Source organism: Pongo abelii, chromosome 17, assembly GCF_028885655.2.
Source record: "Pongo abelii isolate AG06213 chromosome 17, NHGRI_mPonAbe1-v2.0_pri, whole genome shotgun sequence".
Taxonomy (NCBI): domain Eukaryota; kingdom Metazoa; phylum Chordata; class Mammalia; order Primates; family Hominidae; genus Pongo; species Pongo abelii.
This window is the reverse complement of record NC_072002.2, coordinates 86752130-86896308: the sequence shown is the minus strand read 5'-3', so window position 1 is coordinate 86896308 and position 144179 is coordinate 86752130. Positions and strand designations below refer to the sequence as shown.

The window sequence follows — 144179 nt, the reverse complement described above, 5'->3', positions numbered from 1 at the left end:
ATACAAAAAATTAGCTGGGTGTAGTGGCGGATGCCTGTAATCCCAGCTACTAAGGAGGCTGAGGCAGGAGAATCACTTGAACCTGGGAGGCTGAGGTTTCAGTGAGCTGAGATTGTGCCACTGCACTCTAGCCCAGGTAACAGTATGGGACTCCATCTCAAAAAAAAAAAAAAAAAAAATATATATATATATATATATATATACCCAATAAAATGTCTTACATAGTCAATAAATATGTGTATAAAAATAGATATTTTAAAAACTATCATAAAATTTCTAATTTATTTATATTTTAAAATCATAGGATAAAAAAGTCTCCACGAGACTTCCTTATTTAGTCAATATAGTAGATATTTGCCTTTATATGTTGTCTAGCGTATACAGTACTCATATTTCGCAAAGGTATCAAGTTTCATCTGAGGGAAGTTGTTTCTTTCTGGTTCTGTGTTGTATTTGATGACTATTTATCCCATTTGCTATCCTTCCTCTATGGAATCACAAAAGTGCCAGATCCTTCCCTTCCTCAATTTCCAGGAAAATAAATGATAGATGGGAGGCAGGGGGCAGGCGGGTCATAGTAATGCCCAGCACATGCTGTCTCCCATGTCTGAATTTTGATTAAGTGGCTAAGGATAAAGTAACTCATCCCTGAGTCTTAGCAGTGGCTTTGATGGCAACATTCAATGCAGCTGTCAGATAATTGCTATTTGCAACGTGAATCAAGAATTTGAAAGAGATCATACATTCTTAGCCCTTGGTTGTAATTTCTGACCTCTAGTTTATAGAAATAGTGCAGATAATTATACTGTTAATTCATCATAGTAATATAATATTACTTAAGACTTACCTTAAGCTATTTTCCCCGACAACTATTTTGCATGCACTATCTCACTACCTATATTGCCCAATGTTTGAAATAGTATTTAACTCTCTAAGGGCACACACACTTGGATTCATAGCTCTAAATCTAGAGTTCCAGCTCTCAACCACTCACTGTCCTATCTATTGTCAACGTGTTTAGTATCTTATCTATTATTTTCAACTCATGCAACATCTCTTGAGGACTTCAATTTTATGAGACAGGGCACTATACACTGGATTTACACAGTTGAATTTGATATTATCCCTGCCTTAGTTGCAGTTTATTAAGAAGAGACCAACATTTAAGCAATGAAGTGAAATTGAATATGGTACTCACCATGATAGATGTCAGGGATAGGGAGAGGATTAATTAAAGATAATGGTCAGTTCATGGATCAGGGTCAGAATAGGATTTACAGCAAAGAGGCCTGCTAACACTTTAAAGATAATGAGGTATTTTGTGGCAGCCAGAATACAGGAGAGATTTTAAGAAGAGGTAATACCTTGACTAGATTTTTATAGCAATGAAGCAAACTGCCATACCTTAGAAATGGAATTTAGATTGTCCTGAATAGAGAGAGGGGAAACATCTATGTGGGAAGCAGCATGTGAAAGTTTAAAACGTGGGCAAAGGCCAGATCATGGAAGATATCAAATGTCATGATAACAATTTACATTATTTTGCTACATTTAATAATAATATGCAGATGTTTTTGAAAATAGATAATAAAAGGCTCAATTAGAAATTCTGGAAGATGTATTTATATTTTAATTATATACTGAAAAGATTATAAAATTATGATTAATCTTTGCAATGGTAGCCAATACTATATATAGTGCATTATGACTTACAAATTCTAAGAGATTGAATGTAGATCCATTCCAAGGAACTAAGAGCTTTTAAATTATGTATAATATTGCTTTTTATTCAAACTGTTGTGTCTTTCTGAGATGTAGAATTAGTTCTGGGTAAAATCGCTTGTAGAGATTTTTCTTGACAATGTTTTCATCTTCTCGGTTCTCTGAAGTGCCCTCTCCCTCATCATACCTTATTTTCTCAAAATTCCTTTTGTAGTTCAATGATACTTATCAGCATTATACACATATAATTCTCTTGGGACATGGGTTACTCCCCAGTGACAGCAATCACAATTTAAAAAAAAAACTTAGGTTAACAGTAGAGGCTATGTTTATTGTGGTTTTCTTTGTTTTTGTTTGTTTGTTTGTTTGTTTTGAGACAGAGTCTCAGTCTGTCGCCCAGGCTGGAATGCAGTGGCGCAATCTCAGCTTACTGCAACCTCCACCTCCCAGACTCAAGCAATTCTCCTGCCTCAGCCTCTAGAGTAACTGGGATTACAGGTGCTTGACACCATGCCCGGCTAATTTTTTGTGTATTTAGTAGAGACGGGGGTTTCACCATCTTGGCCAGTCTGGTCTTGAACTCCTGACCTCAAACCATCTGCCCTCCTCAGTCTCCCAAATTGCTGAGATTATAGGCAGGAGCCACCATGCCTGACCAAAGCTATGTTAATATAGTATCTCCATCTGAGTTTTATTATTCCGATAGCCAAAAAAGTGGCCTTAATTGGTGAAATTTCAGTTGCAGCACGTGATTTGGTAAGTTGCGACCTTATTAATAAGAATTTTTCAGCAGCAATTAAGAGTGTAGACATATCCAGAATATTGTGTTGATTCGTTTACGGCTCCACAGTTTTCTGAGATTTATTTTGCATCATACTTCACTGTCCTCAAAAAATTTCTTCCAATTTCTCAGTATTAGTCATGGTATTTTCTTGATGTAAAAAGTGTCCGAAAAACAGGGATTGAAAGAATAAATTTAAAAAGTCAGAAAAACAGGGACTGAAAGAATAAATAAAATAAAACAGTACTTCGGAAACAGGCAAGCAGCATAACACTTCCCGTTACTGGTTCTCTTGTTCTTCAGGATCTATTTATTAGCTCCCTCTCTCCGCACTTAGAGTAGGATGAGAACTAATTATCTTAAAAAATAGAAAATAAAATGAAAAACATGAGGTCCAAGATAAAAAAGGTAACTGCAGTGTGAATTCATCTTTCCTCCTTGAAGTTTACTTAAATTGGCCCTAAAATGAGTGATTTACTGCAAATAACCTCCTCATTCTTTATCCCTTATAGATATGTTCTGTACCTTTTAGAAGCATTGTGAAAATAATATTTATGTTGGGAAAGTAATCTGCTTTGACATTACAGAACCAAAGCATTTTTGATGAACATCAAGGGTATGTCTTTCTATAGGAATTTTGTTACAATAAGTATCGTTAGAAAATCACTAGGACATTGTCTAATAAGTTCAAGGTAAAACCATTTATTATATTTACCAGTTTACATAGATCTAGTTAGATGTATGATTCATAACTTGATTACAATAGGAGTAAAACATATCATAAAGAACTAGATAACTTTTGTACAGCAGAACCATATTTTGATATTATTAGGTCTTTTAAAGATTTGTTCCCTCTTGTTTTTTATATTCATTTATGCTGCTCAGATCAAACCAAGTAGGACATTTGCTGCTCAGTTACTAAGGAAGAAGAAATTTTAACAACTTGCTAATTGTAGAGTTCCATTAAGTGACCCTAGGACTCCTTAGAATTGAAGAGGCTCCAAAAAAAGAGTACAGCATCTTGCTTTGATAAGCAACCTGGAATTTTTAAAATGAGACTTTTTCTTATCAATTGTTGCAAGTTTTATTTAATTTACAGTGTTGAAATATTTGTATTTTGAAGAGTTGTATATAGTCCTGTATCATGTACGTTTACTAAAAATCAGTCCTTCAAGATGTTACACAGTCTTAAGCCATAAACTAACTGCTCTGTTCCAAACTTGCCACCAAAAAATACATAAATAAAATAAAATAAGACCCAATTATCCTCCTTTACATTTGAGGTTTTAATTTCAGAAATATTTCATTCAGATTACTTACTGGGGAAAAAATCCAATTTGTAACTCTACTAGGACAGAATGTGATTTTACTTTTCCCACGTTTGCATGTTAGTGAGATCTCACCAGCAACGCTGATAATGCTAGACAGTGCATATCCCAAAAGCTAGGATAGCTCAGTGCATCAGAATCTCACATTTTCCTAATGCAGTTTTTCCCAGAAAGTGATCGTTATTGCCTTGTGTTCTGCTAAGGGACCATGAAGTCCTTCAAGAACATAGCTAGGTCTAATTGACAGTTATATCATTGACACTAATAATAAATGGTATGTAAAGGTGTGTTGAATAATACAGTATTTTTTTTTATTTTGTATTCTGGAAATACATGAAAGCCTCAAAAGTAATTTTTCTAATGAATGCTTAAACTAATCAGTATGATTACTTGTGTAAGTTACTAATTTACCTTTTAAAATATTTTATTTATCCATTGAAAAAATATTTTTAAACAATTGCTTATACAATTTACACATTATTAATTTGACAGAGAGAAACATACTCCTTAAGTCACCTTTTATTCATACTCATTTATTATCCAAAATATAATAAATATTTATAAGTAACATTTCTCTGATAGGAAATATTGATAAATATTTTTGAGACATTCTTTTATTCTGTATATCATTTAATTATATTTAACATGGAAAATACCTTTAGTTCCAAGACACATACCTGACAAATAAACAGTTTTAATCTGATGTTTTTTAGCTACACTTATTAGAATTCAGAATTGGAAGAGTCTAAGATTTCCTATCTCTATGAGTGGTATTCTCTGCCCTGACTTCTCTCAGAATTCACCTGGTCTTAGATTTAATTCAGCTTTTCATATCCCCATCATTTTGTTGTCAAATAGGCTGACAGATTCATTTTATCTAGATACATGCAGACTCGGTGCAAGGCGCAGACTGAAAGGATCTGGATGGATGCACACGGCTGTCAGGCACCTTCTGTGCACTCCTGAACAACCCATTCCAAGCAGGGTTCAATGTCATGATTCATTGAGAGTTTGGCCCACCCAGGAATGGGGCAAAGCAAAAAATGACAATATTTTTAACAATATTTCAAGAAGACAATTGTTGAAATGAAATACTAAAATCAGTTCCTTTGAATTCATGCCAGTGGATTGGTGACAGGTAGAATGCTGCTCTGATGAATTAAGGGAGAGTGATGGTTGCTTGAACTATATTGATGCAGTGGAGACACAGAGAAGAAGAGAAATTGGAGAGCTATTGAGGAGAAAAATCAATAGGACTCGACCAATTGATTATGCAGGTTAAGCGAGAAAAGAGTCAATGATGACATTCAGATTTTTTATAAATTTTCATCCATAATTATCCACAAAATTGTCTGACAAAACAAAATGATATACTCAGTAGAACCTGAAATATGGCTCTTGTGCTTAAATAAAATTCTGTTCACTATAATGCAACTTGCAATAATGTGAAATGTTGGAAACAGGAGTACTACTGGTTTATCGAGGAGTCAGTCTTCTGAAAGAGTTCAAATGGTTCCCTAAAGAATAAATAAGGAGTGAGTGATGTTGGGGCTATTCTGGTACAAGTGAGTCAGGTAATAAAGGCAGGGCCATTTGCTATCATGGACTATCCACCCACATTCATATCTAGTGCTCACGGGAGTGTCTTCAACTCTGAATGTACAGGATACTGTTTAAGTCTCAAAATTCTGATACAATGTTTTAGTCTCAAAATTCTGTCTCTGAACACTTTTGCAGTCTTAAAGAATATTGACAGCCTCCAAACCATTAGTTTTTAAAATATTATATCTCTTTATATTTCCCATATTTGAAATTAAAACTAAACACACACACACACACACATACACACACACACACACACACACTATTATGTATGTCAGTCAGAGTGGTGACATCTTCTCTCACCGTGTAGCCTCAAAGAAACTCCACTGTGCCTGTGTGAGAGAAAGAGAGTAGAAAAATCACATAGCAAACAGGTTAGTATGAAAGTAGTACAATCCTTTAAAAGATGGCATGGATCATCAGGCATCCCCACACAACACTTTGAGAACCACTGCTGTAGTATTAAATATATGAATGGTATTGGTTGACCATCTATTGTATACGACAGAATATGCTAGAACCTACTCATATATTGTTATCATTAGATTTTCAATAGCTTAGAGAATATTATTTTCATATAACATATTGGCAATTGATGCCTAATGAGACAAACGTTATTTGTCTAATGTAATGTTAGATAGGAAAATAATTTCAAAGCCAGATCAGTCTGCATCCAGAATCTATCTTTCCCCTATATATTATAATTTTACCAAGTAACAGTTAGTCAAATGGTGTTTACTTAGAAATAATTATGAAAACTGCATTGGGAAAAAATGTTGCCAGCACATGATCTCTAAGGTTTCCTCCATATGTTTTTTCTGCTTCTTATACAAGTGTCCAATACTTTTTGGGATCCAAAAATCAAGTAATTAACTAGGCATCTGGAACTGACATACTTAGTTTTGTCTAATTAATGGTGGTTTATATACGAGAGTTTCTTCATAAATTTATTTCAAATTTAAATTACTTTGGTGATAAAAACTCAGTTTTATAGAATCACGTTACAACCCCCAAGCTGAAAATCCAGGAATGTGTGTTTGTATATGTGTGTATATTTTTAAAACTTAACTGAGAAAAATATAGTTTAAAATTTATTCTGAAATACTGGTAATGCTAATATAAGACATGCCATAAGCAGAAAAAAAATGATTTATTGAAACAAAATTTCATAAAGTTGGGTCTTAAGTCGATTGGCCTAATTTTAGTGCTAAAATTTTAATTTCTGGATTTCAATTTATAAAGACAGCCAAAAATTATTCTTCTTCTATCATAAACTGTTAAAACAATGTAAGATTTACTGGCGATGCTAACACACATTCCTTCTGTAAACATACATTTACTAACTGTACAAGGGTTCTCTTAGAGGGACAGAACTTATAGGACATATATAGAGAGAGACAGAGAGAGAGAGTTTATTAAGTATTAACTTATAGGATCACAAGGTCCCACAGTAGGCTGTCTTCATGCAGAGGAGCAAGAAGAGCAAGTCCCAGTCCCAAAACTGAAGAACTGAGTCCAATGTTTGAGAGCTGGAAGCCTCCAGCGCAGGAGAAAGATATAGGCTGCGAGGCTAGGCCAATCTCGCCTTTTCACGTTTTTCTGCCTGCTTTACATTTGCTAGAAGCTGATTAGATTGTGCCCACCAGATTAAAGGTGGATCTGCCATCCCCAGCCCACTGACTCAAATGTTAATCTCTTTTGGCAACACCCATACAGACACACCCAGGTTCAATACTTGGTATCCTTCAATCCAATCAAGTTGACAGTATTAACCATCACGTTGTCTGTGAAATCATATATATATATTCTGAAGATTTAATGGTGAGCAAAATCAACATAAACCTTGACCTCACAAAGCACACCCTAGTTGAAGACACACACCTTAAACTAATAATCACAAAATAGCTACGTATTTATTATAGCAGCGGTGTGCTGCTACTAGAAAATACTCTAGGTTGAGAATCACACACTTTTACTTTAGAGATAATTTAATGTGATTATATACACCAGATTGTAAATAAAATTTGAGAAGATTATGCTATCAATTTTGAAACTGTATTTATGAGGAAGATGATAGTAAATTATAGCCAGGTATTTGGTTGTTTTCATCTGTATTCAACAATTTTTGTCTGCTTTTCTGCTGATTTTTGCTCTATTATTTATGGGTTTTTTGTTTTTTGTTTTTCTCCATTTCCATGTGTGACTTCCTTGAAACAGGGCTCATACTTTGAGGATTAGAACTAGTTACTTTGTGATCTTGGATTAAAGTGTTGACCTGATGTAAAGACTAGTGGTGGATTAAATTGAATGGATGAAAAAGCAAAGGTTTGCAGTAAGAGAAATCTAGCACATTGTATTTTTGCATCTTTTAATAGTAATAGTTCTGAATCCCAGTTTTCTATAAAATTATCAATGGATTTATTGGGTTTGTGTATATTCAGAAAGAACAAGTTGGGATTTGGAGACATAAATTACATTTATATCATGTAATAGTGATGTGATCGTACAGTTTCTGAATTAGTTGAAAAATTATTATAGTGCATGATAATGAATGGTCAACTACTAAACAGATCTTTTTTATTAATATCTATTTCTCTATGTAAGACTGTATCAAGTTCAGATTTCTTACATACAAAGAATTTACCATTTTTTCTAGGATATATTAATAATAATACTAATGATAATGTATTTAATCCTGAATGATCTTCATGTTACATACTGAGTGCTTTCTTCACATGTGTGCAGGGGCTTTATTTTAAGAAATGCTATCAGGGAAAAGGTATGTGAATCTAGGAAGAATGTTATGGAAAAGAGAAAGATATCTTTTTTGGAGTCATTTCTCCTGGGGTTTATCATAATAGGACAAAATAAACATCTCTGTGGATAAGTGGACTACAGTCCCTCTAGGAGCCCTCTGAGATGCTGTATAGAATATACTCCAGGCAGGGCGTGGTGGCTCACGCCTGTAATCCCAGCACTTTGGGAGGCTGAGGTGGGCGGATCACGAGGTCAGAAGATCGAAACCATCCTGGCTAACACGGTGAAACCCCATCTCTACTGAAAATACAAAAAATTTGCTGGGCGTGGTGGCGGGCGCCTGTAGTCCCAGCTACTCGGGAGGCTGAGGCAGGAGAATGGCGTGAACCCGGGAGGCGGAGCTTGCAGTGAGCGGAGATCTCACCACTGCACTCCAGCCTGGGCGACAGTGAGACTCCGTCTCAAAAAAAAAAAAAAAAAAAAAAAAAATCAGGTAGGTGTGTTGGTGCGAGCCTGTAACCACAGCTACTCGGGAGGCAGAGGCACGAGGATTGCTTGAACCCAGGAGGCAGAGGTTGTAGTGAGCGGAGATCGTGCCACTGCATTCCAGCCTGGGGGACAGAGTGAGACTCAATCTCTAAATAAATAAATAAATAAATAAATAAATAAATAAAACACTCCAGATGGGAAAGAATAGGTACTCATCCACGGATTCTCGTGACGCTCTTCAGTTCCCTCACCATTTCACACTGGCCCACGATAAAACGGATGAGCAAATTCCAGCAGGCCGAATACCAGCTGCAGGCAGAGGAGTCCAGGCAGAAAGTGAGCTGTGTGTGTGGGCTGCTGCAGCTAAGGTGAGGTGCTGTCCTTCATGCCTACCCACAGACGGTTACCGTGGCAACCACTGGAGTCACTTTGTTGGCCAAAAGAAAGTGAAGTGGCTGCAAGAGATTTGGCATTTAGTAGAGATAGGGTTATTTCGGCATCTAGGCTAAATTAAAATTGAATCCAGTTTCTCTGACCCTTTCTCTTGCATCTTGCTTCTATCTCAGGGAAAAGAGCTTCTATTTTGGAGAGCAGTAAACTAAACTTCCACTCTTTCCTGTTCAGCCTTCCAAATTCCCCCTTGCTTCACGCTTCTGGCAGGATTAGGCTTAGGAAGATTATTCACGTCTCCATCTCGGGTGGGAACTCTGGGTTCTTGATGAGGACCAGACCTGAGAATGGGAGATGAAACACTGGTAATCGCTTTTGGCATAAATGTTCAAGGAATTAGTGTTAACACCCTCATATTGACTGCCAAATACTTCATACTAAGGCTTATGGAGAAGACAGCAAAAATCTCATTTTTGCTGCTAGAAAAATGAGTTTCATCTTCACCAAACTGATCAGGGCAGTGAAACTATGTTTTAACAAGATGAGGAATTATGTGTGCCTACATTGTCCGATTAATAACTAAGATCTATCTCACCTCTTATGTTGACTATATATAAAAAATTTAACATTTCTGTTTACTTGCCATAATTGTTAGCTTTAGATTTTAGTGTCAAAAATTTAGCTTTGTGCTTATTGAATTTATTTTATATGTGAAGTAAAGATGTGTATACACACATATGTGTGTTTATACATATGTATATATATATGTTTATTTCCATTTCTTAATTGTTGCCTTGGTTCAGAGCCTTCATACATGATGCCTCTTCTGCTCAAAATTCTTTCTCCAACCAAACTCCCATCACACCCAGTAATTACTATTCTTCATTGATGTTTCAACTCAGGGAAGATTTCTAAGAAACCCTGTCTATTCCCCCAGTAGAAATGGATATTTCCCTGTATTTCTCTTTATTATATTTAAGTATGAGTTTTTATATTTTTTAGTAATATCTGTTTTCCCTAGTAGCATAAATTTCATGAGTGCACTGAGTATTCAGTTCTGAACATAGTGCCTTAAATTTCTTGGTAAATATTTGTTGAATCCAATAGTTAACATACAATATATTAAAATAGAATAATACTAATTCTAAGTACTTAATTTTAACTTATTTAATAAAATAAAAATGATACATATCTATAAGAAGACATATAGATAAGTCATGTTCTATATATTATTATTTTCCTTTATTATATGGTACATACATTAACTTAGGTGCTATAATTTCACATATTGTGATATCATGCCATGCACTACTATAGTCTATTTGGTTTTAAACCTGGATTGATGAAATAAGATAGTATCTGATAAGGTGAGAGAATTATTATGCTTTTATTATCTGTATTATAGGTTTTAAAAGTATAAGAGAGAAATGCCATCTAAAATGAATACTTAACTCTCTGAAACAGAGGATGGGTGACAGTAACCTAGATTGTGGAGACCCACAATTAAATCTGAACTTATCTCTGGTGATTATTAATTATAAACGTGACATTTTTGAGGTCAATACAGATGGTTGACAGTTGAACCATAATTGACAAACTGCTTAGGCTGAGATGACAATATTTAAATTAAAATCTATACTTGAAATACCATATGACAAAGCATCTTTTATAAGTGGGGTAGCAGGTCTTTTAAGATGACTCTAATAATTCACTGACAGTACTGGATTAAAGACCACCAGCTATTAGTTTTGGAGACACTATTAATAATCTACGGCCCCAAAGGAAAGTAAGAAACATTTCTGGGTTTTAATTTCATGCATATGAAAAGAAAACAAATTGATAGTTTTTAACATGTAGGCTGATTATGAGGCTTAAGTTAGTAAATTTCTATAAAGTCCTCACAACCTTAGTTCTGACTTCTTAGTAAGTACCTTATAATATACTACATAATATGTAAAATATGTATCTTTTTTCAGAAGCAAACTATTGTAGAGGTATTTATAAATGAGGCTGAACCCATCAGAAGAGAGAAATGATCTGTTTACCAGAGTTTACCAGACCTTCTGAACAACTTGCATTTAGCTTATCACAAGGGAAAATGGCCTGAGAAGTTAATTCTACTGGGCCAAGTTGTAAAACCTGACCTGGGAAAATGGCCAATTGTTCTAGCTTTATTTGCAAATGTGTCAGAAAACTATGACAAACAGAATAGTTAATGTTGAGTAATAAAACTCTTAAAAATATTGGCATATGCATTCTACAACTTACAGGCACATGTTATGTCCTGATAATGGTCAGAGTCTCGACTTTTATTTTGGAGTTAAGCCACATTGTTCTTTCAGCATCTACACAGATTTCAAACCATGAGTGCCGTGAGTCTTTGAAATGCTTAATTAACACAAACCAGAGCCAGTTATTCTAAACTAGGGTTTAAAGGAGAGTTTTAATTATGTATTCCACTGAAGGAAAATGTGACACAACTTGAGAATATGGTTCACACACTGCCCAAAGAGAGGTGGGATGCTGCCATAATCTAGTCTTCATCAAGGCACCAAGGAATAATCTGTGAGAAGCATGCAATGGAGTGTGGATTCAAACTGATGAATTGCATATACATAAAATTCATAGGTAAATCCTCGACAGTGAGTGAAATATTTTGGATGAAAAAAATGGGTGAAGTATTCCCACAAAAAAAAATATTTCATTGGAAAAGGGCCCTGAATGTCCTCAGAGAAAAGCAGCTTCTCAAAGATATGAAGGAAGGTCTCATTCTCTCTGGTCTCTGAGGCTTATGCCATGATAAGTGATGGAATGAGAAAGGGTTCACTACTTTCTGTTGTCCTTATTCCCCTTTCTGGATCACTTTCACTTTAGTCAATAAGTAAATTCTCAGAAGTAAATTAGCTGCAGTTCGAGAAAGTTTCAAATGGATATAGAAGAACAGAATACTAATGTGATTTGATGTAAATTAAAAGAATCCATAAAAGTGGAATGAAAGAGAAGAGGAATGAAATTACTTTTACTTTAAATAGCATTGTTATCACATAAACCATGTATCTTACAAATTCATGGGACAGCCCGTAAAGGGGACTACAGCAACAAGTGTAGGAGAGTCCATCCTTCTTCAAAAGCAACCCAGCAGGAATTTTCTGTTCAAAATATTTTTCCTATCATACTGAAGTAACTGAGATAAGCTCCAATGTTATGAGAAACTAAATTTCCTACATAATATCATTTGACATGATGAAAGTGGTTTTGCCACTTGCCTTTTTTAACTTAAATTTTTTGAAATAAGATTGATTTATTTATATTTTGTTTGAATAAATATCTATTTGAACCTGTCTCATATGGGAAGCAGTTTACAAGCTATGTCAAGTTTTAGAAAAAAAAATTGCTTCAGTGATTAAGGGACAGCATGTTTTAAAACTGTTTCAATTGTAAAACAGCAGTAGTGTAAAACAACAAAGAAACGGAATCACTGTTTTTTGTTACAAAACCACATAAGCCATTGTAGCCAAAAGTACAAATCAATAGTTCAGAAATTGGCATTAAGATTATATGGGAAAGAGATCAACTTCCCTTAAACTGAAAAGGAATTATAGCAATCATAGTGAAACTATGTCTGGGAAAGATAGACACAATTAGGAAAGAGAAAGACACCTGGAATGTATTTGTTTTTACCAGAAGGAGTTGTCAAAGGGTTGTCACTTCAGGAAAGGGTGACAATGGCAATAGCAATGGTATTTCTCACTTATCCACAATTAGAGGTGAGAAAGCAGAGGCATTGAACAATTATTATTTCTTAACATCAGGCAGACTTGGCAAAGTCAAGATTCAAAAGCAATGCTAACTCCACATTCTACATGCTCTTAAGAAATACCACATTCAAAAAACTGGTTCCCCACAGACACACCTCATCCATATGAACCGGAGGACAAAAGGAAAGAATAGACATCATGTTGGGAAGCTTTATGTTGGGTGATTTAAAAAAAAAGTTCCAGAATTGAGCTGCTGCGGCCTCTATTTCATCTGATGTGATTTTTGAATTAATCAGCTGAGAGTGAGGGTGAACTGGAAACTGGATTAACAGTTGATATATTTAGCACAGTTATAAAAGTTGTCTTCTGCAGCACGCTTTTGAAATCTTATAGACATGGAAAGAGCAGGCAGTTGGACTTCGTGTAGACATGATCAAAGCAGCATGATGTTAGGGGAACACAGGGAATTTGAGAGAATCTGATTAAATGTTGTATTAAAGAAATGAAATTGTATAGGTACATGGAATAAAAAGATGTGGCTAATATAGAAAGAAAGCATCCATTGGACAAGAAGGGCTGGTTTTAGTGAGTTTATAGAACAGTTATCATTAGACTAAATATAGTGAGACACTGTGAATATAAAAGCATAGATAGAGAATAGATATTTGAGAATGTTTCCAAATGTTACAAGAACTGCAAGTTGCAAATTTCTGGACAAGGTAATGTGTGAATTTGTTTCAGTTCAAATACAGGTCACAGGAAATGAGGATGCCAAAAAATTGAGAGGTCAAGCCTTTACAATAATCATGGGCATGAATGTTAAATCTCATGGAATGAAAAAATAACTGGGTAGAAAGAAAAATGTAGACATTGATGTTAACAGTGTTTCTCAGTGAGTGATGGGGAGAGACCTGAAGTTTGAAAAATGACCTTAAATTGGTTAAGTAGATACTAGATTTAAATAAAGCATCAAAGAGGTATAGACAGTTGAGTTTTGGAGTTCATTAACTTTTCCTGGATCCACAGATAAGTAAGGTTTACAAAATATTAGTGATACTTAGAGTAGAACCTACAAGACTTGGTAATAGTATGTGAGGTATTAGGAAAGAAAGGGTCAAAGATGACTCAGAGATTAGAAAAATGGGGATTGTGTCAGTATAATTGTGCTCTGTTGCATTTTTTTTAGTTAGGCATTGGGAAGATATTCACCTGTATAGTGATAGAAAATATGTTGCTAAAATGAGGTTGAACATTTCTTCTCTGTATCAGGAACTACCTGGCTGAGGTGCTGTCTTTGGCATTACAGAGCTGAATAAGAATTTCTAGATGAGTGGGATGTGCCTGCCCAGTGTTTTTTTCCATTTTCTTGATAACAGAATCCCACTTTTGCTTGTGTAACAATGTGTCCAGCCATACTCAAACCAATACACAAAAATCTCATGCCCTCTACCAATGACTTATCTACTGATGAACATGTGACCAAGCTCTGATCAATAAAATATAAGAGGTTATCTCCTGGAGGCTTCTGAGAAAGTCCCCCTTGAGGGGCGGGAGATGAGTGAAATAGTCATGTGAGGAAAAAGTTCTTCTTCCTCATTCCCACCGACACCTCACCCTCCTGCAGCGGACATTGGATCTGGTGTCTAGAGCTGAGCAGCCCTCCTGTGAATGTCAGAAACAAGTGTGGGCATAGAAGCCAAAAGCTGGGATGTGGAGGTTAGTAGAATGCAAAGATTTTAAAGTTCTGGGTCCTTGTTTACATGACTGAGACACTGAACCAACCCTGGGGCAGCCTACCTCATAACTTTTCATTAAATCAGTCAGGATTAAACCAAACAAACCAAAAGAATTACCAGTCTGGAGCACCACATTCAGCTGCTCTACAACGTATAATTACCTTATCTTCAAACTGAAAAAAATTAAAAATAAAGCTACTGACTGACATACTAGTAATCCATCTCTCAAACACCACAAAACTTTGATGTGAACTGTCTCTCATAGAGTCCTTTCTGAATTCTCCACACAAGTCCTTTCTGAATTCTCCACACAACTCGAGTCATAAAGGTTTCTCTTGCCAAAGCATTGTGCTGGATGGCTTTATTCAAGGCTGTTGCAATAGCAAAGAGGGGCCATGCCTATCAATTGTACAAAAGCAAAGAGCTAGAGGATTTTTAAGAGCTGGATGTGTGGAACTTAGCCCATCTGTGCTTACCAGTTGGATTACCACAAAGGAGCAGTCATCTTCAGGGTGGGAGGTAGTTTTAGACCTTGGAGCAAGGGCCCCAGGAAGTTAGGCTCCTCCAGTCCCATGGAGACAAGACCAGGGAGGCGCTATCTTCCTTGATGATTGCATTTCAAAGGGACGGCTCCCAGGTCCTTAAAAAATAAAGTCGAGTTTTAAAACCTGAAAGAGGCTTTTTAAAAACTACCATTTCAAAGGGGTACAGAAAATAAAAGTTTTCTAAAGTAAATATTCTAAGAAAATTGAGGGGAGGGACAATTGTGGTTAGGCCATCTGGATTCTAGAAGTGTTGGTGTTAGGGAGGCCAGGAACCTAGTGGCAGGAAGAAGATCCTGTAAGTTATAGTCAAGCAGTGGGGAATGCAAGGCAGTGCGGGTCATGCCTTATTACCTTTTAAGGAACAATTTTTCTTTTGTGAATATTTGCTTGTAGGTTAGTGCAAAAGTTAGTTCAATTGTTGGCATTTCTTTCAATGGCAAAAACCACAAAATACTTTTGCACCAACCTAATATTTAAACTAGTATGAAATGTATTCTTTATTCAACAATTTATTTTTAATTTAGTCAAGTAAAATAAATCACACATCTTTCACGTGTGTTCATTTAGGCACTGTTCTAAGTTCAAGAAATATTACAGTGAGACAAAATTCATCATTTTCTAAAAATCCTTATACTGAGGGTGAGAAAGATGTAAAAAATTAAAGAAATAAATAATATGTCAGGTGAACTATCTATGAAGAAAAACAATTTACAATAAAAAAATGAAGAGTGTCGGAACCTTGGAATGGTTCTCTGATGATGTGATATTTGTTCATTATGATTCAGGGCATCCCTAGTAAAACCTAGCAGCAGTGGAGAATGTTTGCCTTGAGTCTAACGTAACTTTAAGAATTCTTCATATAAAACTCATTTAACCCTGCTAGCAATACTATGAAAGCATTTTTTCCACTCTAAGATGAGAGAACTGAGTTACAGAGAAATTAAATAATTTACTCAAGTTCACTCAACTAGTAAGCAATAGGGCTGAGAATTGAACCCAAGCACTCTGACACCAGATCAAAGATTTTAATCACTATACCAGACAACTCTCAACTGAGGGAGTTCATATTTTATATTTGCCTCAGTTGATTCCAGTTCTAACAAAAGTTTGGGAAATAATATATTCCTTTATGTGAACCACTACATTAAGTGGTACTTGGAGTGGGGTGATGGTGTACAATAAGCAAGACGTGGACAATGCCCTTTCTCAAGAAATGGGAAAGCTTGTTAGAAGATACATAAATATTACAGTCTAATTCCCACTGTGTGCACCACAGCACTTGATAATTCGTGCAAATAAGCTTTAGTGAGTCTTCCCCAGTAGACTGCTAGCTCATCAATTGCCCAGGTTTGATGCTTTCCATTGTTTTTTTATCTCAAAATCTGGCCCCTTGCTTGACAAGGTGAAGAGGAAATCAGTATTTTAATGCATAAATGGGAATGTTCTTCTTGCTGTCCTCCTTCTCATCTTAGCAATGATGAAAAGAAGGGACAATGCATGTTCCAGAACAAGTGTGCTAATACAGGCTGTAATGTTAGTGTAAGGAAGTGTCATTCCACATGGTATAGATTATATCAAAAATTAATGCATTTTAAATGTTGGGTTGTGTTGCCAAAATATTGACATAAAATAAAATTTCAGTAACAGGGTTACCGGGAGGGAAGAAAAATCTTTTTGTTTGAGATTTTCAGGGAAAGACTATGCCTCTCTGTCTGCGATGTAGAAAAGAAAAGATCTTGAGGGGATAAACCCTTCTCCCATTGAAGTCTCAAATAGCTGAGAATTTGGTGCTTTTTCTATCCTCAGCCTTCTCAAAACTTATATCTACTAGAAACATGTATAAAAAAAGAAATAGACAGAACTCTAATTTGTATCAGTGTTAAGTACTTTGATATATTACCTCTGAAGCAAATTTCCTTTTTAAGGTAGAAAAGTCAGAGGAAAATCAAATAGGCACCTTAAATAAAAGGTTACTAAGAAAAAATAAAATAAAAGACAGTAAGTTAGAGTTGACCAAAACTGCTGCAGGGCTTCCCATTCGTATTCCAGTGGCTTCCTTAAAGGAGCCTTTGTTAACAGATGACTGACATGGATTTGCATTTAATTTCCTTGGAGGCACAGAAAAATCCTAAACCATCAGTTATTTTAGAGTGTAGTGATTGATCAATTAATAATTAAATTCACAATGGCATAACATAATCTCAGTTCATTGGAATACTTGATGAACAGTCAAAATATTTTTCCAGTGGATTTTTAGACGTTATTGCCAATTACCCACACTAGCACAGGGGCTGAAGAGTTTTCACAAGGATATTTTAGTGAGCAATTGACTATTTGGGTATGACAGCTGGAAGAACAAATGATCTTCTCTTAACCAAAATAAAATTTATTTTTTACAAAAGGAGATATTCCATATTAACAAGAGATTTGATGAGTTAACAAAGTAAAGACATTCATAAATAAAATGCTGGAGATTTTAGACCTGCTTCATGCATAAAACTGTGGGACCTTTAAACTCCTATGTAGTATATTTTTTGAGACGACCTATGTTGAGAGACCATAATGTAAATCATTCTTAAAAGATGTCTTGTTTAATCTACTACACAATGAACAGATCTCTGTTTTTGCCATTGAGTTTCTTTTTTTGCATTTAGTTCAGTTGTATTGACGTCTTTTTCTTACTTGCCTTTTCCCCTTTACCTTCTTTGTTTTCTTTACCTTTGCTCTTCTCATTTCTTTGCTTGCTTAAAGTTTAAATATCTCAGGGTTGAATGGTATCCTTAACTCTCCTTATGACGTTCAAGAATTTTTTAAATCGTCTATTTTCTCAATAACAATGTCAAAGTAAAATCTCTCCTTTGGCTAAGGAGTTGCCACAGCACAGGGATGCATCAACATCTGGTGGCTGTTCTTCAACCCTCCATCATCGTCACCGTGGTCACGTCATTTTCAAATTCCATTCTGCTTTCCAGTACTGGGATGAGTGTAAACTGATGCTTTCATCCGATGCACCATCTGAGATTCAATATATACTAACTCAATTTTGTTTTCATTGTTCAGATCTGTGCAGAGAAAAAAAAATTCATAGGCTTTTATTGAGCTTACTTCCTAATAGAGGAGAGTAGCAAAAATCAGAAACACAAAAATAAATGGAGATGTAATTTGCTGTTAATGAATTTTTTTTTTTTTTTTTTTTTTTTTTTGAGACGGAGTCTTGCTCTGTCGCCCAGGCTGGAGTGCAGTGGCGCGATCTCGGCTCACTGCAAGCTCCGCCTCCCGGGTTCACGCCATTCTCCTGCCTCAGCCTCCCGAGTAGCTGCAACTACAGGCGCCGCCACCACGCCCGGCTAATTTTTTGTATTTTCAGTAGAGACGGGGTTTCACCGTGTTAGTCAAGATGGTCTCGATCTCCTGACCTCGTGATCCGCCTGCCTTGGCCTTGTTAAAGATAATTTTTAAAAAGGCCTATGAAAGAAAATAATGGAATAGGATACCTGCTCTTGGAGTTAACAAAACTCTTTGGGAAGAAATGATATGTAACTCAAGCCTTATCTCCTAATATGTTGAATGTTTATGTCTGGAGTAGTGTCTGGCCAGGGCTCCTCTCTGCTTCCAAGATGGCCTTTTGTTTCGGCATCCTCTGTAGAGGAGCAGTGCTGTGTCTTCACATGGTCCAAGGATCTGAAGGGCAAGAGAGAGCTCCCTTCAACCTCAAGCCCTTTTATGAAGGTGCTAATTCTATTCATGAGGGTGGAGCCCTCATGACTCAATCACCTCCCAAGGCCATGCCTCTTACTACTGTTGTATTGGGAATTAATTTCAAAATAAATGTTGGAGAGTACATCATCATTCAAACCCTGGCATTTCACAAAAGAGTGTGCTCTATTTTGTTCAGGTGAAGCATCACACAACAACTGCATAATGCTAGACTTGCTCAAGGAAGCTAAAGTTACCAAAAACTACCCAGGAATTAATATCTTGTCATTGAAATCTTAGATATAAATAGATACCTATAGATTAGATATGGATATTGGTATAGATGTCTAGATATAGATATGCACTGACACCTGGAGATTGGAGTTAGTGTGCTCATGATTAAAATGATGTCACATTCATGGAGTCACGTTCTTTGAGAAAAAGAGGTGCTACATCTATATTGACAATCAATGCATATGCAGAATAAAACAAACGGTTTTTCTTTTATTACTGTGTAAAGACTTACATAATCTCAGGTTAGGTTAGTTTTAAATTTCTGGAGTTCCTTTTTCAAACCAATATTTAATCCAATAAAATAATATGCACTTACAAAAATAGAACTGACAGATTAAACTTAATTGCCTAGTGATTAAGTATGCTGGACATGTTGAAACCTGCAATTAGAGCTTGACATTGATCTCATATTTGTGGATGTTTTTGGAAATGCTAACTTTTCAGGAAAATTAACAATTCTCTCACTGAATGAACTCACATATAAAGAAGTAATAATTTCGTGTAAGTCCAATTCTAGGTTAAACTTATTCAGAGTATACTTAAGCAAATAAGATATAATTTGATCAAATTACAAGTCAAATTCCCATGACTCATACTTTTTGGTCAAAGAATAAAAAGTAATCGGATAACAAAATTTAAAACGATATATTTGAAAATTATATTTATATAAAAGTGATGAACTGCAAATGTTAAACTGAAGGGTAAGGTAAACTTAGTCTTAACATTTAAGACTAAGGTTTTAAAAAATTGTGAAATTTCCAATTTTTCTCTCACTAACAGCTGTTTCTTTTAATATCCAAATACTATATAGTACCAACTATGTCTGCCTGACTACAAGAAATCTTTGTTCCTATTGAATCATTTCTGATCCTGAGAATTTCTGAAAATGCCAGGGAATATTTTGAAAATTTATCTTAATTGTCACCTGTCACTTTTAATTTAGAAGAGTTTTTCATTGTTTTCTGCACACTATTTCTGTCTTACAAAAGATCCTCCAAGATATTTTAGTTTCACTCCTAGATACACTTATTTTCCAAGTGTGCTTGGAAGCTGTTTTCTTTGATTCTCAAAAGCACAGTCATAAGGCTGAACTAATAGAAAAAATTTGACTGATAATATGAAAATAATAGAAAATCAGTGAAGAGATTCATTTATAAAAAAAATGTTATTTTGCTTTGTTGAGGGAACAAACATATCACATTGGCTTAAACAAATGGAAACTTGACAAAAATATAAAATAACTCATTTTGGATATTGTACCACAGGCTATGCAAGACTGTGATTCCCAATAGAAGACAAACCAAGTAATATAAATAACATGATTTCCCTAGATTATCATTTGGAGGCAGTGACCAAAAATCAGACTGAAAGCAGACACCCAGAGTCTCACAATAACCTTGAATCAAGGAGACAAAAGTTGAAGTTGGAAGATGTCAAATTGGTTCGCATTTGTAGGATAGAATGCCAGGCAGAAGGGAGCTGCAGACAGAAAAAGAGAGAAGGATGTGCAGAGGGATGCCTTCATTGTTTGGATAAATGTTTATATTCGCATGAGTCCATTTGTAGGAAAATCAACAATAACAACAAACAAAATGAATGAATCGTCCAACAAATACAATCCCCTGGCTGAAATATGAACTTTAGCAAACATTTATAGAAGAAAAGGTATTAATTCTACACAAAATATTCCACAAAATAGAATAGAAGGAAATAATTCTCAATTCATATTATGAGGGCACCACCACTCTGACGCCAAAACCAGACCAAAACATTATTAAAACAAATACATACAAACATATAGATTGACTTCATTCATGAACATACGTGCAAAGACCTGTAACAACGTATCAACACACACAATTCAGGAATATATAAAAAGGATAATACATACTTGGAATGGAAGACAGGTTTGACATTAAAAGGCGAAACTGATAATTGTTGATAATAACAGACCAGTAAAAGAAAAGAAATATTCATGATCCTGTCAATTATGTGCAAGATGTATTAAATATTTGAAAATGAGCAAAATCAATCTAGGATAAAAATTCTTAGCAACTAGGAGGAAGAATTTTTGCTAATAATGCTTACCTATAAAGATTCTACTGTCAATGCCAACAGACAACAGTTCAACCTAAGACTATACTTTAATTATTCTTTTTTTCTCTGTAGAGTTGGAATATAGCTTTGAAATATATTTTCTTTGAAACATTACAATCTTCCTTTTCTCACCATACACTCCCTTACAACATACACATTTACCTAACTATATGCTTGTATCCAATTATGTGCGTCTTAAAAGTTCTGGGGGCTAATATTGAAACAAACCAGGCATCGAGACCTAGCTGCATTATCCTCCTGCTTAGGTGGAGTTATGAAGAATTAGTCCACCACTACAAGGACTAAATTGAGATGACACCAACCAGACCTCTGGATGGGCGATTACCTAAGATAGCCATCAGAACAAGACACACAGACCTGCACCCTCCTGCACCACCTGTTTCGCACCCCAAGTTTTCTTTCTTAAACCCCTTCATTAAGCCCCCAAAGCTGGAATGATCTTTTAAAGACATGAGCCTGGCCAATCCTCAACTACTCGCATTTGATTAATAAAACTGCTTTCCTTTCACCACACGTTGCTTCTCATATGGTCAGCTTCTGAGCAGTAAGTGGCCAGACTTGAGCTAGGTAGAAATTTGGTGCCCCACTTGAAGAACTGTGTGGTTCAAGCAGCTCAGCCTATACACATGGTTTCCAATGAATGGAACCACTGGCTGCCGCCGTGTACTAGGGCTTACCCATTCACGCTACCAGGTGAGATGGCAGCCACTCGCAAATGCCAGCCGCTGGTGGCCTGGTGACCCCCTTGCTGGGAACTCAGGGAATTCCCAGCAGCTGTTGACAGTGCTTTTGGCTCAGAGATCTTCCCTTCTCTCGCCTTCATGGCATCACCTACTCCAATATTCTGTCAGTGTAAAAAAAGAAACATCTGAGAAGTTGGCAGGCTTCCAGAACTAGGTAAATCAACTAAAGTGCACCCAGAAATCTTGTCTCTGCCATCTGGGCTCTCTGGCCATCTAGACCCAGTATATGTCATCTGTGGTGCCAAGTGGACTTAATGCAGGTCACTCTGTGGTGCTGTCTGAGTTTGAGGTTAAGATCTCAGGACTTTGCTTCAGTCTCCCCTCTTTCAGAATCAGTTTGGAGTGCTTCATCTGCATCAGATTCATCTGTATTTAAGTGTCTGTTTAGTGTTACCCCCACCCTCCAAGGGTGCTTTGGCACAGTCTCCATCCCACCGGCCAAGACCAGGTCCATCTGATTGTCAGAAGGCAGCAAGAGAGGCTGTCTCTCTCCTAGTTAGGGGAGAAACAGTTTCTAAACTCTTGGCCCTCATGTTGTCATCCTCTTTGGGACTCCAGAGTATTCCTTGTAACTGTGGCAAGTGTTCTAGGGGAGAAAGCATAAGAACTCTTTTCTAAACTATCTGAAATTCCAGCTAGTTATATAATATGGCTCATTTTTGTGCACAATTTAAACTGATGATCAAATAACAGAAAGACAAATCCAGAGCTCAAATGCTTCATCTGCAACAATAGAGTTAAGTATAGTCTTCTAAAGCTCTGTATTCCTGATTTTTATTTTCTGCCTGATTTGAATCTGCTGTTATTAAGCTACCAGTGTTGAGATAAAATTCATTGTTTCAAAGTAACTTGCAGATTTTGTTTTTTTATACAGCTCAGTCCGTTCATGCTAAAATAAAAACATTAAAATCTTATTTAAACTTTAAAAAGAAAACAGAAGTAAAAGAAGTTTTATAATCAAAACTGCCAGTTAAACTGCTTTACCCAAAATTTTGCTTTATGACCCTCATTGGATTACCTATTAAGCAATGTTTAGCCATTTAGACAGGTCACCATTTTGTCAGAAATAACTTGGATCCAGCTATCTTTTATTGTTCGGTGAGTTTGTGATGCTGTCTCATGGGTTGAATTTTGAGGAAAAAACTGTTGGATCTTTGTTTGTATGTGTGCATACATGTATAGATACATTTATGTGTCTATACATGTATTATGTTCTTTATTGTGTCTAGCATCCTACCAAGTTGACTTATAAATAGATGAGAACTCTTAAATAAGTCCAAATGAACTTAATAATCGTCAATAAATAAACTGGCTTTAAAATCCTTGATGAGATAAAAATAAAAATGTCTCCAGAATTGTCAGCATACATTTTGTCTGGGTAAATAAGTCTTATATTTGCCTGTGCTAAATGTTTTCAGGTTGACACTATAAACCCAGCCAAAACCAATAATCTTCAGAGGTTTTTTTTGACAAATAAGTCTAATTTCAAATTGCTAGTTCAATGAAAAGAGATAAAATGCTCATATGTTTAACTTTAAGGTTCTCAGGTGAACATTTAATGCTCGCAGACTTTAAAAATGGTTAACAGAAAAATAATTTAATAACTAAAAATTAATGAATAGATTTGTGTAATATCTCATTTTTCAAAAGTAATCTAAATAAGCTTAACTTTTTTTTAAGTTGAATACATGTAAATGAAATAAATGCTTGTAAATAGACTTCTTTGTAATTTAAAACTAAAATTCTTTTGGCTGCTCCTTGGGTGTCTGGGTTATTTACAACTTTTAAAAGTTATAATGTGGGAATATATTTCTAAAACTTCTCAGATTGTTTCATCTATAAAATACTGAAATCTAATAAACAGTTTAGGAATTCTTGCTTCCTAAGTTTTCACTAAAATTTAAAGTTACTAAAAATAAACATTCTAGTTAATGTGTAATTCTATAAATTGTGTTCTTATGTAACTTGAGGGTTATTTATAAGTTATTTATGAAAAAGATAAAAAGAAATCAGTAAGTAGGGGAGAGAGATGTGAATAAAGTTATGAATATGATTATGTATTTTTGGTAAGGAAGGTCATAAAGAAAAAAGTATAATTTTATATAGTAAACAGTATTATATGGTAAATTTTGTCCTCAAGAAAAATAATTGTTTATTTAGGAATAAGAGAAGTATAGGACAAGTTAGAAAGCCAATTATGTCATAAATAATCTGTATAAGTTGGAATAACTTTCATGAAGAGGAGTTTATAAAAGGAGATTTGAATGTGATTAAGTTAGTTATAATGAAAAGGGAATTATTTAAAAGTCTTCTAAAGTTTAGTCCCCTATGTTCAAATAATGTTTTCTTAAAGTATTGGTTTACTCTTAATAAAATTATAAGAGGTTTTGATTTTAATTCTATAAACTATTTCTTTTAAAAAGTTATCAGAATCATATATTAGAAATTCAACTTTTATTATGCCTTGCTGTTTTCAACTTTGTCTGCCTTTAAAAGGGCAGACTGTCGTCTTCAGCTTTTTAGCTAGCTTCTCTAAATTTTTGCCTCTGGTTCTGATCGTTATTGTGACCTGATGCTGAAATATTTTTATCTTATAGGTCAAAAATGTATAACTTAATTCTATGCTCTTGGCTTTTCTTAATAGGTCTAAATTTTCAAAGTAATCAGAAAATTTCTCATACTGTTACCAAGAGTCCTGTATTCCACTGCTCAAGGTACCAGTTTTCCTTTCTCTTGTTTCGTCTATAAGGTTCACTCATAACCTTAAATGTACTCTTCCTGTGTCCAATTAAATTCAACCACTTTTTAAATCACATTTGACTTCCTGGTTATCTAAATGGATTTTCCTTAAGGAGAGGCAGTCACACTGCAAAATGATTTTTTTTCTTTTTTTGTTTTCTTGGTAACTGGTTATGAAACAAAATTTATACTTTATCAGATAGAATAGTTCCTATATTGTCTTTATTAGAGTTTTAATTGCTTTAAAAAACTGAGATTTAAGAGGCTTAAGATTTTTACATATATATAACTTTCTGTGTTGCCTTTAAGGAATTTTAATTATCACTTTGGTTAAACGAGTAGCTACTATTTTACAATGACCCATGGTTCTGTTTTGATCAAATGTAAGACTTTTAACATCTTTGACAAACTTGCTCAAAATTGAATCCTAAATTAAGTCTCTGACCTATTGCTGGGGTTTATCAAAGTTATAAAAATTCGTCACCATGCTCTTATAGAATCTTTTTACAGTTTCTAGTCAGGCCATGTACTCCAATATCAGGCCCTCAAGCCCCTTGAAAAGGTCCTTATCATGTGCTATTAACTAATACTTGTGTTATTAAATTATATGACTTTGACTTCTGGGTACACGTATCTCATCTAAGAAAGGCGCTGACTCCTGCTGGTATCTGACCCAAACTCAAGCTAACCAAAGTCTTGTCGTTAGACCCAGGCAAAGGCAACAATCAAAGTAAACTGCTTTCATGCAACGCAGGGACAGGTCTGTATTCAAAAACATTAAGATTCATTTAATACTTTTGCCTCTATCTAAATTAACATAATTTATTCTATGCCTTAATACTAAATAATGTAAATATTTAGCCACATATAAGCTTCCTTTTCTGTTATTCTCAAAACTAGGCAGGGCTTATGACATCTTTATTTAAAACATTGCTAATTCTTTATATTTTATTTTACCTACAGAATTTGAAACTATTCAATTTCTTCAGGCCCAGGAACCACCACATGAGATTGTAAGGGGCAGTTTTGAAGGATATAATTAGTTCATGTCCTCCAAATCAAGGGCAGGCACACAGATGCCTGAACAGCTGAACAAAATGCTTCTATTTTGTATAACTAATTGCTACAAGCCAAGATTGCAGTAGCTCAATTCATAAAATTTATAAATAAGTCAATTTTGTATCCTTGCCTTTTGGCTTTTAATTTTTGGCTCTAATGTTGTTTAAAATGGGTTTTAAAGGTTAATGCATACTTGCTCTCCTCCATTCCCATCTGTCCTAGAACATGTAATTGAGTATGAGTCTTTTGGCTGTAAGTCCCTTGGCCATAGGGGTCCCACCTAGGGCCATGATAGAACCGGGTCAGGCCGCACACCACTCTGGCATCGGCATGAGACAAAGATAAAAACTTAGCCATCAGTACCACTACTAGCATACTTTGACAAAAAAGGAGACATATAAACTAAAAAATAAAATCCTAAAGACCCCAAAGGACTGAACTGACTACTGGACCCTGCTCTTGCCCAAAGGGAATCCCAAAGAAACCAGACAAACTAGTTGTGGCCATAATAGGACATGAGGAGTCAGAGATGTCTCACTATAACTTCCTCCTTTTAAAATTTAGGCACAACTAATCAGCACTAACATAAAAATAAAAATCCTAATACTGACAAGACAGACTCTTTACCACAGTAAAAGTCCTACTGATCTGTATGAAAATCATAATGATATTACAGACCATGGTTCATAGGCAAGAGAGACAATGACTTCTCACAAAAAGCTTTTTCCTAAAAGCACAATTTATGGGGAAATCATTTATTTACTTGATTGCCCATCTACCTAAACTACTTATTCTCTCTACCAATTTGCCTATTCTGGACATTTAATATAAATGGAATCATACATTATACAGCCTTTTATGTCTGGCTGTTTCCCCTAGCATAATGTTCTCAAGCATATATTGGACCATGTTGAAGCATATATTGGACCTTTTTTATTTTTATGGCTAAGTAACAGTCCATTGTATAAGTGAAATACTTCATTATATATCAGATATTATTTATCCATTTGTTAGCTGGTAGACATTTGAGTTATTTTTACTTTTTATGCTTATTATAAATAATGCTTCTATGAGCATTCATGCTCAAATTTTGTGTGGATGTTTGTTTTTAATTATCTTGAGTGTATTGATAGGAGTAAAATTGCTGAGTCATATAATAAAATGTAAAACTGTTTTGCACAGCACTTGCATCATTTTAAATTACCACTGGCAATTTATAACGGTTCCAGTTTTCCAAGGAATTGCCAACACTTGTTTTTGTCTGACTTTTTGATTATAGCCACAGCATTGAATATTAAGTGATATCTCTTCTGGTTTTTATTTGTATTTTCCAGTGCAATGATGTTGAATATCTTTTCATATGCTTCTTAGCCAATTTTATGGCTTCTTTGTTGAAATTTCTATTGAAATCAGTTGCCATATTTTAATTATTTATTTTTAATTTTTTATTCAAGTTTTATTTTAGGTTCAGGAAGTACATGTGCAGGTTTTTTACATGGGTAAATTGTGTAAACAATTTGGTATACAAATGAGGTTTGGTATACAAATGATCTTATTACACAGATAGTGAGCTTAGTACTTGATAGGGAGTGTTTCACTTCACCCCTCTCACTGTCCACCCTCTTGTATTGTGCCTGTTGTTTCCACCTTTATGTCCTTGTATACTCAAAGTTTTGCTCACACTTAAAAGTGAGAATGTGAGGTATTTGGTTTTCTGTTTCTGCACTAGTTCACATATGATAATGGCTTCCTGCTGTATCCATGTTGCTGCAAAGGACATGATTTCATTCTATGCTGTAACTACATGGTATTTTATGATGTATTTGTACCACATTTTTTTCAACCAGTCCACCACTGATGGTTCCCAGGACTTTGGTTGATTCTGTGTTTTTACTACTGTGAATTGTGCTGCAACAAACAGATGAGTGCCTTTGTCTTTTTGGTATAAAGATCTATACTCCTTTGGGCATATACCCAGTATTTGGGTTACTAAGTTGAATGGTAGTTCTGTTTTAAGTTATTTGAGAAATCTCCAAAATCCTTTCCACAGTGGCTAATTTATATTCCCACCAACAGTGTATAAGTGTTCCTTTTTCTTCATAACCTTGCCATTGTCTTGTTTTTTTTTTTTTGACTTTTTAATCATATCCAGTCTGATTGATGTCACATGCTCCCTCTGGGTGGTTTTTATTTGCATTGCTCTAATGATTAGTGATGATTAACATTTTTTCATATATTTGTTGGCTGCATGTAGGTCTTCTTCTGAGAAGTTTCTGTTCATGCCTTTTGCACATTGTTTAATTTGGTTATTTGTTTTTTGCTTGTTGAATTTTTTAAGTTACATATAGATTCTAGATATTAGACCTTTGTCTGATGCATTTGTGAATATTTTCCCCCATTCTGTAGGCTATCCACTTTGTTTGTAGCTTCATATGTTGTGCAGAAGCTCTTTAGTTTAATGAGGTCCCACTTGTCAATATTTGGTTTTGTTGTAATTGCTTTTGGGGACATAGTCATAAATTCTTTGACAAGACTTACATCTGAAATATTACTTCCTAGGTTTTCTTTTAGGATTTTTATAATTGGAGGTCTACATTTGTGTATCAGGTTGAGTGATGAGGTTATGCCTTTAAACCAGTCCCACAGACTGTCACAAAATAAGTGTTCCTTGTGGCTCTCAACCACATTGTGGACTGGAGATAGACTGCAGTGTACATGTGAAGTAGGAGTCATGAGCTTGAAACAGGGGTGGTTGGGGAAACAGGTTGTGTTCCTGCCTATGTAGGATAGGAAGCAAGTGCAGCTTCCCAATCCTGCTGCAGAGACCTCAGTGCACTTCACCAGGAGCCTCTCTCGGCCACCCTTATCAGGGCTAGTACCTGTGCTCAGCACTGAAATATCTGTGGGCAAGCCAGAGGCTCCAGCATGGCCCAGCTGTGTCCCCTGTGAAAGTGGCCTCAAGGAATAGGAAGCTCAGAGCACCAGCCACCCCATTGCCCAATCTTTCACCTGAAACAAGAGACTACCTCACAGTAAACAAAGATTGGGTCCATACACACCTGATTGTGTGGCAGCTGGCATTTACCTACAAATACAATTTAATGGACTTTAGGTTAGACCACCCAGCTCAATACAAAACTTGCTGACAGAAGTCCACAGGACTACAGATGGAAAGCCAAAAGACCCTATCCAACACAGCCCTCTCCAGATGAGAAGAAACCAGCAAAGAATTATGCCATCATAAGAATCTGAATGTTGTGACACTACCAAAGTTTCACTCTAGCAGTCTAGCCATGGTTCTTAGCTAAAATGGAGGCAGAGAGATAACAGATGGAGAATGCAAAGCATGGATTTCAGGGAAACTCAACAATATCCAAGACAAGGTTGAAAATCAACACAAAGAAAGTTCTAAAGCAATCAAAGAAATAAAGGAAGAGGTAAACATCTTAAAAAGAAATCAAACAGAGCTACTGGGACTAAAAAACACACTTAAGAATTTTTAAAATACAATCAAAAGCTTTCTCAATAGACTGGATGTAACAGAGGAAAGAACTTCAGAGCTTAAAGACTGCTCTTTCAAACTAAGCCTGTCAGACAAAAAAAGGAAAGAGAACATTTTTTTTTAAATGAACAAACTCTCTGAAAAATATGGGATTAAGTAAAGTAACCAAATCTTTGAATTATTGGCATTCTTGAGAAAAAAGGAGAAAAAGTAAACAAACTGGAAAAACATTTGAAGGAATAATTTAGGAAGATTTTCCTAATCTTGCTAGAGACGTAGACACATTTAAATTATTGCTGAGTTGTAAGTGTTCTTTCTACTTTATAGATAGTAGGCACTTACATACTATTTTTAAATATTTTACCCCATTGTTTTTGTTGTTGATGTTTATTTTTGATACACAAAAAATTCAGCTGTGATGACATTCATTTTGCATTTTCCCTGCCTCGGTTGCTTGAACTTTTGCATTCATGTCTAATAATGTGGCTAATCAAAGATCACAAAGATTTTTACAAAGATTTTCTTCTAAGAGTCCATATAGCTTATAGCACTTATGTTTAGTTCTTTAGTCCATTTTGAGTCAAATTTACTATATAGTCTATTATGGGGTTCTAAATGTATTCTATTGGATGTGGCTATCCAGTTGTCCCACCACAATATGTTAAAAATTATTTCTGTCTTACCGTTTGGTTTTGACACAGCTATAAAAATCTATTGACTATGGAAGTTGTGTGTCTGTTTCTGGACAGTCAACTTTATTTAATTAATCTATATGTCTATCCCCATGCCAGTTTCACTCTGTTATGATTACTGTAGCTTTGCAGTTACGTTTTATAAAATACTGCCATCAACAATATTAAGTCTTCCAATCCGTGACCACAGATGTCTTTTCATTCATTTAAGTCTGTAATTTATTTCAGCATTTTTATTCCTTTTTCCTTTTTTTGTTACTAATGTATAAGTCTTGAACTTCTCTAATTAAATATACTACTAGGTATTTGATTATTTTTATGATATTGTAGAAGGAAATGCTTTCTTGCTTCTATGACTGGATTGTTTATTGCTATTGCACAGAAATACAACTAATTTCTGATTACTGATACTGTATCTTTCAAACTTACTAAACTGGTTTATTAGCTCTAAAGATGTTTTATGGATTCTAAAGAATCTAGATCTTTAGAATGTTTACTTGGTATCCTTTAATAATTTCCATCACTTTTTAAAAATGCCTTTTAAGGGTAGTTTTAGATTCATAGCAAAACTTAGAGGAAGGTGCAGAAATTTCCTATATACTCTCTACCATTTTGTATATGCACAGCCCACCCCATCATCAGCATTCTCCACCAGTGTGTTAAAATTGAGGAACTTGGCCAGGCATGGAGGCTTACACCTGTAATCCCAGCACTTTGGGAGGCCAAGGTGGGCTGATCATCTGAGGTCAGGAGTTTGAGACCAGTCTGGCCAACATACCTAAACCCCATCTCTACTAAAAATACAAAAATTAGCCGGTTGTGGTGGTAGGTACCTGTAATCTCAGCTACTCAGGAGGCTGAGGCAGGGAGAATTACTTGAACCTGGGAGGCAGAGGTTGCAGTGAGCCAAGATTGCACCATAACACTCCAGCCTGGGCGACAGAGCAAGATTCTGTCTCAAAAAAAAAAAAAAAAAAGATAAACTTACATCAACACATTATTATCACCAAAATCCATGGTTTCTTATATTGGGGTTTACACTTGGTACTGTACATTTTATGGGTTTGGGCAAAGGTATTACCATTCTAGTATTATTCAGAGTATTTACACAGCCCTAAAAATTTTCTGAGCTTACTTTATTGATACTGGTATTTGGGGCCTTGTTCTATGCTTTCCATTAGTTCTTTATACATGGTTTTCTTGAGCTCTTTGAACATATTTAAACTGCTAGTTTAAAATTTTTGTCTTTTAAGTCTAATGTTAAGGTTTGCTCTTGGACAATTTCTATTGATTTTTCCCCTTGGCTATAGGCCATATAATTTTTGTTTCTTTGCATTTCTTAATTTTTGTTGAAAACTTCACATTAAAATAACATTATATGACAATGCTGCAAATTCCCATGCTCAGGCAAAGCAGGTTTACTAATTACCAATCTCAAGAGATGAATCTTACTGTTTGGAGAATGGCAAAGGTCATTATTATGCCAACAAGCAGGAACAAGAATCCATGCACTTATGCCCAGTGTATTCTGGATTACTGTTTAGGTCCACCTTGCACTGCTTACCTATTTGTCTGAGTCCTGTGAGACAGAACACACACATAAAATGAAGCATGTTATGCAAAGCCAGTTTGATACTTACAGATAGGCAGCCAGGGACAGAAGAGGTCTCAGATCCATCATTGGCAGGTCCCTCGAGGCTTAGGCAAGCTGCCCAGGGTAGATGGAGTCTTGACTGCGCATGGCCCATTTTGCTCCATATCTGAGAGACTCCGACAAGGCATCCCATCCTGGGTTACGTATGTCAGGGGCCATGTGTCCCATTGAGCAAAGCTGTGAAGGACATTTGGCTTCTAGAGGAGAGAAGAACAAAGCAGTTCTTAACTCAAGATGTCACATTCCTTAGCAAAGAGAGAAACAAGCCCTGGGCTGTTTCAGGCAATTCTTCCCTATCTCAAGATGTTATATTATCAGCACATTCTATGGTTATACTTTAACTACAAGCAAGAAAGGAGAACTTGGCCTGTCTAAGGTCACCAAGTTAACTGTCCTGTAGCCTCTGCTTCTTTATTGTTGTTTCTGCTTGTCACAGTAGGTGCTGCTTGTTTGTTTAGTGGCTATTTATGACTAATTCTATATAATCTATATTCATTGTCATGTGTGTCCACTGAAGTCTCTGCTCAGTTAACTTCCTGGTCAGATAATAATTGAACAAAGTTTTCCTTAAATCCTTGGAATCAATAAGTCTTTCAGTGTTTGCTGAGGGGCTCTCTGTGTGTCTAGGGACACACCTTTGACACTGAGACAGGCAGGTTACAGCTCTGCTTCAGGCTTCATTTCAAAACCAGCTGGATGAGAATGTTTAGCACCTTTTCAGATTTTTCTTGAGGGTGTCTCCCATGGAGAAAAGTATCTCTATTTAATATTTTAAGGGTCTTTATGTGTATTTCATTGGAAACCCTTCTTCTGAAACTCTTTGATTAAGCTATTGTTTGCTCCAACATTTATTCATTGCTTCAGGCTGCAACCACATTAAACATGTGTCTGTACATGTTTTTGGCAAATACTCCCTAGGAAGAGAATTTTAGCACTGGCAGATCTCTGAGTCAGGTCAAATAAAGGCAAGCATTCAAGTGGGTCATCTAGCAAACCACCAAACAGATTAAATATTAACAATTTTTAAATAAATGAATCTTTGAAAGAGCAGCAGCTCCATTTTGCACTCTAGGTACCAGAAATGTGGGATGTTATTTTTCAAAACTGCGGCTGAACTGGGGATGGAAAGATTGGGCTAAGACAAATTAAAATGTGACAAAGTTCACTGTCCTTAATAAGATCCAGCTCTTTTCTTGAATAAGTGCTTCTAGGTTAGTCAATACATAACTGCATAGCTTTAATTAATTTCCGGAGTTCTGAAAAGTTGACTCTGACAATCTTTGTCATTTTCTGTTTTATCTTTGAAGGGATAATTTTCAGAGTTTCTTACTCTTCCACATTCACTGACATCACCCAGTTTGCTTTTTTAAAGGTATTGAAGTAATATTTTAGTACCTCCTCTAATATTTTATTTTCACCATAAATTTTCAGTAAGACAGAATGTATTCCTATGTCTTTCTGCCGTTGGTATTCTACACAGTGGTGTACAGTTAGCAAGTTACCATCCAATTTTGCTTATTAGCAAACGATTTTGGAGAGGGGAAATGTCATTGTCCATTTATTAAAGAGGTCATAGGTACATTAGAAAGACATGCAAATGTTGATCGTGTATCAATAGGCCTAACCACAGTTTCCACGAAATAAACTCTGGAAGACGATAGTAATTTTTTTATGTAAAGGAAAATCTGGAATTCTGTGAAAAAGAGCCAAATTAATGTGGTGTGTTGGGTTAAAAATTAAGGCATAGTTACTCTATTACTTTCCTTGTTACATTTATGTGTAATAATTGATGTATTTCTCAGTATTTGGACCACAGGGTAAACAATGGTATCTGGAATTTTGAAGAAAACTGGAGTATTTCACCAGAGAATATGCCTCTGTGATATAAATATTTCTGAGGCAAGTGTAGTTAAAAAGCAGTAGATACCAAAGGATCCATCTGAGCTACCCTTTCTCACATAGGGCAGCCCACAAAAATTCCTGTGGCAAGGAAGCAAGAAAACTGTCTGCTTCCCATCTGTGTGCCTGATTCACAAAAACAGGAAGTCCTCCTGCCCGCCTTCCCCACTTTTGGCCTACAGACAGAGATGTCAATCCTGCTTCCTTTTCATCTCAAAGGTGGCCCAGTGGGGCCAGGGGAACCTGGGAGCAGATTTTACCTCCTTCCCACGGTATCCCATGTCTGGGAACCTGAGACTGCCAACTCCTTTGTCTCCTCACCGTGGTGAGATTTATTGTTCTTTGCTAAAATACTATTTAAGCACAGCTCTTAAGCCACTGAGTTGAGAGAGTTACTTTTTTCCCCCATTATGGGCATAGCACATATTACTAAACCTGCATATTTTTCTCTTGATAGTCTGTCCTTTATTTCAGGAGAGGGTCTCCACTACAAGCTTAAGAGGGTTGAGGAAAGATTATATGTTTTCTCCCCTGCAATCGATTAGACAAATTCTAACTATAAAATGTTTTGTACTAATACTAATGGAAGTGAAGAGATTCCATAATTTCAAAGCATGATATATTTATCGTGTTAAGAGAAAAGCAACTCTTCCCTTTAAATTTGTGCTTGTTTCCTTTTTTTATAATTATGGTTTTATTTAAAAATTTATATTTAAGTTATGCATCTTATAATAAACAATGTGTTTTGATTATTAAAAAAGTATATCTATATAACTTTGTAGCCTCAAATGATTGTTTTTAAAAAACACAGTAAGTAGCTCACATATATTATTTTCCTCTGGTCAGCATTCCCCTTTGGAAATACTTTAAAAGTTATACCAATAAATTATTAACGTATGTCAAGAAATAGATAAGTTCTATTTGCAAAGATGTGCTCTGCACAGAGTGGCATATCAGCTCACAATCAATAAACAAAGGAAACCTGAGTAAGTATCCTTAACATCTATAGATGGAGGATATTGATAGATACAGGGGATAAATTGCATAGGAAAATCTTGTGGAAATGGTGTCAGAAAAGAAAGTTCTCAGATTCCTTATTGAGTCATTTTGCAGATAGTTTACTTACTGGTGTGGCTTGATTCCAAACCATAATAAAATAGAATAGGATAAAAAACTTTTTAAAAATCTCTCCTAGAGATTTACAGAGAACATGTTGTTCTTCTATAGAAAAGCTAAGGTACTTATTGGAAGTTCAGATCAACATTTAAATCTTTAATTTGACTAATGAGATGAGTGGAACATCTTTCTTTGCAGATGTCCCTGATATTTAAAAAGTATAAAATTAAATTAGACTTCAACACAAGATTGAATTTTGTCCATTTTGTATTTCAGTACTAACTATTTGTTCACCAAAATAATGCAGCCTTTTAAAAATCTCCTTGAGTGTTTTCACCTTCAACCTGTCCTTATATCTTCCTCAAGAGCTCCCTATAATTCAGCCTGTTTTTTTTAAATTTTTTTTATTATACTTTAAGTTTTTGGGTACATGCAGGTTTGTTACATATGTATACATGTGCCATGTTGGTGTGCTGCACCCACTAACTCGTCATTTACATTAGGTATGTCTCCTAATGCTTTTCCTCCCCGCTCCCTCCACCCCACAACAGGCCCCGGTGTGTGATGTTCCCCTTCCTGTGTCCATGTGTTCTCATTGTTCAATTCCCACCTATGAATGAGAACATGCGGTGTTTGGTTTTTTGTCCTTGCGATAGTTTGCTGAGAATGATGGTTTCCAGCTTCGTCCATGTCCCTACAAAGGACATGAACTCATCACTAATTCAGCCTGTTTTATAAAGATGCAACATTCTGCCCTGGGCCATTCACTGCTTAAATTTTGTTGTTCCTGCGTCCTAAAATCAAATCCATTCTTCTATTAACATGTTCTTCTTATCCGCTTCATAAACTACTTTATTTCTCCTATCAGGCATTGTTCTTCTACTTATTTGAACTTCTACGCCTGCACATTATTTCCTAAGAGTCAGTAGAAATCTCCAGGTTCACACTGACGGACACAATACTGTATCCGTCGCCTCAAACATCAACTCCTCCCTTGCACTCCCACCTTTGCTGGGTTGTGAAATCTTTTACTTATCAAGACAATAGAGTCACTCATATAAGACATTTGATTATGTTAGTGACCTTGATTTCTTTTTTATTATTCAACTTTCATTTTAGATTCAGGGAGTTCATGTGCAGGTTTATTAACAAAGGTATATTGTGTGCTGTTGAGGTCTGAAGTACAGTCAAGTCTGTTATTCAGGTAATAAGCATAGCACCTGATAGGTACTTTTCCAACACCTTACCCACCTCTCCCGGGCTCCTCCACTAGTCTCTAGTGTCTATTGTTCTCATCTTTATGTCCACATGTACTCAGTTTAGCTCCCAGTTATACATGAGAACATGCAATATTTGGTTTTCTGTTTCTGCCTCCTTTGGAATCCATGTTGCAGCAAAGAACATGATTTCATTTTTTATGGCTGCATAGTATTCCATGGTATATATCTACCTGATTTTCTTTATCCAATCCACTGTTGATGGGCACATGGGTTGATTCCATGTCTTTGCTATTGTAATAGTGCTGTAATGAACATATGAGTACATGTCTTTTTGGTAGAACAATTTATTTCCTTTTAGGTATATACCCAGTAATGGCATTGCCAGGTTGAATGGTGTTTCCATTTTTAGTTCTTTGAGAAATTTCCAAATTGCTTTCCACGGTGGCTGAACTAATTTATATTCCCACCAACAGTGAATAAGCATCCCTTTTCTCTGCAGCCCAATCAACATCTCTTTTGAGGTTTTAAAAATAGCCATTCTGACTGGTGTGACATGGTATCTCATTGTGGTTTAAATGTACATTTCTCTGATAATTAGTAATGTTGAGCATTTTTTATATGTTTGTTGGCCATTTGTATGTCTTCTTTCAAGGAGTATCTCCATTTATTTTGTTTTTTTATTTTTTAGAGACAGAGTCTTGCTGTGTCACCCAGGCTGGAGTTCAGTGGCACGATCTTGGCTCACTGCAAGCTCCGCCTCCCGGGTTCACACCATTCTCCTGCCTCAGCCTCCCAAGTAGCTGGGACTACAGGCCCCTGCCACCATGCCCGGCTAATTTTTGTATTTCTAGTAGAGACGGGGTTTCACTGTGTTAGCCAGGATGGTCTGGATCTCCTGACCTTGTGATCCGCCTGCTTCGTCCTCCCAAAGTGCTGGGATTACAGGCGTGAGCCACCACGCCCGGCCAGCAGTAGCTCCATTTCTAACATAACTCTGTTATGTGAGGCCTTCTTTATTGGCCTCAGATGAGGTAATTCCATGCAGTACCAAATGAACCCACAATCTGGAATTTTAATACCTGGCCACTTACACAAAGTTTAGTTCAGCCTACTAACGCATTAAAGTTTTCAGGACTCCTAACAAACTCTCCTTAGACCCATCCTCCCATTATAAGAAATCTATTTCTCTTTTCTCTTTCATGCCCAAACCTCTTTAAAGTTTTATCTGTACTTACCAACTTCTGTTTGTATAAGTTTTTATCTGAGTCCAATATAATTCTCCCCCAGTCACACCCAAGACACTATTATGAGTCACAATCAACATTCTCATATCTATACCCAATTAATATAGCGAATCAAAATGTATTTACTTAGCAGTTAGTCAGTTATAGATTCAATGGTGAACAAATGAGAAATCCTCTCCTTATTACAACTTAAAGTTTAATAATGGAAGCAAATGTTAAGAATAACACGTGTATACGAGATTTGTTTTTTTTTTTTTTTTTAGAAACAAGGTCTCACTCTGTCAGCCAGGCTGCGGTGCAGTAGCACAATCATAGCCCGCTACAGCCTCGAACTCCTGAGCTCAATTGATCCTTCTACCTCTGATTCGCAAGTAGCTGGGACTACAGACACGTGCTACCACACCTAGCTAAAATATGTAGGGTACTTTAAAATGAATTAACTGAGGATAATTGTATGGGGATATCCTAGCTTACTTCTCCATCTTAGTCTCTGGGCTCACAAAGATTATACTCGCATTAGCTACATTTTATCTTTCTACAATATATACACATAGATAAAAATATAACATTGTCCTCCATAAATTACACAGTTTTTATTTGTCAATTAAAAATAAAAAATAAACAACAGTTTTTTTTTATTATTTTTATTTTTTTTGACGGAGTTTCACTCTTGTCACCCAGGCTGGAATGCAGTGGCATGATCTCAGCTCACTGCAACCTCCACTTCCTGGGTTCAAGCAATTCTCCTGTCTCGGCCTCCTGACAAGCTGGAATTACAGATGCCTGCCAGCTAATTTTTGTATTTTTAGTAGACACAGGGTTTCACAATGTTGGCCAGGCTGGTCTTGAACTCCTGACCTCAGGTGATCCACCCGCCTCGGCCTCCTGAAGTGCTGGAATTACAGGCGTGAGCCACCATTTTTTAAAAGAAGCTTATTTTAAAAGAAGCTTATTTTTCCTGTCTGACTGAAATTTTATAGCCTTTTATCAACATCTCCCTTTACCCCATCAAACCCCTTCCTCCAGCCTCTGGTAACTACCATTGTACTCTCCACTCCTCTCCAAACCTCATGTGGAAATGTAATCCCAGTGTGGAAGGTGGGGCCTGGTGTGGGGTGTCTGGATCATGGTGGTGGATCCCTCATGAATGGCTTAGCGCCATCCTCTTGTTGATGAGTGAGTTCTTCCTCTGAGTTCCCAGGAGATCTGGTTTTTTAAATGTGTGTGACACCTTCCCTTCTTTCTCACTGCTGCTCTAACCAGGTGATACATCAGCTTCCACTTTGCCTTCCACCACTTTGTAAGCTTCCTGAAGTCCTCACCAGAAAGAATGTTGCCGCCATGCTTCCTACACAGCCTGTAGGACCATGAACCAATTAAACCTCTTTTCTTTATAAATTACCCAGTTTGGGTTATTTCTTTGTTACAGTGCAAACAAACACATCAACTTTTTAAGATTCCACATAGAAATGATATTATGAAGCATTTGTCATCCTGATCTGACTTGTTTCACTTAGCATAATGTCCTTCAGTTTATGTTGTCACATTGCTCAGAATGGTGACTATACTAAATGGTAACGCAGTGTAATATATTTAAATTGCTAAAAGACTAGATTTTACATTTTTTTAAACAAAAAAATAATAAATTTGGAGGGAATGGATTTGTTAATTAGTCTGATTTAATAGTTTCACACTGTAAACACATATCACAATATCATACTGTATCCCATAGATATGTACAATTATTATTTGTCAGTCAAAAATAAAAAAAGAAGGCATACAAAAGGCCCAACAGATAAATGAGGAGATGTTCAACATGGCTGTTGAACATATATGCATATGTCTGTATATATGTATATATAAAAGATATATGCATATATGGATATATGCATATATGTATATATGATATATGTATGTGTATGTACAGATATATACATATATCTGTATATATGTATGTATATGTATGTATATATACATATAACATATATACATATATAAGATATATGCATATATGCATATATATGATATACATTATATACATTTTATCTTTTTGATAACAACCATTATAACAGGCATGAGGTGACATCCCACTCTGGTTCCAGTGGCATTATTCCAATGACTAGCCATATTCAACATCTCCTCATATATCTGTTTGTCCTTTTGTGTGACTTCTTTTTTTAATATAATACATATATATGTATATATATATATATATACGTATAAAGTATTGACAAGAATTTGAAAGGCAGTATGCCTTTGTACACTACTTGTGAGAATGTAGATTTGTATAACCGTTTTTAGTATAAAGGTTACAAAAAAAAAACGAAAAATAAAAACTAGAATTACTGTATGTTCCAGCAATACCACTTCTTGGTATATACCCAAAGTCATTGAAATAAGCATGTTGAAGAGCTGTCTGCATTCCTATGTTCATTGCAACATTGTTCACGATAGCTAAGATATGGAAATAATCTAAGTGTCCATCCATAGATGAATAGATTTCTTTAAAAGTGGTATATATACAAAATTAAATACTATTCAACCTTTAAAAAATACAAAATTCTGTACTCTCTGACAACAAGAATAAATCTAGAGGACATTATGCTAAGTGAAATAATCCAGGCCCAGAAGGATAAATATCATTTGTTGTTACTAATGTGAAATCTAAAAAAGTAGTCCCAGCTACTCCGGAGGCTGAGGCAGGAGAATGGCGTGAACCCAGGAGGCAGAGCTTGCAGTGAGCTGAGATCGCGCCACTGCACTCCAGCCTGGGCGATAGAGTGAGACTCCGTCTCAAAAAAAAAAAAAAAAAAAAGTGAACTTACATAAGCAGAGAGTAGCATGGTGGTTACCAGAGGTTGGGTAGGGGGAGGGTATGTGGAAAATGGAGAAATATTGGTCAAAGGGTACAAAGTTTCAGTTAGGCAGGGGGAAGAAGGGATAGTGCACAACAAGGTGGCTATACATAATAATCATGTATCGTATATTTCAAAACTGCTAAGAGTAGGTTTTAAATGTTCTCACAATGAAATAAGTTTTTAAGGTGATTAACTTGTTAATCTGATTTACTCATTCCATAATGTATACAGTACTAGTATAGAAGCATTATCTTGTACCACACAAATATATACAATTATTATTCATTAATTAGAAAATAATTTTTTAAAAAACAAAAAATACAGAAACAATTATTGTTTATTAATAATAGTTTAAAAGAACTTTTAACTTCACAATAGTGTGAATGTCTTCCTACTCATGTCAAATTTATCTCTACTTTCAGAACATAGCATTCAAATGGTGCATGATATAATCCAAATTTACTTAACATAGGAAGAATCAAGAAAATATGACTGATATGTTTTGGCTCTTTATCCCCACCAAAATCTCACATTGAGTTTTAATTCCTGATGTTGGAGGAGGGACCTGGTGGGAGGTGATTGGATCATGGCTGTGTATTTCCCCCTTGCTGTTCTTGAGATAGTGAGTGAGTTCTCATGGGAGCTGGTTGTTTAAAGATGTGTGACACTTCTCTCTTCACTTTCTCTCTCTCCTGGAACCATGTGAATACATGCCTGCTTCCCCTTCACCTTCTGCCATGATTTTAAGTTTCCTGAGGTCTCCCAGCCATGCCTCCTGCACAGCTGTTGAACTGTGAGTCAATTAAACCCCTTTTCTTTATAAATTACTCAGCCTCAGGTAGTTCTTTATGGCAGTGTGAAAATGGGCTAATACAATGTCCCTTTCTGAAGAGAAGAAGAACAAATAAACATGAAAACCAGAAAGAAGTACAGAAGACAAAAGTTCTCATTTGTTTTCTACATTCAACATATGGAGATTTCAGTCCGCAGATTGGTTTGAGAACATTGCCCCAAATCCTAATATTTAAATTTAGAAACATGTGTGATCTAATCAATTTTCTTTGTAGTATTATTTACATTCAGGAATATAATATACAATGATTTGGTGGAAATAGTGATTTTCCTATGTTTTTTAATTGTTTACTTATTTGTTAATTGCTTTGAATTTGCATGTTTGCAAACAGCATTATACATACAACAAAGTTTGCTAGAAAAATGTCCTTTTTTGCACTGTTTATTTATGTACTATGATAACTAGACTTATTTTGCTTTTGGTTTATTATTAATTCAGATACCAAGCAAAATTTTTAAAACCTTAGGGCTTTATACCCACCCCCCACCCAGAAAAAAACAATTTCATCTCTTTCCTGCCATATTTGCTGTTAAATGTTAACCAAAAGGAAAATACACATTCATTTCACACATTTTCTACAAATCCTTTCCGGTTTTACACGTCTAAAGATTTTTGCTTGGTTTTGAATTTCAAAGTTCTCCCAAATTTCTTGTTGACGACTCAGAGAAATTGTTTGATGTTACTGCTTCAAAATGATTTCCATGACTGTCTTTAGTTTCTTTGAAAATAGTTGCAACCTCCGAAATATTTGAACACATATGCTTACATTTATTTATAATAAAAATATTAAGCACAAAGGCTGTAAACACTAAATGCCTTCAATAGCATCATAAGTAACATATTAAATTCATCTAAAAATGAGTTGCTAGCATTTGAAAACTTTATTATGTATTTTTAACCTCCTTTTTCTCATCTACATTGTAATCATGAGAATTTTGATTTTAAGATATATTACTTTGGAAGAAGTACAAAATGAGAAATGCTAATTTATTTATTGAATAACCATTCATTCAGTGTCAGTAAAGTTATTCTAAAAGTACATTTTTCTATCAACAAATACGGTAATGCTTTAAATATAATATTCTTAGGAAGATAATCTATAAACATCAGTAATTCAGACTATCCCTGGAAGGCCCAGCATCATCTATCTTCAAGGAACAAGATAGAATACTTCATTTAAAAAATGTATAGTCAGGCCAGGCACAGGCATGGTAGCTCACGCCTTTAGTCCCAACACTTTGGGAGGCTGAGGCAGGTGAGTCCAGAGGTTCGCGGCTGCAGTGAGCTATGATTGCACCATGGCACTCTAGCCAGGTGACAGACCAAGACCCTGTCTCTAAAGAAAACCCTATAATATAATAAAAATTAGAAAAATGTATAGACAAGAAACATTATTTGTCAAGCAAAAGAAGTGACCTTTCAGAGTCTAAAACTTGAAGGATTAAAAAAGTACACCTTCTATAACCAGTAACACAGGCTTTTGTAAGCTGAGAGAGGGATTTAGATATCTCACATCTTTCTCCACTCCTGCAAAAATATTTTGAAGTCCAATCTATATGAAAAAGTATTTTGCAAGCACAGCCCGGGGAAGTATTACTTCACGGTCACTATCATGATGATTATCATCATTAAATAATTATGAGATACTTATCGGGGTCCAGTAGCCTCCGGAACACTTTATATTTGTTAATTTACTTAATAATTTCAACAAAATTTGTAGGGGTTACTATATTATTATTTCAATCTTACTGAACACATAGGTAGATAAAATAATTTCCCGAAGTCACATGGTTAGAAAGTAGCAAATTCTGAAACTTGTAGAAGTTGTTGAACTTCTTGTTGAAGTTGTTGAACTTGTAGAAGCAGAGAGTAGAATGGTGGTTGCCCAGGGTTGGAGGCTGGGGAAAATGGGGACGTGTTGGTTAAAGGTCATAAATGTTCAGTTATAAGGTGAGTAAGTTCTAAGGATCTAATATAGGATGGTGACTGTAGTTAGTAATACTGTATTGTTTATTTGAAATTTGCTGAGACAGAATCGTGTCATCACCACACACACATGCACAAAATGATAACTATGTGTGGTAATACACGTGGTAATATTTTCTCATTGTATACATATATCAAATTACCACATTGTACCCCTTGAATATATACTTTTTTTGGTCAATTGTACTTCAATGAAGCTGACATAAATAAAATACATGCTTGCCGGGTGTTGAGCTCCTCCCTGAATCCAAAAGTATGTTGAAATCTTAACCGCGGAACCTGAGAATGTGAAATTATTTGGAAATAGGGTCACTGCAGATGTTTCTAGTTAAGGTGAGGTCATCCTGCAGGAGAGTAGGCCCTTAATCCAACAGGACTGTGTCCTTAAAGAAGAAGAGCTGAAACATAGGAAGACGTGCAGGGAGAACCCATGTGGTGAGAAAGGCAGTGTTTAAAGGAAAGTGTCTACAAGCCAAAGTATTCCAAGGATTGCTGGCAACACAAGAAACTATGGGAAAGGTTTGGAAGGATTCTCCTCTAGAGGATTTGGAGGGAGCATGCCCCAGCTGACAAACTGATTTTATACATTTAGCCTCCAGAATTGTGAGAGAATAAATGTCTTTTGTTTCAGGCTAACTGGTTTGTAGGCCTTTATTACAGCAGCCGTAGGAAACTGATACAATGTTTTTAAGTGGCTTATTTGAATTAAAAATTAATAATGAATAATAGCCATTTTAAAATAAAGGCTAAAATAGCAGGTTCATTCTCAAATGCCAGCCTTTAAAAATGATTACAATAATGCATACGTCCATTTATGCTGCTATAATAAAATGGATGAAACTGGGTAGTTTATAAATAATAGAAAATTATTTCTCACAGTTGTGGAGGCTGGAAAGTCCAAGGTCTGATGTCTGGTGTGGGCTGCTCCCTGCTTCGAAGATGGTGCCCTGTTGTTGCATCCTGCATAGTGGATAAATATTGTGTCCTTGCCTAGGAGAAAGGATGGAAGGGGAAAAGGAGAGGAACATTGTGTCCTTACGTGGTGGAAGAGCAAAGGAGAACAAATGCACTCCTTTAAAACTTTTTATTGGGGTTCTAATCCCATCCATGAGTGCCCAGCCCTTGTGACTTAATCACCTCCTAAAGGCCCTACTACTTAAGGTGTTACATTGACCCCTTACATTTTAACTATAAATTTTAGAAAACACATTCAGCCCATAGCATTCCATTCCTGGCCTCAAAAATTCATGTCCTTCTCACATGGAAAATATATTTATTCCACCCCAATAGCCCCACAAATCTTAACTTGCTCCAGCATCTAAACACCTAAGAGTCTCATCTAAATTAGATCGGAATGAGACTAAAATTTCTCTCCAGCTGTGAGCCTCTGAAGTCACACGAGTTATGTGCTTCCAAAATATAATGAGGGAACAGGTGTAGCGTAGATATCTTCATTCCAAAATGGGAGAAATAGGCAAGAAGAAAGAAGCAACAGGTCCCTAGCAATTCCAAAACCCAGCAAAGCAAACAGCATTAAATCTTGATGCTTGAGAATAATTTAATTTGACTCCTATCTTCGTGAAACAGTATCCTATCTTCTGGAAACACTGGGGTGGAGATTTTGACACACAGGCTCCAGGCAATCCTGCTCCTATGGCTTTGCCGGGTGTACCCACACTGCGGTCTTCACGGGGTGGGGTCCAGTTTCTGTGGCTTTCAGGCTGGAGTTGCACATCGGTGGCTCTACAGTTCTGGGGTCTCGGGAGTGACTCAGCGCTCATGACGCTGCCAGACATTGCACCACTGAAGACTCTCTGTGGTTAACCTGACCCCATTACTATACTAGGTATTGCCCCAGCGGGGGTTCTCTGTGGTATCTCCAACCCTCTGGCGGTTCTCTGCCTGGGCTTCAAGGCACTCTGAAGTATCCTTTATCGTGGAGGTGGAGGTAGCCATGTCTTTGCAGCTCCTGCACTCTGTTCCTCGAGTTAGCACCACTGGGAGCTGCCAAGGTTTACCACTCGTGCCCTCTAGAGCAGTGGCTCAAGCCACACCTGGGCCCACTTGAGCCACAACTGATATGGTCAAGGATTAGTGAATTAAAATGCAGGAAGCAGAGACTTGAGGTAGTCATGGGCAGTGAGACCCGAGGTCCAACAAGCACCTTGGGAGCCTCCCTTGAAACTCCCCTATACTCATGGCCCTGGCACCCTGGAACTCTGATGGGAGTGGGAGCCTCAGAGATCTCTGAAATGCTTTGGGGCTCATTTTTCCTTTGTCTTGATGAATAATATTTGGCTTCTTTATCTCCATACTAAGGTTATTTTCAAATCCAGATGTTAACTTGGCCACACCCTTGGTATTCTCTTCGATACACACTTTTAGTTCTTCACAATGGTAAAGAATTATTCAAATCTTGAGTATTGCTTCTTTTTTATTATAAATTGCATCTTTAATTTGTTTCTCCTCTCACACTTTATTATAAGCAGTCAAGAGAAACTATGAAACACCCTAAATATTTTGCTTAGAGATTTCTTCCACCAAATATCCTGGTTTACCACTCTTAAATTCTGCCTTCCACAACGTACAGTCTCCAACTTAAGAAGGTTTGACTTACATGATTTTTTTGACTTTATAATGATAGAAAAGTGATATTCCTTCCATGGAAACTGAATTTCAAGTGCCCATAAAGGTTTCTGTTTTTCACTTTTAGTATATTATTCAATAAATTACATTAGCTACTCAACACTTTATTATAAAACAGGATTTGTGTTAGATGATTTTGCCCAACTATTGGCAAATGTAAGTGTACTGATCATGTTTAAAGTAGGCGAGGCTAAGCTATGATGTTTGTTACTTTAGGTGTATTAAATGCATTTTTAACTTAATGATATATTTAACTTATAATTGGATATTTGAGACATAACCCCATTGTAAGTCAGGGAGTATCTGTACTCGGACATGGAAACAATTCAGCCAAGTTTTTTGGCACTTTGTAATGAGGATGGTCTTTCCTCTAGTTTCCAATATGATACTCCTCATTTTAGTCTGAGGTCACATCAGAATTACCTGTACCATCCATATTTCTGCCAGCATTCTGATCATGAGCATGTTAGATAATCTCTAGGAAGTCTGAGGCTCTCTCTATAGCTCTCCTATTCTGAGCCCTCACCACAGTCTCCCTTAATGATCCATTATGGCAATCTAGACTCTTCAAAATTGTCCCTGCCTCTACCCATTACCACATTCCAAAGCTGCTTACACATTTTTAGGTATCTGTTATAGCAACACCTGACTTCTTGGTACCAATGTTCTGTATTAGTCCATTTGTCCTGTTACAAAAACATACCTGAGACTGTGGAGTTTATAAGTAATAGAAAATTATTTTTCACAGGAAGTCCAAAATCAAGGTGCTGGCAGGTTCAGTGTCTGGAAGGGCGGCTCTCTGCTTCCAAGGCGGTGCTTTGTTTCAGCAGCCCCGGTGGAAGACACATGCTATGTCCTCACATGGTGAAAAAAATGGAAGGGCAAGGGGGAGGAATGCTGTGTCCTCACGTGACAGAAGAGCAGAAGACTTTATAAGGGTCCTAATCCCATTCATGCAGGTTTCACCCTCAGGACACTTAAAGAGAGATCCCACCTCTTGATACTGTTAGACTGGCCCTAAGGCTTCACACCTGAATTTGGGGAGATGCCCTCAGTCCATAACAGCGTGTAATTTGAATGCATGTATAAAATTCCTTTAATATCTAATGATAGTTTAACTTTGGCAGCAAATAATCACCACATAGTTTTTACAATTGTGCAACTACAGTGACAGACACCCAAGTAACACCCAGTGTTCCTAATATTTAATCTATGTCATGTATTATAACAAAAGTTTTGTATAGTTACACTAAAACAATAAAGGATTCCTAATGAAATTGTTATACAAATGAATCCTATTCACCAATTTTATTATGCATCATCTAAATTGTGGAGATAATTTTATTGCCCCAAAGCTTGACTAAAATATTCTAAAATGTTTTGCTTTTTGAAATTACAGGGTTTAATAAAAGTTGATTAGCAAAATTAATAAACTAATTGACTTAATGTTTTGTATTCCTCAGAATAAATTTAAAACTAACAGCTTATTTAACAATGGAAATAATTTGAAACAACATCCTCTATGTATAGTAAATAGAGAAAAGGAAATGCACAGCTGTATGCAAATGCAACAAAAAATAGACTTCTTTGAATAAGCGGTTCAGTCAGTCAAAGTAAGGATAAATATTATACCAGGCCAAGGCAGTACACATGTATATTGTCATATTTATAGATAACAATGAATACTGATGTGATGAAAGATATAACATAAATATAGAATACATTGCATTGTTTTTGTGATTATTATAGCAGGCACCATTATTTACTATTCTATTCCAAGCTTGACTTTGTATCATTTCTGCTGTTATTATTTCCCATCTTTCAGAAATAGTGTAACATACCAGTTAAGCCAATCTTGTTACTATTAAAATAACTTCAAAACTAATGGAAATGTAAAGGTGATTTGCATGTGATTACCACCTTTCACTTAGCCTATTGAATCCAATGTGTTTTAGAAGGTCTCTAAAAAGGTGATCATTTCTCTTTAACACTGTACTTAGAACAATAAATAATGCATAATGTGCTTTAAAAATAAAAATTGCTTAAACAAGAGAAAATAAATTGTTCTTTTCTCATTCATTTAGCAAACTGTGAATGAGTCCCTTACTCTTATTAAGCAATGCGAGTTTAAAAATATACATCTTTATCACTGGCAATTCAATTAGATTCAACTCAATACAAGTAAGTTCAGTCAAGTCAGCATTTATTAAGCAAGCAACCACATTTATCTATTTACTGTTAGAGAACAAATTATTCGTTGTTCTCTCAATTATTCCGTGCTTTATGTTGATGGTAAGCTGGACATACAAAAAACACTAGGGACACAAAATGAAGGGATGTATGTGATAGATTCTGTTTATAAATGTTACAAGATTGTAGTGGAGGAAAAATTATTGACATTGAACCAAGAAAAATCTAGGTAGAAATTTGAATTTTGAACTATAACTTTAAGAAACTGTATGGATTGAATTGAAATAAATATCTGTCATCTTGAGACAGATTATAATATATACTTTTAGGTTACCTAACAGTTTAGCCATTAATATGTCTATCTCTAATTCATCTATAGGCAATATAGCCATTTAAATGGGTAGACATGAGATATCACATAGTAAAACCAGGTATTAATTTCCTGATTAAAACTAGATAGATAATAGATAAATAGATAGGACGATAGATAGCTTACAGATAAAGCTAAAAGGAAAAAATCCTTTGACTCTTTAAGTTTATTAGAGTTTATTTGAGAAATTAAAAATGAAGCAAAAGCCAAAGAAAACAAAGCAGAAACAAAACAAAACTGATGTGCAAATCGGGCAGCTCTTGGAACCAAAACAAGTTCAGAGGACTTCAGCTAACAATGTAATCTGACCTCATTTATTGAAAACAGAAGCGAGGTATTAAGACAACTTAGTTGGTTACAGCTTAACTGGTTAACTGGTTACAGAGACTCCTACATTAACTAAACCCCAGCCACAGTGATTAAACTCTGTATTGATTTGGTCTGTTGGGCCCATGCAGGAGCCCAGTCCAAAATAATGGACTCCTAAAATTTGTATTTACTAGATAGATAGATGATAGATGATAGATAGATAGATAGATAGATAGATAGATAGATAGATAGATGTAGAACCAATTTCCTCATTTTCCATTTAAAGCTTATGTGTAATATAAAAGTGATTTTAATGTGAGTATATTATTTTAAAAGTATGTAAATTCAGAAAGTGTTCTGAAGAGCTGTTGAAAAATTACTATGTAAAAAGTACCATGCTGGACCAAATGAGTCTAAATATGGTTCGTGCAAACATGCTCTACAGGAAAAGAAGTTTTCTGCTTTTTGTAATTTGCCTATTTGCAGACCTGGTTTAACCCTTCCCCTGAAATCAATGCTGGCTAAAATGCCTTAAGTCTTCTTGAATATGTTCATAATCTGACAAAGAAAAAAAGAATACTCTGCCAAAAACAAAGTGACAAGAAATTGCAGAGAAATAAGTCAAGTGTTGAAACATGCCTTTCCTAGAGGGTGTTTCCAACACAGTGGAAATTGTAGCTTTGGATTTTAAGACATGGAGGGCCCTGAAATGAGGAGACAAACCTGGACCCATTCTAAGTGAGAAGCTTAATAGAGTCTCCTAAGTGTGAAAGTTCAGTGTAATAGTAGAAGAGAAGTAAATGCACCTACCCAGAGAGGTGGAGGAGGAGGAAGAAGGGAAAAAAGGAGAAGGACAAGGAGGAAGAGAAGGAAGGAAGAGGGAGGAGGAGGAAGGAGGGAGGAGGAGGAAGAGGAGGGAGGGGGGAGAAGAAGAAGGAGGAGGAGGAGGAGGAGTAGGAGGAGATTCAGTGCAGTTGAGACACTTGAATCATATCTGAAAGCAATCCGACTCTCTTATGTGATTGACGAATGAATTAAGTGAATTTTAAACAGATCATTAATTTAATTTAAAATAAATCTGACTTTATAGTGAGCCAAGGACCCTGAAAAAATGAATTATATATCCTCTCTTTTAACTTAATAACTCCATTTAACTAACAAAATAATAGTTAAACTTCATTTTAACTAAATAATACTCACACTTCCAAGAAATATCAGAGACTCATGGTTAAAAAACTTACAAAATATACAAAAAGGAAGCCACCATATGTAATTACCAATAAAAACAACAGAAAACAAAATCATATTTACTAAGCTTTTGTAGATGACAATCATTACAAGAGAAAATATTTTCCTACCACAGATTTATATGAGCTATATTATAATTGATTTGATAAAAGAATAGTTTAAATGCTTATATAAATTATGCTCTCGAAAAATAAAATTAACTTAGATGTTTTCCAAGTTTATGTGACTTTAGTAATCTTTCATAAATAGACATAATAAGTGGTTTAATTAAAATAGAAAAGGCAGACATGTAACTTTTATGTTTGTTAGGTTTTTAAGATCATAAAAGTATGAGTTTGATCAAGGAACAATACTGTGTTTATTGCTTCATGTGTATCAGACACAACAGTAAAACAAAATACCCATGTATTTAACTTATTTGCCTAGTATACTGTGTTATAAAAATGGTTAAACAGGAAAGTAAACTTCTAAAAGCCATTCCTAAATTATTTCTCACCTCTACTGACTGGTCACTTAGCCAAACTTGCAGACAAAGAAAAGAAGAATTTGTGATTTCCAGGCCAACTTATAAGTTTTGTTTCTCTTGACATAGCAGCCAAGATAGTGTGGGGTGGGGGTGGGAGGGTTCTGGATTGATAGCGTTTTGATTACAGTAACTAAAATCAAGCATTTGCCGGTTTATGAGGATTAACTTCATCTAATCTCTCATGAAATCTTCCCAACATAATTGTTAAAAGTGAGTAAATTAAATGAGATAAAATGGGATAAAATCTATAAGTAAGTTTTTTAATAATAATGTTTTATAATATGTTTACTTAAAATTATTTCCAAATATCTTTGGTAATTACTTCATCAGAGTTTTGCTAAACCAAATTAAATAATGGATAGTCACTGCATATGTAGTTCATTTCCAAATAAAATATAATGCTAAATTTTAATTACTAACATAGGTTTAAACGTATGTATTTTGGATTATTATTACAGAAAAGCAAAAAAAAAATTGAATTTGTTAGTAAATATGTCCTGTTCAACATTTTAAAAGATCTGTAGAAATCTATGTTTTTAGAAATTACAAAATATGTATTCATAAAATGTTTTGATACATAATTATAATGGATTATTTCCTAGCTTTTTTATGGGAAATTAGAATTACTAACAGTTAAACATATAATTAACCTATGTAATTAAAACTGCTAAAAATAAGGGACACAATTCTATATGCAATATGTACAAAAAAAGGTTGTATCTTGGTAAGGAAGGTTATATTTGGTTGGTGCAAAAGTATTGTGATTTTTGCCATTAAAAGCAATTGTAGTTTTTTGCACCAAGCTAATAATAAGAATATAAGAATGTGTTTTATTCTATTGAAAAAATAATTTTGTCCTATTCCAAGTGCAGTGCCTGTTGAAACATGGTTGTGTGAGCTCAAGGAATGTTTTGAAACAGCTTTTACAACAATACCGTCCACAACATAGTGTCAGGCCCATTCCCAGGCTGGCAACTAAGATTACCAATCTCAAATCTGTAAACATTTTTCCCTAGATTATTTTCTATAAATTATGTAGTTAGGCATTTCATATTCATGTCTGTGATCCACTTTGAGTTAATTTTTGTGAGAATACTGATGCCGGTGTCTAGAACTTTGTGTGTGTGTGTGTGTGTGTGTGTGTGTGTGTGTGTGTGTGTGTGTGTGTATGTACTTTCTTCATTTAATATCTTTGCTTCTTAGGCAAAAAAATAAAAATAAAAAATAAAAAAAATTTTAAAAAACCTGTTCGCTGTATTTTTATGTCTGTTTTTTGGCTCTATATTCTGCTTTGTTAATCTATTTGCCTATTTTTTCACCAATACCATCCTGTCCTGATTATTGTAGCTTTATGGTGATTCTTGAAATTGGGCAGCATCAGCTTTCTGAATTTGTTCTTCTTCAGTACGTTACTGGCTACTCTGGATCTTACATATTTCCTTATAAGTCACAGTCTCAGTCCATTGATATTCAGAATGTAACTTGCTGTTTTTTGTTTGTTTGTTTTGAAACGGAGTCTTGATGTATTGCCCAGGCTGGAGTGCAGTGACACAATCTCAGCTCACTGCAGCCTCTGACTCCCAGGTTGAAACAATTACCCCTGCTTCAGCCTCCTGAGTAGCTGGGATTACAGGCACCTGCCACCACGCCCAGCTAAGTTTTGTATTTTTTAGTAGAGATAGGGTTTTGCTATGTTGGCCAGGTTGGTGTTGAACTCCTGACCTCAGGTGATCTGCCTGCCTCGGTCTCCCAAAGTGCTGGGATTACAGGTGCAAGCCACCATGCCCGGCCAACCTACTGAATTTTTAATTGGCAGAGTTGACTCTATAGACAAAGTTGGAAAGAATGAACATCTTAAAAATGTTGCTTCTTTATACAGAAAACCAATTGAAAAATACAAATGTAAGTTCTTTCCTATCAGTAATTGATTTAAATGAGAATGGATTAAACTTCTCAATAATTTAAATAGATTTGCAAAATGAGTATTACAACAAAGCAAACCAGGAACCAACTGTATGCTATTTATAAGTGAATTACTCTAGATATGAGGACACATATAAGTTGAAAGTGAAAGGATGGGAAAAGATATTTCATGCAAGTAGTAATAAAAAGAGAATGCACATTTAAATTGTATTTTTACAATTTAAATTTAAATTTTAAAGTGTGTAAAAATACACTTTAAATACATTTTTAAAGTGTGTTTATATTTCATTTATAATATGAATGAACCTCCTAGTAAGTTCATGATGCAAATAGTGACAGAATTTAAGGGATAATAGCTCTAAACTAATATCTGAAGACTTCAAAAACCCTACTTTCCATTAAGAATAAAGCAATCAGACATAATATTAATAAATACATAGAAAATTTGCACAAAACATATATCAATTGGACTTCAGACATATACAGAACCCTCAATGTATGGAGACACAACAGAAATCTTAATCAATTCTTAAGAAGTTTAAATTATACAAAGTATTGTTTCCAATCACAGTGGAATGAAATGGGTGCTACCATGGTGACTGGCTGGTTTTCCTGAGTAGTGCCATATTAGAATCTCAGTGTTCCTTCGTGCTTGTAGTGCATGGGGCACTCAGTAATGACTGATGCCTGGTCACCTCTGGTGAGTTAACATCCACGTTGTTGAACCCATGCACAACTTCTAACCGTGCCACATGGCCATATTTTTCATAAGGCAAGAATGGGCTGGTTAGGGAAGTAGGCTTAATAACATCCCCCAAACTAATCTACAATGTAATTATTAACTACAACTGAAATTACTACTGAATGAGCATTTTCACAAGTCATAGACCTATATTTACTCTATATTCATTCAGAGGTTAATACACAACACTCCTTCACCAGACCTTCTTATCACTAATTTTTCAATTGTATTTTTTCCAAATCTCTGACAACCCAGCAAAACAATTTTTCATTGGCCAAAATCAATAGAGATCTATTTTCTATACATCTTGTTTTGCAGGAAAAAAAAAAAAAAAAAAACATGTCCACTGCTAGACGTGATGACCATTGAGATGACTTCCCTTCAGCACCATCATTCAGGGCTACTGTTACCTGAATTATAATGTTGAAGATGTCCACTTTGGGGTATATGATAATGGATAAATATTTCAAATCCAGATCTAAATATTTTCATCTTTAATGAGCTGTTGATTGAAAACTTTCTTTGAGGCAAGATGTACGTGTGTATTATTAAAAAAAAGGACAATATGATTGAGATGCAACATCTTGTGATTTTGAACTACTTTTATGTGCAAATTACTTGTACCTTTAGAAACTGCTTTAGTCCAATATTGTATATACCATTTTACTTTAGCATAAAGAGCTATTCTGCACATCCAATTTTATGACTCAGTAGATCAGATTACATCAAATTCATGATATAAAACTCAGCTTAAATGACAACTTGAATACCATGCTCAATTAGCCAGTGTTAAAGATTTATGCATGTCAGCTCATTCTGATTATTGACTTGGGACTCATTCCCATTATGGTTACTACGACCACAATGTCTTTGGCAGATCAGATATATCCTGCCACTTGACCTCTACTACACATCCCAATATCCACATTAAACTCCAAAAGCTCTGTTTTTATGGCAGCATTTTAGTGTTACCTCTAGCCTTACAGTGAATTATCTGCATAGATCACTTTAAGGACATCAGCATTGTCTTCCTCAACATATCCCCCAAAGCCTTGATGAAAAGAATCTCTCCTGGACATTTCCAAAGTAGGTGGTGGGTGAGTGAGCAGATCTTATGTAATAAATTTACTTCTATATTCAATAACCTTAAAGTTTTCAATATCTTCTTCTACCAGTGAAGAATACTTATCATCTCAACTTCCTGCTAAGTAGAACACCTTAGAGTACATATTTATGTAAACCAGTTGAGGACAATGGTAAAGCAGCTTCCATCCTCTCAAGCTAAGACATTAAATCCTAACTCAATTGATACATATATGTGATCCAATATTATATCACTTCCATCCTTATATAACATCTGTAAGATCCAATTCCCTACATATTTCCAGGTCTCAATGAATACACATTGGCAAATTTTAATTGTTTTGATGTGCTTTCTCCCTTCTCATCAGTTATATTTTGTACCAAGAAGTTGCAGAGAGTAATAGCTTGGTAAATGAGAGTTCATCGTGATATTGTGGAGAATCAGCAGCCACCTGCAAAATAAACACCTCAAGAGAAATCATTGCAGGTTTGTCAAGAAACAAGGGCAGTATATTTAACAGGGGAAGAAAGGCTATTGTTGAGGGCAAAGAGGTGTGTTAGATTGTTCAGGGTCTTAGCTTAATTGAAGTCTGCTCAGATGACCTGATCCCAGTTTTCAGATCGGTGTCATAACTTCACGTAAGAAATTATGTGCATTAAATACCCAATACTGTGCATTAAATTGGAATGTAATTCAGCAACCCACAGAATTAGACTGGGTTTTGTTTTTCAGAATGATTCTGTGACAACAGGATGTAATATTTATTTTGGAGCTATTTAAAAAGTTTCATAGTATCTTACCCAGACGTTCCTTTCAAATTTAAATTCCTGAGTTCATTATTTCCTTTTTACCAAGTTCTACATTACTCTTTGAAGCAACCAACAATCCAGAGAATTTTTATACTTTTTATTTCTACTAAAATGTACTGTGACAGCTAGGAAGTCACCCAAACCTTGCATTCTGTAAGCATGTGAGTGATTATTAAGGCCTACATTCAGAACTGGTTCAGCATTCATTTCTTCTGCATAGTATCAGTTAAATGAGTTACAGGACAACCACAATTGAGGTTGGGAAGAAACACACTCCAACTGTTGATAGAAGGAGCTGAAAAGTTACCTGGCAAAGAAGCTTGGCTATCAGGAGGGGATAAATAATGTCTTCTTTTTTTTCAAATAACCTAACACAATAAGAAAATTAATTGACCTAACAGCGAATAGTTGTATTTGTCCCATTTATCATTCTATTGACTCTACTCACTGTAACTAGATATTAACATTCCTCAGGGTACATAATAGATCATATTTGTTTTTAGACACCTGACCTCTAGCATAGTTCTTAGGAGATGGCCATTAACAATTTCTTCAAAGAGTAATTTATTGAATAATGATTTTTTTTTCTATTCTTATTAGGAAAACTAAGTCTAACATGGAAAAAAAATCAGATATTTAGTCAAAGACACTCATAGCCCTTTTAAAATGACTAAATCAGATTTTTACTGTGTGCAACAAGTTATCTTATGTTAGAAAATAATTATTTAGTCCTGTTTTTAAAAAGCTGTGTCTGATAGTGACAGCTAGAAAGGCACAAACTTTGTCAAACAGTTCCTGCTTCAGTCTACCTACAGGTACAAAGCATGACCCCAGCTTTGAATACACACCTAAAATATAAAACATCTGCTTGTCTATTTTCATGATTTAAGAGCCCAACATTTTGAAAATCAGCTTATTCGATGCTTGGAGAGCCACAAATAAATATAGGCTTACTTAGTATAGAAAAGAATGTTCTTTCCTAAATTCTTCCACATGAAACATTCTATTCTAAAATAAGATCCTCAAGAAATTAAAAGTAGCAACTAAAACTTGAGGTTAATATTTTAATGATTAATTTTAAATAATTCCGAGGGAGGAGGCCAGCAGGACTTGTTTTCTGGTTATGTCTGCATGATTGAAGCAGGATCTGGCGGACATGGGATGCAGTGAAGAAGCCAAACCAGTAGGTGGTGACAAAAGCAACCTCAATTTGCCCTCACTGCTTGTTAGCATAAAGATACAGTGTCATGGCCACTTGCCTTATACTGCACACAAGTTATCTTGTATGGTTATGGAATTTTCCGCCCCTTTTCCAGAAAGTTCTGAATAACCTGCCTCTCAATGAGCATATAATTAAAAGCGGATATAAATACAGCTGCCAAAACCCATAGACTGCTGACTCTGGCCACACTGCCTGTGGGTTAGCCAGGCTCCTCAAGGAGCAGTACTGATTCAGTAGAAGTTGCTTTCTGTCACATCAGCTGGCCCTTGAATTCTTTCCTGGGTGAAGACAAGGACCTTCCTACCTGCATCAGTTCCAAGTTCTCACCTAAAACAGCAGCAAATAAACTGCTTAAGATGAAATTGGCCAGGCGCAGTGGCTCACACCTGTAATCCCAGAACTTTGGGAGGCCGAGGCGGGCGGATCACGAGGTCAGGAGATCGAGACCATCCTGGCTAACACAGTGAAGCCCCATCTCTACTAAAAATACAAAAAATTAGCCAGGAGTGGTGGCGGGTGCCTGTAGTCTCAGCTACTTGGGAGGCTGAGGCAGGAGAATGGCGTGAACCCAGGAGGCAGAGCTTGCAGTGAGCCGAGATCGCGCTACTGCACTCCAGCCTGGGGGACAGAGTCAGACTCCTTCTCAAATAAAATAAAATAAAATAAGATGAAATTATTGTTACAATTACATATATGCACAAAAGCAAGTACATTGTGTATGTGTGTGTATGTGTGTTATCCATATTCATATAGGATATTTCATGAAAGAAAAAAATAAGCAATTTTTCTGAAACCAGATCTGAATGAGTTGGCACTTTATAATCTAGACTTCCAGCATTTTGAGTATTTAGTCCAAGTTACTTTTTACTTAGCAAACTGTAAATGCCAGTCTGTAAAGTTAAAACACAAAATACAAGTGGTTCCAACCTGAGAAAAGTATAATTTTAGAAATGTAGGTATATAATTTCAAGTCTAACTGAGTTCTTTGAAAAGCTGAGCTAATGCTGTCACCATGCCTCCTGTACAGGCTATAGAACCATGAGCTAATTAAACCTCTTTTCTTTATAAATTACGCAGTCTCAGGTATTTCTTTATAGCAATGCAAAGACGGACTAACAATTGTATACACTTTTATTTGAAAACTAAAAGGCAAAGATTAGTTGTTTAAAACCAATGGGAATGATAAAACACTATAAATAAACTTATTTTAACAAATGCCATATATAAGGGCCATTCAATTTTTTTATTGAAAAAATAAGTTTTACTTGGAAGGCTGAGGTGGGTGAATCACCTGAGGTCAGGAGTTTGAGACCAGCTTGGCCAACATGGCCAAACCTCGTTTCTACTAAAAATACAAAAATTGGCCAGGCATAGTGGTGCGTGCCTGTAGCCCCAGTTTTCAGGAAGCTGAGGCAGGAGAATCTCTTGAACCTAGTGGGGCAGAGGTTGCAGTGAGCTGACATCGCGCCAATGCACTGCAGCCTCGGGAACAAAGTGAGACTGTGTCCAAAAAAAAAAAAAAAGAAGAAAAAAAAAAGAAAAATCAGTAAACAGAAAACTTTGCTAAAGGACCTTCTCTGATACTGAATTCTCTATGAAGGTAATAGTGTTTATAATGTGAACTAAGTCTTCTGCAGTCACCTGTGACATCAACAATGATCCATGGAGACTTTGAGCAGATTCTCTACTATGTAAGCAGCTGGGAAAATGACAGAGGATAAGTTTCAAATGTCATATTTTACCTTTGTTTGCATTGAGAAAAATTCATTGAAACCCACCTGTATAGCATCTTCATGAATTCCTATATTTAAAATAAAACTGGAAGCAAAGGTAACATCAAGAAGCTTATTTTATTACTGGAATGTTGATGTTTATTACAATAATTGGCTTAGTCTTCTTAAAACCAGTTAACAATAGGCACAATGTTTCTGTTATATGAATATACATTTAATGTTTTGGCTTCATTTATTTTTCTAAATTTTCCATATTTATTATAAGCACAATATCTCTACTATACTCATGTATAAAATGGCAAATAATTAAAAACAGATTCTTAAATATAGTTATATAAAATGTTTTATATTTAAGAGAGTCATTCCTAATTTAATTTCTATGTGTGAACTATTGGAAGGTAACTGAGAAATTAATAAGCATTAACAAAATTGAGTCAAATGTTTCCTGTTAATAGTAACTTGATTTAAAACAAACATGTTTAGATTTCATATTTTTGAAATATTCAAATATTAGTACCATAGTGGGTGATAACAAAATTGCTCCTCTGAAGATGTGAAGGAATCATAAATATTATGATTTGTGTAAATGCTAGAATGGAGATGTCAGAGAAAATTGCCAGTAACTCAATATTGAGATGAATACATGAAGTCCGAATAAGTTATCAATAGCCATATACAGGGAGAAATATCATGTGTTTAACAGATTATATTTGAAAGCTAGATTGAGCCCAGTATACTCAGTTAAGTCTCTTAAACTGCTTTATCTTCAAACAGGATAATATCTACTCTGCAGGACTGGGTAGACTTAAAAAATACTGAGCGAAACCACTAAGTGCTACGATGTGGGCTTCCATCCAGTGATTTTGGTATTTGTGTAGTATGTGTTCCATGGAATGTGTCTGCATTAACGCTTGTCATCCTTTGTAATTCTTACAGTTCTTCCCCCAAATTACAAGGAATGGAGGCTGGGAAACTACATTTCTGAGACTCTTTCATCATCAGGATGCCAGATAATATTTTAAGTAAGGAAAATAAAATTAACTTTTCTGGGGTGAGAAGACAGACAAATGTGCAAAGGCTTTCCTGTTTTCAAGAAGCAGTTTCTTACACTATGCTTTTTATTCACGTTAAATGAAATTATATTAGAATAAGAATTGTATCATGAGTTTTTAAACAAAATATTTAATGATTTTTCACATCTCTCCATCTGACTGTTAGAGGGTCAGAATAGAGAATATCGTTCTGCTTGTGTAAGAAAGGACTGGACGCATTTCTATCACATGTTAAGTTCTCAGTAAATGTTAATTGGCTTACAATAAGTTACAACAGCATTGTGGAAACTAAATAAAATCATATCGCCTTTTCTTGAAGTAAATTCTGTCTATGAAATGTAAGTGCTCCATATGCATAAATCTTGGATTAAAATACTTTAAGAATATGCAATTCTTCTTTAAGTTCTGCATTGCTATAAAATCTGCCTAGAGATTACAGTAAGAATGGCTTTCATTACCACAATGACATTGAAGGGTTAAATCTTTATTTCTCTCTGTGCATGATTAAAATATAATATTGATTTAATAAGGAAATAAACTTATTTGATTAAAGTATAAAAATGGATTATGAATAATCTTATTTTAATTACATATGATGAACAAAATCCCTCAGAAAAATATTTCCCTAAATATTACCCTGGGTATTATTGCTTAATTTAATTAATTCTTTTATATAGTATGGCGATAATTTTATTATCACATACATTTATTATGCTTTATATTAAATTTATATGCTCTCTTTAGTAAGGGATGTTATGAAATTCCAGATATATTTCCCATTAAACACTGATTGTAATATTTGGTTTAAGAATGCCACAGAGATTAATATCAAGTATTGTTTCTCTTCTTCTTGGAAGGGGTCTTTCATTGTAATTATAACACAAGTCTCCTGAAATGAATTGATTTAGCTTCGGCATACACAAGAAAAACTTTATTTTGATTTTGTTTTTGAAATACAGATATTTCTAATTTGAGGGTTTTGTTGTTGCTGTTACTTAAACTACCGCTGTTTGGCAGTGCCTTAAAGATGATAATCTACTGTCTTTCAGGTTGAATTGTTTCAAATAGAAAATGCTCTCTTTCTTATTTTTGTATATAATGTTTTCTCTCTGGACACTTTAATCTTGCTCTATCATAGTTTTCATGCAATTTGATTATGATATGTGTTTTGGAGTAGTTTTACTCATATTGTGGGTATGTTTCATTGAGCTGTTTTGTTCTGAGAGTTCATATTACCCATTGAATTTGAAAAATGTTCAGCTATTTTTTTCAGTATTTTCTTTACTGTATTCCCTTCTTTCTGCTCTTGTATGGGCTCTAATTTCACATATATTTGGCCACTTAAAATTGTCTCATTCTGTAATCATGCTCTGTTACTCTTCTGTTGTGATTGTTATCGTAATCTTTCTGTCTTTGTTTCTTGTTGGTTTTTTTCATCTTTTTAAAATATTTATTTATATTACTCTCTCTTCAAGGTCACTACTTTCTTCTGCAGTGCTGGATTTGCTGATAATCTCGTATGGTGCATTTTTTGTCTCAGCCTTTGTAGTGTTTGTCTCTAGAAGTTATATTTTGTCTTCTTCATATATTTTATCTGTCTTTTTAAACATGAGTGATGAATTTATAATAGTTTCTGCATCTGGTTTACTAATTGTATCATCCGTGTCATTTAAGTTGTGTCTCTGTTTACTATTTGTGTCCTTACTGTGGATTGTATTCTCCTGCTTCTTAAAATGTCTGGTAATCCATAATATCCTTCTTAGTATTCTTGGTACTCATAATCCTGTGTATTACATTTTCTAGTCTTGTTATGGTGATACAAGCTATCCCTGGCCCTTTGCATACTTTAGGGATTGTTACTGCTCATCCTTTTCAGTAGTTATTTTCTGACCCTTCACATGCACAGGCATTGATTTTTTTTTCAGCTGAAGACTCAAAAGCTGGCACACGTGTTCTCTCCTCCCTCACCATCCTCCTCTCTTTGTGCACAGTTCTCTCCTATTTGGTACTCTTTTCTGCAAACTGTAGCCATCATGGCTTCCCTAGACCAACAGCTTCGTCTCCTCGGCTAGGAGAGACCAGACTTCTTCCCCAGGCAATGCCCTGGAAACTGCTCAGGGCAGTTAGTAGGGCAATGGTAGAAGTCACCATTTTTGAAACTGTTTCTCAGGAATTGCTCTCCTACACTGCTTGACATCCAAAGTCTGGACCACATTTTTTAATATATATATACTTTTGTTAGTTATTATTATTATTTTAGTAGTTTAAGTAGAAGGGTAACTCTGCTATATGTTAATGGATCCTGTCAGAAATCAAACATTTTATTCTTTTTGTATTTGTCTTTTAAAATAATTTGGGGGAACATTGCAGAGTATCAATTAATAGGATGAGAAAATTTTGACAGAAAAACAAATATGAGGTTACATATAAGAGTAATAACTAGAGAGAACATGCTGTACATGCTGGAATCATTTTGCCTTATTGAGACGGTAGAACAAAGAATTTAATGATATCATTGGTTCTCCCCTTTCGCTTGCCTTATTCTTTTTATTCTCTCTGGTTTACCTTATATTTAACTCTTTAATAAGATAATCAGACATAGACCTTTGTCGCAGGTTTTATTTCTGGGAAACTAAAACTAAGCTATTTAGTGACACATTGTTGCTTACTGTATTAGTCATGGTTCTCTCAAGAAACAGAACTAATAGGATAGATGCATATGAAAGGGAGTTTATTAAGGAGTATTCACTCGCACGATCACAAGTCCCACGATAGGCTGTCTGCAAGGTGAGGAGCAAGAAGCCAATCTGAATCTCAAAATCTCAAAAGCAGAGAAGCAAAGGGTGCAGGCTTCAGTCTGTGGCTGAAGGCCCGAGAGCACCTGGAAAATTACTAGTTTAAGTCCAAGAGTCTAAAAGCTAAAGAACTTGGAGTCTGATGTTCCAGGGCAGGACGCATCCAGCACAGGAGGAAGGTGAAGGCCAGAAGACTCAGCCAGTCTAGTACTTCCAACTTCTTCTGCAAGCTTAATTCTAGCTGCGCTGGCAGGTGATTAGTTGGTGCCCACCCACATTAAAGGTGGGTCTGCCTCTCCCAGTCCACTGACTCAACTGTTACTATTCTTTGGCAACACCCTCACAGACACACCTAACAATGATAATTTGCATTCTTCAATCAAATCGAGTTGATATTCAATATTAACAATCACAAGTCCACCCCTTGTCAACTTGAACCCATACACATCTCCTGAGATCATACATAATCTTCAAATAAAGACAAAAGTAAGGTAATAATTGTACCCAATATAATACAGCTATCATTTGTACAACCAGAAAAGCACCAATCCCCAACCCAAATGCTATTACATAAAGTTAACAATACTTAAATGCTGACATGAAGTCAATAAATCTATGTCATATGATAAAGGAAAACGGAAATAAAATGAAGATATTTTCTTAGTACAAGGGTATACATGCACAAACATGTTTTTAAAAAAAGAAGGAGGAAATATTCATGACAATTACAGTCCCATTTCTGCAACTAGGCACATGGTTGTAGCTGGTATTGATGACTACCTTCTTCTACTACCCACTCTGTATTGCCTTTGGCTTCAGCAAGCACCTCAGCAGGTCGTGCTTTTTTTTTTCCCCCTGGTGGATTAACCCAAACCTTCATTCTTGAAAGGTCTGGACCATTTTTAGTCCTTCCTGGATTGGGTTGTTGTCGTTTCCCATTGACCTTAATCACAGGGCATGGTAATAATAAGAGATGCCCTAAGAGATCTCCTGTATTCCATATGCACTCTCCCTTATCTCTGTTGCGGAGTAGTAAACTGACTTCATCTTGATAGTCCAGGTCAATCGCCCCAGCCAGCACTGTAACGCCCTTCTTAGCCTGTTGACTTAGAGGTAGGAGGAGCCCAAAGTGGCCAGGTGGTTTAATGGAATCTTTGTTGTGTCTCATGGTGGCAGCATTCTTCCCTCTGGAACTAAGGCCTCTAGGCCAGCAGAAGGTAATGCTGCAGGAACAGGAAGCAAAAATTTTGCTAGTGGATCATTGGGGTGATGGTGAGGGGTGCCACTTCCACTTCCACCCCTTGATTCCTGGACCCATGAGTCCTGGCTGTCAGAGAAACAGTACCTGAAAATTTGAGACAAGTCTAAGTTAATTTAGAAATTTTATTTGGCCAAGGTTGAGGACGCACCCATGACACAGTCTCAGGAAGTCCTGAGGACATGTGCCCGAGGTGGGTGGGGCACAACTTAGTTTTATACGCTTTTGGGAGACATGAGACATCAATCAATGTAAGTAAGAAGTACATTGGTTCTGTCTGGAAAGGCAGGACAACTTGAAGCAAAAGCAGGAAGTTCTCAGGGAGGGAGCTTCCAGGTCACGTTTAGGTGATACATAAATGGTTACATTTTTTTTTTTTTAGTTTCTGATTAGCCTTTCCAAGGGAGGCAAATCAGATATGCACCCATCTCAGTGAGCAGAGGGGTGACTGAGAATGGGAGGCAGTGTTGGCCTAAACAGTTTCAGCTTGAGTTTTCCTTAGTGACATTGGGGGCCCAAGATAATTTCCTTTCACATATTGAATGTTGATTCAGAGCATACACAGCCTCCTGGAGAACTGTGCCCTAGCCCTGAAAAAGCAGTGCTGTCTGGAATACCGTGGCGGTGGATAAGGCATGCTGTGAGTGATAAGGCATCCCTTATGTGATGACATTAGTCTTGGAAGAAGCATTGAGTGCAGGATAGGGAAACCCACATCTGGAGGAAGTGTCTGCTCCAGTGAGGACAAACCATTGCCCTTTCCATGATGGAAGAGGCCCAATATAATCAACCCACCACCAAGTAGCTGGCTTGTCACCCTGAGGAATGGTGTCAAATGACGGCTCATTGTTGATCTCTGCTACTGGCAACTCGAGCATGCAGTGGTGGCGATAGCCAGGTCATCCTTGGTGCATGGAAGTCCATGCTGCTAAGACCATGTGTAATCTCCATCCTGACACCATGGCCACTTTGTTCATGGGCCTATTGGGTGATGACAAGAGTGACTGGGAAACAAAGCTGAGTGGTGTCCACAGAAAGAGTAATCTTATCTACTTTATTGTTAAAATCCTCTTCTGCTGAAGTCACCCTTTGGTGAGCATTCACATGAAATACAAATATCTTCAGTTTTTGACCACTCAGAGAGGTCTCTCCACATACCTTTTCTCCAAATTTCTTTGTCACCAATTTTCCAATCATGCTCCTTCCAAGACCCTGACCATCCAGCCATACCATTGGCTACAGCCAATGAATCGGTATATAATCGCACATCTGACCATTTCTCCTTCAATGCAAAGTGCATGACCGGGTGCACCGCTCAATGTTCTGCTCACTGAGAAGATTTCCCTTCACTCTTGTCCTTCAGGGATGTCCTAGAAAGGGGCTGTAGTGGTGCAGTTGTCCATTTTCGAGTGGTGCCTGCATATCGTGTGGAACCATCTGTGAACCAGACCCTTGTCTTCCCTTCCTCTGTCAACTAATCATAGGGAACTCCCCATGAAGCCCTCAGTGCAGGCTGGGGGAGAGAAGGCAGGGTGGCAGGAGTGGAGACCACGGGCATTTGAGTCACTTCCTCATGTAACTCACTTATACCTTCAAGACCTGCTTGAGCCCGATCATGTATATACCACTTCTATTTGACCATGAAATGCTGCTGTGCATGCTCAACTTTATAGCTAGGTGGGTCAGAAAGCACCTGGTTCATGATAGGCAGTTCAGGTTGCATGGTGACTTGATGACTCATAGTCAAACGTTCAGTTTCTACAAAAGCCCAGTAACGAACCAAGAGCTGTCTCTCAAAAGTAGAGTAGTTATCTGCAGAAGATGACAGCGTCTTGCTCCAAAATCCTAGAGGCCTCAGCTGTGATTCACCTATGGGCAGCTGCCAAAGGCTCCAAACAGTATCCCTATCTGCTGCTAACATCTCAAGCACCATTGGATCTGCTAGGTCATATGGCCCAAGTGGCAGAGCAGCTTGCACAGCAGTCTGGACCTATTGCAGAGCTTTCTCCTGTTCTGGACCCTACTCAAAACTGGCAGCCTTTCCGGTCACTCAGTACATGGGCTGGAGCATCCTCCCTTATTATTTTTTTTTTTCACGATGGCTTTATTGGCAGAGTAAAAAATAATTAATTCTGTATTTCTATTTTCTAAATCTTCAGTCAGTTGCAGCAACCTATGGGGAAGGGATAGTGAGACAGCAAAAACCATAATAAAATAAAGCCATAAAAGTATGTCAAATAAAACTATGGAGGAATAACATATGAAAGTAACAATAATGAATATCCAAGTATAGTAAACAGCACTTAGTTCATTTATTAAAAGTAGAGGTGATATGGTTTGGCTGTGTCCCCACCCAAATCTCATCTTGAATTTTAGCTCCCATAATGCCCATCTGTTGTGGGAGGGACCCAGTATGAGACAACTGAATCAGGGGGATATTTCCCCAATAATCTTCTCATGGTAAAGAATACATCTTATGAGATCAGATCATTTTGTAAGGGAAAACCTCCTTCACTTGGTTCTCATTCTTTCTTTGCCAGCTGCCATGTAAAATGTGCCTTTGCTCTTCCTTCATCTCCTGCCATGATTGTGAGGCCTCCCCAGCCAAATGAAACTGTGAGTCTATTAAAAATATTTCCTTTATAAATTGCCCAGTCTCAGGTATGTTTATCAGCAATGTGAAAATGAACTAATACAAGACGGCTACAGGAAAGAGAAGTAATTATGCCTCAATCATTCCATTGAAGATTAGCTCAGCATTTGTAAAAGCATAAGTTTTTTTAAAAAATAGTATTAAAATTTGATTTGAAATTGTAAAATATTTATATGTAAATATTGAATCAAGTCTTTGAAAATTACTCAGTTACCCTAAATTAAATTAATATAGTTCTTCATTTCTTTTTCAATTTACAAAGTAACATACCATATTGAAATAGGCAATGTCAGAGTAAATATTTATTTTATTCAACGAAGTTATAATAGAAATAAAGAAGTTAACCAGTACAGATTTTGAATAGAAAAAGAGGGAATCCTCCCTAACTCATTTTATGAGGCCAGCATCATCCTGAAACCAAAGCCTGACAGAGACACAACAAAAAAAGAGAATTTTAGACCAATATGCTTGAAGAACATTGATGCAAAAATCCTCAATAAAATACTGGCAAACCAAATCCAGCAACACATCAAAAAGCTTATCCACCATGATCAAGTGGGCTTCATATCTGGGATGCAAGGCTGGTTCAACATATGAAAATCAATAAACGTAATCCAGCATATAAAGAGAACCAAAGACAAAAACCACATGATTATCTCAATAGATGCAGAAAAGGCCTTTGACAAAATTCAACAACCCTTCATGCTAAAAACTCTCAATAAATTAGGTATTGATGGGACGTATCTCAAAATAATAAGAGCTATCTATGACAAACCCACAGCCAATATCATACTGAATGGACAAAAACTGGAAGCATTCCCTTTGAAAACTGGCATAAGACAGGGATGCCCTCTCTCACCACTCCTATTCAACGTAGTGTTGGAAGTTCTGGCCAGGGCAATCAGACAGGAGAAGGGAATAAAGGGCATTCAATTAGGAAAAGAGGAAGTCAAATTGTCCCTGTTTGCAGATGACACGATTGTATATCTAGAAAACCCCATCATTTCAGCCCAAAATCTCCTTAAGCTGATAAGCAACTTCAGCAAAGTCTCAGGATACAAAATCAATGTGCAAAAATCACAAGCATTATTTTTGTTTTGTTTTGTTTTTGTTATTTTTTTGAGACAGAGTCTCGCTCTGTCTCCCAGGTTGGAGTGCAGTGGTGCAATCCTGGCTCACTGCAAGCTCCGCCTCCTGGGTTCACGCCATTCTCCTGCCTCAGCCTCCTGAGTAGCCAGGACTACAGGTGCCCGCCACCATGCCCAGCTAATTTTTTGTATTTTTAGTAGAGACGGGGTTTCACCGTGTTAGCCAGGATGGTTTCGATCTCCTGACCTCATGATCCACCCCTCTCGGCCTCCCAAAGTGCTGGGATTACAGGTGTGAGCCACCACGCCCAGCCACAAGCATTCTTATACACCGATAACAGACAAACAGAGAGCCAAATTATGAGTGAACTCCCATTCACAATTGCTTTAAAGAGAATAAAATACCTAGGAATCCAATTTACAAGAGATGTGAAGGACCTCTTCAAGGAGAACTATAAACCACTGCTCAATGAAATAAAAGAGGATACAAACAAATGGAAGAACATTCCATGCTCATGAGTAGGAAGAATCAATATCATGAAAATGGCCTTACTGCCTAAGGTAATTTATAGATTCAATGCCATCCCCATCAAGCTACCAATGACTTTCTTCACAGAATTGGAAAAAACTACTTTAAAGTTCATATGGTACCAAAAAAGAGCCTGCATTGCCGAGTCAATCCTAAGCCAAAAGAACAAAGCTGGAGGCATCATGCTACCTGACTTCAAACTATAGTACAAGGCTACAGTAACCAAAACAGCATGGTACTGGTACCAAAACAGAGATATAGATCAATGGAACAGAACAGAGCCCTCAGAAATAATGCCGCGTATCTACAACTATCTGATCTTTGACAAACTGACAAAAACAAGAAATGGGGAAAGGATTCCCTATCTAATAAATTGTGCTGGGAAAACTGGCTAGCCATGTAGAAAGCTGAAACTGGATCCCTTCCTTACACCTTATACAAAAATTAATTCAAGATGGATTAAAGATTTACATGTTAGACCTAAAACCATAAAAACCCTAGAAGAAAACCTAGGCATTACCATTCAGGACATAGGCATGGGCAAGGACTTCATGTCTAAAACACCAAAAGCAATGGCAACAGAAGCCAAAATTGACAAATGGGATCTAATTAAACTAAAGAGCTTCTGCACAGCAAAAGAAACTACCATCAGAGTGAACAGGCAACCTACAGAATGGGAGAAAATTTTTGCAACCTACTCATCTGACAAAGGGCTAACATCCAGAATCTACAATGAACTCAAACAAATTTACAAGAAAAAAACAAACAACCCCATCAAAAAGTGGGCAAAGGATATGAACAGACACTTCCAAAAGAAGACATTTATGCAGCCAAAAGACACATGAAAAAAATGCTCATCATCACTGGCCATCAGAGAAATGCAAATCAAAACCACAATGAGATACCATCTCACACCAGTTAGAATGGCGATCATTAAAAAGTCAGGAAACAACAGGTGCTGGAGAGGATGTGGAGAAATAGGAACACTTTTTCACTGTTGGTGGGACTCTGAGCTAGGTCAACCATTGTGAAAGTCAGTGTGGCGATTCCTCAGGGATCTAGAACTAGAAATACCATTTGACCCAGCCATCCCATTGCTGGGTATATACCCAAAGGATTATAAATCATGCTGCTATAAAGACACGTGCACACACATGTTTATTGTGGCACTATTCACAATAGCAAAGATTTGGAACCAAGCCAAATGTCCAACAATGATAGACTGGATTAAGAAAATGTGGCACATATACACCATAGAATACTATGCAGCCATAAAAAATGATGAGTTTATGTCCTTTGTAGGGACATGGATGAAGCTGGAAACCATCATTCTTAGCAAACTATCTCAAGGACGAAAAACCAAACACCACATGTTCTCACTCATAGGTGGGAATTGAACAATGAGAACACATGGACACAGGAAGGGGAACATCACACACCGGGGACTGTTGTGGGGTGGGGGAAGGGGGGAGGGATAGCATTAGGAGATATACCTAATGCTAAATGACGAGTTAATCAGTGCAGCACACCAACATGGCACATGTATACATATGTAACAAATCTGCATGTTGTGCACATGTACCCTAAAACTTAAAGTATAATAATAATAAAAAAAGAATTTTAATCTGTTTTGAAAATGCTATCTATATGTTTTACCAGTTTGCTCTTTTCAAAATGACATTGTGAATCTAAGTAAGAAAACATAATAATTTCTGGATAGGTGATAACTAATTTTAGGAATCCAATAAAACTGGTGTGAGAAGAAAGACCTAGGGCTGAGTAATAAGAGATCAAACAAGTTTGGTGAAAGAAATGTTACAGATAAGACTCAACCGAAATTTATTTCACAGGACACCATTCTTCTGAAAGAATTTCAAAGAAAACTGAGTTTGAGAAATCAGGTACACTGTTTTTGGATATTCATATTTAACATTTTATACATGTTTATAGCAGCACAATTCACAATTGCAAAAATGTGGACCCAACACAAATGCCCATCAATCAACCAGTGGATAAACAAATTGTGGTATATGTATACAATGGAATACTACTCAGCCATAGAAAGGAATGAATTAATGGCATTTGCAGCAACCTGGATGATATTGGAGGCTATTATTCTAAGTGAAGTAACTCAGGAATGGAAAACCAAACACTGTATGTCCTTACTCATAAGTGGAAGCTAAGCTATGGGATGTAAAGGCATAAGAATGACACAATGGACTATGGGGACTCAGGAGGAAAGGGTGGGAAGGGGGCAAGGGATAAAAGACTGCGAATTGAGTGCAGTGTATACTGCTCAGGTGATGGGTGCACCATAAGCTCACAAGTCACCACTAAAGAATTTACTAAGGTAACCAAACACCACCTGTTCCCCAATAACCTATGGAAATAAAAAAAATAAAAAAAAAAAACAGAATAAACCGTCAGACTTTTGAGGAGAAAGACAACTGTATATGTTTGTTTAAACCAATGTTGTCTAAACAATGGCAACTGTTTATGGCTAAAGAATATGTACTACAAAATTGTGGCATTTGGATTCCAGTCAAAGAGAATCCTGTAACATGTCATGTGTCATTCTCTCTTCTTGGTCTTGAGCCAGTAAACATAGTCTATTAATTTTTTCTAGATATTGTTCCATAGAGCTTGGGTTCTGACTGTTTGGCTTTAACTGATTCACCAGCATTTAGTATAGTACCTCATATATCATAGGTGCTTGGTAAAGATCTGCTACATAGTATTTTCAAATTTTAACATTCGCTAATTTCTGTTTTCCTGTTTGTTCTTACGTTCTCCTGCATACAAAGATAGGAGATTAAATGATCGAAAAACAATAGCAAAAGTACCAACTTATTCCAATGTATTTTTGGTTGACTTTTTTTTTCTCCCAAAAAGTATACAGTTTAGCCTTTAATAACACAGGTTGGAACTGTGTGGACACAATTATAGGATTTTTTTCAATAAATGAATTGGAATATTTTGTGGGGATTTGGAATAATTTGAAAAACTTACAGATAAACTATGTAGCCAAGAAATATTGAGAAAATTATGAAAAATTTAGATATGTCGTGAATGCATAAAATATATGTAAAGTCTATTATTGAATTTATTGCCAAAAACTATAAACAAATCTATTGTAAATAGTTAAAATTTATCAAAATTTATGCACACACAGGCTGTACATAGTACCTTTAACAGTCAAGAGAAAGGTAAATAAATGTAAAGACACAGCATTAATTATAACTGCATGAAATTAACTGTAGTAAACACAGTACTACTAAAATAATTTTGTAGCCATCTCCTGCTGCGATTGTGGTGAGCTCAAGTGTTGTATCTGCTTAAAACGCCTTTCATGCTAATCATCTCCGTGTGAGCACTTGTCTCTCCAGTAAATTACACATCACAGTAAAAAGTGCTCTCTTGAGGTTCTTGTGTATTTTTCACCATGTTTAGTGCAATACTATAAACCTTGAATAACACCTTGGGACCCAAACAAAGCACTGTTCGTGCTGAAAGTGCTCCCATGAAGCAGAGAAAAGTCATGACATTACAAAAAAAGTCGAATTGCTTAATATGTACTATAGATTGAGCTCTGTAGCTGTAATTGCTTACCATTTCAGACAGACGAATCTTCTTGTAAACAGAGGATATAAATTTACAGTATCAATGAATGCAGTACAGTAAATGTATTTTTTCTTCCTTTTGGTTTTGTTAATAACATTTTATTTTCTGTAGCTTAATTTATTGTAAGAATACACTATATAACATATTTTTCAATGAATATAATACTGGAGTAGGAATGTGGTTTTAAAATCTAGGTCAATAAATGTCTGGGTAGGAATTTTTAGGTAAGTTACATAAATAATGAATTTCAACTTTGCCTTATATTAAATGGAAACATAATACCTGTGCTAACATTTCAAAGACAGTTTTTAAAGTTTTTTTTATTAGAAATGCTTTAAAAATATCAAATGTTACATGAAAAATATGCTAAGCACCTTGAAAGCTGCTAATTTGTAGGCTTAAGTATATTCAGGTATTAGGTAAAAGCATCAAGAAAATTATGATGTCTACTTAATTACAAAATAGGAATACTAGCTTAAGTTATCTGGTTAATTATGAAAATCGTTGTTTCTTGAGCTCTTGGCTGTTTTACCTAAATGGAGGTAAAAATAAGAAAGCAATAGGTAAATTGCAATTATCTCTATAAAATAATGATTTATTATCAGCATGAGCTTTAGAAATCAGATTCATTAGCATGTCCTATCTGGAACTGAGCTGATTTCTATTTGAGTTACCATAAGCCCCACTACGAAAACTGGATTTACTTCCACTCATTACTCTTCCGACTTCACATAATATCAACTCTGCCTAAAGCACTCATGAATACTGCAGCTGCTGTTTCTTGTCTTCTGGATTCAGGAAAATCATGAAAGAATAACTCAGAGAAATTAATTTTTCTTAGCCCTACTTTTTTGGAACTGATAAACTAAAGAACACATAGTTATAGAAAACAATAACCATTTTATATTTAGAGAGCAGGAACCCTCTAGCAGGCTTCTCCATCCCTTTGGTAATTGGAGTGGCATAATGTACTGTCTATTTAAATTTACCTCTTGTGTATTATACTTTTTTTTAAGGACTGAGTTTATTTGCTGAGAGGGACATGAGATGTGAACAAGTGTGTTGCTTTACGCTCTTTAGTGCGGCAAACCCAAATTGTCTTCACTTATAATATCAATGTATTTTTTACTGTCAGAAATACAATGTTGAAAATAAAAGAAACATTTGTTGACCATCTACTATGTTTCCAACAGTGTTTATTTTTCTACGTAAAATCTCATTTAGTGCTCTCACTGACCGCCCTTATGAGTTAAAAAAATATGATTTTATTATTCGTATGAGAAATTAAGAGATTCAGAAAGGCTATATAATTTGTTTCAGATCACAGAAAGTAAATTTATTCAAAAGAGTATGCATTGTCAATTGGGAATTTAAATCTAATTGTTTAAAATTATGAAACTCATGCTATTTCTGATAAAGCATTCCTGCATTTGATTACCTTTATTAGGTAAAATTAAAATGGTACTATTATTTTAAATTTTCATAAAAGTGATCAAAATAATAGGCTTATGATTTAATTCATCTCAATCATTTGGTTTTAAAAAGCTAAAATCAGAATGTTGAGCACTCATTTTTCAGATATTTGCACTTAATAGAAAAAGAAGCATTTTAAATTTTAAATTATTTAAATTCAGATAATTAAAATATTTAAGATGTTTCAGTGTCTAATTGCGGAATAAAGCAGTCAGCTTCCGTAAATAGGGAAACAATATAAAGAGGGTATGTCACAAAATAAATCAAGAAAATTTCAAGTCTGGAGGTGATGGCTCATGCCTGTAATCCAACCACTTCGGGATGCCAAGGTTGAAGGATCGCTTGAGTCCAGGAGTTCAAGACCAGCATGGGCAACATAGTGAAACCCCATCTCTACAAAAAAATATTTTTTTAAAAATAGCCAGGTATATTGACTTGTGCTTATAGTCCCAGCTAATCAGGAGGCTGAGGTGTGAGAATCACTTGAGCCCAGGACTTTGAGGCTGCAGTGAGCTATGATTATGCACTGCACTACAGCCTGGGCAACAGAGTGAGAACCTGTCTTTAAAAATAAGAAAGACAGAAAATTTCAATTATGGCCCAAAGATTTTTTTCTTAAAAGTACTTTGCCTCTAGAGGACAAAATAACTGAATGAACTCACATCTTAAGGAGCTTGGGCTAAAATACTGGGGTAAAAAGGGGTTAAAACCACAGTTTACTAAAACGTTCTACCTAAAGTGAGACAGCCTAAAGATAGAGGCCTGCATTTTTCAGAGACAGTGGAGATAAATGGATATGTCTACTTTTTCGTATTGGAACCTGAGACCATATTTTGGACTTCAGAATTTTAATTTTAAGAATTTATATTGAGTTAACACTTAGTAGACAGGTGGATGAGTATGTTCAATGCAACACTGAAATGAAATGTTAATCTTAATCCCAGGCCCCCACTACAATTCACAGTATCTGGTACCAAGTTTGTACTTTTTAATTCCATGAGTTCAATTGCTTTGATTTTTAGATCCCACAAATAAGTGAGGACATGCAATGCTTGTCTTTCTGTGCCTGGCTTATTTCACTTAACATAGTGACATCTAGTTCCATCCATGTTGCTGAAAATGACTGGATCCATTCTTTTATATGGCTGAATGGTACTCCATTGTGTGTATGTACCACATTTTCTTTATCCAATCATCTGTCCATGGACCCTTATGTAGTTTCCAACTTCTAGCTATTGTAAACACTGCTGCAACAAACACAGGAGTCAGATAGCTCTTTGATATACTGATTTCCTTTCTTTTGGGTGTATATCCAGGAATGGGATTGCTGGATCATATAGTAGCTCAATTCTTAGTTTTTGAGGACACTCCAAACTGTTCTCCATAGTGGTTGTGCTAATTTACATTCCCACCAACAGTATACGAGGGTTCCCTTTTCTTCACATCCTCACCAGCATTTGTTATTGCCCATATTTTGAATATAAGCCATTTTAACTGGGTTGAGATAATATCTCACTGTAGTTTTTACATTTCTCTGATGATCAGTGATGTTGAGCACCATTTTATATGCCTGTTTGCCATTTGTATATCTTCTTTTGAGAAGTGTCTATTCAAACCTGTTGCCCATTTTAAAAATCAGATTATTGACTTTTTCCTATAGAGTTGTTTGAGCTCCTTATTTATCCTGATTATTAATCCCTTGTCAGGTGAGTAGTTTGCAAATATTTGCTCCCATTCTGTAGGTTGTATCTTCACTTTGTTGATTGCATCCTTTGCTGTGCAGAAGCTTTTTAACTTGATATTATCCCATTTGTTCATTTTTGCTTTGGTTGCCTGTGCTTGTGGCATATTCCTCAAGAAATCTCTGCCCAGACCAATGTCCTGAATATTTTCCCCAATGATTTGTTGTAGCAGTTTCATAGTTTTAAGTCATAGATTTAAGTCTTTAATCCATTTTTATTTTATTTTTGTATATGGTGATAGATTGGGGTTACTTTCATTTTTCTGCATATGAATATCCAGTTAATTTATAAGTACCATTAATTAAATAGACTTCTTTTTTTCTTTAGTGTATGTTCTTAGCATCTGTCAAAAATTAGTTCACTGTAGGTGTATGTATTTGCTTCTATGTTTTCTATTCTGTTCCATTGGTCTATGTGCCTTTTTTTATGCCAGTGCCATGCTGTTTTGGTTACTATACATCTAAAGTATAATTTGAAGTCACGCAATATAATTCCTCCAGTTTTGGTCTTTTTGCCTAGGATAATATTGGCAATTCTGGGTCTTTTGTCGTTTCATAAAAATTTTAGGATTTTTTTCTCTATTTTTGTGAAGAATGTCATTAGCATCTTGATAGGAATTGCATGGAATGTGTAGATTGCTTTGTGTAGTATGAGCATTTTAACAATATTGATTTTCCCAATCCATGAGCATGGAATATTTTTGCATGTTTGTTGTCCTTTCAATTATTTTCATCAATGTTTTATGGTTTTCATTATAGAAATCTGTCACTTCTTTGGTTAAGTTAATTTCTCGGTACTTAGTTTTGTGTGGCTATTGTCAACGGGATTACTTTTTTATTTCTTTTTCACAGCATTCATGTTGACATATAGAAATACTACTGATTTTTGTATTTCGATTTTGTATTCTGCAACTTTACTTAATTTCCTTATCAGTCCTAATCGTTTTCCATTGGTCTTTAGGTTTTTCCAAATATAAAATTATATCATCTGCAAACAAGGATAATTTAACTTTTCCATTTCCAATTTGGATGCCCTTTATATGTTTCTCTTTTCTAAGTGCTCTAGCTAGGACTTCCAGTTTTATGTTGAAGAACAGTGATGGCAGTGGGCATTCTTGTTGTATTCCACATCTAAGAGAAAAGGCTTTCTGTTTTCACCCTTTCAATATGATACTAACTGTGGTTCTGTCATACATGGCTTTTATAATGTTGAGTTATGTTTCATCTTTTCCACGTTTTTTGAAGATTTTTATGATAAAGAGATGTTGAATTTTATTAGATGCTTTTCAGCATCAATTCAAATGATCATATTGGTTTTATCCTTCATTTTATTGATATGATGTATCAAATTGATTGATTTGCGTATGTTGAACTTTCCTTGCATCACAGGGATAAATTATACTTGGTCATGATGAATGATCTTTCTAATGTATTGTTGAAATTGGTTTGTTAGTAGTTTGTTGAGGATTTTTGCATAAATATTCATCAGAGATACTGGCCTATAATTTTCTTTTCTTGTTTTTTTTTATGTTTCTTTGTCTGGTTTTGGTATCAGAGTAATAATAGCCTTATAGAATGACTTTGAAGGTATTTCTTCCTCTTCTATTTTTTGGAATAGTTTCAGTAGGATTGGTATTAACTCTTCTTTAACTGTTTGGTAAAATTCAGCAGTCCAGCCATCAGGTCCTGAGAGAGGTTTTATTACGGCTTCAACCTCATTACTTGTTATTGGTCTGTTCAGCTTTTGGATTTCTTCCTGGTTCAATCTTGGTAGATTTTATGTATCTAGGAATCTGTCCATTTCCTCTAGATTTTCCAATTTATTGGCATATAGTTGCTCACAGTAGCCACTGATAATCCTTTGAATTTCTGCAGTATCAGTTGTAATGTCTCCTTTCTCATTTCTTATTTTATTTATTTGGATTTTTCTCTTTTTCACTTAGTTATTTAAGCTAAAGATTTGACAATTTTTTAACTTTTTAAAAAAACAGCTTTTTATTTCATTATTTGTTATTTTTTATTTCAATTACATTTATTTCTACTCTTATCTTTTTTATTTATTTTCTTCTACTAATTTTGGGTTTGGTTTGCTCTTGTTTTTCTAGTTTTTAAAGGTGGAATGTTAGATCATTTATTTTAAGTTCTTCTCCTTTTTTTTTTCAGATGGAGTCTCACTCTGTCACCCAAGTTGGAGTGCAGTGGTGTGATCTTGGCTCACTGCAACCTCTGCCTAGCGGGTTCAAGCAATTCTCCTGCCTCAGCCTCCCAGTAGCTGGAATTACAGGTTCCCACCACCATGGCTGGCTAAATTTTGTATCTGTTAGTAGAGACAGGGTTTCATTATGTTGGCCAGGCTGGTCACAAACTCTTGACCTCAGGTGATCCACCTGCCTCTGATTGGTGGAGACTTCTTTTCTGCTGTCTTGCTCCACCTTCCTTTCTAACTTTTTGTTGTAAGCATGTAGCACTATATGCTTTCCTCTGAAGACTGTTGCTCTGGGCATTGAAGATTCTGATATGCTACTTCTCTGTTTTCACTAGTTTCAAATAATATTTTGATATCTAATTTATTTTTTTTCCCTAACGTCATTTAGGAGCAGGTTATTTAACTTCCATGTAATTGTATGGTTTTGATAGATCTTCTTGGTATTAATTTCTATGTTTGTTATGCTGTAGACTGAGAGTGTGGTTGGTATGATTTTGATTTTTCGAATGTGTTGACACTTGCTTTATGGCCAAACGTGTGGTCTCGCTTAGAGTGTGTGCCACATGTAGATGAGAAAAATGTCTATGCTGTTGTTTCAGGTTGGAGTGTTCTGTAAATGTCTATGAAAACCTGAGAGCTTGGATATGACTTTGTCTTATCAGCAACTATGCAGTCATGTAAACATTGACAACTGCATTACATGTAAAGACTCTGTGCTGAAATCTCTGATACCACTTGGCTCCAGGGGCACTTGGCCATGGAGAGAGGCCTTGCCGGTAGCAGCTACTGTATTCCTTCATTTGAATTTTCTTTTTCACTGAAGAAGGCATGAGAATTGAGAAAACAACTAGTGTATGTTCATTTGTTTCTTTTTAACTTATCCCAAGTTAGTAGCATTGGGCTTTTCACAAATATTTCAACTTTCCAGTTTTCAGACACATAGTAGAATTTCATTGTCCTACATCCTTCAAATTAGATAAAGTCATGACTGACTTTGACTAAATAGTATGAGCAGACATAACAAGTATCTCATTTAGAGGTCATTAAGAATGATCACTGTTTCATCATATACACATTTCTTACCTTCATAGATATGAAAACACACATCAAGACAAAAATTCATAGCTTATTTCTCTGAGAGTCTGAAAGGAAAAAAAGTGCGCATTTTTGTGTTAAGCTACTGAGACTTTGGCACTGTTTGTTTTTGTAGGATAAACTAGCCTGTCCTGATTAATACAGTAATAACCTCAATACGTAAGAACACAAAAATAACATTAAAAAAAAGTTAACATGAGGCCTTGCATTATTTTTGGAACATGAGAAAATAAATATAACGAGAATTTTCCATGTTTTTAAAAACTTCTATAGTTTTCTCATATATTATATATATACATAATATATAACATTATATATTTGTATGTAATATATTATATAACATTATATATTTATGCATAATGTATTACATGTTTACAATTAAAAAGTATCTTTATCTGGTTCCCCTAAAAACTTTTAATTTCTTATTAGTGGCATAAGATAAGTTAAAGATGCATTTTTCCATGTGGCAATATGTACTATTAACATGAGTACTCGCTCAAAATAATAGAGATGAGTAAGTTTGGAGTTTTAATTTTATATATGACACTTTCTAGACATTTAAGAGACTGTATTTTGTTCAATGAGTCTATGAAATGAAAAAAATGTTTTTGGAAATGTTTCCAGTAAGGTATCACCCTAAAAAAATCTGCAATTTAATCAAATCACCTATGTGTTGGTTATCCACCATGCAGAATCCACAATTTTGCTATTGCCTTTAATTGCTTTTCAGCATCCAAATATTAGTTTAAATTTCTGTTTTCAACATTACAAAATAGTTGTGAATGTTTGCTTTTTAAATTATTTATTTCCCAAGGAAAGTTACTGTGTGAAAATTCAATTATTGTTTCAATCAGGCATTTACCATGATATTTTGTTGTACAGCAGCAACTCAGAAACCATGAGAGGATTTTTTCAGCAGCACAAATCTACCAACACGTCTATTACCTACTAAATGAAGCATAAAATGAACAGATACTCTTGAGTCAGTTATCCGTATCATTGTTGCTAATACAGAAGGCATAATAATGAACAGTACATGAGTGAGCTTCATATATATTAGGCAATAAAAAAGGAAAAAAAAGAAATGTTGCTGCCAATGATTTATTCATTTAGGCAAAACCCTTGGGAGGATAAATAAGAATGTCACATATGCTACAGGAGCACAGACAAGGCACAAAGCAATACCACTATTGATCACTTTAATTTAGCAAAGAACTGATATAGATGTGAATGCAAAGAGAAGAAAGAAAAATGGGAGAGCAAAGGAGGTTTATTCATCAACCAATAAATTGAACTGTTATGGGTGTAGAATTTCCCTACTGACAGTTAACTTTTCTGTTATAAAAGGGATGATGCATAAATATTTTGGCTCATGCAATCATGAGAAGAATAACGTACCTGAAGAATAGATTAATTCATCGAATCAGACCTTTTGGGAATATGTCAGGGGGACTTAGTCATGAGTCCTATGGCATTAGGTATTAGACAAACGTCAAAGTAGGCGATCAGCTTTACATAAGAAATGTTGGCAATAGCTGGTAGGGATGTCACCCACAACAAAGGGAGTTCAGAGGTAAAAACTTAATTCCTAAAGGAAGGTTCAGAAAGATCAAGCAGCGTCTCAGGCAGGTGCAAGCAAGTAGAATTTATGGAACTGCACCAAAGGATATAACTGTCCAAACATAAAGACCAAATACTAAAGTAAGAGCAGGGTCAGAAGTGAGACTTATTTGATACTTAGTTTGTAAAGGCTGTGGAGCCTGTAGGTGGACATAAGTGTATGAAGCAATTTGCATTGAAAACCGTTATGCTGCACAAAGGCATAACACTTTCTAGCGCACATTAAACCAAGATGACACTTACATTTCCTGGTGCATCCTTTTTTCTTGGTTTTCAGATGACTGCTTTCTCACTAGGGCCTGAAATAGTCTTTCCATGGTGCACGCACATGGAGACCAGAGAGAGTGTGTGAGAGTTCTCTCTCTCGTCTTCTTCTTAAAAGGCTACCAATTTTATCAGGTTAAGACCTCATCTTTATGATCTCATTTAACCTTAATAACCTCCTAAAATCCCTATCTCAAAATACATTCCTATGAATTTTGGGGGTGCACAGCTGGGCTATAAAAGCATGAAATCAAATTGTAAGCATATCAGTCAAATAAATAGTTTATTTTTCTATTTCTTTATCCCTGTTTGTGGTACTCATTCCAAAAATAGGGACAACAGATAAATTATCTGCAAATGTCTGGGTGCGGTGACTCACGCCTGTAATCCCAGCACTTTGGAAGGCCGAGGTGAGCGGATCACGAGGTCAGGAGATCGAAACCATCCTGGCTAACATGGTGAAACCCCGTCTCTACTAAAAATACAAAAAATAAGCCGAGCATGGTGGCGGGTGCCTGTAGTCCCAGCTACTCAGGAGGCTGAGGCAGGAGAATGGCGTGAACCCGGGAGACGGAGCTTGCACTGAGCGGAGATCGCACCACTGCACTCCAGCCTGGGCGACAGAGAAAGACTCTGTCTTTAAAAAAAAAAAAAAAAAAATTTGCAAATAAAAATAGAGAATGACCATTTAAATGTAAACTGTAGATTAAAAATGATATTTTTGGCTCGGCACAGTGGCTCACACCTGTAATCCCAGCACTTTGGGAGGCCGAGGAGAGTATATCACTTGAGGTCAGTAGTTTGAGACCAACCTGGCCAACATGATGAAACCCCCATCTGCACAAAAAATACAAAAATTAGCCAGCTGTGGTGGCACACACCTGTAATCCCACCTACTCAGGAGGCTGAGGCAGGAGAATCACTTGAGTCTAGGGGGCAGAGGTTGCAGTGAGCTGAGATCGTGCCACTGCATTCCAGCCTGAGTGACAGAGTGAGACTTTGAAAAAAAGAAAATAAAAAGATATTTTTTATTATGAGTATATCTTGTACGTTGCATAGGACATACTAATACTAAAGAAATTTTCTCTTAAATTAGAAGTGAACTGGACATCCTGCATTTAATCTGACTACCGTACACCAAAGGGTCAGAAAATTCAGTTTTCATTATGGCAAGGAAGAACAGAAAGGAAAGCTGATTTACATGGAAAATAATCAAATTTAGATTTGATTATAATGTGGACAATTTTAATTACTGAAATGACATGGTTTATAAATTCAATTAACTGGAGCTTTTTTGTTACTTAACAGTGATCATAAAGTTCATTCAGGCTACTAAAACTTTTTTCCAGTTGCAGGGCAATAAATATCCCCTAGGGCAAGTATCAAGAGAGTGTTGGAAACAAAAATAAAATTGATTTTAGGATTATCATTTAGTCTTGCCTGTTCAATGAAACCTATACACATCCACTTTTAATAAGACTTAGAGATACAAAATACATAAATAATTATCTTAACAATGTTTGTTACAGTGTTAATTGTAATCCAGCCCTGGAAAAAACTTGAATACCCACCAAAGGGTAGAAAGTTAACCTATTATGGTAACTCATAAGACAAAATGTGATATAGTTATCATACATATCTGTATGATTACCAAAGAAAGATGCCCATAATAATGTAAAATAATAAAGCCATGTCCTCAATAATATGTAACATATATCCTGAATTTATAAAATATATAGAAAAAAAGACACAAAATTGTAACAAGGTAATTTCTTTTTGAGTATATAAGAAACATGATTAAAAAATCAGGGAGAGATAAATAACTTTCAATTTACTTCTTAGCATATAATTATACATATTTGCTTTGTAATAAAAATGTTTGCCATTATGATTTAGAAAGAAGTTTATTTGGGAATAGCATCCTAGGAATATCACTCGAAGGTCATATGGTTACCTGTAAAAAAAAGAAAATCTTGAACCGTTAAAGAGGGAATGAAGAATAAAAGTGTGGATTGGGAAATTGATAAAGTCAGATGTTTTCATGAAGACTTATACTGAGATCAAGGATAGGTTTAATAACACAGCAATTAAGAGAGAAATTTTAAAGTTTAAGTTCTGTGTCCCTTTTCCCTGGGGGGAATAAAGTATATACTTGGATAAACTATATAGCCCTTGAATATCTGATATAGATGATTTAACCTCTGCTCTGTGTTTGCGGATTTGCCAGTTTAAGTAGAATAAGTTGTCAGGCTATATGATTGTAGAAATTTTAAAAATGCAAAACACGTCACAAAATAATTATTTATTTTGGGGTACATAAAGCCAGGAATCTAGATTTAATTTCAAACATAAATTTTAGCCAAAGGGGCATTTATTTTAGATAAAGTTTACTAAATGATCCTTGATTTCACAATACAGGTACATATGTTTATTTTTCAGTAAATATTTTTCTAAAGCTTTTTGGAAATGAAAACAGGACACATTTATTAGAGTATTTCAAGTGAACATTTTTTCCAGGAAAATATAGGGTATCAATTTGATTCTGAATCAATAGAGCAAGGGTGAATTATGTTTGAAGATGTTGCTTCATTACACAGAACAATTTATTTGAGGTACAAAGAATCATTTAAATAGATGAGTTTTAAAATGGCATTTGAATAACTGTAATTTTAATAGTTTTTAAGTGACAAAAAAATCATTCAGGGACTTACACTTCTCATAATCTTTGTTAAACTCCCCAAGTAATAAAACAAGATGGAGAACAGTGAATGCAAGACACATTTTCCTTTGTTGCCACATACACTAACCTCAAACAAACATTTTGTTTATTTCAAAAACAGTACACATAAATTCCTCAATAGAATATACGTTAACAATGATCCATCCTTATGAAATTGACTTTTTAAAGCCAATCAAAAATTAATAAATGTTTGAAATATAATCTCTTTAAAAATAAGATATATATTTATTAATATAAACATGTTTAAAGCATTCCAATCATTTTCAAAAACCATATTGCTATTTTTCACTGTAAATGGAGTTTGCATATTCTTTGAGTGGAAACAGGAAGAATATGCAGTTTTATGTAATACACTGTCTTAAAATCAGAATATTTACATCATTTTATTTAGTGTTTCATAAGCTTCATATATATATATATATATATATATATATATATATATATAAAACATGAGATTTAACTGTGAAAAAATGTTTTCTAAATGGTTTTCCACTGCTTTTGGACTCTTACCAGATGCTCATAAAAGGACCAAAATGGGCAAAGAATTGGAGACAGAGATTTTATATGTGTGTTAGGGTGTAAGTCATGTGCCTGATTAAAGAGGAAAAAAATAACAAGAAGCAATTATGTCCAAAGACCGCCTCAGAAAAGCAAACAGGGCACCTCCATGTGGTCCCTTCCCATGGTCAGGAAAATGCAAACCCAGGAGCCACCAGCAAACTTGATGAGTATCACAGCTCGACATTTAGAACATTTATTCCCTAAACTGATCATTCTCATGCAGCCTTAGAGAGCTTTGTCATATAAATGTGCCAAAACAATACCATCTCCACATGATATCAGCTGCTTTATGGTATCATCGTTAATATCTTCTGAAAGGAAAAAGTGATTTTCTTTTTACAAATAAAGCATTTAAAAGTACTTGTTTTTCAGACAGATAGAAACAGAAACCCTAAAATTTGAGTTTGTGCCCACTCTAGGTCTATGTATATAATATATTCTTATTTTTGAATAAAACTATTGTGAATTGTCCCCCAATATGCTTTTCATATATCAGAACTCCATAGGAGGACAGAGTATAACATGCAATGAGGAAGGGCGATTGGATTCTTATCAGTTTGCCTAATGTTATTCATATTGGGGACAATTAGAAGAGAAAATATCAAAGTCTATGATATCTTTAATGAGTACATTTAAAAATAACTATTAAAGTATTTGAATTAGGGAAAATAAAGAGTTATATTTGGGACTAAAAAATTTGACTTAACCAGTATAACATATAGAACACGTTTGCCTTAAATACCCCTGCTGGGAAACTCCAATACTCATAATATTGTAACTACAATAATATTGCAATTATAATATGCCATAATTTTGCATCACGATTATTATGGAATATTCTGCAACATTGCAATTATAATATTCCCTAATATTATACAATAATTGCAGTATTCCCTGATATTGCATAATACTTGCAATATTATGAGTAATTGGAATATTGCAATATTCTAACCATTATTTCAACCATTTTCTAAACCTTTTATTTAAATAATCGCTAAAACCTCTTTGTCTGCTTTGGCATTGCCCCTTTTGACATTCTTGCTTTCATTTCCATTGTGGACATAAATAAAGACCACACAAACGAGAACAAGCAGAAATTTTATTCTGAGTTTGGTAAACTAAGGGTGTCACCATCTTGTGTTTGACACAGACTTAAAGGCGGCAGGGGAGTGGAAAGCTTCACAGTGAATAAAAAGGGAAACCTTCAGGTTTGTCCTGATTACAGCAATTGACATACAGAAGTAGCACTCTCCAACTCATTCTACCAGATTAAATTTACTAATATAGATGGTGTAGTGCTAAGGATGCATTTTATTTTCAGCAACATTTTCAATAACACTAAAAGCAATAGAATAATTTGTGATCATGGCTATCAAGGGGATTATTGGTGTAAGCATTTCTACCAACTGTTTTCATTCAACTTGCCATATTATATCCAAAAAATTCAGACATCTCATTTATCAAACACAGCTAATGTTTTCTTTTTCTCAATATGTTGTTGATTGATCTTCTATATTTTTTGGTCTTTGCATATTCTGTATTTATTAAATTAGTATATGCATGCATTTAATACCCCTCAACAACAGTAATTACAAACAAATTATTTTTTGTGATTGCATTTTAAAACAAGTTATCCAACCCCTATTCTAGCATATAAATTTGTACAGACACTCGTTGAAGCATTTGTTATATATGATACATACATCTGCCTTATATTTTAACTATATTGTAATATCTTCAAGAATAAAGAAATAATCTTGTTTACATTTCTATTCTCCAAAATGCAAAAATAGTACTAACTCATATGTACTCAATAAACGTTTCTTAATTGAATAAATGAAACTTTCATAAGAAATGGTATTTTCTCTTTTATTGTTGGTTTGTGTTTTATTTTTTGACTTTTCAATAATAGTCTTTCTTATTGGCATGAGATGGTGTCTCATTGTGGTTTTGTTTTCATTTCGCCAATGATTAGTCATGTTGAGCGTTTTTTTTCCTTTTCTTGGCTGCTTGTATATCTTCTATTGAGATGTATCTATTCATGTTTTTCTTGATATTTTAATGGGGTTATTTGTTTTTTGCTTGTTAAGTTCTTTATAGTTTCTCAATATTAGAACTTTCTCAAATGCATAGTTTGTGAATATATTCTCCTATCCTGTAGGTTATCTGTTTATTCTGTTGACAGTTTATTCTGCTGTTCAAATGCTCTTTAGTTTAACAGGCCTCACTTGTGAATTTTTGTTTTGGTTGCAATTGCTTATGAAGACATAGACATACATTATTTTCCAAGGCCAATGGCCAGAATAGTGGGTCCTAGGATTTCCACTAGGATTATTACAGTTTGAGGTGTTATATTTAAATCTCTAGTCTATCTTGAGTTACATTTTTTATATGGTGAAATGTAGGAGTCGTTTCACTCTTTGCATATAGCTAGTCAACTATCCCAGCACCATTAATTAAGGACTTCTTTCCTGATTGCTTATTTTTGTCAACTGTATTGAAAATCAGCACCTGTAGGTGTATGGCTTTATTTCTGGGTTTTCTACTTTGTTCCATTGGTTTATGTTTCTAGCTTTTTTTTATTTGTTTGTTTTTTTAACCAGTGTTATGTTGTTTTGACTACTATAGCCGAATAGTATAGTTTGAAGTCAGGTAATGTGATGCTTCTTGTTTTGTTCTTTTTGCTGAAGACTGCTTTGACAATTTGGGCTCCTTTTTGCTTCCATATAAATGTTTGCATAGCTTTTTGTAGTTCTGTGAAGAAAATGACATTGTTGCATGATAGGAAGAGCATTGAATCTATAGCTTGCTTTGGACAGTATTGCCATTTTAATGATATTGATTCTTCCAATTCATGAGCACGGAATGTTTTTCCATTTGTTTGTTCCAATCTATGATATCTTTTATCAGTGTTTTGTAGTTCTCCTTGTAAAGATATCTCATCATCTTAGTTAGATGTATTCCTAGGTGTTTCATTTTCCTTGTGGTTATTGTAAGCGGAAATATGTTCTTGACTTGGGTCTCGGCTTGAATGTTTCTGGTGTGTAGAAATGCTACTGATTTTTGTACATTGATTTTGTATTGGAATAGTTTCAGTAGACTTGATACCAACTCTATGTGTCTGCTATAATTTGGCTGTGAATCCATCTGGGGCCTGGGATTTTTTTTTTTTTTTCGGTTGGTTGGTTGGTTGGTAGGTTTTTTTTATTACCGATTCAATTTCAGAACTCAATATTGGTCTGTCAGGGTTTCAGTTTCTTCCTGATTCAGGCTTGGAAGGTTGTGCATTTCTGGGAATTATCCATTTCTTCTGGATTTTCTAGTTTGTTAATGTAGAGGTAATCATAGTAGTCTCTGAGGATCCTTTGCATTTCTGAAGGACTGGTTGTAATGTCACCTTTGTTGTTTCTGATGGTGTTTATTGGATTTTTCTCTCTCTTTCTTTGTTAATCTAGCTAGTGTTTTATAGACCTTGTTTCTCCTTTCCATAACCCACTTTTGGGTTAGTTGATTCTTTGTGTGGATTTCTGAGTCTCAATTTCATTCAGTTCTGCTCTGATTTTAGATACTTCTTTTCTTCTGCTAGGCTTGGGGTTAGTGTGTCCTTGTCTTTCTAGTTCCTCTAGGTGTGATGTCAGATCATTAATTTGAGATCTTTCTAAATTTTCGAGTAGGCATTTAGCACTATAAACTTTTCTCTTAGCATTGCTTCTGCTGTATCCTAGAAATTTTGGAATGTCTGTTTTAAATTATTTTAAAGAATTTTTTTATTTCTGCTTGAATTTTGTTATTTATCCAAAAATCATTCAGGATCAAGTGGTTTAACTTTCATCTAATTGTATGGTTTGGGACGATTTTTGGGGGGGGGTATTGATATCTATTTTTATTCCACTCTAGTACAAGATTATGGTTGGTATGATTTTGGTGTTTTTGAATTTATTGACACTTGCCTTATGGCTGATCATGAGATTGATCTTGGAATATGTTCTATGTGCGGATGAGAAGAATGTACATTTTGTGGATGATGAGTAGAGTATTCTGAGTCTATTAGGTCCTACTGGTTGTCAATTTCATGTTCAGAATTTCTTGTTAATTTTCTGCTTCAGTGTTCTGTCTAATGCTGTCAGTGGGGTGTTGAAGTCCCCCACTATTATTGTAGGGTGGTCTAAGTCCTTTTGTGAGTCTAGAAGTAGTTGTTTTATGAATCTGGTTGCTTCCATCTTGCATGCATATATATTTAGGACAGTTAATTCTTCTTGTTGATTTGAACACTTTGCCATTATGTAATGCCCATCTCCATGTCTTTTTATGTTCTTTGTTTAGTCTTTTTTATCTGATACAAGAGTAGTAATATCTTACCATTCTTACTTGCTCTTTTTTGTTTTCCATTTGCATGGTGGATTTTTATTCAACGCTATACTTTGAGCCTATTGGGCATCTTTACATTTGAAATAGGTCTCTTGAAGACAGCAGACAGATGGCTTTTATTTTTTATCCAACTTGCGATTCTGTCCCTTGTAAGTGGGGCATTTAGTTAATATTGAGATTTGAAGTTTTGATCTTATTGTGAGGTTATTAGGCTGGTGGCTTTAGTGGGTCTGAGGGCTATGTACTTAAGCATGTTTTTGTGGTAGGAGGTGGTGTTCTTTTGTTTACATGTTTAACTCCCTTAGGGATCTATTGTAAAGCTTGTCTTATGGTAACCGATTCTGTTCGTACTTGCTTGTCTGGAAAACGTTTTATTTCTCCTTCACTTAGGAAGCTTAGTTTTGCAGGATATGAAATTCTTGTTTGGAATTTCTTTTCTTTTTTTTATTTATTTTTATTTTATTACTGTTATACTTTAAATTTTAGGGTACATGTGCACAATGTGCAGGTTAGTTACGTATGTATACATGTGCCATGCTGGTGTGCTGCACCCATTAACTCCTCATTTAGCATTAGGTATATCTCCTAAAGCTATCCCTCCCCCCTCCCCCCACCCTACAATAGTCCCCAGAGTGTGATGTTCCCCTTCCTGTGTCCATGTGTTCTCATTGTTCAATTCCCACCTATGAGTGAGAATATGCGGTGTCTGGTTTTTTGTTCTTGCGATAGTTTACTGAGAATGATGGTTTCCAGCTTCATCCACGTCCCTACAAAGGACATGAACTCATCATTTTTTATGGCTGCATAGTATTCCATGGTGTATATGTGCCACATTTTCTTAATCCAGTCTATCATTGTTGGACATTTGGGTTGGTTCCAAGTCTTTGCTATTGTGAATAATGCCGCAATAAACATATGTGTGCATGTGTCTTTATAGCAGCATGATTTATAGTCCTTTGGGTATATACTCAGTAACGGGATGGCTGGATCAAATGTTATTTCTAGTTCTAGATCCCTGAGGAATCGCCACACTGACTTCCACAATGGTTGAACTAGTTTACAGTCCCACCAAGAGTGTAAAAGTGTTCCTATTTCTCCACATCCTCTCCAGCACCTGTTGTTTCCTGACTTTTTAATGATTGCCATTCTAACTGGTGTGAGATGGTATCTCATTGTGGTTTTGATTTGCATTTCTCTGATAGCCAGTGATGGTGAGCATTTTTTCATGTGTTTTTTGGCTGCATAAATGACCAATGACTTTCTTCACAGAATTGGAAAAAACTACTTTAGAGTTCATATGGAACCAAAAAAGAGCCCGCATCGCCAAGTCAATCCTAAGCCAAAAGAACAAAGCTGGAGGCATCACGCTACCTAACTTCAAACTATACTACAAGGAGGCTACAGTAACCAAAACAGCATGGTACTGGTACCAAAACAGAGATATAGATCAATGGAACAGAACAGAGCCCTCAGAAATAATGCCGCATATCTACAACTATCTGATCTTTGACAAACCTGAGAAAAACAAGAAATGGGGAAAGGATTCCCTATTTAATAAATGGTGCTGGGAAAACTGGCTAGCCATATGTAGAAAGCTGAAACTGGATCCCTTCCTTACACCTTATACAAAAATTAATTCAAGATGGATTAAAGACTTAAATGTTAGACCTAAACCCATAAAAACCCTAGAAGAAAACCTAGGCATTACCATTCAGGACATAGGCATGGGCGAGGACTTCATGTCTAAAACACCAAAAGCAATGGCAACAAAAGCCAAAATTGACAAATGGGATCTAATTAAACTAAAGAGCTTCTGCACAGCAAAAGAAACTACCATCAGAGTGAACAGGCAACCTACAAAATGGGAGAAAATTTTTGCAACCTACTCATCTGACAAAGGGCTAATATCCAGAATCTACAATGAACTCCAACAAATTTACAAGAAAAAAACAAACAACCCCATCAAAAAGTGGGCAAAGGACATGAACAGACACTTCTCAAAGGAATTTCTTTTCTTTAAAAATGGTTAAAATAGACTCCCAATCTCTTCTAGCTTGTAAGGTTTCAGCTGAAAAGTCTGCTGTTAGCCTGATGGGGTTTCCTTTGTATTTGATCTGACCATTTTCTCTAGCTGCCTTTAAGGTTTTCTAACTTAGTGTTGACCTTGGACAGTCTGGTAATTATATACATTGGTCATGTTTGTTTTGTATAATATCTCATTGGTGTTCTCTGTATTTATTCTATCTGGATGTCAACCTCTAGTAACATGAAGGATACTTTCATTAATTGTTCCATCAAGTATATTTTCCAGGTTTTAACTTTTTCTTTCTCTCTCAGGAATACCAACACCTTGTAGGTTTAGTCATGTTATATAATCCCATATTTCTAAAAGACTGTTTTTTTACATTCTTTTTTCTTTATTTTTGTCTGAGTAAGTTAGTTTGAAAGACATTTAAGCTCTGAAATTCTTTCTTTTGCTTGGCTCAGTCTATTGATAAAGCTTTCAATTGTATTATAAAAACTCCTTAAATGAGTTTTTTAACTCCAGAAGTTCAGAATACTTTTTTTTTTTTTTTTTTTTTTTTTTTACTGTTTATCTCTTCCTTCATTTCTTGGATTGCTTTGTAAGTTTATTTACGCTGATTTTCAACTTTGTCTTGGATCTCATTGAGCTTACTGCTGTCAATGCTTTAAATTCTTTATCTGTCATTTTTGAGTTTCTATTTTGGTTAGGGACCATTGCTAGAGAGCTAGTGCAGTCTTTTGGTGGTTTCACTGTATTTAGATTTTTCATGGTGCCAGAATTCTTGTGCTGGTTTCTTTGCACATAGAGAAACTAGCACTTCTAATTTTTGTATTTAAAAAATGGTATCATCTTGACTTGTAGTATCAGCTAAGAAAACAGAAAAGTGGGAGTAGAAGTTGGTAAAATTAATGAATACCAGAACTATAATACATACTAATGTGATTGGTTGCATCTGAGTGTTGGGAGGGCAAAATTTGGGTCAGGTCAAATCTATATAATGTGAAAGATTTTAGATGTGGGTTATAATGTCAGATAAACTTTCTTTGTTGTCTATCAACTATTTAATATGAGGGTTTGAAAGGCTTTGCCTTGATATGGCAAATTTTTTTTAAATGTCAAATGTTGTTAAAGAGTTAATTTCTACTGAGATAAACATAAATTTGAAAGATTAGTCAAGGAAAGAACCCATTATCAGTGACAAAGTTATATTTGTGTGATTTCTAGACCTCTTCCAAACATTGATTTTATTGAAATGTTCTTTCTTGTTGCAACCTTAGCATTTAACTTTGTTTTGCTTAAAATATAAATGTGCATAACTCCAACATTGGACTACTACTGAGTATTAAAGGGTTATTTTCGGCACTCTTATATCATTGTTGAATGTTGACAGTGTTTCTACTCTTTCGAATAGACAAGGTGAACAACAAACTAATTGGTATTTAGCTATTTTTATGTGTTTGTTTCATATTATGGATTATTTATTTATTTTTGGCCAATTGCAGTGGTTCAGGCCTGTGCTCCCAGACTTTGGGAGGCCAAGGGAAGAGAATTGCTTGAGGCCAGGAGTTCAAGACTAGCCTGCGAAACATAGCAAGACCCCATCTCTATGAAAATAAAAATTAAAAATTAGCCAGGTGTGGTGGTGCACACCTGTGGTTCCAGCTGCTTGGGAGGCTAAAGCAGGAGGATTGCATGAGCCCAGGGGTATGAGGCTGCAGTAAATTATAATCATGCCACACCACTCCAGCCTGGTTGACAGAGTGAATGTCTCAAAAATTAAAAATAAAAGTAAAATTATTTTAGGGCTTTGTGTTGAATTGTTTGCTATTAGTCTATGCACATTTTAAAAGTAAGTGTAAGGATTAATTTTGCAAGTGAAATATGTCTGTTTAATTATATACTTTTTAAAATCTTCTTTTCTATTTTTATGTTGTGCTTTAATTCAGATAAAAATTTACCCAGCATCATGATCGTGTAATATGCTTATATCATTGGGTACTTCATGTGGACTTGTATTTTATTTCATTTTATTTTTATAAGGAAAGGATTTAGCTATCTCTAACTTATTTTGCTGTGAGTATAAATTAGAAAAATCATTATTTTATGTCTCATGATTGTATTTTTCTGAAATTGTTCTTTATTATAATTAGATTTGACCTTTCAGGAAACCTTAGAATAAAGCTTTTAAGTATAAATGCTTCTTATGATTCATGAATAATTCTGAAAGTCTAAATAGAATTTCAGAAAACATGAATTACTTTGAGAATAATTATATTATTTTTAAATTAACATAATAAATAACAATTTATTTTAGAAAATGTCTAAAACAAAATAGAATGAAAAGTAATCTCATATCAAAGTGCTTTAAATTTAAATATGGCTCATGTGTAAATTTTGACTATCATTCAAATGTATAAATTTTAAATGCCTGGCAATATTAATGTCAGGTCAATTACTGAAGGTCAGGCTTGTGACTAAGATTGCTTTTTATTAATTGACTTAGTTTTTTATTTAATACCTTTACATTGCTATCACATTAATATTTTAGATTTTTAAAATTTGTACTTTTACATTTTCTATGTCAGTCATATTTATTTACTTATTGTCTCTTCCAACATATGACAGTTTTCAGTGATTTGTATGTGTGTGTGTTTGTGTGTCTATGATTGGAAAGTTCTGATGACTACTGATGACTCACTTTATAAAGGTCCTTTATGTTGAATATCCAGTCTTTTCTCATGGTTAGGCTGGAATTTAAGGCATTAATACTATGGATTTGAAGTGCTCTTCTGATTAAATCGTATTACGGGATACCTAATATCATCATGACTTATTATTACTTGGCTATGGTGTCTCTCCCAGGTTTCTCTACTATAAATTTACCATTTTTCCTTCTCAGTATTTTGCTTTAGTTACTAAGGTTGGCTGAGGAATATCAAAGACATATGTTAAGGCCGTTACATTAATAAATATTTTGGACATTTTACTTAGAGGCTATATAAATAACCTGTTTCTTCAAGATTCAACCACCAGTTTTAGAAGTCATAGTTAGATTTTTACTTGAAGCAATTGTCACTGACGTTTAAAAAAGTGATGTTCTATTTTACTCATAAATTCTATAGGCATTATTTAGAATTCACTTTTAAGGAATATGAGTCCTTTCTCCCCCATTTCTTTCTTTATTTATTTATTAATATCAGTGTGGGCTTAGGAATATCTATTGTATCTTTATGTTTAAGATGCAATATTACTGCAGTTATATTTTGCTCACATTGTTCCAGCTTTTAGTCAATGGGAGCATGTTCATGTTGCCTCCTGTTTCAATACACCACTTTAAATAGTGAAATATTAAAATCGTTACCAGTAATATCAGGAAGAAGGATACTCACCAACAAAAAGGATAAATATTTTAAAAACATAAAAACAAATAAACAAAGTATTTAGTTCTATTCTCACTGTAATTATCTCAATCTCTCACAGTTCGTTTCTATTATGACAAGAATAGTTTTGAAAAAATAAAATAATTTTCTGGGAATATATAAATATTCTATCACAATTACAGCTGGAAACCGAAGATATTTCATTTCATATCCCTAAACATCATAATTTGACATAATATTTTAAAATAGGAACTGGCTGACTTCAAAATCTATATAGGAGAGTAAATATATGTGATTTGCTAATTATATTAAATAGAAGAATTTAAGGGACTATATTAAATAGGTTTAAACTATACCATAAAAATATTCTATAAAAACATATCGTATGAGTTCAGAAAAAGACAAATAGACCAGTAAATAAGAATAAAATATTCTGAAGACAGATCCAAGTGGGAACTTAATATGTCATAAAAATGACATCCAGTTTAGAGGGAGGAAATAGTAGTTCATTCAAATAAAAAATAATATTGTAAAAATCACATATGTATTAGAGTTCTCCAGAGAAACAGCACACACACACACATACACACACACACACACACACAGAGTTCTTATAAGGAATTGGCTCACATGATTATGGAAGTTGAAAAGTCCCAAGCTCTACAGAGGGAGGTGACAAGCTGAAGACCCAAGAGAGGCAATGGCATAGCCTTAGACCAGGAGGGCTGATGGTCTGGTTCCTGTCCTGATATTTGAGTCTGAATCCTCTCTTGCTTAAGGGAGGGTCAGCTTTTATGTTCCAGTCAGGCATTCAACTGACTGGATGAAGCTTGCCTCCATTAGGGAATGCATTCTGATTTTTCTCAGTTTATCAACTTAAAAGTCAACCTTACTCAAAAACACCTTCACAGAAACACCCAGAATAATGTTTGAACAAATATCTGGGCACCCTGAAGCCCATTCAGGACACATATGACTAATCATCATAATTTATTAATAAATCACATGTGTTTCAATATTTTAAATATAAGAAAAATAAAGTGATAAAATATTAGAAGAAAATACAGAACATTTGTTACATTGTTAATAAGGATAAAATTTTAAAACAAATTGTAAAAGCCAGAAGTCTAAAGGAAACTATGGAATAACTTAACATAAAAATAAATTATTTCTAGAAAGAAAAAAAAAACATGAACATGTTCTTGGACAACATTGTGAAATGTATGTATGTGCTCATTTGTTTTTTTAAGATTAATGTTCAATAGACTTTTTAATGTAAAAGTTAACCATACACACTTTACAGATCTCTGAATTCAATATTTTATTTTTAATATGTTAGAAGCTGACTCCACCAGAGACCCAATTCTTGAACTTTCAATGCACATTTGGAAATCCATTGTGTTTAGTTGGCTTAGATTATAAACTTCAGGAGAACAAGAAGTGTATCAATTATGTTCCAGTTTCTGGGATGTAGTAAGTATGAATAAATATTTGAATTACTGGATCAATGTTCTCAGGTATAGAAAGTGCTTACTCCCTAGACAAACGTGGCACTTTTCTTTTTTCATGGTTAATAAATATGCTGTTTATTGTTTGCAACTTATTTTCTGCTGAAAAATTCTATTTAATATTGTATAGGTAAATGAAAATGTGTGTAAAATTCGATTGAATGAATCCCACAAGAACGCGCCTTATGTATTTGAAATAAGTTAAAGGGGAAAAGAAAAACTTATGAATAGGGTTGACTTTTTTTTTTTACTATTTTTGTGTGTGTGTGTGTGAGCAATTCAAAGGGAATAGATCAGAAACTTACAGGAAGCCATATGCTCATCTTTGTTGACTGTAGACAGACCCTTTTCTTTTGCTAGTCATGCATAAGAAAAACAAAAATGATGCTTCTAATATATTATTTTCAAAAACCTGCCAGTTTTATTATTCTACTAACTGCTACCAGTTAGTAAAATAATTTATTACGGTGAAAAGCTAAACATAAAATAATACAATTCTGTTTTCTTCAACATCTTAATAAAAATTGCATTTTCATGCTTTACATTTGACTAACCTAGTTTGAAATTGTATTGTTTAAGGAATCCTGTAAGACTTTCTCATATACCAAATACTATCACCATTAACCTAAGATTGCATGTTATTTTATTATGAAAAAGATTTGAATAATAATTTCTAGCATAAGAAAACTAAACCAAAAATTTACCTTTTATACAACTCCTACTGCAAAACTTATTCAGAAGAGAAGGTTCACTTTATTTGAGTTTTGTAATCAGGCTACAAATAAAGGGACCTCATCTCCAGTGATGTGTGTGTGTGTGTGTGTGTGTGTGTGTGTGTGTGTATGTAGGTGTTTGTGATATCAGTTTCCCTATGTCTGCAATTTCCCTGTTCACTTCAAGTTTATTTCATGTATACAATACTTAGATGAGTATAGAAATATGATACTATGTGAAGGAAAGGACATTTAATAAAATATCATCTTAATTTTAAATTTCAAGAATATCATTTGTTTCAAAATATTGCATAGAAAATAGGAAGGTGTGATGGGATCCTTGGGGTGTCATTTTGCCAGCCAGAAGCCTCTGTGGCTGGCGGTGCCTTTGCCAGAGTTTTGCTCAGACCAGCTGGGCTTGTTCTGCCCACTTGGCCCTGTCAATCTGCTCTCAGCTTGTGCTACCATGCTGGATCCCACCCCTGCCAAGGGCGACCCAGGCAAGGAGCAGCAAGGGGTGCGTGAGTGAGTGAGCATGGGGTCTGGCTGTTGTTCACAGCCAGGCACACCAGCTGCAGTGGGGTAAGCAGCTCCAGGTGACAGCATAGGCACCAGCTCCTTGTGAGGCTGCCACTGAACCAGGCCTACTGCAAGCGGCTTCCACTGGACACCTGGGAATGCAGTGGTGCCTGGAAGCTTAGAGACTCCAGGAACTGCAGAACCCCCAAGAGGGTGTCATAGCCCTGGCCTGGGGAGCTCCTAGGTCTGGGATCCCTGAAAGGCTGCACCTCTTCTCTCCCTCTCTCTTGTCCTTGCTTGCAAGAGGTGAGTGGTGGGTGGGTGGTACGGAGGGCATGTTTCAGCAGTTTGTGTTACAGCTCTTTCAGGCCCACCATTCAACAGGTCCCCAGTTCCTAGGAAGAATGAAATATGCAGACAACTGGAGGGTGAATAAGGCAAAGAGGTGCTTTATTGAGTGATAGTACAGCTCTCAGGAGACCCGAAGTGGATACCTCCTATCCACGGGCAGGCCATCCCATTGTCTCTGTAGCCCTCAATGGGAAGGAGACCTGGAGTGGGTAGCTCCTATCCATAGGCAGGTCTTCTCATCCATCATCTGCCTGAGTACAGCTGAGTCCAGGGTTTTTATGAGCTTCAGAGGAGAGGAAGTGTGTGCTGATTGGTCCATGGACGCCCATAGGTGGGCCCAGAAAAAGCACCATAAGTGCTCATTCTGGTCTGCAGAACTGGCAGTGCAGCCCTCATGCTTCAGGCCCTCCCTGGCTTGAAGGTGGGGCATCACCGGGGACCTGCCTTTTTCTGCCCAGGAGCCTATCTACTTCCTGTCGCCATCTATATGTCATCTATGGAGCCCAGGCTATTTGTATGGAAGGGTGCCTGCAGGCCTGAGCCGAGGTGCCCTCAGCCTCCCTTTGGCCTCTCTCCTGTGCTTGTCAGTGCCCAAAGCCCAGAGGGGACTGAGGCGGCAGGGGACTGGCTTGTCAGAGCCTCCCTGAGCATGTGCACACCCAGCTGGGTCATGACAGCACCCGGGCTTGGCCTCAAATTTGCTCTGAAATCACAGCAGGCACTGGGAGCAGGGAGAGTACAGGCAGCAGAATGAGGCACTCTCAAGCCTGTTGGGGCAGGGGGGATTCCTGGGCCCCCGAGAGCACAGGAATGCCCATGTCTGCAGCTGGGGTTAGGAGGCTGCAGCTGTGCCTGGAAGTGTGGGGCTCCCACCCCTCCAACCTGGAAGTAGGCAGGGCTCTGGCCTGTTCCCTGCTCCAGCTGGTTGGAGCATGCAGCCCCTGTTGTGCCTCCCCAGCGAAGCCAGCCTCTTGGCAGCAGCTGCTCCAGACAGGCTGTGGCTGCCATCAAAGGGAGCTACAAATTGGAGGTGTGGATAAGACAACTGAGTGTTTTGATTTTCTGGTTTTCTTCATGGGTAGGATCCCACCCTGACTGCTGAGTGCTAGAAACCGTTAGCCAAATACAGAAGCAAAGAACAGACAGAAGGCTTCGCTTTGAGCAATGAAGTTATGTAGGAAATTAACAATGCCTCTTGCAAACTGTGTTCAAAATTTTTAAAGAGCTTGACTGGTATACATTCAATGTATAAGATCACAGTATTTGTAGTGGAAGAGAATGGGGCTGGAAGTCAGTCCACCTGAAGAGGGTCTTTGTAAATTTTAATGAATTATTCAAACTTTTGTGGTGTGTCTCAACTGCTCATCTGGTAAATGAAAATTTTCACACATGGCTTGGATATATCAAATTATATATTTACAAATTTTTATTTAAAAATTTTTGTAGGATTTTATTTATAATATTAGGTATGCATATATTCTCTTTATATATACAATTATAATTGATGTAATTTCTTATTCTGAGGAAAAACTTGCCTGTAGAAGAAAAATTAAAATAAAGGAATTTATAACAGAACTGGGGTAGGTATTGTCGGAATGGATTTTTAACTGATTTGTCAATACCTTAGAACAGTTTACACTCATCTTTTTATTACAGCACACACATAACAAAGATACAAAATATCAGTTTTCAAAAATTTGCTGTAACACCTTGTTCCTTTTTGCTTCTAAAATATCAACTTCATTCAACATGAGCACTTTGTCAATGTATTACCACTTTTGCTTCATTGCACAATCACAAAGTCAAAAATGGGTACAGGTTCAATCAAAGATTTTAAAGTAGATACCCAGAAAATTGTTTATGTATTTTCAAACATTGTTTTCTTCTCTTTTTGTTAACTTTGTTTCCTTCCCTTTTGTTATGTCTTTCTCACGTTCTTCTCAGCTCTTCTAGTGAATCCACAAGCAAAAGGGAAGAGGTATGTGGAGTATAAATAAGAGCTCGCTGGAGTTATTCCAGAAAAAAATCATATAAAGTTGTCATCAAATTTAGCTCTCTGACTCATTTAACATTGTTAGGAGTATACTTTATCAAGAGAAATAACTCAATTTATCTGTACTGTCTTGAATAAATTACCTTCTTAGAAAATCCCTTTCTTTATTTTTTTCTTTGTCTAATTACTCCCAGGAAGAAATATCTTATTAAGACAACTGTTTGGAGTTTGGATTTTGTCTTCCCTTACTACCCAGAGTTTAACTGAAATTTGATTGTTGTTTTTGATATGCATGTGTTTGTTATTTTTCTGTGTATATTTTTCTAGGGGAGTGTGAAGGCAGAGAAAATAAAGCACAACCTATAAAATTATAGCTTTCAGTTTTGCCAGAATGATGCTCTATTAATGCTCAGGGCCTCTTAACTTCTCACTTAAAACCCAATGGGGAAAAATCACCAACTCATAGGTTTTTATTATATTAATTACAGTGTATCATGGGCATTTACCAAAACAAGAATTTTTACTCCCAGAAAATGGCATCTTAAACAGTCCAGTTTTCTTAAAAACTTAATAATTCTTCATAATGGATGCTTTTTTTTTATTTCTTTTTATTACTAAACCACATGTTTCTATATTATCTTGTTTCTATGTTCCCTTTTCATCCCTTATTTCTGGCATCATGATGCTAAATTGGATGAAGACTTGATGAAACAGTTTCTATTGTCTTTTAATATCAGGGCTTATGTTTTGTTCTGGAATCACTCTTAGCCTTGCGTGTTTTATATTAGCTCTGTAACTCCCCAACCTCACAAGGAAACCAAGACTTCTTTCACATTTCAACACAATAACCTGCAGTCCCTTCTGGTCCAGGATTCCACGCATCTGTGTGTCCCTTCCCTCAAGATGGAATTGTCTCTGGTCTCCACATTTGTCTCAGTTGGAAGTCACATTCAAATATTTTTTGTTGTTGAACTTCCAAACTCTGTTTGTTGTTGTTGGAACTTCCAAACTCTGTGTCCTCAATAGCCTCCATGCCTAGAGTTTTATAATCTTTTCTTTCCTAAAACTTTTTCTCTCAATTTTGAATTTCCTAGAACTTCAACCACAAGAATAATCCCTCACTCCCATCTGTATTCCAGGAGCACTGTCCCCACATCTGCTTCCTCTGATGTTCCCTTTCCTTCCCAGTATTCTTTAACGTAGACACTGCTGAATTTTGAAAACCTTGAACTGCTCCCTAAATGCTTTCCTTTTCTTCTCTACCACATGCAGGGAAACGCTGTCATCTTTTCTTTCTTTGGTTTCTCATATACCCTTCCAAATGGAGCTCAATGAAACTCCTTAGCAAACTATATGGGATCCGTATTTCTGATTCTGACAAATTATTTTTCCAAATAAATGCTGCCCTTATTAAGAATATTTTGAATATTTTTTAGATTTTAATATTTTATTAAATATTTTCTATGTATTTAATTTTCTTAACCTATGTATTTAACCTTACCTACTGCTCTGTCACAGCATCCCAGCTTTCTTGTACATGCCTCTGTGGTTTTCCAAGCAATTCTCCAATTCCCTGACACCATTTGGTTGTCTTACAATTCAGTTAAATTCTGACACTTAACTCCCTGGAGTTAGTACAGATCCCCAAAATTAACAGCTCAGTCACACAAAACTGATCCACTTCAGACGCTAACCACAAATGTGTGCCCAGGCTAAGTAATCTGCTGAGTACAAATTCAGAGGTTCTCATGACCTTGTCTCAGGTTTGGTAATTTGCTACAATGACTCACAGAACACAGGAAAATGCTATCCTTACTGTTACAGGTCATTGGAAAAGATCAAAGTACAGCTAGATGAAGAGGTACATAGGGCAAGGTGTGGACAGGTCATTCAATCTCCATGGAGGTGGGGTGTGCCACCTTCCTAGCACTTAGATGTATTTGCCAACTTGGAAGCCTTCTTTGCCTCATTGTTTCAGAGTTTTTATTGAAATTTTATTTAGCAGGCATAATTAATTAAATCTTTAGCCAATCTAGTCTTGTGCCAACCACCAAATGTCAGCCAAAGGTGGCCAGTTCTTCAAATCGTGTTCAAATATGGCAAACACAGCTGTAACCAACACAGCTGTTTCTGTGCCTCACTTTTGTTTTATGTACCTCACTTTCCTTTCCCTGTCCATAAATCTCTGACCACCAAGCAGGCTGAAATTTCCCTGAACCTATTCGGGTTTGGGGCTGCCCATTTTACAAATCATTCTTTGCTCAATTAAACTCTGTTAAATTTAATTTGTTTACTGTTTTTCTTTTCACAGATGCTTATTCCGTATACTTACTAGAATATATGAGTTTTACAAATTGGAGTGACAGGCATTGATATTGACACATCTGGAGAAGTGGCCCTGGAGCTCTCCCCATGAAAAGATTAAATTTTTAAAAAGATGCTTCTCACCTAAAACTTATCAATAAAGTCAACTAGTTTCAAATTGGTAAATCGTTGTATGGAAAAACATTAAAAATATGAAATAAAATTAATATGTATTCTAATGCCTTTCAGCTTGAATAAAATTGCAGTCAATAATTTGGTGCCAGAAATGTCGTCATTGTAAAAAACACTTATGGAGAAAAATACTGTAACAAGACACATTTTCACTGAACTCCAAATATCAAAATGTGTTTATTCGTTTCCTGTTTTTAAGCCTAACTGGTTTACCTCTGCAAGTAGGCTGACTTAAAAGGTAAGTCAAGAACAGTAGCACTTTTCTAAATGGTAATCATATTCTCTTTGATATGGTTGTCCATATACTAGCTGTTCTTTCTCAGGTATTCCCTTCCTTCCACTCTACTGCATTATTCAGTGTTATTTCTGAAGGCCATGAAGTCCTAAAGTTTGTTGCTATTTTGCTGTTGGTTTTATGTCCGTGTGCACTTGTTGTAATGAGAGGCATGGTATCTTCCATTTTTATTTTTTATTTTATTTTACTTTTATGAGAAAGAGTCTCACTCTGTCACCCAGACTGGAGTGCTGGCTGGCATGACCTCTGCTCACTGCAACATCCACTACCCGGGTTGAAGCGATTCTCCTGCCTCAGCCTCTCGAGTAGCTGGGATTACAGGCGCCCGCCACCACCCCCAGCTAATTTTTGTATTTTTAGTAGAAACGATTTTCACCATGTTGGCCATGCTGGTCTTGAACTCCTCACCTCAGGTGATCCACCTGCCTCGGCCTCCCAAAGTGCTGAGATTACAGATGTGAGCCACTGTGCCCAGCGGTATGTTCCATTTTTAAAATGGCACTGGATTCCATTTATACTGTTGGTTTTGCCAACTGCCAATTGACTTAATTGGAAAACTCCTCAGTGAATAAAATCTCAATGGCCTAAGCAGGGTATGACTCCTCTTTAAATACTAAGTTGTAGGCATAAATCATTCCCAAAAGAACATTTACATTAAAGTGCTGATTATTAGTAATTATTTATTGCAAATATTATATAATTAATTACTATATATATTTATATACCACTGATATAGTAATTATTTTATATAATAGATAATATATGCTATTATATAATTATCATCTAATAATTACATATTATATTAATACATATTAATTAATTAATATGTATTAATATAATCATTTTTCATTATTAGCTGTTATGTCCTTAGTTGTATCTTCCATTTATACCATTTATACCATTTTAACCATAGGATGTGATAAATGTTGTTGAATAAACCAACAGATGAGTAAATGCATAGATTTCAAATTTGAGACTGTCCTACTATAATATATTGTTTATCTTTCAAAGAAGGAAGTAACTGGAAGCTCAATAGATTGGGAAAAGTTCAGCTTTCAAACTTACTTTCAGAAGAGAAGATGATGTTTAGTTAAAGTCAAGGAAAATAAAATGCTTATAAAAAATGTGTTAGAAAAGGTAAAGACTGTTACTGGAAGAAAAAAGAAGTTTTTTGCTAGTTTAAGTTTTTTGTTACCTGGGTGAATATCCTTTTAACCAATGAAGAACCTCAAGAATGAATAATGTATTTTTGTAACCCAAATTATGATGTTACAGATAGAAGTTATGAACCTCTATCTTTACTCATAAATATATATAAATAAAATTCCAATTAGCACTTCAGTGAGAGGATCACTAAAAATTACAGCATATCACAAATTACTTGGAACTGCAAAGCATGCTAATTCACATTTTGGAATAAATTCTAGGTTTGTCAGAATGAACTTAAATCAATTTTCATATTTCCCTCTTTAGAGTGACTTTCAAATCATGAGATATTATCAGAATAATTTCCATCAAAGACAAAATTAATCTTAATTTCTCAGTTTAATGTATTGCCAGTAGATAAGTTGTTTCCCTTTAGATTAACCGCTAATTATTTCACAAATAAAATTCAAGTTGTTACTGTCTGTGGACATACCAACTAAATTAAATTACTCACTGCTTTTGAAAAACCTAAGTTATTAATGTGCACATATCAGAGTACTTGTTTATTTCTCTTCATTATAAATGATTTATGCAATTCATTAGATTGTGGTAATTATCATGTAAGACTCATAAAGCTCTTGTTTATGCAAGCTTTGCTGGTGTTGAAGTGCATACTGATTTACAAGATACGTTTGGTAAGTTGTATATACAGGATAATGAAGCCATTCAAATTATCTTTAAAAGATAACTAGATGCAATGTGTTTTATTTCTGATAAGACTATAACTGGAAATGACTTACAAAATAATTATTATGTACTGGGTGTACTGGGGAGTTAGAGAGAAAAAAAAAAGACTGGGTCAATTTTGGCTTATTATCTCCAGATTAAACATAATGCTGGAATAGGTGACTAGGGCTTTCCAAACACACAATCTAAGTTAACTGAAATTAACTCTGAGTGCTGCATTTTTCAAATGCTGCAGTTACCATAATGAATGCCTATTTTATCCATAACACAAAAAAGTCACGAAGTTACAAAACACAGATTTTTAAAAATATCCTAACACATTAATGTTGTATGCTTTCAATTTCAACATTTAAAATGTTTACTTCTTTGCTTTCAAATACACTCCTTGATCCGCTAACTTAAAGATTACATTCACTTTTCTATTATTGGTTAAATGTGGCAATGTGTAAGGGTTAAGACAAAATTTTCATAATTGTGACAGAAAACATCATCACTCTCATAAGTCTGTTTTTTATATGAAATTCAGAATAATAGCCTAAGTAAGTATTTGTATTTTGTGATAGTCCTGAGGTCCTTGTTTCTTGCTGAATTGCAGTAAGAGCTCATTTTCAGATCCTCAAGTCCACCTGCACCCTTGGCCTACAGCCATCTTCCTCCAACCTCAAAGCCAGCACTGAGAATTCATCTTTGACTCTCCCCTCGGCCTCCCTGGCCAATTGTCTCTCTGACTCCAGCTAGAGAAACTCTGCTTTTAAGAGCTCAGGTGAGTAAATTGGATCCACTAGCATAATCCAAAATGACATTTCTATTTCAAAGTCTAGATGCTTAATTATATTTGCAAATTTCCTTCAGCATTACCTAGATGAGTGCTTAATTGCTAAGGTATAGGAATCCTGGGTTTGGCATGTTCAGAATTCTGCCCATTGTACCTCTGTATGTATTTTTTTAAAATTTTTAAAATTTATTTTTCCAGCTTTATTGAGATATAATGAACACATAAAAATGGCATATATTTAAGATGTACAATATAACGATTTGATGCACTTATACGTTGTAAAATAATTACTACATCAAATTAGTTAACATATATACAGTTGAGGGATGCTTTTACATCCAATCTGAAAATCTGTTTTTTAACTCAGTGTTAGGACATTTATCTTTTTAATTACTATTAAGCTTTGGGAAATTCTCAGCGTGGATATTTGTGTTCTATTTATTACATTTGTTTTGCTCATTTCTTTGGCTTTTGTATTATTAGAATATTTTTATTTTCACCATCTACTATTATGTATAGTTATTATAGTTATACATTGTTTCTTTTATTTTTTTAGTGGAACTTCTAGGGGTTGAAATATAGATTTTTACTTGAAGAAGGGCTACTTTTAATTATGTTATACCATTACAAGTATAATACAGGAACTTAACAACCTTATGCTTTGATTCCTTGACTTTATGATTTTGTGTCACATATTTTATTTCCAGATATGCTATAAATTCTGCTAAACACTGTATTACTTTTTGCTTCAGTAGGTACTTGTGAAATAAATTGACAATGAGAAAAATGTCTTCTATTTACCCCATTTTACTAGTTTTCACATTCTTCTGTCTTTTCTTTGAAGTGCTCAGCTGGAATATTTTCTTTCACCCACCAAATTTCCTTCCACAGTTATTGTCATTCATTCTGTTAAAAATTCTCTCTTCATGCTTGTCTCAATAAAGTACTCATTTTGTCTCATTTTTGAAGCACAGTTTCATTGATTTGTTTTATCTTCCAGCACTTTAGAGAGATCATTCTCTTATTTTCTCACTTTCTATTTTCTAAGATCCTGAAGTTATTTTTTCCTTCATTCTTGTGGATGTAAGGTATTATTTTTCTCTGGTTACTCTAGGGTCTTTCTCTTAATCACTCTTTTCAGCAATTTATTATATCTTTTTTGTGATTTCTTTGCATTTTTTTCTCTGAGGCAGGATAGGTAGTCAAGGAAATAACCATGTCCTTGGGATGTGGCAACCATGTCCATAGCACTGTCAACACCAAGCGCCCGAGCACTGGCATTGCGGTCAAGCTCATCTATGCAGAACTCTCTCCAGCAGGGACTTCTGCTACTATCTATCTCCTGTAGGGAGAATGCACATTTTGGGTTTTCTTGTCCTCAAACTGACTCTGCTCATTATAATAATGAAGACACACCCCTGGGTGGAGATTAACGATGCTAATGAGCCACACAATGTGTGAACAAGCACGTACAGCTACTGTCCATGTACACCTAGAGGACCACCCACAACATGCTTACCAGTAACACCTATTACTCCCTTATGAATAATCATGTAAGACTCCCATAAAGGGGGTCTCTCTAGTGCCAGTCTTTGCTGACTCTCAATCAGCCATCCTAACTTGTCTTTCAGAGTGTACTTTCACTTTTACACTTAGCTTTCAGAATGTTCTTTCTCTTTTCCAAGAAACTGATTTCTACCACTTTCTACTGCTGTGTGTCTCTTTAAATTCTTTTAAACCAAGAAGACAAGAACCGAGGTCTCTCAACTGCCATCAACATTTCTGTTTTGTTGAACATCTTAGACTTGTGGTTTTGTAGTCTTAATACAATTAAGAAATTTTCAGCCAATATTACCTGAATTATTTTTCACATTCCTCTGACCCCCAGTTTGGGTCTAGAGGGAAACATAAATTACACCATGTAATATTATCTCACAGTAAGATGGTTAAGACAGAGTGTCAAATTGATTGGATTGAAAGATGCAAAGTATTGATCCTGAGTGTGTCTGTGAGTATGTTGCCAAAGGAGATTAACATTTGAGTCAGTGGGCTGTGAAAGGCAGACCCACCCTTAATCTGGGTGGGCGCCATCTAATCAGCTGCCAGCACGGCTACAATATAAAGCAGGCAGAGAAACGTAAAAAGGTGAGACTGACTTAACCTCCCAGCCTACATTTTTCTCCTGTGCTGGATGCTTCCTGCCCTCGAACATCGGACTCCAAGTTGTTCAGCTTCGGGACTCAGACCGGCTTCCTTGCTCCTTAGCTTGCAGACAGCCTATTGTGGGACCTTGTCATTGTGTGAGTTAATACTACTTAATAGTATTAACTATTAGGTCTGTCTCTCTAGAGAATCCTGACTAATACACTCAGATCAAAGACATTTAGTTTTCCATTTTTAATCATTTTTATTGCTATGTGTTCAAGTTCACCAATCTTTCATTCCATAGTGTCTTATCTACTATTAATCCCATTCTGTGTTTGCAATCTTGAACATTTTATTTTCATTTCTTAAAGTTGAATATGGGTCTTCAGTTTATCATCCATGTATTTCTTTATTATGCTCCTATTTTGCTCTGCTTTCCTAAATATATTTGAAATAGTTGTTTTTTAATGTTTTACTATATTACTTGTTTCATCTATACTGCATGTCTGATTCATGGATTTTTTTATTAGTTGTAATTTCCTGCTAGTTTTGGATCTGATAGCAAGTTTTTTAAAATTTTTTTTTCACAGGTATTTCAGGAACCGGTGGTATTCGATTACATGAGTAAGTTCTTTAGTGGTGATCTGTGAGATTTTGGTGCACCCATCATCCAAGCAGTATACACTGAACCCAATTTGTAGTCATTTATCCCTCACCCCCTCCTATCCTTTCCCCCAAGTCCCAGAAGTGAATTGTATCATTCTTATGCCTTTGCATCCTCATAGCCTAGCTCCCATGAAACAGTGAGAACTTACAATGCGTGGTTTTCCATTCCTGAGTTACTTCACTTAGAATAATAGTCTCTAGTTCCATCCAGGTTGCTGCAAATGCCATTAATTTGTTCCTTTTTATGGCTGAGTAATATTCCATTGTTCCCTATCTATCTATCATCTATCTATCTACCTATCTATCATCACAATTTCTTTATCCACTTGTTGATTGATGGGCATTTGGCCCGGTTCCATATTTTTGCAATAGTGAATTGTGTGGCTATAAACATGCGTATGCAAGTATCTTATTCAAATAAAGACTTCTTTTCTTCTGGGTAGATACTCAGTAGAGGGATTGTTAGATCAAATGGTAGTTCTATTTTTAGTTCTTTAAGGAATCTTTACACTGTTTTCCATAGTGGTTTAACTAGTTGACATTCCAACCAGCAGTGTAGAAGTGTTCCGTTTCCACCACATTCATGCCAACATCTATTATTTTTTATTTTTTGATTATGATCATTCTTGCATGAGTAAGGTGGCATTGCATTGTGGTTTGATTTACACTTCCGTGATCATTCGTGATGTTGAGCATTTTTTCATATGTTTGTTGGTCATTTGTATATCTTCTTTTGAGAACTGTCTATTCATGTCGTTAGCCCAGTTTTTGATGGAATTGTTTGTTTTTTAATGCATGCTTGGTAATGTTTTATTGGTAATCAACCCTTAGGAATTTCATTTTGCTAGGTGCTGAATTCTTTTGTGTATCTTTAAATCATGTTAAACTTTGTTTTGGGACTCAGTTAACTCATTTGGGAACAGTTTGAATCCTTTTGAGGGTTTTCACAGGACTTCTTAGATTGAGCTAGAAGGCCCTACCCTGCTGCAGACCCCATTCAATATTTCTGGTGTTAGGATGTCTTTCTGATCTTACTGACAGAATCACAAGTTCTTCCCAGCCTTCTGTAAGCCCCAGTAACTGTTCTGCCCAACTCTTCTTAGGTTTTCTTTTTGTTTTCTGGCCTCAGGTAGTTTCCTCATACATATGAGCTGATCAGTTCTTGGCGATGTGAAGAATCTAGAATTCTCTATCTCTGGGTCGCTCTTGTCTCTGATACCCTGCCCTCCAGTTTCTATGTGCCTCAGTATTGCTGAACTCTAATCTCTCATCTCAGCTCATGGAAACTGTGGGACTTTGCACTGCAGCCTAGGGATGCTTTCACTGCATTTGTTTCCCTTCTCAGGAATCACTGTCTTGTGCAATCTCTGCCCAAAGTTTGGAATCTATGGTCTCACATGTTTTCTTTTTAAGGCAAGTAATTTAAGATTGAAGAATATTTGCTGTCGCTGGTGGTCCCCCATGGTCAACTGTTTTGGACCAAAAATATTTACATTCCAATGAAGAGGTCTGTTTATATAATAAAGACATGATGTTTAGGGATATGAAATGAAATATCTTCAGTTTCCAGCTGTAATTGTGATAATATTTATATATTCCCAGAAAATTATTTTGTTTATTTTTTCAAAACTATTCTTGTCATAATAGAAATGAACTATGAGAGATTGAGATAATTACAGTGAGAATAGAACTAAATACTTTATTTATTTATTTTTATGTTTTTAAAATATTTATCTTTCTCTCCAACCAGTCATTTTAACAATCCACCAGCAATTGAAGTGTATAAAAATAATATGATGTATACATGAATCTGAGTACTTCGAGGCAAGAAGAAAATTAAGTATGAACATTATAAAGACAGGTTAATCCAATATCTGAAAAAATCATTAAAAATTTAAAATTTTATTTTTAAAAAATTTGCAAAATTAGATAAAGCAGAATAATAAGTTATACTAAACTATTTGTCATGCCTTTATGATACAGTTTTGCCATTTTCTTTTAATTATTTATTTATTTTGGCTGCATTATCTAGCTCTTCTTCATATTGTGAAAGGAAAATAAACCTCAGGACCCCAAAATTACTACGTCAAAGGAAAAAGTCAAGCTGGGCACTGTGTCAGGCAAACCTGTCTCCCATTTTATTCTGTTGAATTTCACCTGACAATGTAAATGGACAACTTATCTTCACAGGTGCAGGAAAAGGGAGAGGACTCAAAGTCATCCCTCTGCTCACCTGAGACAAATGCATGTCTAATTGCTTCCCCTGCCCTATTGTCTATTTTATCTTATATAAAAATGCAGATTCAGTGAGCTAAGCTAATGCATAAGTGATTATTCCTCTATACCCCTCTCACAATAAATAGTGTATCAGTGAAAGGCTGATCAAAGACTCAAAAGAATGCAACCGTTCGTCTCTTAGCTACCCACACTTTTAAAAAATTTCTTCCCCTTTCCTCAATATTCACTCTTTCCACTTTAAATATTGAGGCCCTCAAAGTTATATTTAAAGAGAGGGAAGGTGGAGACCTGTGTCCCAGGAGCGTGTGCTTAAGCTTGGCAAAATAAAATTTCTGAATTGATTGACATGTCTCAGATACTTTTTGATCTACAGTATAATGGCAATTATTTTTGCAATATATTTTTATTAGGAATATGGAAATGTTTAGTCTTATTTTCTAATGTGGTTATTTGATTATTGTAACATTAGTGATGATTCAAAAAAACTAGTTTCTGCTTCACAATTTTTATTGACAATGCCATATGAAATATTTGGAATTTTGTCACCCACTACCAAGTTTCCTTTATAAATGAGCTTTCAAATTGAGAAGAATATCCCACACTATCATCTGGCTACAAGAATTTCATATCTTGTTTCTCCTTCTACCAGTGTCCTACCCCATGCATGGAGCAGAAAGCATCATTCACATCAAAGTTCATTCCCAAGTAGTGAGAGACAAGAGCGTTCCTAAGAGCCATGATTCCACCAGGACAAGCAGGAATAATGACACTAAGCGGTGATGTGTCTGAAATACTATAAAAATATATTCCACTAAACTCTAAATCTATCTCAACTCATCTTTTCTAGACACCCCCCCAAAATGCCAGTAGTCACTTCAGTGCCAGCCATAACAGGCATGTGACATGTTATAGAGTAGCATTTGGGGCACAAAACAGACAACAACCTTAATTCATTGCAGTTAAAATTGATTTGTTTAAAAAAATTCAAATTTATTTGATCAAGCGAAGATACTATTTGGGTTCCTTCCCAGGGTTTTGGAAGTGGTCCACGGAAGTAAGGATTCCCACTAGCTTTTGGTTAAATTTGTCTCTGCATTTACATTAAACATTGATAGAATAAAATTTAACAATAACATATTAAATATCTCCTAGCCAACAAAATCAAAAATGAATGAATGATTCAATACTATGAAAGCAGAAAAAAATATGTCCTGTCAACATTTACTGTTTCTTTGTTGATTTACTGAATGTGAATTGCATATGCAGTAGATCTACCAGGGATTCTTGTGAAATGCTTGTGGTTTCTATCTTAAATAGGCCCTTACATTTAAGAATATAAAAATTTACTTTCATGGTACATGAATTCTTAAAACAATAGTCAAGTGAATAGGTCCAAAAAAAATTTAGTCCTGAATTATTTTTTGCCTTGAAAACATTTATATGCTATGTAGATTACATTAAAATGTTTGATAGAAATAATTGTATTGCTGAACCTACATAGACACTGACTATATGATTTTTTCTAATTCTAATAAATGGAAAATATGTTATCATTCCTGATATCTCATGGCATACAGTGGAAGAAAAAGGATATGCTTTACATATAATTCTATGTAATGAATTATAAATTATTATGAATAAAGGAATAATATACAATGATAAAACTATTTTTACTAGGCTAAAGTAAACCTCTGTATCTAAAACTCATTAATATTCCATTTTAATATTTGGAAACTGTGTGTCAGTTGTATGCATGTGAAGAATAACTAGAATTGCATTTTCATATTTTAACAAATGCCTTTATTTCTCTGAAAAAGTGGTGAGGAAATGGATTGAAAATAAAACTAAAACCCAGTATGAAAATAAAACTAAACCATTAAAATGGTGCAACTTCTGTCATAAGAATTGTCAGAGCAAGCAATTAGAGACAAGAAAGCAAAAAAAAAAAAAAAAAAGCCATATTTTAATGACTGTATTTTAAGGGGAATGAGTTTTACAAAGAAAAGTAATCAATGCTGATTTTATATCTTTTTTATTTTCCCGAAGTCATAATGCCTATTTAAACATAGAAACCAGGTTTTTTAAGATTTCTAAATTTTAATTCAATCAATACTGATTAAATTTACAATTTAACTGCAGGTTTTATAGATTTTACTGGAGCAATATTTTTTATATTTTTGTTTCATGATAGATCTATACAATAAAAATTGTTTTAATCTCATTTTCTGACAGGCTGACTGCTGCTGTGAGAGTTTAATTTTTTTCTTTCAAATGCTAACATACAGTTTTTCTTTTTCAGTTACGGCAGATCTAAGTTTTAAAATAAATGGCATTGTAATTCTCAATCGCAGGTATTCAGCTGGGAATTTCTTTATTTAATTCTCATCTTTTGAGATATTCGCTGTCCTACTGAATTGTCATGCTTTCACGTCTAACTGAACAATAAAGATATCCTCTAAGCACAGTGTGAATTCCAGATTCTGGATGTGTGCCTTTGCCTTGCCAATGGACTCTGATAAGACTATGGGCCATCATAAATGAGTTGGAAAATGTCATCAATCAGAGCGTTATACGCAGTCATGTAGGGACAGGGTGAAATATATGGGTTAGTGCCATTCTATAACATTTGTTCCAGAAGCTCACAGGAATCTGAAGAGGTGAAGTTACCTGTCATTTATAATGTTGTGAATCTTGGTGAGCAAATCTGGTCATTTAACACTATATTACTATATCCATTGGTTTTCTAGACAGTGGTTTCTGTTCACTGACTCACTATTAGAGTTTCCCAAATATTTTGATTTAAGTGAATGTCCAAATCATTCTGAACATCAACTAACTGTATAAATGCCAGTGGACGATCTTGAAAAAAGAGTAAATGAACAAAACCATAACAAAGCAACACATGACATTGAAAACAAGCTGTGTACAGATATATCAATAACCAAATGAATCTAGTCCTTAGATATCTATTTTAAATACAATTAGAGAAAAAAATAAGAAATCTAATTGATAAGATGAATGAAAAAGGTCAAAAATCTTTAAACAGAATCTGGCCTTAATTCACTCATCCCCTGTTTTACAAAGCAAAGGTTTCTCATTTTTAAATACCCTTGTGCAAGGTAATACGGTAATCTAGTTATGAGCACAGGACAAATAATATCATCAGCAAGCGTTTTAACAACTTTGAGCTACACTTTTATATTATTTATGATCATTATTTGTGATCACTATTTATGATATTAGGAACATATAATACACCTGCCAACTGGGAACTCAACAATGATTTAGCCAAATAGGGTCTCATATGATAACTATAAGAGCATGCCAACAGATCACAGAATTACCTGGGGGTAATGGCTGAACGTTGATAAGTTGATTCCAAAATGCATTAAAATGTTTGTATGAGTAATATATAGATTACCAAAATGTATTCCTTCAGTCTAAAACTTTGTATTCTTTGGTTAACATCTTTCTTTCCCTCATCCTTCTCTCTCCCCGTAGGTCTTTGATAACAACTTTTCTACTCTGTTTTTATTCCACTGCATAGTGACAACAGTTAATAACATATTATGTATTTCAAAGTTGCTAAAATGTATTTTTAACATTCTTATCACAAAACATGAGAAATTGGCAAGATGATGGGCATATTAATTAGCTTTAATGAGTTTTTCTAGAATGTGTATAGCTCAGAATACCACATTATACCCCATAAATATATGTAATTGTTGTCTATTAAAAATAATAAGTAAAAATAATGTATATGAAGGGTCCAAATGCTTTCATTTTGCATGTATCCATATGTTAGTAAAACATTTTACCATGCCGTCCTTAATTTTAAATAGAATATTTTTGGTAAAGAAGATAAAATATTTCCCCAAAATTAATTATACACAAACACATACCCACAGATGTGTCAGTAGTATTTATCTACACATAAATACTTAAGCAAGGCAATCAAGTTATATTAGTTTTTAAAAATGGCTTAAAACCTCTGTGATCTTTGATCAAGAGGGTTGTGAGAACATGCACCCATCCAGTGATAACTGCTGTCCTGGAAATGAGGGATTGTGTCGGTTATTAATAAAGTGTGTCTTTCCTAGTATTGAATATCATTAAAGTATGCTGCATGTGAAGACAGACTGCCTTCGCTCAAATTTTGAGTTGACTGTTTCTTAGCTGCAGACTGTGGACAATGAACTTATTGTCCTCTACTGTAAAAGGGTAACGGCAACATGACTAAGTTCATAAGGTCATATATGGCCAGCATTTAGTATGGTACTTGGTTAGTTCTCAACAAATATATGTATTGTAAGGAGGGTACCCAAGTACTCTGAGATGAATTCATATCTCATTGTTTTGGTTTCTTTATTAACCAAAAAATAATCGACAGTGGTCATGGAATGAATTTTCATCTTATGGCTGAAACATCAGCAAACATTTTCTAGCCGCTATCTATTTCAGCTGCCCATCCTCAAGGGCCAAATTTTAGTCCGTGTGTTTCCAATACCAAGTGTCTAAAATGTGCCTTGACAATTAAATTCAGCAAATAGTTTTAGTGTGCATATTGTGTGCTTGGCGCTGTGCTTTGGCATAGAGAGGATTCTCCAGTGCATCAGAGGACATGGAAGGAAAATGAGATGCACTGCCGGTGTTTCAATTTTCATCAAAAACAAATATTAATTCCTCTTTTCAATTTTCCTAATTTCAATTTTTATTAAATATACACACAAAGGGTCTTTATGAGTTTGTACATGAACCGGGAATAACAATCTGCATTGTATCACCCAAAACAAAATCACCTGGATTGACCAGTTATCCTTAATTCATGTTTTGTGTTTCAAATCCTGCTCTCCATCACAACTGAAATATCAAAAGTCTTCATGTTTTTTATTTAAATATGAATACAGCAGCTAAATAGCTTATCAAACCTTAGTTTATTCAAAGGTGCTGAGATTTCTCTATACTAAATGTAGTAGTACACTATCAGTTGATACTAATGAAAACTCAAAATAAACTAACCAAAAAAAAAAAAAAACAAAAAACAGGGGATTCAGAACCGAACTGCTGGAATGAAGAAAAAAAAGTAAAGACTTTCTCCCAAACAATAATTTAACTGGAGGAAATTATTGAAGAACAACAATAAATACTCTAGAAATTGTTCTAATACATACAGCAAATGCAGAAACGTAAGTAAGTTCAAAAAAGAAATCAATTAAATCTCAGTAGGAGCAATGAGTCTGTGGCATTGAATAAGGTCCACCTCCAAGCTCAGCTGAATAGAGGGCTCCTCGTCCCTCAAGCTCTCTTTCTTTCATATAGGAGGTGGAGAGAGAGGAACAGGCCATGAGTATCTCTCATGCTCCCAGTGTTATGTTCTCTCTATTCAGAAGTTCTCTCTATTCAAGGTAGGTAGTCAAAAGTTTGGAGGTTCCCTGGCTGGACATGGTGGTTTATGACTGTAATCCCAGCACTTTGGGAGGCCAAGATGGGCAGATCACGAGGTCAGGAGATTGAGACCATCCTGGCCAACTAAACAACAACCCATCTCTACTAAAAATACAAAAATCAGCTGGACATGGTGGCACACGCCTGTAGTCCCACCTACTCAGGAGGCTGAGGCAGGAGAATCTCTTGAACTTGGGAAGCAGAGGCAGGCTTTGTAGTGAGCTGAGGTCATGCCATTGCACTCCAGCCTGGGTGACAGAGCAAGACTCCATCTCAAAAAAAAAAAAAAAAAAGGCCGAGCACAGTCGCCCACGCCTGTAATCCCAGCACTTTGGGAGGACAAGGTGGGTGGATCCCAAGGTCAGGAGTTCGAGACCAGCCAGGCCAAGATGGTGAAACCCCATCTCTACAAAAAATACAAAAATCAGCCAGGCGTGGTGGCAGGTGCCTGTAGTCCCAGCTACTCAGGAGGCTGAAGCAGGAGAATTGCTTGAACCTAGGAGACGGAGGTTGCAGTGAGCCGAGAATGCGCCACTGCACTCTAGCCTGGGTGACAGAGCAAGACTCCGTCTAAAAAAAAAAAAGTTTGGAGGTTCCCTTTCCTACCCGACCCCTCACTCATACAGTAGAAGGCTAGCCCCGCTACCAGAGGCCAAGAATACTGAGGCCCTTTGTCCATAGGACAGATGTTCATGTTGGGAAAAACAAGACAAGAATACTTGGGTTACCACCACCCTTAACACCTGCTAATAGAGCTATGGTGTCACTGTGATAGCAACTAGCTGCTGTCTCTACACCAGGTCTTGTGAAGTGACAAGAAGTTTCTGTCTGGGATGGACAGCCAGGCCTTAAGAGCTTCATAGCCATGCCTGAGCAACTGACTCATTTGCAGCAGAGCTGGGAGAATTTCATGCATAAGGATACCGTTGGCCAGGCGCGGTGGTTCACGCCTGTAATCCCAGCACTTTGGGAGGCCGAGGCAGGCGGGTCACGAGGTCAGGAGTTCGAGACCAGCCTGGCCAACATGGTGAAACCCCGTCTCTACTAAAAATACAGGAAGTAGCCGGGCATGGTGGTGCACGCCTGTAATCCCACCTACTCAGGAGGCTGAGGCAGGAGAATGGTGTGAACCTGGGAGGCGGAGGTTGCAGTGAGCCGAGCTCACGCCACTGCACTCCAGCCTGGGCAACAGAGCGAGACTCCGTTTAAAAAAAAAAAAAAAGGATACCATCAAAAACAATGGAGATCTTACTGGAGAGAAATTAAAAGGCACTCATAACTCCATGACACAAGAGTCAACAAGAAAAATGACAGAGTCAGAAGTTTAATAAAGAGAGACAGAGAAAGAGTCTGGAACGGCTGTCCCAGGGCCATAGTCACCTCTAGGGCTTGAGAGGATAATGCAGAAGTGCCAGGGAGCCCTCACGCTGAAGGAGTCAGAGAAGGACAAGGCAGGCTTGAAACATTTCTCAAGCTCCACACAGATCAATTAAAAACCGACCAACACAATAAAACAAACTAAAAAACCAACAGAATTCTTAGTGACTCTAGGGGTTTAAATACAACCTCGGACCAACCACTGGCTGAGCTTGGGCAACTCGTGGGAAACTAGGCTTACATATTAAAAGAACACACATCCCTGTTGGCCTGGATCACTAAGTATGTGAACAGGCTTTGCCCTCTTAGAAGTAACCAGAAAGAGAAAATCCAAGCCAGTAGCTGCTTGATGTGACAAAACAAGGTAACATTCTTAAAATGTGATCGCCGTGTTCAAGCCTCATGTACATGCAGTGGTCAAGGGTCAAAACCTAATTCACTAAGAGGATTTAAGCACAACCTTTGACTGATAAGTAAGTTTAGATGATGTAGGAGTAGCGCTTAGGTAGCCAGGCTAATGGAAAAACAAGGAAAACAACTGAGAACATCAGAAACTGCATACTCCAGAGAAAATAGACGTCACAGGGACAGTGGAGTCCTGTCACTAAATACGTGAAAAAGTCTAAGCAAATAAAAACAACAATAAAAACATCCACACTCTTGGGGAGGGAGAATCAATAAATAGAACCACTACAATATATTATCAAAAATGAACAATTTTCAACAAAACATGTAAGACATGCAAAGAATCAGCAGCAGGTGACCCATACATAGGTGGGGAAAGGAAATAGACAGTGGCTTTGAAGAAGCCCAAGTCATAAAATCAACAGCCACAGACTTCAATGTAGCCATTATAAACATGCTCAAAGAGCTAAAGAAAACTAAAGGATAAAAAGCAGACATGAAGACAACATCTCATCAAACATAGAGTATCAATAATATGATAGAAATTATTTTTAAAAAGAACCAGATAGTAATTGCGAAGCTGCAAAGTAAAATAACTAAAATTACAATTCATGAGAGGACAATAAACTTAGTGTTCCCATATGATTCAGAAATCATACTTCCAGGTATTTACCCAACTGCTCTGAAAAACTATGTTGATATGAAAACCTGCATGTGAGCCTTTATAGTAGCTTCACTCATAATGATCAATAATTGAAAATAATCAAGATGCCTTTTAACAGACGAATGGAAATACAAAATATGATATGGACATAAAATGGAATATTATTCAGTGAGATAAACAAATGGGCTACCAAACCACTGAAAGAGACGAAAGGCCTTAAAAGTGTAATGGTAAGTAAAAGAAGACACTGAAAAGACTACACATACTGTATGGTTCTAACACTATGAAATTCTGGAAAAGATAAAACTGTATAGATGATAAAAATATCAGTGCTTTCCAGGTGTTAAGAGATGCAGTGAAATATGGTTGAGCAGGTGAAGCACAGGGAATTTTAGGGCAGAGAAATCATTCTGTATGATAATGTAATGGTAGATACTTGTATGCATTTGTCAAAACACATCAAATTTTATCATATAAAGAGTGAACCTTAATGTATGCATTAAGAACCAATACGTCAATATGTTCAGCTTCCCTGTTCTTTGTTCTCCATTTTAAAGTTTAACTTTCTCTTTCTTTTTTTTTCCAGCTCATCAGTACCAATTTATTTCCATGCTAGGGAGGACTTTGATTCACTCTACACAAGAGCCAACCATTCAGAGGGACAACTTCTTGTTCAAACTATACAGATGACCTTTAAAGTGTTAATTACCATTTTTACAAGAATCCTTGCTGCTTTCGTGGAAAGGTAAAGTTTAACTTCCTCTTTCTTTATCCTCCTTGCCCCTGGTTTCAGTAAACAACCCCCACCTAGCCTCTATCTCCTTAGGCATCCTTAGTCACCTGTTCTGTAACCTTTCCTCCCACCAAAACTACTCACTCCACCACTCCGGCTCATACCCTCGCTCTTTTTAAAATAGCCAATCGGAATTAGCTTAGACTGTGTGATCCAACCCTAGCCAATGGGGGAAAGACACAGCAGTAGGGGCTAGCTGCGTTAGGAATAAGAACCCCTTCCCCTCCCTTGTCTGGTGTGCTCTCACCATTGCTCCATCTGCAAGCAAGACGTACCCTTCTATAGAAATAAATTGCCTTGCTGCGAAAACTTTTGTGTGAGTGCTATTTTCACGTGGTGGCAGTGAGCATTTACTTCCAACACAAGTCAAGCATTTATGGACAGATAAACATTCAAAATACAATAACTGGGAAAGTATATCTTTTACCCACTTTCTGGCCGCAGATGAGCAACGGAGTTCCAGTGGAGGCAGAAAGAAGCAATGAATGCTCAAGTGCCTAAAATAAAACCCAGGTGATCCAAAAACCAAGAGCAGGGTAAGAAATGGCAGGAAATGAAGAAGAGTTCAAAATGTAACAGGTTTGCATTGGACATTTACAGAATTTTTTTGTTTTCATTTTTGTTTTCACTGGAGAATGGGAAAGTCCTGAGAGATTTGTGTAGAGGGGCTGGGGTATACCATGTGCTTGAAATGTTAAAGGTAATTGAGGTTACACTCTGGAGACTGGATTGGAAGGGTAGTGGATGATTGAATGTGGACAAATCAAATAAGAAAGAGGCTTTTGCTCAATCCAGGCAAAAGATGATGGAGGATTAGAGGTCGAAGCTCAAAGTGGAGATAGAAAAGAATATGAGGCATAGGAGAGGAAAAAATGCAATGCTCAGGATTTGGGGATGGCTTGGATACAAGGTATAGTTGTCTATAAAGAATAATGGACTGGTTTGTCTGTTATACAATTTTGCTGGATTATGGTCTCTTTAGCAAAATTAAATATTCTGTGTTTTCACATTACACTGAAGATCTTCTTAGGGAAAAATAGGTGTAACATGAAAAGAGCAAAACAGAATAGCAAAACATTACATTTTTCTGGTCATTTTACTTCTATAAATTCTTCTTAAATTAGATTTAATTTTCCTGGGAGTTGCATTTTATACTTTTCTTATTTTTTTTGTCAAGAAAATGTATTTTGTGAACTTCATATTGTTTAAGTTGGGCACTACAAGTTTGTTGGAAATTTTTTCTTTTTTTTGAAATGTTAGGTAGTACCTTTTAAGATACCACTAAGCAAATTCAAATCTCATGTAAGCTGCAAATGCATTCTTATCACTTCATGAAAACGTCAAATAACATCATTCCTAGGAATTAATTTTCTTAGAATTACTACATTCTCTTTCTGTTGGTTTAATTTTTCTAGTTTCATTAAAGAAATGATACACTGTTGATTTCTTTAGAAAAATCTAATTTCATATAAATCATTTATATAAATGATTTCATATTTACCTTAGAGCATATACTTAAATGTGATATGCATAGCTAAGACAATATTCAACAGTTACCTGTTTAGTGTTTTTCTTTGCTTTTAAGACAGCTGCTGAGATCAGTACTCTCATAATTTGTGCAACTTTAATGTGTCTCTTTTCTAAACATATGTTTTTATGATGCTTGTGGTAATATATTTTATCAATATTACAATAAATCTAAGTATATACTATAGTACTAAATAAGTTGCATAAATATCAATGATTGTAGAAATCAAAGGTCAAATTTTGTGTATGTTCATTTACATACCTGTATACAGTCATAATTTTCACATCAAAATTTAAAAAGCAGTTTCTTCTATATTTCCAACTGTATTTTTAAATTTATTGTTATCTACTTAGTCACTGACTAGTAGTGGTTATGGTATAACGAAATATTTTCTAATCTCTAAACTGATAGAGTTGATGATACATTAATGATGCTGTAGTTGGATTAACTGGGAAAAAATGATATATTAAAGAGCTTGTTTAGACTGATCTAATACATTAAGACAGGATTAATGTTTCAATATCGAATGGAAATTTAGATAGCCTAAATTAGGTATAAAAGAATCCAAATACCCATGTGTCTCTATAAGTTTGTGTAGGTTTGCAAAGTAGAGGAATATTTATATAAACAAGAAATGGCGAGGCAGCGATCGTGGTAAGTGGAAAGAACACATGCTTACTGAAGCAATTAAATTCGATTAATAAATAAGAACTTTACAATAGCCAATCAGAGCTATTTGAGGGATAAATTTACCCTCCTGTAAAGCTTTCCTAAATATTAGCTTAACTGAAATTTGATATAACAGAATAAATGTGGTTCCTTATATTTTTGTTGTAGTTGCTCTAAAATATAGAATTTATATAATTAATTTTAGTGTGAGATAGAAAAATAGTCATATATTTGTAAAAACTGATATATTAATAGCAAATTTTGAACAAATTTTCTCACATTTCATTATTTTTATATGCTGCATTTTTAGAATTTTTGGAATTGTGATATTCCCAAATCAATTGAAACATTAGACATAGATTATAACTGTTAAATGAGTCATTTAATTGAAAAGCCATTTCTCTCTTTAAAAAATTGCCCTATAAGTAAGGATGAGATCATTTCTTCTGATATTATTATTATACATACACACATGTACTCAGAGAGAGACAGGAAGAGAAATCTAACTCCTAATATTTAATTGGAGAGGTTACCTATTGATTCATGTACATATTATGATCTGGTTCATCAGCTTAAAAACCATTTCAATCCTTTATTTACCATAAAACATAGAAAGTAATGGAGTGATATGTTTTTATTGCTTTCAAATAGTTAAATAAATTGTATATACAACACTCTTCTACAAAACTGATTTTACGTCTCTAATTTTATGATACAGATATTGCTCTTTAGCACTATTTACTCATTCCCTTATGCAGTTCTTTTTCTTTACATATTTATATGTTAATATTTATTTAATGTTTTACCTTTTCCCTGTGATTCTGTTCATACTAAGTTCCTTATAGCATGTTTCATGACAGATCAATAATTTAAATTAACCTCAGTGATAGTTTTGGTCATCAAAAGTATGAAGTACAAATTCTGATGAAATAAAGACGCTTAGTCTTTTGGGTTTGAAGAAACTGATCATGAGAATTGCAGTAAAATTTAATTGGATGAAAACAATAACTAATTCATTTACATATTCAGCCGCAATTATGGCTAAATCTCTTGCTACTTATCAGGCTCTGTTCTAGACTTTATTTTGTTTTGTTTTAGCAAGAAACAAAATAGACAATATCCATACTGTTATATGGCTTATAGTTTAGTAGAAAAAATGAACATAAATAAGTAAAAATAACCTAATCAACAAATTTATTACATACTGTCACTAGTGTCATGAATAAAATAAATTAGAGCACAGTGGTAAAAATTGACTGTGGGTTCAAGGATTGACTATGTGTTTAGATCTCTAAAGAGAGAATCTAAGTGGTGAAAAGAGCCTGGTCACGTGAAGATTTGAAATAGAGCAAGAACTCCAGGTGGAAGTTTCAGTTAGGTGATAACTTATGTTATTGAGATGCCATCTGTGTCTTAAGATGGAAACAACTCAAAATTCTTGTAGTGAAGTGACTCATCCAATACAGCACCAGAAAGAGTCACAAGTCAAAATGTGAATGAATGCTTCTTTTAACATATTCATATATATCTAAATTAGCTTTTGTTTCAAGTGTATATTAAATCCATATCAGTGGACCATTTTCAGAAATTATCTCTTATCTCCATTTTTAAAAAGAAGTAGACGAGGCTCTCTATCCCTAGTGTGTTGAAATTGATCGATGGTTAAGAGCAATGGAACTTTACTGGGAATTAGACAATACATTGGCATTATGGAAAATCTAGACTTCGACTTCCCATTAGAAGTTTGTTTGAAGGGATGGAATATTTTCAGTGATTTATTTCCATTTGAAATGAGAAAATATTATCCTATTCTTGTCTAGTATGCTTTGCAGCTGATGGTAATTCTGATACAATTGTGATTGTTTTTTCCTAGGGGGAAAAGGACATTGTATTTTTTTTCTAATAGCTTTGAAACTATTCTTGATATTTCTTGATAATGTTGACACCCTTTGTTTTTGTAACTTTTTCTAAGTAAAAGTCATTTTCCATTCATTATGCTTCATACTCTTGGACTTTTCAATTTAATCCCTTTTTTTTAGCTGAAAGACAGTATTTTGTCATTGTTCACCAGTAGCTTATTTTATATACTCTATTTCCTTCCTCTTCTGAATCTTCTCTTTTGATAGATTTTAGAAGTCTCAAAAATATACTTCATATATTTGAACAACTCTCAAAATTTCACTCTCATTTACTGTTTGTACTGACTATCAAGGTGATTACCATCATCATTGGTAATTCATCCTACTGACTGGCTTATCTTTTTTTATTTAGATATCGCGGCTTACAGCTATTCATTTCAACCACTGATTCACTCTCATTCACACACACACACACACACACACCCCATATATAAAATTTTAGTGATCGAATTTTTATTTCCAATTTTTAAAAATTAAATTTACTTAAGACATGTAATAACCAGTCCCCTATACACACACACACACACACACACACACACACAGACTTATCTATGAAAATGATAACTCACAATAATTCATTGTACCTTCTGGGACCTGGACTGAAGAAGGAGCCCCTGCCTAGGATTTGCAATTCCTATTGCCCAAACAGCAGTAGGAAAGTTGAAATGGTTTTTAAAGACTTTGTTTGGATGGGACATATGCTATTTCTATTAACATTCCATTGGCCAAAGCAAGCATGGTGTCCACGGGACAGACAGTATAAGTCTTTTATATGGAGCAGTAGTAAAGAACTGAGAATGATAATATAATTTAGCCGAGTTTATCCTCTTGTTCACACTTATCTCTCTCATCTCTATGCAAAACACATTCCCTCATTTCCAAAAAGAATATCCTTAAACTCCTAACCACAGGGTCTCACAGTAGTTTCTATATGATGTCCAAATATCATACTTGAACGTTTATGAACAGAAAATAATGAATAAAACATTAAAGTGTTTGTTCCTCATATAACCAACAGTGAGGACATAACAGGACAACTGCTTTAAACACTCCGATCAAGAAAGGGGGAGAACAAAGGTAAACAACAGTCACTGGCAAAGAGTAGAAGCATGTTGGGCAGCATTTGGTGGAATCCACTTACTGGGGTGGTAGGAAATGTTCCTGGCTGAGACCTTGGTTTTCTGCTTATACACAGTTTCATAGATGTGTCTTCCCCATAGGGCTTGGATCCACATTTGGGAAAGGTCCATCTTTCTCCTCGTATATGTTCATCCACACCTGAACAGTGTATTGAGAGTGTGCTCTCTGTGGAAGCTAGGCAGGAATTTTTGGCCACATTCTCTGCCTGTATAAAGTAGATGTGCCAAAGTTCATACTAAATAACTGTCACAGTGTCTTTTAATCCGGTCTCTGTTCTTTCAGAAGTTAAATCTTTTTGAATCTTACTCTTTTTTTTCTATTTTGTTACAGTCTGTTTTATGTGTGAGTCTCCATGCTTACAATTCCTTATAAGACATTCATCTCCTTCTAGATGTAATTTAATTGCCTTGAGCTCATTACAATTTCTTGGGAGAGCTGCACCCAACACTACCTCTTTATTTTCCTCAAGTTATTGAAAAGATTTAATGGGTTTCAGCTTAATACATTCTAATGTTTGAACAAAGCTCTTATCATAGGGATAAGTGTTAATCAATTATTGTATCTTACAGTGGTTTTCAATTTTCTCTTTCAACTATTTAGTTGAGAAGCAAATGAATCTTTTTAGTTTGCTTACAAACCTGACGATCATTTTTAGCTCATGTAATTTCCTGTCAAATGAAGACAAAAATAACAAAGATACATTAATAGCATTGTTTCTAAACCTCTTCACCTAGAACCAAAGGCTCATTAAGAACATTTTCTGGCATCCAGGTTATACTTTGTGTCAGTTTTACTAAATGCTTCATTAAGATACTGTCTTCACAGACTTGATCACATTTTCTTGCCTGCCTACATCCCACCTCCTGAGCTGATGCTGCAAAATGTTGGTTCTTTTTTGTGGCAGCATTCCACTTCAATGTATGAGTTTCTGTATTAGTCTGATTTTATTGGATTTTGCTGCAGTGGTATAGCAACACTAAACTCTCACTGGCTTGCACTAACAAAGATGTTTCTTTCACTCCTGTCACGTGTCCTTTTCAGGTCAGCTCTCACCCTCCTCTCTATTTTAGTCTCTCCGTGGCCCAGGATGAGGAGGTAATAGTTACCTGAAGTTTGCTAATCTCCCAGCAGAACGAACAAAGGACTAGCTGAACTATCGTGTGCCTCATAAAACTTCTTGGGTGGGGCATAGTTCAATTCTCACAGTTTATTAACCAAAGCAAATCCCTGGGTTCAGTGTCTTGCCAATGGAATAGGAAATATAATCCTTTTACAGAGGTCAATAGTGAATATTTGGATACAATGGAACACTTAACTTTAGTGGGCTTTTGTGAGAGAACAGATTGTAGAAGAACAAGGATGATAGATAGATAGATGATAGATAGATAGATAGGTAGATAGATAGATAGATAGATAGATAGATAGATAGATAGATAGATAGATAATGTTAGCAGGGAAGTACAGTCATCCAGGTGAGAGATAATGACACCTCAGACAAGGATAACAGTGGAAGTGAGAAATGATCAAGATAAGGATATATTTTCCTGTGGAGCACATAGTATGTTCTAATAAATTGGATGTAAAATAAGTGAGAAAAATAAGAATCAATATAATTTTAAGTATATGGATTAAATTAAGATATGATTACTCTCAACTGAGGTTGGAGAATAGGGGATAATTGTATAAAGGATTGATGAGTACATGGAGTGTGATAGAAACATGTCGGCCTTAGATTTGAGGACAATATTATTGTAAATGAACTAAGGAAACATAATATGACTGGTAGCATTAAGTGACCTCTTGATTTTTGTTCATATAAATTAAAAATCAAATCAATCAATGTGCTTATATATTTTTCCAGTCACATTCAGTTGCATGAGTGTTAGTATATATTAGACAGAGAGATTGATTTAACCAGGATGGAAATTTTTATCAAACACAAAGAGCAAAAAGAGAGAGGGAGATATAAAAGTAAAGCTCATATGTAAGGAAGTGATTATAATACCTGACCAGAGAATTTAAGCAGGGTAAGAATAGGGATGAACACATAAATGGGGGTGAGACAGTGATATGTTAACAGGATTGATGGTTTCAGTGGGATTAAAAAAATCTTGGAATTTGGGTATTTGCACAGGAGAACTGGAATGCATGAAATTAAGATTATGGATAAATTGTCCTTATTTGTTATGAGCTGATCTATGATATTATTTATCTTCACTGTAGTTACCAGATGTAGGCTGAAGGTAAACTCATTGAAAGACAGCAATTCAAGAAACTGAATGATTAAGATGTTAGAAGAATAATCAATTACATGGTCAATTGATAATTGATGGCTTTCTTATTTTCATGACTTTTTCTCCACAACTTTGTAGTCTACTACATTCTGACTTTGTGATTGCCATTAAAGTTGCTTCCACCAAAGCACTACTTACAACCCGTTTTTTTTTTTTTTTAATGGATGAGGTAATTTATTCCTTCAGGAAACAGGTAAATCTTGTGATTTATCTTTAGATGAACTGTTTCAGAACAAAGAAAAAGATGCAGTGTTTTCCAATTAATATTATGACAATTACCTATACCTGCTTCCAAAGCAGCAAATATAATATACACACCAAAAAGCTCAAAGACCAATCTGACTTGTAAATATAAGTGCAAAATTAAGAAATAAAATGCAATCATTTTAAGTCCAAAACTATATATGTAAAAAACACAATGAGATACCATCTCACACCAGTTAGAATGGCAATCATTAAAAAGTCAGGAAACAACAGGTGCTGGAGAGGATGTGGAGAAATAGGAACACTTTGACACGGTTGGTGGGACTGTAAACTAGTTCAACCCTTGTGGAAGTCAGTGTGGCGATTCCTCAGGGATCTAGAACTAGAAATTCCATTTGACCCAGCCATCCCATTACTGGGTATATACCCAAAGGACTATAAATCATGCTGCTATAAAGACACATGCACACGTATGTTTATTGCGGCATTATTCACAATAGCAAAGACTTGGAACCAACCCAAATGTCCAACAATGATAGACTGGATTAAGAAAATGTGGCACATATACACCATGGAATATTATGCAGCCATAAAAAATGATGAGTTCATGTCCTTTGTAGGGACATGGATGAAATTGGAAATCATCATTCTCAGTAAACTATCGCAAGTACAACTCGTTTAAACACAAGGTTTAAAAACAGTCATTCATGTTTTTGCTTGCCCCTTTCGCATGAGCATGTGATGAATTACTCATTCTTGCTTCTCTGCTGTGGACATGAGAACATCTTTGGACAAGCTACAGAACTTGTCTGGACTGGACTGCTTAATTGGGGAAGTGAGAGTGTGACAGTACATGGAAAACAGATGAGTCATCACTATTCCACACTAGCTGACTGCAAACCAACCCTACACAACTGAACCGTGTGAGAGAACCTACTCCCATCATTACAGCTGCCCTGCCAATAGGTAGCTGCCCAGAAGCACGTGCATCATTCCAGATAAGAGTAGAAGAAGTGAAACTGCCTTAGCAAAAATTGTATCAGTGAGCAAATTATGGTAGTGGGGGAGATCTGATCTAGCCATCTCCCCTTCTTGCTTTAGCCTTCGAGCTGCCTTTAATTATTCCGAGCTTAGGCCAAGCTAAATTTGGAAGATATTTAATGTATAGTTTTAATTGATAAAAGGCCTTCCCCAAAAATGTAAACACCTTGGTAAACCTAATAAGAGATCACCAGGCTAAGGAAGAGGAAAGGAGTCTGAATTCTGCTAAGGTATGGATTTCCAAGCATTATTCTACAGGACACCAGATATGCAACTTCCCCAATTACTCCCGCAAATAACATCACCATTGTACTTTGGCCTTTTGAGATATATTTTCAGGTTTTTTGCATGTATGACACCAATGGCTCTACCTAGACCCTCTAACCCTGCTCCTGTGGTCCTGCCCAGAAGCAACTCATTTCAAGAGGACAGCTACGACCCTCTATAATTTCATCTTTAACCCAACCAATCGGCATCAAGCACCCATTTCAGGCCCCACTTCTGCAGGTCTGCTGAAGTTGCTGGAGGTCCACTCCAGACCGTGTTTGCCTGGGTATCACCAGCGGAGGGTGCAGAACAGCAAAGATTGCTGCCTGTTCCTTCCTCTGGAAGTTTCATCCCAGAGGGCCACTGCCAGATGCCAGCCAGAGCCCTCCTGTATGAGGTGTCTGTCGACCCCTGCTGGGAGGTGTCTCCTATCAGGAGGCACTGGGGTCTGGGACTCACTTAAGGGGGCAGTGTGTCCATTGGCAGAGCTTGAGCACTGTGGTGGGAGATCTGCTGCTCTCTTCAGAGTCTGCTGAAGCTGTGCTCACAGCCACCCCTTCCCACAGGTGCTCTGTCCTAGGGAGATGGGAGTTTTATCCATAAGCCCCTGACTGGGGCTGCGGCCTTTCTTTCAGAGATGCCCTGCCAGAGAGGAGGAATCTAGAGACACAGTCTGGCTACAGTGGCATTGTGGCGCTGTGGTGGGCTCCACCCAGAGACTGGGTTATTTATAAAGAAAGAGGTTCAATTGGCTCATAGTTCAGCATGGCTAGGGAGGCCTCAGGAAACTTACAACCACGGCAGAAGGCAAAGGGGAAGCAAGGCACTGTCTTCACAGGGCAGCAGGAAGGAGAAGTTCTGAGTGAATGGGGAAGCCCCTTATAAAGCCATCAGATCTCATGAGAATTCACTCACTATCATGAAACAGCGTGGGGAACTACCCCCATGATTCAGTTCCCTCCATCCGGTCTCTCCCTTGAGGATTATGGGGATTACAATTTAAGGTAAGATTTCACTGGGGACGCAAAGCCTAACCATATTGGGATGACTCTCAGGTCTTTGAGAAAGACATTCCTGAGTTGTGAGAATAACATGAGGCTTTAAAAAACTTACATCTCAAAATAACCTAGAAAAAAATCACAGATAAAAGTTTTCTAAATTAAATGCTCTAAGAAAGGGAGAGGCTTCTGTGGCTAGGACAGCTCTATACTGTGAGGGGTGGTGAGGGGAGGTCAGAGGTCTAGAGGCAGGAAGAAGTTTCTCTAAAGTTTAGTTAAGTTTCAGGGAAAAACCACCCTTCCTTGTCAGTAGATATTCATTGTGAGTTGCCTAATCTTGGTCCAAATGTTCTAATTCAATCTTTATGTGTTTTGAGGTAAAGCAAATGTTTTACCTGAAGCATAATAAAATATTTATTATATGAGGGAGATATTATGTATGGAGGGTGCTCCCTTAATAACTTATTCTAAAATGTATTCCAAAATAAAGCAGTTAAATGCATTCCCTTCTGATGAAATTAAGGGCTTAAAGGCAAAATCGAAGAGAGTGAGAGAAAATAAAGGTTGGCAATGAAGCCAAGTCATTTGTCTGGGGTAATACCTGAGGTTCGTTGCCTCATACCAAGAAAATCAAGGACACAGATACACAAGGAGTGAGTTTAAGAGCAGAAGTTTAATAAGCAGAAGAGAGAAGCTCCCTCGTGCAGAGGGAAGGGGTTCCAAACAGATCTCCCCATTTGTGGAGAGATACGGTTGGTTTTATAGATGAACTTGAGGAGGCGGTGTCTGATTTACATAGGGCCCAAAAGATTGGTCAGACCAGGTGTGCCATTTACATAGCATGCCATCCCACCCTAATCTTTTATTATGCAGATGTGTTCTCTACCTGGCCCACACCATGTTGCCTCTTCCCTTGTTGCACGCATGGTGACCAAGAAAAGGGAAGAATGGAGCCTCCATCTTGAACATACCTGGTCCCCCAGGTAGACTTTTCCTATTGGCACAGCTGCTGGCATTCACCCATGCAAGCTTCCAGCTTGCTTATCTACTTCTGCAGCTCGATTTTACAGGCTGCTCTTTTTAGAAAAGAAATGATTTGGGGGCTGCTTTTTGTTAAAAGGGAAACCTTGCTGAGGACTCTTTTACTCAAACTATCTGCCTAAATAATTCCTTTCTAGCTCCTGTATCAGCAAGATTGAAAAGGCAGAAAGTGTTCATCTCTTAGTCTTCATTAGTTGTTGAATGTATCTCATCATAATGGTGACTGGATGCTGGGGAGCTCAATTCTAGCAATTCTATTGAGGGTTTCTGTTTAACAAAGCAGTTTAACATGTGGGGTGTGTATTTGACCAACCTGAGTTCAACCCATAAATAAAGGGTTAAGCGATTTGAATGATTTGTGTTATGATAAAATCTAATAAAATTTTATGTCCTCATCCATAAACCAAAGAATTTCATCCAAATATATTTAATTGTTCAATGATTGCTTTACTCTTCTGTTTTTTGTATTATTTTTTCTTATTCTTTCCTACTCTTGTCACATATCTAAAATTCTACTTTTCTCCCTGAAACAGTTACGATACATTTGGTAAAAAAAAAAAAAAAAATTGATATTTGATTGGGATACTTTCCTACAAGCTTTCAAAAATTGTGCTAAGGTCTCTGAACAGAAGAGTAAATTACTTTCAATTTTTTTTCCCTAGGATATCAGTATAAATATACCAAATAGCTCCTCCTCAAATATTGTTATGTCTAAAGTCTTTAAACATTAGTACTCTTACTATTACACAAAACATGTCCTTCAAAATCAAAATCAATACCTTTAAAATCATTTTCTGAGTTGTTTCCGGTGTTAGCAAGAAAATTGGCTTGAGTATTGACATAGGAGTCAGCTGCAGGCTCTGGATGGGCTTTGGAATGGCAGTGGGTACACGACCCACATGAAACTTAGAAGAGTCTTGGGGAAAAGTGGGCTTAGAGATCAGAAAAAGAAAAAACCTGCTCAACCAAACATTTACCACAAAGGAAGCTAGGCATAGACAGTAATTTTTTTAAATGCCAAATATGCACAAGTGGGCACAATAAGAGAAGGTAGGAGATTTTCTGAGCATGAAAGAATTGAGATGGACACAATAGCAGTTTATCCGAGCTTCAGATTTGTAAAAGCATGCCTCGCTGTTCAAGAACCTAGGGGCAATAAATATGTTGAGTTAGTTCAGATAAAAATCATTTAACAACAAAAGGGGCATCAGGAAGGAACTAATGTGTTATGAATAATCAGAAATCAATAATTTTTATAGGATATATGCCACACTGAAACAATAAGTAATCTGATAAGCTTCCCTTCCCCAGAACATGTAAGCATTGATTACATGATCCATAGCCAGTGTCACAGAACTAAGACACTTATTTTACCGAGAGTTATTAAGGGAGGAAATTGTACTGTATTTCAACATACATATCTGATTATTTATTTTAAGCACAAAGGTTTTATATGAATTAATTTTTTTATTGGAGAGTAAGCAAATAGAACAATTTTGTTTCAGAAAACATTATGCCCTGTCAAAGAGAATGTTCAAAGTGTTGTTTCATATTTTTCTATAAATCCTATTGTAAAAGTAATTTAATTATAACCAAATATGTGCAATTTTATTATTTCCCAATCTGAGACTCAGAATTAATTGCTATGCAATGTATATTTTCTACAAAATCTTTAACCTAGAACTTTTTTTTAGCAAAGCTATCTGCTTTTATGTGATAAATATACTCCACACACAAAAAAATGTAGTGGGTGAAAAGAACTAATGTAAAGCTAACTTCAAGTCAAGGAATGTTTTTAGACAATAAATAACAACAATTCATACGCCTGTTCACTGGTTTTCTGACATGAGGTTGTGAATTGTAGTCCTTGAACTCACATTTGCTTTCAGCCAGGAAATTCTTCACTTTAGTCTATGTAGTAGTCTCTATTTAAATAGTGAGAAAAAAATTGAATAAAATTAGGAAGGAAAAATGATACATCTATGTGACAAATGGGTTTGGAGATGCAGTATCATGTAAGCAAGTGTAAAAGAAGGTGAGAAACCATCAATGTACATCTAGGAACATAAATACTAAACTGAAAACGTACTGCTGAACATAAATGATTTTTCAGAAAATAATACATTCTATTATAAAAGAAATGTCACTGAAATTTCAACTGATATTTTCAAAAATACAAATATTTTGCAGAATTTCAATTAAAGATTATATACAAAAAGAAATCACACAGCATATAAATGATAACAGCAATATATTTGAGACATCAGTCTGTGTAAAATGTCTCAAAGTCCTATCCCATTATGTGATCATTGTTTCTTTCAATAGTTATTCAGGAGCTATTTATTAAATATATATTAATATTGTTCCATTTCATCAACAGCTATGGTTGATTAAATTCTGATACAATATTGACTTGTAGTTCTATCATATGTGGGTAAATTATTGGAAAAAAGAGTGATGCCTTAGGATTTAAAATGTATAGAGATATCGAAATTAATATGACATGGGGAGGGGTGGAAACAATGAATGAACGCAAGCTTCCGTACCTGGAAATATAATATGTCAGACTAGACACCCTAAATTGCCCTCTCTTTCAAAGGAAAAAAAACCTGAAATTAATAAAAAACATTTTATTTAAATGCACGGTATTATGCAGATATCAATATTAAGTGATAGATTAAATAAAAAATAAATTTTTATGGTAAAATTTCAAAAAATATAAGCAAAGAATAAAAAACGGCCAATATATTCCTGAGATGAAAAAAGGAAGGGAGATTTCCCAACAAATCTGAAGAATCTCTTTGAAGCTGTATCAATTAAGAGAGAGAGATAGTAAAACTGAAAGATAATAAAGGGCTCAGAAAGATGATTATGAATAGATGGTAACGTGATTTTTGATAAAAATTACATTTCTAATTGTATTTTTTATAAATAGATATATATGTGAATAATTTTAGCAAATATAAATGATGGTTATTTTGAAAAGCTTACTTCTGTGAAGTTTTTACATTTTCTTTTATTCTGCAATGCTTAAGTTTTATAGACGAAATGATCATATAGTTTTTCAGAACATAATATTTTTAGCCATTGTCTATTATAAAATGCATATATTATCAGGAAACCTTGCATTTAGTACGAACATAATACTTAATGTTTTAGTGTTCTTATAAAATTATATACCCATATATAATCATATTGTGAATGATAAATTAAAAAGTTATTTTAATTGATATTTAATATAATATGCGACAGTGGGGCAAAATTATTTTGCTATCCTTTTACCTCATTCCTCCTCAGTTGCATTTTCATAGGCATTTATTTCTCAGTAAATTACTTGAATGTCAGATAATAAACATACACCTTTCCAAGACATACCAGAATATTCCAAAGGCTTAAAGATTTTTTTAAAGTAGGACTGATACAGTAAGTAGGACAATGATATTTACACAGTGTGGGTAAGACATGGAGGAGATATTTTGGGTGCTAGATGTGCACATCATGTATTTTTAAGACTATATTTTTTAGAGCATTTTAGATTCACGGCCAAATTGAGTGAAGAGTACAGAGACATTCTTTAGAAAAATTTAGTAGAAAGGACAGAGCTTTCCCATGTGTCTTCTGCTTCCCCAGCCTCCCCAGTTTTCAGCATCCCCCACCAGAGTGCTATACTCCTTACAATTAGTGAGCCTGAACTGACATATTATTATCACTCAAAGCCTATAGTTTACATTAGGGGTTATTCTTGGTGTACATTCTATGGGTTTTGACGAATGCGTAATGGCATGCATCCATATTTTAGTATCATACAGAGTAGTGTTTCTGCCCTAAAAATCCTCTGTGCCTCACCTATTCATTCCTCCCTTCCCAAGCCCTGGCAGCCACCGCCCTTTTTACTGTCTCCATAGTTTTTCCTTTTCTTGAACGTCAAATGATTGGAATCATACATTATATGGTCTTTTCAGATTGACTTCTTCCGCTAAATAACATACAGCTAAATTTCCTCCATGTCTTTTCAAGGCTTGATAGCTCATTTGTTTTTAGTCCTAAATAACATGTCATTGTCCAGAAGGATATACCACAGTTTATCCATTCATCTACTTGAGGACATGTTGGATCCTTCCATGTTTTGGGATTCATGAATAAAGTTGCTAAAACATTCATGTGCAGATTTTTGTGTGGACATAAGCTTTCAACTTCTTTGGGTAAATACCAAAGGGTGCAATTGCTGGGTGGTACAGTAATTATTAGTTTTGCAAGGAAGATGGCAAACTATCTTCCAATGTGGCTGTAACATTTTGCATTCCAATTTGCTGTATTGTGTTTTAGTATTTGTTTTATAGTTGAATCTAAATTGCTAAATAAGTTTCAACATCCATGCCCTTATCTAATGGGCTCTCTATATTAATATAAATACTTTTATTATGAGTCAAAAAGTACAAAAAAAGGAAATTTATTTTACTGGACTAACAAGACAACAAAAGTGTTCAGAATGTGTTCTGAAAAACAAGTATCCGTATCTCCATGAAAAAGGAAAAAAAAAGACAATTTACACAAAATGTTTGTCATTGTGGCTGAAGCATTTTATTTTCCCTAAAATATCTAAGTAATTACTTAAATTTTCTATGTTATTGATTTGTCAGTGGACAGCTGGTCTCAAGCTATAAAAATAACATTAATTGGATGTACAAATAGTTCCTTTAACTACCCAATGAGATTAAAATTCACATTTTTGTTGGCTGGAAGTAGTCAAATTATTTCTAACAATCTATTTAAAATTCAGCTGAATTTATATAGTGGAAATGGAAAAGTTGAATAAAAAATATGAAGAGTATAACTACCAAATTAAAATTAAGGTAAATCATTATTATACTCCTTTGTGTTGAGTAGTTCTTAAAATGCTTAAGATTGTGGGTGAAAAACACCTGCAATTATGATCAAGCAGAACCATTTAGTTGATAAAATGAGAGTTCTAAAAAAGGAGTAACCATATGATTTAGATATTATAATAATTAACAAATATCTAGAGCATGTTCATATTGTCACAGACTTTTTTTATAAAAGACATGTACTATGACAATATTTAAGTCTCTCAAAGAATAAATTATCTCAATTATATAAAAATCATAAATTTGGGTGGCTCACTCCTGTAATCCCAGCATTTTCGGAGGCCAACTCAGGTGGATCACCTGAGGTCAGGAGTTCGAGACCAGCCTGGCCAACATAGTGAAACCCTGCCTGTACTAAAAATACAAAAATTAGCAGGGCATAGTGGCACATGCCTGTAATCCCAGCTACTCCAAAGGTTTAGGCAGGAGAATCTCTTGAACTCGAGAGGCAGAAGTTGCAGTGAGCCGAGATCACACCACTGCACTCCAGCCTAGGTGACAAAAGGGAGACTCCGTCTCAAAATAAATAAATAAATAAATAAATTCATTAAATTTGTTTAAAAGTAATTTAAAGGCACTCTGGAAAGCAAAATTTACAAACAACTTGAATTTGAAAGGACAGTAAAATTCAATATAGTCAAAATCAAAATAAATAAATAAATAATGACCTAAACTAAAAATAGTTAAGTTATTTGAGATGCATAAATATTTTTCAAAAATATGCCAAACTATGTTAAAACAGAAAAAGAATCAAATTAAAAATACCATAAAGTTTTGAGTTTTTTTATGTAATGTAAGTGGAGAGAAACAAACTGCACACGCGAATTAAATGGAATTTAATTAGATGTATACTTATTGAGTATTTTTATGTCCCAGAAAGTGAAAAACTTTGTCTTTCTCCAAAAGGTGTTCATAACTTTGTTCAAAGATGTTTAAAAAATGAAGAATAACAATGCAATGATCCCTGCAATAAAGTTAGATTAGCGAGAGAAAGCATAATATGTATCACATGTATCTAGATAGCAGAGTTAAAATCATTAAGACAACAGTATTTCCAAGTTCATGACTTGTAGGAAAGACTATAGCACATCAATAAATGAACACATTTGCTATTCCTGAGCTTGTGAGGGACATAAGGTGAGATGCATCTAAGATTAAACAGAAATCTGAGATCTGATCTGAAAAACTGTGGAATATGATGCTGAGGAACACAGACTTCATATTGTAGGCCATTTGGAATAATTAAATGATCCTAGGTGTAACAAGTGACTTACAAACATTTGTGATTTTTTTGGCACTTGAATATTGAGGTGAATATATTAAAAGAGGTAATGAACAGATAACAGGACAAAACATAGGAAAAAAAGGAAATAAACCCAAACTGACAGAAAGATAGACAGCTAAGGCCTTATCTGTTTTGTTAGCCCACCTGATACGTGATTCTTTTAGTGTGGTTTTCAATCTGGTTAGTTAGTGTTTTGTTGAATATTTTTGCATCTATGTTCATCAGGAATACTGGCCTGTGGTTTTCTGTTTTTGTAGTGTCAATCTTTGGTATCAGAGTAATGCTGGCCTTATAAAGTGAGTTTGGAAATATTCTCTCCTTTTCAGTTTTCTGGAAGATGTTGAAATAATTGGTGTTAATTCTTTAAATGTTTGCTAAAATTCACCAGGGAGGTCATCTGACCCCAGGCTTACCTCCTTTAGGAGGTTTTGATTACTGATCTTTATGCTAATTATAAGTTTGCTTAGACATTCTATTTCCTCATGATTCAGTCCTGGTAGGTTGTATGTTTGTAGAAATTTATTTATTTTTTTCTCAGTTATCCAGCTTGTCAGCATATAATTGTTCATAATAGTCTCTTACGTTACCTTAATTTGTGTGGCATAAATTGTAATGTCTCCTCTTTCATTTATGATTTTATTTATTTTAGTCTTCTTTTTTGTATTATTAAGGCTAGCTAAATATTTGTCTATTTGGTTTATTTTTTTAAAACATCATTTTTTCCTAGTGTTTTTCAATCTCATGTATTTCTCTATTATTTCCCTTGTTTGGCTAATTTTGAGCTTAGTTTTGTCTTCTTTTTCTAATTCCTTGAGTTATAATATTAGATTTTCTTTTCAGTTGAGATATTTATTCTTTTGTAATTTGGGCAATTTATATTTATATTACAATTATATTTACATTTATAGTTACATTATATTACATTTATATTACAATTTATATTTACATTTCCCTCAGTACTGCTTTTGGTACATCCATACATTTGGTATGTTGTATTTCGGTTTTAGCTTGTCTGAAGATACTTTCTAATTTCCCTTTTGATTTCTTTTTTGACCCATTGGTTGTTCAAGAGTGTATTGCTTTATTTTCATATATTTGTGAATTTTCTATTCTAGGTGCTTTTTTTTCCTGGCATTGATGCCTAGTTTATTGCATTTGGTGGTCAGAAAATATATTTCATATCATTTTAATTTCCTCAAATGTGTTAAAACTTGTATTACGACCTAACACATGATCTGTCATGGAGAGTGTTTCCTATACTTTCTGCTGTGGTGGGTGAAATGTTGTCTATATGCCTCTTAGTATCCCTCGATCTGTCTATAGTGTTGTTAGTGTCCTGTTTTCTTATTATTCTTCTGTCTTTGTTATATCTATTATTGAAAGTGGGATATCTGTCATCTATTTACTTAATTTCATTTCAGTATACATGTACAGCGGTATCAACACTGTTAACCCCTTCCCTATAAGATATACTTAATCCACTTATGTACATTTCTTACGCACAGTTTATGTCCTCATTGGTTTTTACAGACACAATTCACGTCCAAAGTTTCTTAGGTTGGCATCTTTCTGCCATCCTTTTCAGTGAGGTCGTTTTATAGCTTTGTTATATAGTTAGATTTTTGTTACATTCTGCATTTCATATCAGGATTCCTGTCAGTTTCTAAACTTATTTTTAATTGGATACATTAAGTTTCATTACTGATATGTTAAAGTTCAATGGGTTTTGGCAATTGCAATGTCATGTATTTACAGACATGGTATCATACAAAGTAGTTTCACCACCTGCCACGTGCCATGGTTTGAATGTGTCCCCGCCAAAATTCAGGTGTTGAATCTTAATGACCACTGTGATGGTATGAAGAGCTGAGGCCTTTAAGAAGTGATATGTCATGAGGACTTCTCCCCTCTTGCATTTGATTAAGGCCTTTATAAAAGAGTCTTCATGGACACTTAGGTTGGTTGCATCTATTTGCTATTGTGACTAGTGTTGCAGTAAATAAAACTGGATCAAGAAAATAGGGTACATATACACAATGATGTGCTATTTAGCCATAAACAATGAAGACATGTCTTTTGCTGCAACATGGTTGGAACTGGAGGCAATTATTTTAAGTGAAACAACTCAGAAACAGGAAAGTAAATACCATATCTTCTCACTTATAAGTGGAAGATAAATAATGTATAAAACTGGGTGTAGAGTGTGGAATAATAGACAATGGACACTTGGAAGGGTAAAAGGGTGGGAGGAGGGTGAATTATAAGAAATTACTTAATGGGATGATGGATACAATAAAAGCCCTGACTTCACCACTATGCTATATATTCATGTAACAAACTTAAGGCTGTACTTCATACATTTGTACAAATTAAACAGAGGGAAAAAAACAAAAGAGGCTTCAGGCAGCTTTTGGCCCTTTTGCTCTTCTGTCGTTCATCATGTGAGGACACAGAGTTGCTTCTCTCTGGAGGAAGCAGCGTTCAAGGCATCATCCTGGAAGCTAGATAAACACATGCCAGACAACAAAGTTCTCGGCAGATTGATCTTGGACTTTCCGGCCTCCAGAACCATGGGAAATACGTTTCTGTTCTTTAAAAATTATCATATGTGGTATTTTCTTATAGAAGCATTAACTAAGTCACCAACCTCCTAAGTGTCTCTTTTTAAATCTTTACCTACAACTTTTCTGAAAATTTAAGTATATTTTTATTTGTGGGAAATATTTTAATTTCAGAATATATCAGAAAATTAACTTTTCAGTCTTGTATTTATACATATATTTTCTGTATTCTTCACTGAATGATAACTATAATGAAAATATTATATTACAGATGACAGAAGGGGCTTTCTCAATAATATTTTTTGAATAAAATGATGATACAATATTAAATTGCAATAGACTGTAATTTGATCCAGGCAGAATTTATAGCAGGTTTATTTCTGCTAAAATGAGTATTTTAGTCAAAAGGTTAACAGACTTTACCTTTGTTTTGTTTTATTTTGTTTTGACACAGACTTGCTTTGTCATCCAAGCTGGAGTGTAGTGGCATAATCACGGCTCACTGCAGGCTTGACCTCCAGGCTCAAACAATCTTTCTGCCTCAACCTCCCAAGTAGCTGGGACTACAGGTGTGTGCTACCATGCCTTGCTGAGTTTTGTATTTTTTGTAGAGATGAGGTTTCTCTGTGTTGCGCAGACTGGTCTTGAACACCTAGACTCAAGCAATCTGCCTGCCTCGACTCCCACGGTTCTGGGATTACAGGTATAAGCCACCACACCCAGTCAATAGACTTTATTAAAATGTAGATTATATAGGTGAACAGAATATTTCCATAATAACTTTTAAAATATTTCTTCTGTATGAAAGTTTGAAATGCCAAGTAACACAATGGAGGTAAAATTTTCCATTTATTAATTGGTAAATTTAATAAAACTCTTCAACACTTGCTTGGGTCCAAGTACTCTCCCAGTTATTAAAGATGCAACAATGATTAGAACCATAATTAAGTCTCATAAAGGAAAAGGAAACAGACAATCTCCATAAGATTATTGTATTTGTTGATAATAACCATAAAGAAAAACATAGCTGAATAATATAGAATCAAAGGTGGTAAAGGCTGAGTTAGCCAAGGTGGACAGGGCAGCTCTCTCTAAAGGAAGGGACTCTTAATCTAAGACTTGAATCAATAACAAGTGTAGTAAGGCTAAATCTGGGAGGAAACGAATCTAGGTACAATAAAAACCTAAAATTATGTGAAATAAAGTTTGTGTGCTCATATTTGAGGAAATGAAAGTAAGCCAATGGGGCTGGAAAGTTCTGAATGGGTGAAGGCAGTCTTTGGAGGCATGTGGTACACAGAAATAGGGCCAGATCCTAGAGGTCTTATTTGTTTCTTCCTCATTATTATTAATCTTATTAATATCCATTCATATATGAATTATTTATTTATTTATTTATTTATTTATTTATTTATTTATTTTTGAGATGGAGTTTCACTCTGCTACCTCAGCTGGAGTGCAGAATGCAATGACACAAGCGTGGCTCACTGCAACTTCTGCCTCCCGAGTTCAAACAATTCTTTTGCCTCAGCCTCCCGAGTAGCTGGGACTACAGGTGCCCACACCCACACCCAGCTAATTCTTGTATTTTTAGTAGAAACAGGGTTTCGCCATGTTGGCCAGTCTGCTCTCAAACTCCTGATCTCAAGTGATCCACCCTCCTTGGCCTCCCAAAGTGCTGGGATTACAGGCGTGAGCCACTGTTCCCGGCCCATTCATATATGACTTTAAAACCACCGACTTTGAATAATATTTCTTTTGTTTATACTTTACCATTGACCATTCACAACACAAGGAACCTTAGCCATGATTTTAAATAAGCCATTATTATGTTTTATTTACGGTATTATTACCATAATTTGATTATATGCAATAAATTCTTGGAAGTTTTGAATAAGATTTTTTGCATAAGATTTGCCTATGGGGCATAATTTTAACGAAGTGGATCAACTTTTTTATTAGCTTCTGCTCCACTCTGTTCAAGTGGAGCACACAGGAGCATCCGAAGGATGTCGGCCTCCCTCTGATGAGAATGGCCTGGTTGTTGACCCTTGCTAGATTTGATGCAGAATCCATGCATAAAATACGGAGACAGCTTCCTATGTATTTTTATTTTATAGGGAAAGGCAAAAGCTAAGTCAGTCTACAAATAAAGGGAGAATCCCAGCATGCAAGGGCCAGATAAGCTTACTTATGTGCAAGTGAGAAATCGCCTAGTTTGCTGCTATGCCTGCCCTGGGCTGTGTTTAGAATAAAAGAGCAAAGAGATGTGGCTTTTTAAAACTACAGTTTGATTATCAGATACTAACAGTGTTGCGAACAAAAACCGAATTACTTTGCATTGGCTCTCACTCCTTAAAAGAACAAATGAAGCAATTTAATAGAAATTTATATTTTGGTCATTTTTGTTTGCTTTAAGAAAATCACTTCAATATATAGCTAATTACATTTCAATATATACAATAGCTAATTACAATATATAGCTAATTACATTGTTATTTAAAATATGACACTGATTAGAGTAGTTCTTAAAAGTGATGCACATAAGTATACTTTTTTTTTTAACAAAAACAGATTTATGGAATTAATTCAAACCTATTCAATCCCCAGGTGTGAGCTCTCACAAATATTGACACGTTTCATGATTGTGTCTAGTGTGCAAACATGTCTTCAAATCACTTGTTTTACACCCTTCTAGATAAAAAGGCTACATGTTCTACTAAGATATTATCACTTAAATGGCAAAATTATAATGAAGTACTACTTAAGAAGCACAGGAAAAATACATGGGTTTCACTCAAAATTCCTTTGGTGTCTCTTGTTTCAGACACATATTCAAGTCTGTTAAAATGTGAACAAGTACATATATTACCTGTTTCTTCAGCAAATAAATGGTTCAAATGCATTGATTTGTAGCTTTTCATTAATGTTGTTCGAAAAACTACATTATGAGGGCAAGCCTTTCTAGACAATCATAACCAAAAAATAAATTCTTTATTTAATCAATCATCAAATTATGTCACTATACTTGAAATCATTTCACTGTAATTTTTTTGGAAGTGTTATTCTTCTCTACCACTTAAATATACTACTAGAAGCAATATGACAGGGTAGTTTAAAAATGTGGTACAGAGGTTTTCCTATATTTAAATGTCCATTCTGCCACACTTTGGCGATGTCGTGTGAGACACATCTCTTGACCTTCACAAGGTATTATTTTTTCCCATGTAATGTTGTCATAATAAAACTACATTATTTTGCAGAGAAAATGAAGCTCACTTTTTGGTGATCAGATAGATTTGCAAATAGCAAAGTCTCCGTAAATATAAACCTCTAAAATATTAATGATAATTCATAGTTATGAATTGATTAGAAAGTGTAATCATGTTTGGCATTGAGGGGACCTGAGTGTAAATACTGAATATGATAGAAAAACATGAAGAAGTATAGTATTATTATGTAATTAAAAGATCTACTATGGTGAAGATCTCTGAGGGGAAAGCCCAGAGTTTTTCAGCAAGCAAAAAACAAAGTGGAATTCAGGAATATAACATAAAGAGGATTAAAATTTCAGAATATTAGGTGAAATAAGTTAAAAAAATATATTTTTATTTCATAGGTGGATTTCCAAAAATATTTATATTCCACAGAGTTCAGAATACAAAAAATGAGACTGTGCAAATATTGGCCTGTTTTCTATCTATATCATTTTGTCTTTTTTCAAAACAGAATGCAAATGAAACCCTACAATGTGATTATTTTAACCTGGTTACTTTTGCTTAGTATATTGCATTTGATATTGATCTGCTGTATCAGTATCTTGTTAGTTTTATTGGTAAGCAGTATTTCATTGTAAAGATGGATCAGTTAATTTATCTACCCACAATATGAAGAGCATTTGAATTGTTTGCAGTTTGAAGAGATTATGCAATAATATGCAAAACACCTAAAAATACAGTGTTTGTTTGAGCTCTATTGGATAAATCTCACTCCCAGAGTGAGATTGCTGAGTCACATAATACGTATATATTTAAATCTTTAAGAAACAGTGAAACCGTTTTACAGATTGACTGTACCACTTTGCATTCCCTGTGCCATATTTTAAGAGTTCATTTGCTCCACATCTTCATCAGCATTTTTATTATTTTACTTTTAATTTTAACCATTCAAGTAAATGTGGAGTGGTGTCTAGTGATTTTAATTTGCATTCCTCTAATGACAAATGATATTATGAATCTTCATATGTTTAATGGTCTTTTGTATGACTTCTTTGTAAAATGTCTACTTTTTGCTAATTTTAATTGGGCTATTATGTTTGTTATTGTTGAGTTTAACAATATTTTCTATATTCTTGTTACAAGTTTCGGATATATAATATCCAAATATTTCTCACAGTATAATATTTGTATTTTCCTCCCCAAGCTATCTAATTTCTTTGCTGCATTTTATTTGGAAGAGCATTTCCTGCCCCTTTCCAAAAATGTAAAAGTATTGTAATAATATTGGCATAATATCCTACATCCAGAAATGTTTCTGGCATTTCCAAATGATAAAAGGTATTTTTAAAAATCTTTTTAACATTTTCAACCACAATTTATCTTAATTTGTGCTATGGAGTAACACAGTTTCTTTTCCTTCCCACTCTTTTTTTCCAAGTGTTTTAAACTTTTTTTTTCTATAAGGGAGAGGTTTTGGATAGTAATTTGTGTTTTTATTTCAGCAGAGTCTGAGAGATTTCTCCAAGTCTGCAAAACTAAGGGAGGTTTTTCAGCGTCCTGCTGGTCCTGTGACATTATGTTCTGCTGGCCTAGAGGTCTTAGTTCCAGAGGGAGGATTAGCTGCCACCAGGAGACACAACAATGGTTCCATTAAACTGAAAGTTAAGATTACTACCTGGGCACTTTGGGCTCCTTCTACCTCTAAGTCAACAGGCTAAGAAGGGAGTTACAGAGTTGGCTGGGGTGACTGACCCAGATTATCAAGATGAAATCAGTCTACTACTCCATAACGGATGTAAGGATGAGCATGTGCAGAATACAGCAGATCCCTTAGTGAATCTTTTAGTATTACCATGCCCTGTGATTAAAGGCAGTGGGAAACTACAACAACCCAATCCACACATGACTACAAATGGCCCAGACCCTTCGGGAATGAAGGTGTGGATCACCCAACCAGGTAAAAAAAGTCACAACCCATTGAGGTGCTTGCTGAAGGCAAAGCCAATACAGAATGCGGAGTAGAATAAGGTAGTCCTTACTATTAGCTACTACCACGTGACCAGTTGCAGAAACAAGGACTTTAATTGCCATGAGTATTTCCTCCTTATTTTGCTAAGAACATGTTTGTGCATGTATACACTTGTAGAAAAAAAAATTTCATTTTATTTCCTTTATTTTTTCTCTATCATGTGACATAAAATTTATCGACTTCGTATCAGCATTTACGTGCTGTTAACTTTATGTAATAGCATTTAGGTTAAGGATTCATGTCCTTCTGGTTGTACGAAGGATAGCTGTACTATGTTAGGTGTAATTATGACCTTAGTATTTTCTTCCTTTGAAGATCATGTATGATTTCAGGAGATGTGTATGGATTCAAGTTGAAAAGAGGTGGACTTGTGATGGTTAATATTGAGTGTCAATTTGATTGGATTGAAGGATACGAAGTATTGTTTCTGGATGTATCTGTGAGGGTGTTGCCAAAGGAGATTAACATTTGAGTGAGTAGCCTGCGAGACGCAGACCTACCCTCATTGTGGGTGGACACTATCTAATTAACTGCCAGAGCCACTAGAATAAAGCCGACTTGCTGAGTCTTCTGTCCTTTATCTTTCTCCCATGCTGGATCCTTCTGCCCTGGAACGTCAGACTCCAAGTTCTTCAGCTTTTGGACTCTTGATCTTATACCAGTGGTTTTCCAGAGGCTCTTGGGCCTTTGGCCACAGACTATAGGCTGCACTGTTGGCTTCCCTACTTTTGAGGTTTTGGGACTCGAACTGATCCACCACTGGCTTCCTTGCTCCTCAACTTGCAGATGGTCTATCCCGAGACTTTACCCAGGATATACCCAGATCTATCATGGGACTTTTCCCAAGATAGACCATCTGTAAGATGCGGAGCAAGGAGGTGAGTGAGAAGAATGTCAGTAAATTCTCCTTAATAAACTCTCTTTCATGTATACACGTATCCTATTAGTTCTGTCTCTCTAGAGAACCCTGATTAATACAACTTCCTTTCCCTATTTTGTTCTAGGCGTATGTCTTCCTGGGGTGGAGAAGAGCCTATGATGGTGTGCAACCTGCTCTCACCTTTGTGGATTCTAGAGGTTCTATTCTTTCACACTCCCTCACGCTTAATCTTTGGCAATTTGTATAAAAATAGCTACATCATTAAAAATAAATCTTAAAAACTTATGCAAAACTTTGTTAATAGGAATTAAGAACCTAAAGAAGTCAAAAGATACGTTCATTGATTGGAAAACTTAATATTATTTATTCTAATACAATCCCAACATTTTTATTCATAAAATTTGATGAGATAATTCTAAAATGTAGTTAGAAATGCAAGAAGCCTAAAAGAGTAGAAGTATTTTTTAAATTGACGAGTAAGGCTGGCAAAGGTATACTATAAAATTTTAAAATTATTATAAAGTGATACCCACCAAGACAATTAAACAGAATAGGCAATCTAGAAATAGGCCCAAACATACATTTTTCTCTGATTTTCAAAAAAAAGTGCCATGCATTACAATTGGAAATGGACTATGATTTCAAAATATGGTTGAGAAACAAAATGATATTCATATGGGAAAAAAATAAACCTCTGTTTACAACGTAGGGGAAAACATCAATCGGAGAAGAAACATAGATCTAAATATAAAAACTAAAGCCATAAGACTCACAGAGAAAAATGTAGTAGCATGTTACAAACATTGAAATGGCCCCAGAATTTTAAATTATGACAGGGAAACCACAGGTTATTTTTTAAATAGGTAAAATTTTATCAAAATCTAAACTGTGCTCCTCTAAGGAACTTAGGATGTGTACCAAGAACTTATAAAAAATTCTACAAATCAGTAAAAAAGAGATCAGTAGTCTAATTTTTAAAAAGAGCTAGACAGTGGAAAAGGCATGTGAGAAATTCAGCTATGTATTTGCCAGTTTGTCTCAGTCCATTCGTATTGCCATAAAAAATTAACCGAGAATGGGTAATTTATAATGAGAGATTTTTTTCTTCCAATTCTGAAAACTGAGAAGTCCAAGGTCAAGGTGCCAGCAGGTTTGTTTTCTGCTGAGGGTCTCTCTGCTTCTAAGATGATGCCTAGTTGCTGCATTCTCTGGAGGGGCATAGTGCTGTGTAGTGGAACGTGGAAGCCCAAGTAATCTGAATGCTTCACGAAGCCTGGTGTATAGGGATCTTAATCCCATTCATAAGAGAGGAGCCCTCATGTCCTAATCACTTCTTAAAGCCCATACCTCTTAATACCATCACCTTGGCCGCTGAGTTTTGACATCTGAAATTTGAAGGATATACATTCAGATCACAGCACAGCTGTATATTAGGGACATGTAAATGTCCCTACTTATTAGGAACATAAAAATTACAGCTGGGAAGAGTTCACTGTGCATGTTCCAAAATGGTTAAAATTTCTAGTGCTGGATAAAATGAGAAGGTGGAATTCTCAGACATTAGTTGTAGAAGTATACAATGGTATAACGTCTTTAGAAAACTGTTTACCAGCTGGAAATAACGTTGCACATTTGCATCTCCTAAGTTTCACCCCTTTCACTCCTGAGGGCTAAGTACTATAAACAAGAGAAATTATTTCCAAAATGCTTTATACAAATATTCACAACCACTGTATTTATAAAGGCTAAAACTGAAAAAAAAACGTAGATATGTAGATAAATATTTTACATATTCATAAAATTAATCTAAGATATTTTATTGTTATACTTTAGAAAAGTACAGATGAATGCATAATTTTGCTATGAAACTGTTGCAAAAGAGTGAATTTG

The 144179-nt window shown here is 35.3% G+C and overlaps 1 long non-coding RNA gene across 1 annotated transcript; it reads left to right on the top strand.

Annotated features, from left to right (window-relative positions):
- Positions 1-57518: 57518 nt before the first annotated feature.
- On the top strand, positions 57519-99678 carry LOC112129906 (uncharacterized). The gene is made up of 5 exons (XR_008516119.2): positions 57519-57680; positions 58520-58605; positions 65229-65304; positions 97089-97122; positions 99449-99678. It is a non-coding gene; the product is annotated as an uncharacterized LOC112129906 (long non-coding RNA).
- Positions 99679-144179: the final 44501 nt, after the last annotated feature.